Below are 128962 nucleotides of genomic sequence, written 5' to 3' on the forward strand. Positions count from 1 at the left end.
GCGGGGGTCCCATCCAGCCTCCCCCGCCCCCGTGGGGAACCGGCCCCACCGCGGGGGTCCCGTCCAGCCTCCCTCGCCCCCGTGGGGAACCGGCCCCACCGCGGGGGTCCCGTCCAGCCTCCCCCGGCCCCACCGCGGGGTTCCATCCTGCCCCCCCAGCGGAGGCGGCCCCCACCGCGGGGGTCCCGCCCCGAGGGCCGTGGGCGAGGGGAGGGGAGAAGGCGCCTGTCCCGCCTCAGCCTCCCCCGGGGCCGAGGCTCCTCTCCCCGCACCGCCAGTAGGTGGCCGGGGCAGGTCACATGACCCCCCCAGTTGCTACCACAGAAGCAGAAGCGGGGAGTCTCGGCAAGTCCCAGCCACCGACCGGCCTGGCAGCGCCAGCGGAGGAGGCACCGGCACCGGCACCCTTGGCTCCGCCGCCGCCGCCTCCAGCGTAGGGCACCGGCCGGGAGGCTCGCGGGGCTGCAGCTCCCCGCGCCCAGGTGAGGCAGGAGGCGGGCGAGTGAGCCCCGGCCCGTCGCCGCCGGGGCTGGGGGCGAGGGGCCGGAGGAGGGCGCGCTCCCCGCGGCCGTTGGCCCAGCGCCCCCCGCGGGTTGGCCCAGCGCCCGGGCGGCTCCTGTCCCCCGGCCGGGGGCTCTCGCCGGCGCGGGGCTCTGCAGCGGCCGGGGCTGGGGCCGGGGCCGGTCTGCAAAAAGAAGGAAGGAAACGCTGCAGCGCTGGGAGCCTTTGACAGCTGCAGGCGCGGCCCGAGCGTGGCGGGGCGGGTGCAGCCGGAGCTCCCTGCGCTCGGGGTCAGGGAGGGCAGCGGACAAGCCGGGGAGCGGGAGCAAAGGTCTGGGTGTGCGGGCTTGGCCTTGCAGGGTGGTTAGCGGGGCTGCAGCGGGGCACTTGTATAGAAAGGCCCTTTGGGGCTGCTTCTCCCTTCCCCTCTGGCGGGCCTGAAGCTGTCAGCCGTGCCGAGTTGTGCTAGGCGCTGTACAAACCCAGCTAGAGGCGGTCCCTGCCCAAGGAGCGCTTGCGATCTAAATAGCTAAAAGACAAAGAATGGATGTATTATTAATTCCTTTTACCAAGGGGGAATGGAGGTATTACTAACTGCTTTTACAAAGGGGGATTTAGGGCAACCACATAGTGAGTGACCTGCCTGAGGTCAAAGATCTCCAGATGCTGCTGCCACACTGTCCTTCCTGTCTCACCTAGGATGCCTGGAGAGCACCTGGCATATCATGGGTGCAACTACAAGAAATAATTATCATAATAAATGCTGCAGCATTGCAGTAACCTGCACCTGTTATAATTTGCATTTAGTGCATTTAGTGCAGTTCTCAGCAAAGATCTGTTAGCAGGTAGGTGTGGAGAGCTCTTGGGATACAACGAAGTTGTCTTAACAAATTATTATGCACTATAACAAAGTATAATTCAATACCGTTGTCTGAATAAATAAAGGTAGTATATCATATGTTTGCATTCTAGTTGTTCTTAGTTATTTGCAATGTTTTTCTAGCCTTTAGTGCAAATTAGTGAGGTTATACAGTACATTCAGCGTTCCCAGTCCTGCAATGTGATGTGTGCAAGACCCCCCCATCAACTCAGTTGTCTGCCCACATCACACTGTGGGAGTAGGAAGGGATAATCTAGTGGATTGGGGACTAGACTTGTGTTTAGAACTGTTACTGTGTTCAGTTCCCAGGTCAGTCACAGACTTCTTTTGCACTGATCATTTATTTTCCCGTCTGCTCCAGTTCACTATCTGTAAAAGATGGATAACATTTCTGTTCCTCACAGAGATATTGTGAGGCTAAAGTCCACTGACTGTGGCATGCTCAGATACTGTGATAATAAATAAATACTTTGATGAATAGATAAAAAAATTTCTGATAGGTCAAATAGTATATGTATACTGGTCAGTGCATGTTTGTTACAAACATCACACACCTTGTGCTTTGCCCAGTCTAATCTCATGTGCTTTCATCACTTCCTTTAGGGGTCTAATAAATTTAATAGTTGAGAAACTCGTGATGTTACTTTAAATGAACTTTACTTCATTTAAAGTACTTTAAAGTAAATGTGTAGGTCACTCTGAAGGATGAATGATATGGAGTAAAAGTAGTGGAAAGTTTTATTCTGTAGGGAGCAATCCTTCATTGGTCAAGTTAAGGTTTTTAGTCCATCCAACAGATCTTTTTCCATGTCTGGTCCATGAAGTAGATATAATTAAATTTAGGATGATTTCAGAGTACAGTACAAACCTGACCACTGATATGTATCTTGAGATGTAGAATAAATGATAAAATAACCAATGAAGATGCTTACATCTTTAGGAGGGAAAAGATAATCTTTTATAATTCTCAGAAAATGTAGGAGCAGCAATTTATTAAAACCAATGTACCATATACATTGAAAAGTGTACAAAAGACTATTCTTACTAGGCAACTTCCTGTGTTGAGACTGCCCCAAAGCATTCCTCAAATGAAATAAATGTAATTCTTTAATTTGTCAAATTTTGCTTTACAGCTACTGTTTGTCCCTATAAAAGGGGACAAACATCTGTTTTGTTAGATTATCAAGAAAATGAGATTAATTTAGTAGTCAGGCACTTGACTGTGTATAATTCAGTGGAGCATTACAAAAATTAACTTCTAAAAATTATTTTTTAAAGACTCAGTGCTACAGATCTGAATTATGGCCTGATTGATGGTAATGCAATTCTTAATTTTGGGTGGTGTGATGGGGGAGGAAGGAAGGAGAGAGCAAGAACAGTATTGCATGTTTAAAAGTCAGATCAAGGATTTCCTTTGATTTCCCCCCCCCATCATGCATTGCCATTATCTCTTGTTATTGGAAGGCATTGTAACAGAAGGGATTATGGGTAGATCACTAGGTATAAATCCATTATAATTTCATGAATGAATTATGTGATTAGTCCTATAGAGACAAAAGGGTCAATTGCACTTTCAGCTAAATCCTACCCACACAATGTTCTGATAGGTAATCTGTAATCGTTCCCTGGGGATTGGTATATATAACTCCCATTACAGTTAATAGAAGAATTTAATATGAATAAATGGATACAGAACACCACAAACCTCTGTAGTGCTTTGCAAAACATGGTCTAAGGCATGGTACCTGCTCCAGAGAATCTAATATAAAATGGGATAACAGGGCAGGTAAGAGATCATTTTCTTCATCAGAGTACAGTAGGAAAGATTCAGTGAAGTATTATTATTTAAGAAGGGATTTGAAAGAGAAGGGTGACTGTAGCAGAGAACTTTGAGAAGGTTGGGAGAGTGGACATTGGATGATGAGATGGTGAAAAGAAAGTAAGTGTTGGTGAGGGAGAGGAGGAGGGAGATCTGAAGAGAACAGTGTTTAATAAGGATCAGGTTAGGAGACAGTGATGCAGGGGGGAAAGTTAGGTTAAAGAAGGAGGTTACAGAAGGGAAGCGAGAAGCAGCAGAGTCAGAGTGGTTATCCAAATGGAAACTGAAACTGCTCACGGTGAAGGGTAGTGGATTGAGGAGAGAGGAAGAGAACCAGAGGAGATTCTGGAGCTGGTGGTTGAAGCTGCTCTGAGGGGCTTTAAGCCCTTCCTACTCCTGGCCCTGGTTGAGAAGGATGTCGAGAAAGCTGTGGTGACAGCCACTGCTTCTTGTGAGAAAATAAAACCACTTCCTCCTTTGCTTGTGGATGAAAGAGTAGGCTCCACAGTGTCCATTGTGTGCAGGATTCTGCACCAGGGTGAGGTGTACCCGCGACTGTAATTAGTTAATGGCTGCAATGATGTGCAGGAGACTGAGACATGGAAGCCTCTTGATATTTATGAGAGTTGCAGCATGTGCATTGAGCCTCTTGTGTCTCTCAGCAGTACTTAATTTGTGCCAGGGCTGAGCCCCAGCACTTCTAGGCTTGGCAGTTCAGAGCCCCAGCACTTCTCGGCTTGCTGCATCAGTTATGAATGTAAAAAAATTGCTTGAGCCCTGGCACCTAATTGTTCGAGCCCCTGCACCTCTTTCATTACAAATTAAGCACTGTGTCTTAGCAGTCTCCTCGCTTGATGGCTGTCATGTACAGAAACATGCCATTTGTCACATAAATAAGAGATGACGTGACCATGTGGAGATGTAAGTACTGTATGGTCGTAAAGCTTTAAAGGTGCAAAGACTGACATTAAATACAATATTGCAATTTGTTTGTATTTTACCCTGAGGTCTTTCTTGTCCTCTTCTGAGTCATGGGTTCAGATCCTCAGCTGGTTTAAATTGTCATCACTCTACTAACTTCAATGGAGCCTTGACAGTTTACACCAACTGAGGATCTGACCCCAGATGTAGCCTTTTCTTGCATTATCCCAAGTTTCAATCACCATCCTTCCTGCAGCCCTCTCAGCTCCTCTTAGTGTAGTGGCAGAGAGACAGAAACACTAATTAGGGTTCTTCCCTGCCAACTTTCTACCCAGACGTCAAAGGCCTCCTTGAGTGTCAATTTAATACTTCCTTTATAGGACAGAGCAAGAGTAAGAATTAGTTCTTTTTCCCTTTTCACCCCAATTAGAAATAATCCAGGCTTTCCCCCAAGCAGTTTATAAGCTGCATTTACACCTTGGGAGAAGGCCGGACTCAGAGTTAGTGATAAATTATTTAAAGAATGGTAAGATTTTAGACATACTTTAAAAGTGTTGAAGAGCCTTATTCTCCCTTATTGTTACCTAAGCCACTGTGCTCTTAATATCCAGGATGTAATGGGTTTCTAGAGATTTCTGATAGGAAGATGTGTTTATATATACACACAGAGAACATGAAACAATGGGTGTTACCATACACACTCTAACGAGAGTGATCAGTTAAGGTGACCTCAAGAATTACAACATTCAAAAACCAGTCGGAGAACACTTCAGTCTCCCTGGTCACTCGATTACAGACCTAAAAGTTGTAATATTACAACAAAAAAACTTCAAAAACAGACTCCAACGAGAGACCGCTGAATTGGAATTTAATTTGCAAAATGGACACCATTAAATTAGGCTTGAATAAAGACTGGGAGTGGATGGGTCATTACACAAAGTAAAACTATTTCCCCATGTTTATTCCCTCCTCACTGTTCCTCACACCTTCTTGTCAACTGCTGCAAATGGACCATTTTGATTACCACTACAAAAAAGTTTTTTTTTTTTCTCCCATGCTGGTAATAGCTCACCTTAACTGATCACTCTCGTTAGAGTGTGTATGGCAACACCCATTGTTTCATGTTCTCTGTGTGTGTGTGTGTATGTGTGTGTGTATATCTCTCTCTCTCTCTCTCTCTCTCTCTCTCTTCCTACTGTATTTTCCACTGCATGCATCCGATGAAGTGGGTTGTAGCCAGTGATGAGCTGCCAAAATCTTAACAACGGGTTCCCTATAAAAAGTTCTGATTTAACAACGGGTTCCCTATAAAAAGTTCTGATTTAAGGGATGTGCGACAGCATGTCTTTTTTGTACCAATAGGGTTACCATACGTCCATATTTTCCCAGGAGGTGATTAAGAACCGAAAAGCCTGACATGTCCAGGAAAATACAGATGTATTTTAACTCTACCAAAAGTTCTTTTTTAAAAAGATGGGGCTGAACTAGAAATGAGCTCCGTTTCACATGTGTGGGTGGTGATCAGGGACAGTCTCAATTTTTGGGTCTTTTTCTTATATAGGCTCCTATTACCCCTCACCCCCGTCCCGATTTTTCACACTTGCTGTCTGGTCACTCTAGGGTGTGTACATGTGTGGGTCCCAGCTGCTCCCTGCCCCCCCCCCCCATTAAAGCAGGTGTGCAGGGTTACTGCCCTGGGAACTGCAGGGCACCAGTGGATGTGGGGCTGGCTGCAGATAGGGGCGTGGGGCAGGGCTAGCTGGAGGCAGGGAGTGACACGGGCTGGCTGTGGGCAGGTGATGCAGACGGGCGGGCTGCGGGTGGCTGTGGGCAGGGGGTGGCTGCGGGCGGCTGCAGGCAGGGGGTGGCTGCAGGCAGGGGGTGGCTGGCAGAGGCTGGCTGCGGGCAGAGGCTGGCTGCGGGCAGAGGCTGGCTGCGGGTGGCTGTGGGCAGGGGGTGGCTGTGGGAAGGGGCTGGCTGCGGGTGGCTGTGGGCAGGGGCTGGCTGCGGGCAGGGGCTGGCTGCGGGCAGGGGGCGGCTGTGGGCAGGGGGTGGCTGTGGCTGGCTGCGGGCAGGGGCTGGCTGCGGGCAGGGGCTGGCAGGGGCTGGCTGCGGGCAGGGGCTGGCAGGGGGTGGCTGGGGCTGGCTGTGGGCAGGGGGTGGCTGTGGGCAGGGGCTGGCTGGGGCTGGCTGTGGGCAGGGGGTGGCTGTGGGCAGGGGGTGGCAGGGGCTGGCAGGGGCTGGCTGGGGGCAGGGGCTGGCAGGGGGTGGCTGGGGCTGGCTGTGGGCAGGGGGTGGCAGGGGGTGGCTGGGGGCAGGGGGTGGCAGGGGCTGGCAGGGGGCAGGGGCTGGCTGGGGCTGGCTGGGGGCAGGGGCTGGCTGGGGCTGGCTGGGGCTGGCTGGGGGCAGGGGCTGGCTGGGGCTGGCTGGGGGCAGGGGCTGGCTGGGGGCAGGGGGGTGGCAGGGGGTGGCTGGGGGCAGGGGGTGGGGGGCAGGGGCTCGCTGGGGGTAGGGGCTGGCTGGGGAGGGGCAGGGGCTGGCTGGGGGCAGGGAAGGCGGAGGAGGGGCAGGGGCTGGCTGCGGGCAGGGAAGGCGGGGGAGGGGCAGGGGGTGGCTGGGGGCAGGGAAGGCGGGGGAGGGGCGCAGATACTCACACGGGGGGGAGGGGCTGGGAGCAGCAGGACGCAGCCGGGGACTCACCGGCAGCAGCAGGAGCCCCAGGGCCAGAGGTCCAAAGAGCAGGAGCAGCAACAGGGCCAGGAGGCAGCTCACATGGCTCTCGCAGCACAGCGCAGCGCCCCCCGGCGGCCTGGAGGAGGAATTACAGGCTTCCCAGGCAGAGGCCATCAAAGCTTCCCTCGCAGGGAAGCTAGTTAACAAGCGGTTCTAAAACCGCTTCTAAATTTAACAACGGGTTCGCGCGAACCGGTGCGAACCGGCTCTAGCTCACCCCTGGTTGTAGCCCACGAAAGCTTATGCTCAAATAAATTTGATAGTCTTTGAGGTGCCACAAGTACTCCTGTTCTTTTTGCAGATACAGACTAACACGGCTGCTACTCTGAAACCTGATAGGAAGGGAAATCGTAATATCCTGGCTTTCAGGCTGAAAGGGTATGTCTACACTGCAATTAAAAACCTGTGGCTGGCCTGTACCAGCTCACTTGGGCTCATGGGGCTCAGTCTGTGGGACTGTTTAATTGCAGATTAATTGTAGATATCTGCAGGTGGGAGGGTACCAGCCCTCAGGCTGCAGCCCAACATGGAATATCTAAACCACAGTTAAACAGCACATCAGCCCAAGCCCTGTGAATCTAAGTCAGCTGGCAGGTCCAGCCGCGGGTGTCTAATTGCAGTGTCGACATTCCCTAAAAGTGTTTAGTTTGCACATAGAACACTTGAAAAAAGCTGATATAGAAGATAAATATGGTGGTATTCTAAAATGGGAAGAATTCTTATAGGGAGAGAAAGCGAGTAGTGGTTTCAGATTTGGAATAGAGATGCTACCTTCTCTATATGTGTCTCTATTAAAGAGAATTGCTAAGAGTGAAGAGTCAGTGGTCCCTCACTCCTTGTAAAACAATAATTAAAAAAAATGGAAAAAAAAAACCGTTCTGATGGTTGTTGGCAAGCTGGGCCATGGGGTGGAAGGTACGTCATTTAACATCTGCTGAGACTACCCAAAGGAGGCCAAATTCTGTACATCTGCCTGTGATTTAATCTTTGAATTTACCAGATCCAGACTTCGTTGGCCCCTCTAGTGATACTTCTGGATTGCCTCGCAAAAGAGAATTATTTGCTGAAGGATTCAAAGCTTATTTTTCACCTTTTGGTGTCAGTGAGGTGCACCTTAGTAAAAGAAAGACCCTGTAGACACTATTATGTGGTGTAAAAGGACCGAGGGCACACTTTTTATGGAAAAGTTTACTGACAACACAGAAACGGGTTCCAGTGGTTACAATACAACATGGATTGGCAACCTTTGACATGCGGCTCCCTGGTGGGCCGGGCCAGTTTGTTTACTTGCCGCGTCCGCAGGTTTGGCCGATCGCGGCTCCCACTGGCTGCAGTTCACCGTCCCAGGCCAATGGGGGTGGTGGGAAGCGGTGACCAGAACATTCCTTGGCCCACGCTGCTTTCTGCTGCCCACATTGGCCTGGAGCAGCGACCCGCGGCCAGTGGGAGCTGCGATTGGCCGAACCTGCGGATGTGGCAGGTAAACAAACCGGCCCGGCCCGCCAGAGTGCACCCTGGCGAGCCGTGTGCCAAAGGTTGCCGACCTCTGCAATACAATTTGGATCAATATTTTAGGCCAAGTCTACACTAGAAAAATGTTGCCAGTCTAGATATACTGGTATAGCTATACTGGCAAATGCTCCTGTTGTTGACACAGTTTATACTGTTAAAAAAGTTCTTTTGCTGGTATAGTTTATACTGGTTTGGTAAGCAAAATAAGATATACTGACAAGTATTTCTGAGCCAGTGTAAACTGCATTATACTAGGGCTTTTGCTGGAAATGTTGCAAACAAATCACACTTCTAACTGACATTCCTATACCAGCAAAAGTTTCTAATGTAGACCTAGACTTAGAATTTGAACAAAATAATCCCTCACACCTATTTGGTTTCTTGATTCTTTTTAGCTGCTTTCTTTGATATAAGATAGGCACAGTCTTCTCTCATGTACACATGTATCTCCCTTTAGTTTCAGATGCTTTCTCCTCTTTGTCACAGCTATGCTTATAGCGAGTGTATCTCTTATGTCTCCTCTTATACTGTTTTCTCTCCCATGTCTTCTCTGTTGTTTCTGGGGAGAATCAAATCACCCACTGTATAAAATATAATTTTAAGCCTCCTGCATAATGCTGCAGATAATATTTGAAAGAGACAGACCACATTTATAACTGTGTGTGCATGCAAATCAAGGGTCAGGTGCATTTGCGCTACCTTTGCATGCTTGCAATCCCAGCTTTCCTGCATACACCAAAGGGATGGGGAGAGCATTTGTTCACATACTGCTATAAATTTGAGCCGGAATGACCTTAGCTTGCCTTATGCTACCGTGGAACGTTAGATAGTCATTATTGTTGGATTGTTGATGAAACAGTGGAGTTCTTGTTTTGTTGTTTAGAATGTGAGATCATATTTCATTGAATGCTAAGCAGCTAAGGCTGCTCCACCCAGCTGATTGTTCTGAGTCCTGCTGCACTGGGTCACTGATCTCTCCCCCAACGGAACACATTTCTCTTTGAAAACCTCACAGACTAGTAGGATTGTTGTTGTCAAGGTTAACCAGATAGCTGTGAGACTGTATGCTTGCACCTGAAGTGCAGTGATTCATGCTGAGCTTTTTTCAACACTAATCCCCCCCGCTTTTTTTTTGGTAAATCGGAGGAAATAAAACAAAGTAAAGTTATTTAAATATTAAATTTTGCTCCCTTCTCTCCTCCCCTTTTTCAGCACAACAGGAGCGTATCGGTTTGATGAAATTTGATTTAAAAAAATGTCCAGAAAGAGCATAGACCATGGAGTGCTGCCGGAGTATGAGAAGAGCCAGATTAAAAGGACTCTGGAGCTGGGAACAGTTATGACAGTGTTCAGTCTCAAGAAGTTTACTCCAGAAAGGAGGACCATCCAAGTCATAATGGAAACCAGGCAGGTGGCCTGGAGCAAGACAGCTGACAAGATTGAAGGTTTCTGTGAGTATTGGCAAGGCATGCCAGAACTTAGAATTTATTACTGATAAATGTAATTGACAAAGGGTCATTTAGATCAGCATTTGACAGTTTGCGTCTTTTCACCCAAGAGTATAATTAAACTTTAAACATTGCATTCTGCGAGCCCTGTTGGTTTCCTGTAATGTAGACCAAATGTCTCCTACTAGTTAGCCTTCAGCAGGGCTAGCTGCCTAATTTGTTGCTACTCTCAGGCTTTTCTTCCTAGAAGCCTTTTGTCAAAGGCTAAAGATTCAGATCCTGATCTTGCCACCTTACTTATACATGAGTAAGGGCTAACTTGCATAATTAAAAGTAGTAGGATCAGGCTGTAAGTACTTACTAAAAAAAACACACACAACCAAATTTAAAACATACTGGGAAGAAACTTAACACAAGGTTTTGGGCTTAGAGCTGTTTTTTCCCCCAGTGTGTTCAGTTTGGATGAACTGGGGAGGTTGGGTTGGGAAAGCCGATTTGCAAACTTTGTTGTTGTTTTTCTTTACCTATAACTCATTAATGTTTTTAAAAATAAATGTTTGCAGATTAATAATTAATACTAAGAGTCGGCATCTTAGGATATTTTCAATTCTGAGCCTTTTCATTACAAGAGGGGAAAAATATTCTGAGTATCAATGGCAAACTGGGATCTCCATTAATTACAATCTCATTGTAAGGGCACAGAGATCTGAAATGCAACCCTACCTTAAATTTTACTAGATGTGCAGAGATGTGTTTACTTGGTACAAAAGCTTTGTTGCCATAGGCTCTGTGTTTAAAAAAATAAAAATATTTCTGTATACATGGATCTCTTAGTCTTCAGAGTCAACTCAACTCACAATGAATTAAAAAAATAAAACCAGACAACAAAAATAATACCAAAAATGAAGCTATCCAACAAAAACTACATTGGGATCTGAAAGAAAAGGACAAAAGAATCATAGAAATATAGAACTGGAAGGGGCCTTGAGAAGTCATTAAGTCCAGCCCCTGTGCTGAGGCAAGACAAAGTATACCTAGACTATCCTTGACAGATGTTTGTGTAACCTATTCTTATCAACCTCCTTTGGAAACCTATTCCAGAACTTAACTACCCTTATAATTAGAAAGTTTTCTCCTAATATCTAATCTACATCTCTCATGCTGCAGATTAAGCCCATTACTTCTTGTCCTACCTTCAGTGGACATGGAGAATAATTGATCCAATTTATAACAGCCTTTAACATATTTGAAGGCTGTTATTAGGTCCCCTCTCAAGTCTTCTTTTCTCAAGATTAAACATGCCCAGTTTTTAAAATCTTTCTAAACCTTCTCTCATTTTTGTTGCTTGTCTCTGGACTCTCAAATTTGTTTAAAATTTTCCTAATGTGTGGTGCTCAGAATTGGACACTATTCCAGTGGAGGCCTCATCAGTACTAAGTACTGCAGGACAGTTCCTTCCTAGTCTTACATAGGACACTCCTGCTAATACACCTCTCTCTCTCTCTCTCTCTCTCTCTCCCTCTCAAGTGGTGTTGGTGCCACTAGATGGGACAGAACACCACACCCAAGAGGTGTGTGGGTTACATACTTTCCCCTAGCTGAGGAAGTGTGTCCTGAGCTTCAGAGACTTCCCAATTGAAATCCCCGATGAGCCCCCATTTGTAACGCCAACAGACCCTGGTCATCGGCAGGTGGGATCGAACCGGGGACATCTGGACCTTAGTGCATGAGCCTCTACCACGTGAACTAAAAGCCAACTGCCTGTTAGCTACAGTTGTAGAGTAGAGTCATTTAACACTCTCTCTTTAAGTGGTCTTGGTGCCACTATATGGGACAGAACACCACACCCAGAAGGTGTGGGTTACACAACCACATCGCATAGTTGACTTTTATTCAATTTGTGATCCTCTATAATCTCTAGATCCTTTTCAACAGTACTACCACCTAGCCAGTTATTCCCATTTTGTAGCTGTGCATTTGAAAGTGAAATACTTTGTACTTGTCTTTATTGAATTTCGTCTTACTGATTTCAGACTAATTCTCTTAATTTGTCAAGGTTGTTTTGAATTCTAATTCTGTTCTCCAAAGTAATAGCAACCCCTCCCAGCTCGGTGTCATCCATGGATTTTATAAGCATGTTCTCTACTCTATTATCCAAGTCATTAATGAAAACCAAATCCAAGACTCTGACCCCTGTGGGACTCACTAAATACATCCTCCCAGTTTGATAGCAAACTATTGATAACTACTCTGAGTACGGTCTTTCAACCAGTTATGCACCCATTTAATAGTAATTTCATCTAAAACATATTTCCCTAGTTTGTTTATGAGAATGTCATGTGGTATTGTGTCAAAAGCCTTATTAAAATCAAGCTATATCATGTCTACTGCTTCCTCTCATCCACTAGGCCAGTAACCCTATCAAAGATGGAAATTTAGTTGGTTTGGTACAATTTATTCTCGACAATACCATGCTGGCTACTCCTTGTAACCCTATTGTCCTTTAGGTGGTTACAAATTGTTTGTTTAATAATTTGTTCCAGTATCTTTCCAGGTATCTAAGTTATGCTGCCTGGTTTATAATGTCACGGGTCCTCCTTCTTTCTCTTTTGAAAGATAGGTACTGTGTTTGCCCTTCTCCAGTCCTCTTGGACTTCACCCGTCTTCCATGAGTTCTGGGAGATAATTGCTAATGGTTCTAAGATTGCATCAGTGCTTTAAGTATCTGAGGATGAATTTCATAAGCCCCTGCCAACATGAATACATTTAACTTATCTAAGTAGACTTTAACCTGTTCTTTCCCTATTTTAGTTTGCATTCCTTACTCTTTGTAAATGTTAATTATATTAAGTCTCTGGTCACCATTAACCATTTTAGTGCAGACTGAAACAAAATAGGCATTGAACTCCAGCCTTCTTGATGTCCTATTTTAGCTCTCTTTTGCCACTAAGTAGCGGACCAATACTTTCCTTCATATTGCTGTTGCTCCTAATGTAGAAGTAAATTCGAAGTACTGTAGTAGCTAGGCGTTATGGACAACTGCTAATTACTTTCTCGTTAAGCCCAGGAAGTCCCTTATGCCCGGATTTTGCAACGGAATCTATCTGGTTAGTCCAGTTGACTTCAGTGGGGCTCTAAACTGGTGGATCTAAATTTGCAGAATTAGGGACATAATCTGTAATTTACGGGTTTGGGTAATTTTTCCCTGGTCCTTTCCCATAGCCCTATGGTGTGTGTGTGTGTGTGTGTGTGTGTGTGTATATATATATATATATATATATATAGTGTGTGTGTATTATCCTAGGAGATCTCTGATTGCAGAATATCAGGTGCAAATACTTTGTCAATGTGGTGCAAGTTTCTGTAAAAGTGAAAACCACAATTTGTGGCATAAAAGGTATTGAGTTATCTGCTGTTTCTATATAGCATAATTTCTAGTTTAATATCTGAGGCTGATCCCATACTTCAAGGAACATTTTTTTTTATCACTATACTGTTTTTGTCAGTGTATTTTCATTATTATAATGTACTATGTAGAAAACAAATTTAAATAGTTAAAAGGACTGTAGTGGTGTGAGAGAGAGCCACGAATTAGACAATAATTGTACCAGTATAGATTTACTGACAAAATTTTACATTATTTTTGTTAAGTTGCATTTAAAATGAAAATATATAAATGTGTCAGTCCTGTTCAAGACATTAAAATGATGAAATTCTGATCCACATTTCCAGAAATAAGTATGGTATGTTGATACTTTAAAATGTATATTTATTTAGTTTGTTTTCATTTTCTTCCTGTCCCTGTATATGGAAGAATTTCTCCTTTCCTATCTGTGGTAGTGGCAAGCTTGCTTTTACATGACTCGTCCTTATTCTTTCAATAAAGAAATTGAAGATGAAAGGGATGCTGTTAAGTATTTTAGGTCCAGAATGTGAGGTTTAATGATATATAATTGAAAAATAAAATTGAAAACATATTTTCCTTGCAAAGTTAGATGTTTTAACACTAACAGTATTCTGATAACGGTAAAGAGTCAGAAAGTGAGAGTGACTGTAAACAATAAAAACGACAAGTTCAGTTTCATTGTCCAATTTAAGTGTCAGGAATATAGTTGTAAAAAAAATTTAATTTACATTTTACAATTTATAACTTCCACAGGTTTTTTTTTAAAGCTATTATGAATAAAACAGATAAGGAAACACTTTTTTAACATCTAAGATTTTGGAGCCTCATTCACCATTCTTTTACTTTAGTTGTACTAGTATGACAGTAATGTTATGGTGGTAAAAAATGGTGTATTGTAGTGATAGTCAGAGATGCTTTCTGAAGCTTAATCAATAAATATTTGCAAACTGCTCTGAGATTCTTGGATGAAAGAAACTGTATTGTGGGCGGGGCTGGTAGTGCTACTTATTAAGGTTACTTGATACTCCCCATTACAAGACCCTGTTTTTAGTTGCTTATAACTTTGTCAAACTTTAACCATTTGGGCTGAAATGTTCCATGGTGGATGTCTGCCTCAGGTTGAATTATGATTATTTTTAAATTTCAGACATAAGAGTGAAGCTAGATATGTTGTTTTACCCTCGTTAAATCCTGGTGATCTTTTCTTTGAAAAGCTCTAACGCCCCCATGCTTTGGAGCAGGGACTTGACATTTAACAGAGGTGGCCCCTGTGTCCGGGATGTGCCTTTTGCCATCCCTGTGCAAATCCACTTAAGTTAGGCCAAGGCCTTTGGAAAATGGCAGTTTGCACATGCTCAGCAGACATGACTTAGACTTTAGCAGCTAAATTCCCCCAAAGGTTCTGTCCTCAGTGAGCATGCTCCAGCACAGGGCTGAGCAGGACTTTACTTCCAATTGCAGTTCTGGGCTGCAGTAGGCCATCCTGGGTCTGGGCACCTGAACTGAGATCAGGGAGCCTATATGTCCTGTACTCTCAATGCCTTCCCTACTGGGCCCAGGTAGTGTGGAGGGGAAAACTGCTTGATTCAGATGCAGAGGGGACAAGTGCTAGACCTGTGTGAGGGGAAGGTGGCAGGGGAAATGTATTGAGACAAGGAGCCTGGGGGTGGGGCAGAAATTCGTACTGGAGGCTGATAGTGGGTAGGGAAGAGGGAAACTAGGATTGGGAGGGTAGGGTAGATTGGGATTGACTGGGTAAAGAGACTGGAACTGGGAGCCAGGAAGCAAAACAGGTGAGTGTGCTGGGAGCCAGAGAGTGGGTGGATGAAAGACTGAGACAAATAGTATGTGATCATGCAATTAAAGACTGTATCATGATGCATACACAGAAGGGGGCATTTCCTAACTTTTGAGTGATTGACTTTGCAACCTTCTTTTAATGTAGTTTTGGTGGTTTGTGTAATAATAATCTTTGTTATTTATATAGCTCTTTTCCTTCATAAAAATGTGTCAACGCAATTTGCAAAGGTAGATGAGCAACATTATCTCCATTTTACACTTAAGTTGGGAAAACCAAGGCGCACAGAAGCCTGGTGACTTGTTTATGGATACACAGTGAGTCAGTAGCAGAGCTGGGAATATAATCCACGTGTCTTGATTCTTAGTCCTGTGATATATCCTTGGGGCCATATTGCTTCTCTCCCTGTAAGTATTTATGCAATTCTACTTCATAGTTATGTAATTACCCTTTTCAACAATGGAATTTTGAGACTATGAAGTGTCCCTAGTCATGAATATGCAAAAGATTTCATTGTAAAATACTGTTTTGCAGGATCTTTTCTTTAGGTCCTGCTGTAACTCATGTTAATGACAAATCACAGCTGATCTGCTTAAAACTAAAGTTACTGTAACTTTGACTGGTTGACAGTGTTTCTGCTTAAGATGAAGAAAACCTGTTTTTTAAATTAAAGCTTGTTTTTGCCTTTTTTTCACAAATATGAATCCAGACTTCCATTTTGCTGAGGCAGTAGAGGTAGTTTATGAATCTAAAGTTTATGTAGCAAAGTGGTTAAATGTCAATGGAACTCGAAAAGCCCATCCAAGAGAATTATAACTTTTATTTCTTCAGAGCTATAACATACAGATATCAAGCTTGTCATGGTTTAAAAAAAAAAAAGAAAATCCCTGTGACAATGTGTAAATATAAAACAGAGAAAATATTCAGCTACAAATTTATGTTAACATTGTAAAAACCACATCTGGAACATTGTAATGGTCAAGAAAATGAGTCCTTACTCAGTTTTCTATTACACAGTTTTAAAAAAAAAAGTCATGTAGAAGTTGCAACAAAACTGAAGTTGCATTAAAAAAAGGGGTTTTTGAATATAGTTTAATAATTTTCAATACATCAGGCAACATGGCACAGTATGGTGAAACCTGGAGCTTCTGAAAGATAACCCTAGTAATAAAGTATATACTGAAGACAACAAATATGTAAGTAATCTTATTATTTAAATAGCACATACAGAAAAATATTTCTTACTGTTAAAAATGAAGAAAATTTGCAAACAAAAAACTTCATTTAACATTAGTTAAGTTTGCTCTCATCCATAAATGAAACCATAATATATTAGAAAATACAAAGCTAAGGATTAAAAGGTTGCAAAGTCAAGCGTTTTCAAATTGATATTAGAATTAATGTTCCCATACAGCCTTAATTCGGTCCCCTGATTCTTTCAGGTTACAAGATGGATCTGCTCTGGGGATGAATCAGGGTTGTGTAGTGAAGGAATCTGTTGTCAGTAGAACCCCTGCTTCTTCATGTCTGCATGTTGTTAAAGGCTGTATGATGATTTGGTCCCCTCGTGAGTATGCAGTTAGGTTGCATGGGCAGCGTTCATTTTGGCTTTTCCTGTCTTGAGAGTTCTTGACTTTGTAACCTTTTACAGTAGAACCTCAGAGTTACAAACACCTTGGGAATGGAGGCTGCTCATAACTATGAAATGTTTCTAACTCTGAACAAAATGTTATGGCTGTTCTTTCAAAAGTTTACAACTGAACATAGACTTAATATAGCTTTTTGAAACTTTACCATGCAGAAGAAAAATGCTGATTTCCCTGGTTTTTTTAGTAGTTTATGTTTAACACAGTACTGTACTGTATTTGCTTTTTCGTTGTTGTGTTGTTGTCTCTGCTGCTGCCTGATAGTATACTCTGGTTCCAAATGAGGTGTGTGGATAGCTCTGATGTTCATAACTCTGAGGTTCTACTGTAATCCTTTTTAATCCTTAACTTTGTATTTCCTAACTTTTCATAGCTTTGCTCATTGATGAGAGGAAATTAAATTAATGTTAAATGAAGTTTTTTGTTTGTGAATACCAGTATAATTCCATGTATAGACATTCATGGGGGGAGGGATAGCTCAGTGGTTTGAGCATTGACTTGCTAAACCCAGGGTTGCAAGTTCAGTCCTTAAAGGGCCATTTAGGAAAGTGGGGTAAAAATCTGTGTGAGGATTGGTCCTGCTTTGAGCAGGGGATCGGGCTAGATGACCTCCTGAGGTCCCTTCTAACCCTGATATTCTATGATAACACATAAGAGGGCCTTTTTCTGATTTAGTTTGTCATTTTGGAAGTGGTTTAAATTGAGATTAATAAAAAAGCCACTTTTGTTCTGAAATAAGTGCATCCACGCAGGGGGATATATGGATATAATTAAATCTGTTTATTTCTACTGGTATAACTTGAAGAATCTCCCGTGTAGATAATTCCTGAGTATCGGGGCAAGATAGTGCTTGTATGGTTGAAATCCTGTTTCCTCTTGGAGAGAGTTGCAATTGTGGTCATTTCTGTATAAGAGCCAGTCTGTCTTGAACAGGATGGTGGAGTTTCTAAAACTGCACTTCATTTCCAGCCCAATGCAAGTGGTTGTTGCTGGACAAAGCATTTTGGATGGAGATGCTTCCCTGGTTCCAGAAGAGGTGATCTGTTAAAGCCTAGAGACCTGGGCCTTACAGATGATAGCAAATGAGGATACCCAGAGGCTAGCCAATCTCCATTTTCAGTCCTCAACTCCACTATGGTATTTAACATTCTGTTTTAAACTTAAAACTCAACTCTGCCAACTTGACTGGATGAGCATTTCATTATAGAGAGTATCAATGACTTAAATGTCACTCTGTACAAAGGAGATTTTTTTTGACAAAAATAGTCTTGTGTGAAACCTTTTTCTGTGTTTCTTTCACTCAAAGTTACAGATTAGTCATGTTCTCTTGGAAGGAAGTGCTGTGTCAATGAAAGATCACTGGGCTAGATTTACAGCTGAAATAAATCAAGTAAATCCCTTGACTTCTATAGAGCTACACTGATTTAGAGCTGCTAAGAATCTGACCCTATGTGTTTGGCCTATGCATATTCCCCCAATGGAAATGAGGCTGCTTCTAATATCTTTGGGACTAAGAATACTTATTTATGGGGGGCGGGAGTGTGACTTTACAATCCAGCCTGAATAAGGGATAGCAGGTTGCAATCTTGTTCCTGCTTCCCCTTGCTCTGTGGGGGAGGAAGAGGAAGTAATGTGCCCCAGCACTTCTGGCACAACTTACTTCCCACTCTGCCCGTCAGCACTAATATTGCTAAGTGCTTTGTTGACAGAAGAAGCAGACATCACCCCCTGATGTGTTCGTTATCAATCTCCTGGAGAATGTCTAGCTTTAGTGCTGTGGCATCTGAGGTGAATCTAGATTGGGCAAGAGGATTAAAATAGATTTTACCCTAGGTGCACTAGACATTCCAAAGCCTTAGCAAATGCACTGTGGCTGGCACGCGCAGGATCCTAGCTCTGCTGAAATTGACATACCACATCAGTTGCTTGCTTTCCTTTGTGGCTTCATTCTCTGTTGCAGAGGAGCAAGACTTGCCTTCTTGTTGCAAAGTGAGAGGTTGCCAATGAGGAATCAAGCATCTCCATGTCCCAGGCTGCTTGGCTAGATTTAATGTGTCCCTTAAAGGTTCTTGGTGCCACTGTTCTTTTTCTTTCCACTCCCAATATTTTACTACTCAGAATAGCCTATGAAGCTCTCTTGCTAGCTATGCTGTGTAAAAATCAAACGTAGCCTGCTGTGCAGTTTAAAAGCCAGACAGACTGAAGAAAATAACATACCTTTGTGAGAGAGTTTTTCACAGCAGGTGCTGGGCACAGAGGATTTCATTAACTTATTAAAATTAAAAGCAACAACATGTGTATCCTTATGTGGCAACGCAAAGTATTATGCAAATAGCTGTCTGTGAGAACCAGATCTGAGCATGCACTGGCCATGTTCACCCATGCTTGAGGTGTTTTTAGCCATCTTGATTTGTTTTGCACAAAGAAACATTTTTTATGTTTGTGCAGCACCGAGTTCCCCAAGATACAAAACAATGAGATGAACTTATCTGCAGAAATTGGCTGCAAAATAATGGTCCTTCTTCCCAAACCCCCATTTATTACATACTGTTTCTTATAGCACCTCACATAGTCCTCCTGACACCTTAGAAACTGTTCTGCGTATAAGATATTTTAGAGGGACGAAGGTATTGGTAATCAGCTCTAAGTCACTAGTTCAAAACCATCCTATATCAGCAGTAACCAAAAATTATTTAACTTCAGATAGCTGAAACTTTGCCCTTAAACTGGTTCCCATTCTGCTTAAATACCACACCCTCCCATTAGTACTACGTGGGATCACCCAGTAATCAGAAGCCTTCATTTAATTTTTATTTCAAATTTTTGGTAATGCTGTGCATATTGGGCTCCATCTTGTGTTCACCAAAGTCAGTGGGAATCTTGTCATTGATTTCAATAGGAGTATTTGTCCCATATTACTTCAGTGGATTTGCACTGATGAGCTTTGCAGAAAAAGTGTGCTTTAAGGATAGATTTGGATGATTACGGTGTGGTCATTTTGGTGGACTGTTCATCAGGAGGCTTGGGTTATATTTCTGGCTCTGCCTCTGTGACTCTAGGCATGTTACTTAACCTCTGTGTCTCAGTTTCTCCATCTGTAAAATAGAGATAATAATACTGCTGTTGTAAAGCATTTTGAGAGTTTTAAAAACAAGTGTTATTTTAGGATAGGGCAAGAAATTCTGGGTGGAAGTGATAGCATGTGAGAAAGTGCAAAGAAAGATTTTTGTGACAAAGCTGCACCTTCCCACTGGAATTTTTACTGGAGATGCTCACAGACCCTGAACTTTGACACAAACTCTGCTGCTAGTACCTAACACGTCTTCAAGATAAGGAAGTTGATCTCATAAAGGGCAGTTCTACACTGCTGTTTAAGTTGATCTAACTTATGTTGCTTAGGGGGTGGGAAAAAGACACTTCCTGACTCTGAGCCAGGGTGCCGAAACAGGGTGGGCCAGGAGGCCATGCCCTTCCCACTTTTTCCCAGCCATAAGGGCGAGCAACAGAGAGGGGGCAGAGAGGAGCAAACGGGGCGGGGCCCGGGGGAAGAGGCAACGTGGGGGAGGTGCCTTGGGGAAAGAGGCGGTGTGAGGGCAGGGGCTCAGGGAGAAGGGGAGGTGTGAGGGCAAATCTTGGGGGCGGGGGGGGGCAGGGGCAGGGCCATGGTTCAGGTGCCTGTGGCCTTCCCACTTTCAAGACGCTTCCACTGCTCCAGCCTCGAATGATGCAAGTTACAGCAACCTAAGCGCTATCCACGCTGGTGCTGTGTCGGCAGGAGATGCTCTTCCACTGACATAGTTTCCACCTCTCACGGAGGTGGAGTATTTATGCTGACAGGAGAGCACTCTCCTGTCGGCATAGAGCAGGGGTCAGCAACCTCTGGCACGTGGCTTGCCAGGGTAAGCACCCTGGCGGGCTGGGCCAGTTTGTATACCTGCCGCCTCGGCAGGTTCAGCCAATTGCGGCTCCCACTGGCTGTGGTTCGCCGTCCCAGGCCAATGGGGGTGGCGGGAAGCTGCGGCCAGCACATCCCTCGCCTGTGCTGCTTCCCGCAGCTCCCATTGGCCTGGGACAGCTAACCACGGCCAGTGGGAGCTGCGATCGGCCAAACCTGCGGACGCGACAGGTAAACAAACTGGCTTGGCCCGCCAGGGTGCTTACCCTGGTGAGCTGCGTGCCAGAGGTTGCCGACCCCAGCATAGAGTGTCTTCACCAGATGCGTTATAGCAGCGCAGGTGCGATGACGTAGCACTTAGACCTGCCCAAAGTCTAGATCCTTTAATCACTGTAGCAAAGCTGAAATAATGGTGGTTGTATGGTCTAATCCAGGGAGGAAGGCTTGGAGTGTCTGACATTGGGTGCATTAATTTGTTTCTTTAATTTGCAGCAACAGTTTCTGTTTTGTCCATACCAACTTAGAGATGTTGGGGATGCAGTTGCAAGGTTCTAACTCATGCAGAACTTGGTTAGCCTTGTTTGTTACGGGGTTTCCTTACAGTTCTGCTGTATATTTGCAGTGCCTAGCTGGCCTTTAATTTAAGAGAAGTATGTGTCTGGCTACTTTTGGACTGTATGAAAGATTGGAGATCTTTTCCCCCATGAGTTTGTTAGTGAAAGTATATTTTCTGCTCCAACCTCTTCTATTAGTGTAAAATGAGAACAGCCAGCAAGAGTAACAGGCAGTTGTTGGTCTTTTCTAGCCAAAGCCAGGATTTCCTATAATAATAATAATAATTAGAATATTTTCATCTAAGCCTATCTAATTTAGCCTCACAAATCTCCTGGTATTATTATATCCTTTTTACAGATGAGCAAACTGAGACCCAGAGAAGTCATGACTTGCTCAGGATCATGCAGCAAGCAATTGACAAGATCAGGGCACCAAGAGACCAATCCATAACAACCATTTCATCCTTTATCTACATTGAACTGCTTCCTGGAAAGCCTTTGAGGGAAAGTTTGTGGTGACTAGGTTATGCTGGAGTCAGTGGAAGATTTGCAGTTTTCTGCCAACTTTTCCCTGGATTCCCACTGCTTAACTTCCAGCTGGATGATTCACAGCTATGAGAACTTACACTCAGATGAGTTAATAGAGCCTCAGTTGAATGTGAAAAAGTAATGTGTGTGTGCTCATGCATGCAAAGATTTTGAAAACAAGCTTCTTGCTGAAGGTAACAGGGTGGACTATCTTGACATTTCTTTATCTACTTGGCCATTTTGAGAGCACCTCCTATCCTCTGTAAAATGACTTCTTCAATCTTTTTTTAAGAAAAAGGAAGCTGACCTAGATTGTCAATATTTTTTATTTCTTCCATATTGTGGTAAAATCAAGTGAACTTTTAGATATGTGGGAATGTTTATAAAACTGGGACAGGTCACACCTACTAGTCAGGAAGTGGGGGAAAATTTGGGAACCTCCTTTCGCTAGCTCTTGGCAATAAATGCCAGTAGTTTGATCCTACATATTATGAACTAGCTCCTTCCCAGGTGTATATTTCCCTCTCCCACATGTCAAATTTAAAAAAGACTTTGATTTTAAAGATATCCAAACAAGAGCGGTCAATTTAAAAAAAACAAACCAATTAATTGGTTTAAAAAAAATTAATTAACTGCAGGGTTATTTCTAAAACTAAATTTGAAATTGACAATGTATGTTAAGGCCTACATTTATTATAATCTATTAACGTAATTTAAATTAAATACAAAAATATTAAGCAGTACCTGTTTGCTTCCAAGTTAAAAAAAACCAAACAAACTACTGAACTGGCGGAAGGCATTAGCTAAGCTCCTTGAAGGGGCTAACTCAGTTTTTGACAACAATAGCCTCTTCTGCGGGTGCAGAGAGAACATTTTCTTCAGTTTATTCAGCCAGTTCAGTTCAATGATTAGTTCATTCAAAGTTAGGAAACCAGCTGGGAGTTGAAAAATAAGGAAAGCTTGTCTTCCTTTTCCAATCTATGAATGAAAATTAGGTGTGAGAGGATGAGACTTACTAGTTTTTAAAATCTTAAAGGACATGGTGACCAGAAACAATCAGTTTAATTAATTAACTACAGATAATATTTCTTGTTTAGTACATGAAAAATATGTTTGATAGGTTTTTTTCTTATGTATCCAGCACATTTAAGGGAATTTTATTTAATAATAAAATTAAAATGCTGTTTTTATGCATTTTAAATTAAATTTGAATTTCCATCCAAACAGAGCTTGACTCAAATTGCAAATAAAAAAGAATTAAGAAATGGATTAGTTACCATATTCTGACACAATAAAAAATATAAAAATTAAGAGTATAAAGTTAAGCTATGTAATTGCTTAAATAAATGTGTATAGGTGTAGTATATTCTATTGGTTAGCAAAAAGAAGCACCAACTTTACTGTAAAGGCCTTCTGACTGGGAAAGCATTATCTAAAGTTGTATCTATTCTATTGGTTAGCAAAAAGAAGCACCAACTTTACTGTAAAGGCTATATTTAATTGCAAATCAACATGTTTTACCAACTAATGACAATCAATCTTTCTTAAGGAAAATAACTAAAAAGTAAAAATGTAAAACACATTTAAAACTGATAAATTAAATCATGGTTCCCTTCTTGCTGAATTAAAATCAATGATTTAAATTGCTTTGATTTAAATCAATCCACCTTGATCCAAATCAGTCCACCCATATCCAAAACCATTGAGCTTTTGTTTAGAAGCTGGTATGTCAGTAGTTCTAGATACTAACTAGGTAATTATAGCATTCCACCAGACTACTGATAGAGTGGTCTATAGGTTGCATAGTTCTCATCCTCTGAGAACTCCAAACACCTGTTGGATTGGTTTAGGTGTGGACAGCAGGGAGTGAGGTAACAGGAAGGCTAGTTACAATAGTCCAGGCAAGAGGTGACCAAGGCACAGACAAGGATTTTAGCCGGTAAAATGGAAAGGAAAGGATGAAGTTTAAAGGAAGAAGTGACAGGATTTGGTGATGGTCTGGCTGTGGGAGAAGTGGGCAGAGATGCAGCTGACATGCAGATTGTGAGTGTCACTGGGCGGTAGGAAGGGTAACGGAATTATTGACATTGGTGGAAGGGGGAAGTTTTGGAAGGAAGCTGAGAAGTTCAGATTTCAATTGGAAGTCGGCTATGAAAGAAATGGTCAGTTATGTGTGGCTGCACAGAAGGTAAAGGTAGATTTTGAGAGTCATCAGGGTAAAGGTGGGAATTGTAGCCATAAGAATGGACTGTGCCACCCAGGGATAAGTTGGAGAGGCAGAAGAGAAGGGAGGTCAAGGACAGAGGGAGGCTGGCAGTTTGGGAGGAGAGGAGTGCATGTAGATGTGGTCTCCTCTTCTCATTACTTACAATTGTTAAATTATCTGTTCTCTGTCTCCCTCTGCAAACTTCTGGCACAGTATGGCTGCTAGTCCCACATCCAGCCCCTGTCAGCTGTCTGTGAGTTTGCAACAAACATGGGGTTTGGCCGTTGTGCAAATCCAAGCTCTTCATGAGCTGTCTGTGATCTGCATGAGAACTAGACTGACGGTAAAGCTCACAAAATGTCATTTGGAATGGAGACTCCAACTCTTCTTCCTCTTTCTCATCATCATTCTCTTGATTAGTATTGTAGCTTCTAGGAGCCTGAATCAGGCCCATTGGGCTAGGCACTTTACAAACACATTCTAGAAAGATGGTTCTTGTCCCAAGAGCTTACAATTGAAGTATAAGATTGGAGACAACAGGTAGATACAACAAACAGATGTGGGGAGTCAAGACAGCAATGGGATGGTTATGAAGACTCATCAACTAGCATATCAGCTGTCAGACCACTATCTGGTGTGTGTTTTGGTAGGCCTCACATCAGAGGGGAGTTTCAAGAACAATGAGGAGGTTTTGCTAACGGTCTTTATTTTTTCTGCAATTGTTGTTTTTCTTAGATAGTTAAACAGATGTGTTTGTGAGTGGCAGACATGGACACCCAGATAATGGGCTAACAGTTGCTAAACACTGGAATATAAACTATCCAAATTAAGGCTTTTAATGCTGCTGATACGCCTCAGAGTAGAGCATATTAACCATTTCTTCTTTCTTCAGCCCAGTGCTACCTGGATGCAGTGTAAGAATATTGTGCTTGCTGCTGTCTGCTACTTCCTCCATCTGTAGTGGAAAGATGTGAAAAGCGCCATAGTGCAGCGTATTTTATTTTAGTATAAAGTAAAATAAAATACTTAACCTCTCTCTGCCTCAGTTTCCTCATTTGTAAAAAGAACATAATTTTAGTATTCTAGCTAAAAATTAAATATGGCTATGGAGAACTCTTTCCTCTTAGTTCTCCCCTTTCCAGTACTGGCAAGTGAATATGTCTTTATAACATATGGCCTGTGTTTTCTGATTGCAGTTACCCTTCTTGCACATGCAAACATCAAATATTTGGGGAAGCGTTGTGGCCTAGCAGATAGAGAACTGCACTAGGGTCAGAAGACTTGGGGTCTATTCCTGGCTTTGCCACCGGCCTGCTGGGTGACTTCAGCAGGTGACTTCCCTTTTCTATGCCTCAGTTTCCCTGTCTGTAAGATGGGGATAATAATACTGACCTCTTCGTAAAGCGCTTTGATATCTACTGATGGAAAGCTTTATAAAAGGGCTTGGTGTTATTATTTGTGCTTGTAAATTGGGTGGTTAAGCTCACAGCTATCGACTGTACAATCATGAACCATATGGGTTTTTGTGAGAGCACAAACACAGATTTAGAGACTGCAGTGTGGAAAAAGTGGGTTTAAGAGCTTTGTGAAGTATGTAAATAGGCACTATTCTACCCATGCAGTTGAGGAGCCTTGAGATTCCTCCTGCCTGACAAAGGGAATTCCACTGAATTCCTGTTTAAAACAAAACAAAAAACCAACCCCCCACCCCCCAATTCCTTTCTGGAGGATAGGTGGGATTTTCATGCTACATTACTGTATTTACAGTGGATGAATTTAAGCCAGAGAGTCAGTGGCAGACAGAAATAGAATCTAGGAGTCCTATATTGAAGTTTCTGGCTCTGTTCATGAGATTGCACTGCCTTTGTTCTCATTCTCAGATTGGATTACTCTGTATGGTAGGGAACTCTGGCTGTGAAATGTGTCTCTTGCAGTATTTCACCCTTTTAAGGGGATATCTGATTATCAATATTTGCCAGAGTTGTACTACACAGAAGCATAGTGTAATTATCTGGATACCAGCTGGCAGACCGGGCAGCCATCAGGATTGGACAGGAGTTAGATATGACTGTATCAACATCTATGTCAGTCATGCCAAAGATAGTGCCACTCTGATTACTAAGGGTGGTATTTCTTTTAAATTAAATTGTGATCTGTATAACTCATGAACTTTATACTGTTGTGCAAAGTGTGTCTCTGAAAACGTAACTGTTAATTTTAATTTGAGAATCTTAGTTAATGGCCTTCCAATGAGAGTACAATTCAATTGTGCACAATTCCCCAGCCTTCAGAGACAGGGGTAAACATCTTTTAAAACATCTGTGAGTGCTATTTTCAAAGTGATGTAGGTGCCTAAATCTCATTGAAAGTCACTGGGATTTTGGTAACTCAGCATGTGAGTTGCATTTGAAAATGTAATTTAGGCACCTAAGTCACTTAGTTGCTTTTGAAAGTTTTACTCAAGATCATCTTGCTGAAGGGAACTTGCTGTGTTGTGGGAAACCCTCATCTCTTTCCCCTTCATATGAATTGATCTAAAGACCAAAAATAAACATTCATGCCACCTACACCTTATGGAAACAGTGGTGAATATTTTGCATATTTTCCTATTGAGAAGTGAAGGTTTTTACTGTTTGTAAAACAATAGGAGTGCTTCTGTTGGCTGAATTTTAGGGTTGATTATGTCAGTTTCTAGGAGTAACTTTTATTTTCTTGGTCGTCAGAGCCTTGCCACTCTTTCTTTTATCTGTCTGAATTTCCTTAATTAGCAATGTATACATACATGTAAAGTTTTACCACACCAATCTCTTCAAAATTGCATTCCATCACTTCCTTTCTCTTGTATATCCTGAATGACAACAAAGTGTTTTATTAGCTCATCTTAAAAAGTTAATTTACTTTTTGATTTGTATGAAGTTACTTTTCAAAGAGATGTTAAAATTCACCATTTTTTTTCTTTTGAAGCTGATCTATTTCAGTTCTTACCCAAGGGACTTTCAAGTGCTTTGGTGTGAGTGTACATGTGTTTTTTTTTTTGTTTTTTTTTTTTCAGCTAGGTATTTAGAGCTTGGTTTCTGTGGTAAAATGAAAAGATGAACAACTCCTCTGTGATCACTTCTTCCCTCAGCAGCTCATGCACTTTGTGTTTAAATGCTAATTTATAAAGGCCAGACTTCCTGTTACAGCCAGTCAGTGAAACAGGGACAGCGTTAAATCAACTTTATAGCACTTCTGCACCATAAATGTGCATAAATGCGGCAAGCATCCACAACTCCCATTGACTTCAGTCAGTATTTTAGTCTTCAAAGCTCAGGATTTCATTTCCATTAATTGTACATTTTTTTAAAATATTTATTTCACTTCTTGGGATTTAATTCTCCTTTCCCCCCCACCTTTTTGTGTGCATGTAAATCAGGGGTGGGCAAACTTTTTGGCCCAAGGGCCACATCTGGGTATGAAAATTGTATGGCGGGCCATGAATGCTCATGAAATGGGGGGTTGGGGCTTGGGAGGGGTGAGGGCTCCAACTGGGGGTGCGGGCTCTGGGGTGGGGCTGGGGATGAGGGGTTCGGAGGGCAGGAGGGTTTCAGGGCTGGGGTAGAGGGTTGGGGTGTAGGAGGGGGTCAGGGGTGCAGGCTCTGGATGTCGCTTACCTCAAGCAGCTCCCAGAAGCAGTGGCATGTCCCCTCTCCAGCTCCTACACGGAGGCGCAGCCAGGCAGCTCTGTGCGCTGCCCTGTCCTCAGGCACCGCCCCTGGAGCTCCCATTAACCATGGTTCCCGGCCAATGGGAACTGTGGGGGCAGCGCTTGGGGTGGGGGCAGTGGTTGTTGCTCCCTGGCTGCCCCTACGCATAGGAGACGGAGTGGGGACATGTCACTGTTTCCAGGAGCTGAGTGGGGCAAGCCCCCGACCCCGCTCCCTGGCTGGAGCGCCGAAGCGGGGCAAGCCCTGGGCCCTGGATCCTGCTCCCCGGCAGGAGCTTGAGGGCCAGATTAAAATGTCTGGAGGGCTGGATGTGGCCCCCGGGCCGTAGTTTGCCCACCCCTGATGTAAATGTTACAAAGTGGGATAGAAACCGTTATGATTAGCGTGACTTGGCCTTACAATTTCAAGTCCTAGCCTTTTCACATTGACTGCTGCCTAATCTAAAAGATCCCAAATTAGAGAGGACTGTAAAAAGTTCAGTAAAGTTTTGTGAGCTGCCTAGTGAGAAGTCTTCTATTTAAAATGTAGTTATAGTCAGGAAAGTGGTACTTGTCCTTACCGTACTCTTGTGTGACCTGAATTTGTTAAACTGTGGGTGTTAGCTGTGCATCTCCCACTAGTTTCAGTCTGTCACATGGCTAAATTCCCTGTCATTTGGAGCTTTAGCCCTGTGTGTCTTCTGCGTTGTATCAAATCCTTAGGCTTTGTAACTGTGTTTCAAATAGTTTTGTGGTTTATAATTATTGCTCAGTCCACTACAGCATAGTACCGCTCATTAAATTTTACTGTCCTTGATCAGGGCTTAATTTCTCATAGAGTATTTCCTGGAGTGCTGGGACTTGGGGCTTATGTCTCATGAATAGCATTGGGGCTCGGGACTTTTGTCTCGTGGGGGGCCTTGGGGCTTGGTGCTTCTGCCACATGGGTTTGAAATATTTACCAGAGCTCTGCTCCAGACAGCTTTGGTTGAATTGAAGCGCTGCCTTGAGTCAAGTTATTTTTCATACTGCATGTACACCAAGGTGTGTGAGATTTCTGGGGTGTGTACTGTCTGTAGGTGGCCAGGCTGCCTTACTCTCCAATGAAAAACATTGCACTCACAGCACCACATCATGTTCATGTTTTGACTAAAACAACAGGTGTACAGTGGCACACGTTGTCAGTGGCAATTTGATAGTTAATTTTGGGTTATGTGGAAGTGAGAATGGAGCCATTGTCTCTGCTAACCACAGCAAGGTGCATTTGCAAAAGGAAACTAAAAAAGCTTTTTTACATTCGCTGGGTGCTCATTTGCACACTTTCCTACACTGCAGAGTTCTGTGTGTCTGTCGGATCAAGTCAGGTTTCTGCCCCTCGCAAGAAGAAACTTTCTCATTTTATAGTGCAAATGGCTGATTATATTTTCTGAAATCAATTTCTCAAATGCATGAGCAAAATTTTGGCTACAGGCAAAATCAGCCTCTGTTCATGTGTTTAAGTATGTATATGTACTCCTATCCATACTTACATATCTAGTTCTCTCTGACTGTACCACTAAAGTTTTCAAAACTTCTTATCTTTTCACATCTTATAATCTGTCACCGTCTTCTCTCTTGTCTTCCTGAGACCCTACTTATTCCATCAGGTCAGTTCAAGGCACTGCTCCTAAATTAATCTTCCTGACATCATGTTCTGACCATGTCACCCCCCTCTTTGAGTCCCTTCATGGGCTCCCCCTTCTCCAGCACATCAAAAACTGGCTTCTGGGTCCGATCCTAAACCTGTTAATGTCCTTAGAAGGACTCTGATGGACTTCACTGGGGTTTGGATAAGGTTCTTGGTCCTTACCTGTAAGGCAGTTTATAGCTCAGTTGCTCCCTCCCTACTTACTTGTTCTTATATATTATCACTTCAGCCCTGCCCTACTAATGAAGTCAGCCTCCATTGTCTGTTTGTCCACATCTTACACAGGCATCTTTATACATCCTTTTATGCCTACCTTTCATGCACAGAACACCCTCTGTGGAGTTGTCCATCAAGCCACTACTCTTCCTTCCTTCAAATCCTTTCACAAGATCTTCAAGATCCTTACAGACCAGTCAGCTTAACTTCTGCACCCGGGAAAGAAAATGGAGCAAATAAATAAGCAATCCATTTGCAAACACTTAGAAGCTAATAAGGTGATAAGTAACAGTCAGCATGGATTTGTCAAGAACAAATCATGTCAAACCAACTTGATAGCTTTCTTTGAGAGGGTAACAAGCCTTGTGGATGGGGGGGAAGCCGCAGACATGGTATATCTTGACTTTAGTAAAGCTTTTGATACTGTCTCACATGACCTTCTCATTAACAAACTAGGGAAATACTACCTAGATGGAGCTACTATAAGGTGGGTGCAAAACTGGTTGGAAAACCATTTCCAGAGAGTAGTTATCAGTGGTTCACAGTCATGCCGGAAGGTGCATAACGAGTGGGGTCCCGCAGGGATCAGTTCTGGGTCCGCTTCTATTCAATATCTTCATCAATTATTTAAATAATGGGATAGAGAGTACACTTATAAAGTTTATGGATGATACCAAGCTGGGAGGGGTTGCAAGAGATTTGGAGGATAGGATTAAAATTCAAAATGATCTGGACAAGCTGGAGAAATGGTCTGAAGTACATAGGATGAAATTCAATAAGGACAAAAGCAAAGTACTCCACTTAGGAAGGAACAATCAGTTGTACACCTACAAAATGGGAAATGGCTGCCTAGGAAGGAGAACTGTGGAAAGGGATCTTGGGGTCATAGTCGACCATAAGCTAAATATGAGTCAACAGTGTAACACTGTTGCAAAAAAAGCCAACATCATTCTGGGATATATTAACAGGAGTGTTGTAAGCAAGACACGAGACGTTGCAGTTGGTAACAGCTGGGTAGATGGCTTGTAGGGATTTCTGAAGTTTATCTTATTTATTGGTTACAATGTATAAATATATATCAGACTTGGAATCATCTAGCTGAGGCGAACCTGGGAATGAGAAAAGGTATAGCCAGAAAAACGTATACCCTGGAGAAAGATTTTATTAAAAATGTCTCAAATTCAGTCCGATAAGTTTGCTGTACTGACAAAAGCTTATAACCAAACATCTATAATGCACTGGCAGTTGAACAAAATGCTCTTTTATTGGGAAATACAAATGGAAAATAACTCCTGCCCCCGCAATACTTGTAGAATACAGCAGAAATTCTAACATTTGCCACCCTCTTGCTATCTTGAAGCATTAGACCCGTTCATCTTCCCAGTCGTGCTCAAAATATAAAGCCAAGTTCCGCCCCCAGATATGCACACAGGACTCTCGTTACACCAGTATGTATGTCCAAGGGTAAATTTTGACACCAATGGCCTGATCGTGCTCCCACCATAGTTAATAGAAATAACACAGGGCCTGAACGGTAGTACTTAGAGTTTCAGGCTCCCTTTGGTCCATAAAAGAGTACTCAGAACAAGACAACTAGCACACATCCCAAGGAAATATATAACCATAAAACAAATCAAATAAAGAAACAGACTCAAACCCAGCAATGTGAGAAAGAGGAAAACCTCACATTTATTCCAATAAATCTCATGCCAGTTTGGACAGCCAGTACTCACTAAACCGGTTTCAAAATGTCAGGCTTCTAGTTTCCATTTCATCCATTCCATCAGGTGGCTATTTCTGTGTGGTTTAAAAGGATTTCCTTGGGAGGCTAGTCAGTCATCTTCTCAATTTTGACAACTTATTCAAGTTGCTACTTGTCTGGACTGGATCCCGAAGCACCTTCAGTTACCATAGTATTTCAGGCCCTGAGATGGACTTGTGGTGTAGTGGCCTGCGCATGAGGCTAAGATCCAGGAACTCTCAAATTCCAGTTCCAGCTCTGCCAGCGGGATGCATGGCCTTAGGCAAGTCTTAATTTCTATGCATTGGGAAGTAGATAAATAGTATTATAACAGAGATGTTGCATGGATTATATGCACAATGCCTCCAGGAGCTCCCATTGCACCAGGGCTCAAGTTTTTTGCCTGACAACTTTTGACCCAAGAAATCTATAGTCTTCTCCATTCATATAAGTTACCAAGAGAAATACTTACTTAAATAGTCACATTGTTCAAAATATGCATTACTATTATTTTTAATACTGTAGTGCCTAGAGGCAAGGACTAATCAGGACTGGGACTCTTATGCAGGATGCTGTACGAACTCGGAATAAAGGACAAAATTTACCCTCTGGATGTAACCAAGAGTTATAAAAAAACTCCATAGGCAGTCAGGGGCAGCCAGTCTGGATAGTGGAGTTGTAGAGTTTGATCCTACAGTGAGCTCTATGCCTGTGAAGTCAGAGGAGCTCTGCACAACAGCAGGGTCACGTCTGTTGTGGCTCTTCCTGTCTCTCTCTGAGGGTCTAGCCCATGATTTTCACCATGACAGTGCCCTAGGGAGAGCACTTTGTGTTGTCCCCCCTCATGATTCACAATATAGGCCATATGGGAAAGCCCTATAGTACTGAATACAAAAGGATAGCCCTTCTATAGGGTGGCCTAGTTTTAATCATCATCATAAAATTCAACACAGAAGTATGTATCTTTATATAAAATTCAACAAGTTGGTTAAAAAACAGCCTTACAGAATGGTTATCCTTTTCTGTTCTAGAGTTAATTTAGGATAGTTTCTACAGCAACCTATTGATTTCATCCCTATAAAGTTCTTTAGAACTTTTTTTCTAAGGGAAATAAAGTATACTTATTCCAGGAACATAAAAGATACTGAATTTGAACCCTTGATAGGGAAGTTGACCTATTTCACTCTCATTCTTTCTGTTCTCCCTCCCTCATAACCGCCTTCCCTCATGGTTGAGCTTAGTCACTTAGGCCCAGATTTTTAATGTCTTTTTGTGCTCACTGAGTGCCTAAATCCCTTTTGAAAATGATATAGACTCCTAAATCTGTTAGGCATTGCAACGCTGAGCAGAACAATGCCTGAATACTTTTTAAAAATCTGGCCCTAACCTGTTCTAACGGGGTAGTAAGTTTACTGTGTGATTTGTCCTCCAATTAAATGAATTCTAAAGCACATCTGAGCAGAGCCTGGGATGCAGTGTGGCTCTTCTTGTCCACACACAAATTTACTCCACTTTAACTATGCCGATATAGTTAAAAGTGTATAACCCCTGATAGTATAAAAGTGCTTATAACTAGTATAACTTATTCCTGTAAGGAAAGGGGAATGAGCTGTACCTTATATCAGTATAACTGCATCCATGCTAGGGGTTGTATCAGTATAACTATATTGGTTAAAAAAAACAAAACAAAACACACCTCTAACCAAAATAACACATACGCACCAGAGAGAGTGAGAACATGAGAGTGAGGTATCACGGTTATAACGCAGGGAAAAGAAGGTGTGTATGTGTGCAACCGGGAAGAAATTAAGCAAGCTTGTCTCTTTCTGTGTCAGAGGTCAGTATGGGGTAATAGTAACTCAAAATGGAAACAACAATTAGAGTTGGGAAATCTTTGTTTTTATCTCTGTGTTTTGTGTATGGTGTTCAGTAGAGTTACAGTCAAGTCAAAGTTTCCCCCAGCCAATGGCTTATTGGGCTGACATGGGTAAAGCATGTCAGTTTCATAGCCCACAGTACACAAGGGAGTGATGTGGCCAGTATCATGTCAGACTGCCTTTGACTGCCCTAACTCCATGGATCAGGTATCCATTTTGCAGTTGGGTGAACTGAAGGTGGCCTTTCTTTGTGAGATCCATCAAGACTAAACCCATAACCTTCAAGATTGAAGGTCTGCAGTGGTGACTGAGTGGTTAAGGCACTCAAGTAGAGTTACAGGGAATCTGATAAATGTTCCCTGTTGGTTTACTGTGAATTGAAATCTTGTCTCTGCACCCTGATGTGTCTTTGTCAAACTCCCTTTGACATGCTTGGGAAGTAACACCAACATTTTAAAATGTGGACACTGTGACACTATGGTAACCCATCACAGAGACCTTAAGATCGGCTCAGATCCATTTGAGGTATCTAAGTAAGAATTTCAGAGGGGCTGAACACTCAGTGGGAACTCTTCATTGCTCAACATCTCTAAAATTCAGGCTGCATATTTCAATGCCTAAATGTAGATTTAGGGGCCTACTCTATGCAGTCACATTTGAAAAATTTGGATGGAGATTTTCCCCATCTATTTTTTCCCACTATTCTTACTGGGAGTTGGTGGGTGGAGTCTGGGAGAAGGAGTGGTCACTTTATCTTGCAGATAAATATCTGGGGGGAAATAAAGCTCCTTGGGGCAGGGACTGTCTGTTTGTTCCATGTTGTTCCAATGGAGACTTGGTCAAAGGCTGCAGCTTATAAGGGCTACTTCAATTCAAAATAATAACAATTTTCTTCCCCTTTCCTAGCAGCAATGTCATCTCTGGGATAAACAACTCCAAATGGAGCAGTAAGTTTGGCCTGAGATAGTCTCACTCACAATAAGAACTTCCTAGGTGTATGAATATTCCACCATCCAAGCTTTGCTGATCAACCCTCTCCACCACCTCACACCAAACCACATTACATAAAAATTAATCATCCCACAGAGCTTTAGAAACAGGTGGTCAGCCCTTTCCCTCTTTATTTCACTACATTTCATATGTTGTGATCTAGTAGCGACGGGGTGCTCTTTTATAATACATTGTCTGTATCCCTGAATTGTAAAACACACAAACAGAAACCTCCAGTCAATTTCCTCTGATGCTGTATGGTTTGATAAACACATTTCAAGAGCAGCTGTGCAACTTATTTTTTTTTTGTTCACTCCTCATCCTGTAACCAGAAACTCTTGACCTGTCAAAAGTAGGAAGAGCCATGCATGCTTCTGTCCAATCTACGGGCAGAACTAAACCACTTCCTCAGTTTTCTAATAAATATCTTATCGTAAGAGTGCACATATTCTATTTCAGTGCTGCCTCACAAATATTATGCTGATCCAGGCCTCAGACTATGATAAGTAGAGGACTGACTTTAGGCCACATATCAGCGCAGTGTTCTCCTTTCATGATTTTTTGAAGTGTAGCTATGCTCTATGGGAAGGCATAGGTCACTCAGCAGTGCTAAAAGTTGTATTAAAAGGCAGAGACCTGTTTGGATCTGAGCAGAGGAAGGTTCATAGATATCGTAATGGTTACATTGAGGCTTAGCCAAAAAAAGAGTTCTGAAACTTAAATGTAAAGTGTAGATTCCCCACAAAAACTGCTCAAGTTCTGCAGACGAGAAAAAGTTTGAGTGGGTTTCATGGTGCAAATAAAGTAACATCAACTGGTGGTGGTGTGTGGTCCATTTAGAGTCCCCCCCCAAACAGTTTGCCACTCAAAAAGGGAACTCCAGTGCCAAAGAAAATGACACCTGCAAAAGTGTGTGGACAGCTCTTCCTGTCGAGCCTATTGATTTTATACATAACTTGGTCAGTGGAGAGAGTGTCATGGTCCCAGGAATAAAAAGAATGAGGAGTACTTGTGGCACCTTAGAGACTAACAAATTTCTGCAAAAAAACTACCCTTTTCTTCCTCTCCCACACTCCCCTAGCCCAGCCTTGAGGGCAGAAACACATTTAGGCAGTCACCACAGTAGCAAGTCCCAGACGTCAGAATCATATAAATTAATACAATAATAATAATAAATGTTTTGACATGTTTGTCTTCTTGCATTGCTCTCTGCTGGAATTATGTAAGCACAGTTTGTACTGACACATGTTATTTTCTTTCAGTGGATTTGATGGAAATAAAGGAAATTCGCCCTGGGAAAAATGCAAAGGATTTTGAGCGTGGGAAGGCAACGCAGTATAAAGAGCATTGCTTCACTATTTTTTATGGTACCCAGTTTGTTCTCAACACCTTAAGCTTAGCAGGTACTTTTTTTTGTGTGTGTCTTTCTTCTTTAAACCTTAAACAGTAAACCCTCCAGACGAGGGATTTATAGCATTGACAGAGCAGTAATGCAAAGCTTACACTGTTTTTCTTTCTGGCCTTCCTAACACGTACCAAACATTTAAAATTGAAGAGGGTGAGAGAGAGTACCCTTTTCCCCTTACTGCTTTTAATGCCCTTGAATTGTGGCATTTGTAATTTTTGTGTAAAATAATAAATTAGGTGAGATTTTTTCCTTGTGTTGTTTAAAATGATCATTTTCATGGCTTATGAGTGGGTCATTTTAGGTGTCTGAATTGTTGCAAGCAGTCTTGTGCTCTCCTTGACACCAGCACTGTATGTTTTAGGAAGATGAAATGCCTGTCACTCACTGCAAGGCACAAGTGTGAGGTATAAGCAGGAGATATATAGTAAATCCCTATGTGTATGTTTCTGTTAATCCATTTCTTTATACCCTGCAGCTTCCTGATGTCTCTTTAGAAGGAACATTATAGAGAGTCTTTTTTTATGAAGTACATATCTTTTTATTCATTCACTCATGTTTAGCAGTGTAGATACTTTCCGGTTAAATATCTCAGGTGAGATTTTTTTTTAGCACTGAAGACCTGGATGAAATCCTGGCCCTATTGAAGTCAATGGAGATTTTGCCGTTGGCTTCACTGTGGCCAGGATCTCACCCCAGGGTCTGAAACCTGCCTGGGATCACAAGTAAAAGTGAATTTAGGATCCATAGCCTAGTTTTTTGTGACCACATCAGAAAAAACAACCACACAACTGGCAGGGTCTGTTTACTTAGGCCATGTCTGTACTGGAAAATTAAGTCAACCTAACTTACGTTGGCATATGGTCGTGGCAGTAATTACATTGCTTGTGCGTGTCTACACTTTTTGCTCCTTGTGTCAACAGTGCACTTCTTTACCAGAAGCGCTTGTATCAATTGTACCATCAGTGTGGGGCATTGTGGGATGGCTTCTGAAAGCCAGTAACAGTTGATGTAAGCAACGCAGTGTCTACGCTGACATTGCGTTGACCTAACTATGCAACTGTGACTCTACACTCCACATGGAGGTGGAGTTATTAAGTTGGCACAGCAGGGCAGTTACATCATCGGGAGCAAAATTTAAGTGTAGACACTTCCATAGTTAGGTCAACATAAGCTGGCTTGCATTGACCTAACTCTGTAGTGTTGATCAGACCCTATGAGAGGCCAAGCACTGGAATAGGAGGTGAATTGCATGCTCAAGTGCACTGTATGGGCTCTGCATGTCTATATGAGGAAAAGGGATGTTAATCAAATTGAAAGGCAGGGAATTGAAAACTAATACAAGGAAATATTTTTTATGTGCAACACAATATTATTCTATGAATCTCTTTGCCACAAGATTTCACTGAAGACAAAAGCTTAGAAAGTTTCAAAAATGGATTGGATATTTTTATGGAAAATGAAATCATCAAATTACATTAAAAAGGATGTTTTTTTTAAAGCCAAAACTAGAGTTTTGGATGTGATATAAACTCTTATACTTCAGGGCATAAAATAATATCTAATCAATGGAGATTAGGAAGAAGAGGATAACTATCTACTGAAGGGGTCTTGAATCTTCCTTGGTACAGGAATACATGGACTGCTGGTTTCATTGCATATGGGAATTCCCTTGGTCCTATGCTTGATCAACATTGTCAGTTTCATGAACATTAAATTCACTTGCAAAGTTGTAATAAAAACTGAAGTAATTTTTAAGATGTTCCTAGTAGAGTAGAGAAGTGATCAGTGTGTTGTAAGCATTATAATCCTAACAGCCATAGAGATTTTTTTTTTAAATGTGGAAGCGATGCACTCCCTAGTTGAGGTACTTTCCCATGTGTGTAAGCAAACCCCATATTTATGCTTGTGAAATAATGTATTGCACAGAGGATTGGTGTACTCAAAAGTGGGTTTACGTGTGAAGGAGCATGCACAATTTTGTGTGTTGACAATTAATGGCTGCTTGTGAAAATTTGGCTCCACATACCAGATTTGAATTTAGATTAAGCCCATAATATCCCTGAAATTTCAGAATGTGCAGCGTCACTTTAAATATAATTGTGCACTCAGCACTGTTGGGCTGTATTTTCTCCTTGTTTTTTTTCTCAGAATCTAGTCTCTGCAAGTACTTTGAGAACAATTAGTACGAGAAGGTATGTTGCCATAACACTGGTTCTCAGGACAACATGACTGATATTTTCAATATCAGGAAAATCCTTTTCTTTGTTAAAGCACTTTGTCTTGGTTTCTGAGAACAATACAAAGTAACTGTTACTTAAGGGGGAATGGCAGCTTTCTTTATGGGCAGAATTGCTTTGGGACAGTTAGACTGGTGTCTGTCCTTCCCAAAAACGTAACTAATTGAAAAAGATTTCCACAGAGATCTGAAGCTGGGCTCTGGCTTCAGTTTTGGAGAATACAGCATTGTTTGAAAGTATACTTTTTAAAAATAATGTGTATCTTTTGAGAGACTGTTTTTGTTTTAAAGGATATTGCAGAAATTGCTTAAGTTGGAGATATTGGCTGGAAATAATTCTTCGGGAGGACTGTTTTGGTGGAGGGATGCTTTGATGAATTTCTGAACTGGAATGCGGTAACGCGGGGCTGTCCAAATTCTGCCCAACTGAGGGCTGCAAAGGCTGCGCCTAATCGGCAACATGAAAAGAAAATTGCAGCCCACCTGCACCTTTAATAATACAAAATTGTGTCCCACAGGGACTGTAGTTCCCAGATTGCCGTGCATGAACTTGATCTGACTAGTAGTTATTCAGATCAGGTTGGCTCATCACCAGCAGGCCCTTCTGGTTTGTGAGTACTAGAAGTGTAGATGCAAACTCATTTTAGAACAAAATAAAATTTCTAGCCATTTTCCTTCTGAAAATAGACTTGAAAATGTAAAGTTAAGGATGAAAGGAACAAGCATCTGAGCTCTAATTCTGCAGCAGGAGTCTGAGGGAATTTAAAGACTCTTCTCCCAAATACACCTCTTATGCAACCAGAGTCTGGCATAGACTGTGCATAGTGGTGTGATTATGGCAGCCAGGATGAAGGATTGTTTTGCAGGCCACTCAGAAATGTTAAGGGTTAGGGTTAGAGCGTTGCATGCTGGAATCTGTAGTATCCACAGGTCACATTTTCATTTTAAAGGAGAGGGTGGCTGTGGGCTACATTCAGCCCATGGCATGCACTTTGGTCACCTTGAGAACTGAAGATGGAAAAAGCAAAAATTCTGCTGTATCACAGTGAGAGCCTAGTTGTAGGTTGGCAGTAATTCTGCTGCAGCTTTGAAACTTCTTATATTCTGATGAACAAAGTTTTAAAAGGAGATGTTTTTGATAGGTCTAGCGTTTGTTTTTTTTTTTAAATCCTTAAGAACTAACATAGATTCTTTCATTGGAATGTGTTGGATTGGCAGCGAAAAGCTCTGTAGTGAGATTATCATAGAGAATGGGTAGCCAACCCACCTCATACACCAGGGCTTATCTAAACATCACAGATTATGTCTTTGTTATGTATTAATATTTCTCACAGTGTATTAATCTTTGCAGCTGATTCCAAAGATGATGCTGATAAATGGCTGTGTGGCTTGAATATCTTGCATCAAGAAGTTATGAATGCTTCCACACCTGCAATCACAGAGAGGTACGTGGAATTTCCCGCGTTTGTTTATGAGAGACTCTTCAACAGCTTGACACTTCTTTGCAATTTGACAGTTAAAAACGGAAAAGACATTTTCAAGGATGAAACCAGTGTGGTCTGTCAGTTACATTAAGAGCAATATTCTACAGACACATGCTATACTTAGAAAGTGTGGTCCAAATTCAGATCTTGTAGAAGCATATGCCACTTGATAGTCTTCTATGAAGTTATGGCTACTTACACTGTGATGGATTTGGCTCTATGGTTGGTTGGTTGATTTGTTATATAAACTCACCTGGTTCCAGGTTTGGATGCCAAAGAAAGTCTTTAAGAAGTTCATGGGAATGTCTGGTCTATGTGTGTGTTGGCATCTGTTTCAAGTGAACCAGAGTTTCTCAGGATCTCACAACTAGAACCTCTCCCCCCTACTTCCCACCACCCAGCCCTGGACAGTGAATCCCCCTTTTCTCAGGCCCTGAGGTCCCTCCCAGACTTGATCTTTTCTCACCCCATTCACCTTTTGTTAACAGTGGGGGAAAGTCATGGCCTGCTACCCTGTCTTCATCGATGGTTTGTCCAAATTGCAGCTCAGGTGTTGATGCCCTGCCCATCTAAATCCAATTTCAACTGAGAAAAAGTATTCCTCACTTCCTGTCTTTAACTTTTGTATGGTGTTGCTCTGTGCTGTTATACAGTTGCTGTGCATCACTCTAGAGGTGTCTGCATTTCAGCAACAACAAAGTGATTCCTGTATAGGCAGATTATATGAGGTTTTTAGTGAAATGCTATGATTATCCTTTGGGGTGAAACATGTCTATATAAACAGATCTTCCCTGTCAGTATTGCCAATATCATTAAAGGGATGCTGGCCCTAAAATTGACACTTCTGTCTGATTTATGTTTTTTAACCTAAGATAGGTAAAAGATTACTACAGCTAAAAGAGATTAAGCGGATTTTCTTTTTCATTTTTACTTCATGCATTTGACGATATTTGAGACCACATCCTCAACTAGTGTCAATCAGTGTAGCTCCATTGACTTAATGGAGCTATGGCCAGTTTATACCAGCTGAAGATCTGGCCCTTTTGTGCCCAGTTATTTTCACTGTTTCCCATATGTATGGTTAGTCATTTCCCTTGTTTATGTGGGCTTGTCACACAGCAACAAGGGGAAGACAAAAACATTTTGTTTAGAAATGGGAAAATATTATTGTAAAGCCACAAACATTAACCAGGGCAGATACAGCAGATGCAGCACCTGAAAATGCTTGTGACTCATTGTTCAGAATGTGCTAGATTTCCAGTTTAAATATCTCTGCTTACTTTCATCACTGAAATTGTGATATTGAACAGGCTCTGTTAGTTCTTAATTCTTAAAATAACTTTTCTGTTTTTTTTTTTTGTTTTTTTTTAAGCTGGCTGAGAAAGCAGATCTACTCTGTTGACCAGACTAGAAGGAACAGGTATGAATCTCACCCTTTTAATGTTTTGCTTAGTTTTCATGGTCAGTTTTTCTACATGAAGTATAGGAGTGGAATTTTAAAGTAACAAACATCACTTTGCATAAGAACGATGTGACTTAGGTAACATGTGAGAATCCAGGACGCTGCACCTGCTCTTTCGTTAGTAATTTGTGTTATGGAGACATCCAGCATATGAAATTCACTGATGCATGTACATAGTGTAACAGAGAAGGAAATGACCACCACTGTATCATTTTGCTTTTGGCCCTTTCTTCATGGCTGGAACTAGGATGAGTGTAGCGGTTGCTTTCCCCCTCCCGCTTTCAGCTCCCCACTCCCAGCAGCATCTAGCTGCTTCCTCTCTAGAGGCTAATCAAGTGGGAACCCAGAGGCTGGGACTCTGCTTTCCTGCCTTGGTTATGCCCCCAGCACTGCCTGAGAGGGTGAAGAGAGTGAGGAGGGGGACAGATGGAGTTGGCCTAACAGCAGCAGCCACAACAGTCCTTCCTCCCCACACTGAGTCAGAGCCTTGAGGAGGGGGAGCATGATTAGGTGAAGGGACAGGGGAATCCTTGGAAGGTGAGGTAAGGACACGGAGATCCATGGGGGAACAGTCTGAGGGACATGGAGGGGGGTCATTCTGGAGATCCTGGGAATGGGGTAGGTTACGCAAGGGAGCACAAGACAGTCCTTAAACATAGAGGTGGGAGGAAGCCAGCAGTGGTCTTTCAGAATTAGATTGAGGACTTTGGCAGTGTTCCAGAGAGTTTGCAGAGTTCTCACTTATAAGAACTTGCTTTGGTAAATATAACTTGGTGAAACCGGCCGGGTGGTTTGCGATAGTTACTCTGTTATGTGTCAGGAGAGGAGACCTAGGGCTTAGGAGTTACCTCAGGATTCATGCTTCTCGGCCGAGGAGGCTGCAGCATATTGTAATTATGGAGGTGGCATATTTGGGTTCCTGTGGGAAATGGAAGCTGCTCACTGCAGGCCCATGCAAAAAATGGCATAGATTTTAGACTTCAAAATTTCCCTTTATGGTGAGTGATAGCGAGAGAGAATCCTTGCTCTGCTAGCCGAGGTGCTGGATAGCCTGTTGCAGTGCAGAGGATGCTGTCTTGCAAATTCAGCTGCAAATTTCTCTTTAGAATTGATGTAAGTTGTACGATGCCTTGAGAAGGAAATTAACCCCTTGGTGGGTGGCACTTTAATGAAGCTTAGCTACCCCGTTTTCCCAGCAGCATTAATGATTGTACTTCTTGTTCAGTGCAAAAAATAACATTCGTTTCCTCTCATTTAGCCTTTTCCTAAGAGTAAAATAAAACATGTTCTCATTGTCTGGATGAAAACATGTTATTGCAGGAAATAGCACCATTCTGCAAGCAATCTGTAGTACTGGGCAGATTATTGCAATACAAACAGAGATGGAAGGGTACGAACGGAATTGGGTTCTCAAGCATAGGGGCTCAGAGAGATTTTAGATATCAGAGACTGACTCGCTTAGTCTGGAGTGGGAGGACAAAGTGTGCCAGCTGCACCATTCTTTACTGAATGCCAGATCACATCACTGCACTTGGCACCTGCACTGCTGCTGATGCATTTTGATAAGAAAGCACCACAACAGGGGAGAACCATGAAACAAAGGAAAGCCATAGGGCAAAGAAGCTTCAGCAGATACTACATCTAGTTAAGGTTATGTTAGTTTCCATAGTTTTATCACTGGAAGGTAACGTAACTGATCCGCCTTGGATATGTGCTGAATTGTGAGGTGGTGGTGGTTTCACTTTACGCAGAGAGGATTCCCACCTTTGGAAAACTCCAGGAAACAGATGAATGCTGCAATTAACTTTTTTTTTTTTTAAATTTTAGTCAGTTAATTATAAAGTTGACACTTCCCGGCTAGCCCCAGCAGTGAAGCTTTGCTGCCATATGCAGTAATGAAGTCAGCCCTGGGTTTAGGCCTTTGCTGTCCAGAAAGAGCTATTGAGAGGCATCTAAAGGGTCACAACAAAGGCCTAGAACTTGAGGCCTTGGTTCCCATCCCTGCTCTGCCAGAGACACCCTATGTGACTACTTAGTTGCTGTGTGCCTCAGTTTCCCCATCTATAAAATGCGTATGATAGCACTGTTCTGGGAATATGTAAATTAAAGATCGTGAGGCACTCTGATACTGTGGTAATCGTGGCCATAAAAGTATCTAAGATACACTGAAACCAAAGCTGAAGTTGATGAGGGAGGTGGGAGGTCTGAAGCCAGAGGGGAAGGGGTCACTGTACAGACGGAGCTGCTCTACAGTTCACTCAGCCCCCATGCATTGGGACCCCCCCACCCAGAACCTCACTACTGAGCCCTCTGCACCTGAATCCCCTGCATCAGGACCCCCACCCTGAGGAGCCCCACCTCCCACACCTGGACCACCCCAACAAGCCCCCTGCAGCTGGACTCCCACCCCACTTCCAGCACCCGGAGCCCCTGACACCCAGAGCCCCCCTGAGTCCCAACCACCATCACGTGGACCCCCCTGCAGAGTCCCATGCAGGGCCGCCCAGAGGGGGGGGCAAGTGGGGCAATTTGCCCCAGGCCCCGGGCACCGCAGGGGTCCCGCGAGCCCTGGCCTGGCAGCAGTCCGGGTCTTCAGCCGGCATTTTGGCAGTGGGGGGCCCTTCACTGCTGCTGAAGACGCGGGGCGACTGAAGGCCCCCCCCGCCGCCGAAATGCCCCGCGAGCCCTGGCCTGGCGGCGGTCTGGGTCTTCGGCAGCATTTCAGCAGCGGGGGGCCCTTCAGTCGCTCCAGGTCTTCAGCGGCATTTCGGCGGCGGGGGGCCCTTCGGTGCTGCTGAAGATGCGGAATGACTGAAGGGCCCCCCGCCGCCGAAATGCCGCTGAAGACCCGTACCGCCGCTGCTTCCCCGCTTTGCCCCAGGCCCCCTGAATGCTCTGGGCGGCCCTGGTCCCATGACCCCCCTGCACTCCCCCACTGAGCCCCTGTGCATCCAGAGGGCCCCCCACACCCAGGCCCCCCACTGAGCCACCTGCACCCAGATTGCCCCACACAGAACCCTCTCACCCCACAGCTGGATCCCCACACTAAGCCTCTCCACACTTCGATCCTGCCAGGCTGAGCCCATCTGCCCCACACATGGATTGTTCCTCTTGCTATCTTGGTGCACCTGGCACGGAGGGGGCAGGGTCCTGGGGTGTTTCTGGGGCAGACCTGACCTTTGTGCTGTGTCAGCGTCGGGTGCAGCCTCACTGCCAAGTCCATGTCCCGGGGTGGGGCTGCAGGGTGATCTCCCACCCTGGGACATGGTGGCCCCCACTGCCATGCTGGAGCCTCCATATTTATTTATTGACAAATAAAATATGCAGAATTTTTTTTTTTGGTGCAGAGTTTTAATTTTTTTGGCACATGCCCCTGCTTCCAGGAGCCATGTGGAGTGGCCCCCAACCCTGGCTGGAGTGGGGCAACCCCTAGTCTAGACCCCACTCCCCAGTAGGAGTTTGAGGGCTGGATTAAAATGGCTGGGGGGCCAGATTCGGCCTGCGGGCTGTAGTTTGCCTACCCCTGGTTTAGTCCAACTTTCAAAGAAGTCAGTAGACTTCTGTTGCACTTGGATTGATCTATGGACAGAGAACGTTTTAAAAATGTATCAATAATTTAATTTTTGTGTTTGATGAAAATATATGCCACTGGATAGTTGTAGGTTACCTAGATACTAACAGAATGCTGTTTTTGCCCTCTTGTTTTTCAGTATCAGCCTTAGAGAACTGAAGACCATACTTCCCTTAGTAAACTTCAAAGTAGGCAGCGTGAAATTCTTGAAGGATAAATTTGCGGTAATTATCCAAAGCACCTGATGTCCAATATTTGGTGAAAATATTTATTGACTCTTTTATACAGCATCTTGCCTGTGGCTTTTGCTTCTTATCATGTGACTTAATCTGCTTTATATTGGTTAATTTCAGGGTTTAGGTTTGAATGTAATGCAGAAGAGTTTTTTAATTAATTGGTATTAATATTGCAGTATTGTCCAAAGTCAAAATCAGGCTCATGGCCCTCTTGTCGGCACTGTGCAAATGTGTAGGAAGATATGGTCAGTGCCTGTTTTAAGGCTAGAATTTGCATTATGGGTGAAGCAATACTTTTGGTTTCTATTCAATGTGAACTACTGTTAATAACTTTTGAGGCCCCTTTACATCCCTGCAGGAACATTAAAGATCCCCTTATTTTTCCTGCTTTATACCTCTCTATTCTCCAAGCCCCGAATTATAGTTATTGGTACTCTGGTTAATGAGCACTGAATGAGTCATTCTTCAGAATCTGCCAGCTGTCTTCTTAAGTGAGCAACTGGCTAACTGCCTGCTGGTACTCTGAGCCGGGGTAGTGGACAGAGATGAGGGGCAGGAACAGTATATTACAAATCAAGATTCTGTTTGTTCAATTAGCATATTAATGTTATTGTTTAAGAAATCAATTAGCCATCATGTCAAAACAATTAAAGTAAAAGTATGGCAGCCATATATGCCTTGGAAGACTATGGAACCTGGAAAGGGTATGTCACATTTCTTGCTGTACAGGTGTAACCTAGGCTATTCGAAATACACTGTTTAATACTTCCTCCTCACAGGAAATAGGAGCTCCCAAAGAAGAACTTAGCTTTGAACAATTTCACGTGTTCTACAAGAAAGTTATGTTTGAACAGCAGAAATCGGTAAGCTCATTTATAGATTGATAGTCAATCTACATACTATTATCCTGCTTGAATGAATAAAAGGTGAATACTGATTTCTCCTCACATCCCCCACCATAGAAAAGCTCTCACTTACAGAATTGTATTTGATGTGTCTTTGACAACCAATGCCAATAACTGGATTCATAAAATAAATAGATAAGAAGTTTGTGTTGCTTCTTGGGTGTTTAAAAGGTGAAAGTGTGCACACATGTAGTGGGATTTTGTTTGTCATGTGAGTCTTTCTGCCCAGTTTGTAGGATGGCCTTAGTCAGGTGCAATTAATAACTGTTAAGTGAAATAAGAGTTTTTCGTTTTTGCATGACTTCCCAATTTAATTTATCCCATATGCCAAAGGATACTCTTTAAATTATGCTGGTGACATGTCATGATCACCAAATAATGACCACTGCCATTCTCACTTATGTCTGGAGATGATATGTGAATATGTTTGGTGTACTGCATGGCATGCTTGTGACAGTCACTGGGATGTGTAAATGCCATGGAATTATGCTAGTGATTTATTTGGTTAACTATTTGATCACTACTTCCAAATGTTCATTCCATCCAGATTCATGAAGTCAATGGGAGTTGTAAGTGTTTAGCATCTCTGAAAATCAGGGCTCTTATTTAGGTGCCTCACTTTAAGCACCCAAGTTTGAAAATGTTGGCATAAATATCTGAATGCTAGTTTCTGCACCCTGTTAATTGTACCTGCGAATATGTAGGACATTGTTAAAACTGAAGCCTTCTATCCTCAGTTGTACATTGGCATGGTTTATTAGTAATTCTCTTTTTCAGCTTTGCAGATTAAGCATAATCATTGTAATGTAGATCTGTAAAATGCTATTAAAAAGAACCATATGCTTGAAGTAAGACTTCTTTGTTTAGCTAACCTTGTTGATGTGTCTCTTTTCATGACACTTCACTTAAACACCTTAAACAGAAAAAAGTTACTTAGGGTATGGCTACACTTGAGAGTTGCAGCGCTGGGAGGGACAGCGCTGTGTGTGGCCACACTCACAGCTACCAGCGCTGGTGTGTGGCCACATTTGCAGCATTTGCAGCGCTGTTGGGAGTGATGCATTATGGGCAGCTATCCCAGCGTTCAAGCGGCAGCAACGTGCTTTTCAAAAGAGGGGGGTAGGGTGGGGTGGAGTGTAGTGTGACAGGGAGCAGAGGAGAGAGAGAGAGAGTGGATTTTTGGAGCCGACACTGTGAATCGGCTCCCTGCTTTTGCAAAATCAGAAACTTTTTCCGACCCCTTAGTGTTAACTGCAAACAGCCTGCAGACCAGATAAGCAGCTGCCGACTCCCTTTCTCGCTGCTGTTTCTCTCCTCAAGCAAAAAGCAAACACTCAACCCCTGTGAATCAGGCAGGCAGGGGGGATATCTCATTTGATTGTTCACAGATTGATCACAGCAAACAGGAGCTGTGTTTGTTTTTTTAGATAAGCAGCTCCCGGAGCGGAGCCCCGCGTTCACAACAAAACAAAGAGAGGCTGCATAACAAAACAAAGGGGTTAAAAGCATTCTGGGATATCTCCTAATACCCTGGAGGCCAATAGCAGCGCTGGTGTGTGGCCACACTTTATGACCAGCGCTGGATCACCAGCGCTGCAATGCTTATTCCCCAGGCAGACCCAGGTGTACGGCCAGCGCTGCAGCCAGGGAGTTGCAGCGCTGGATGTGCCCTGCAGGTGTGGACACTTACTAATTGCAGCGCTGGAAAGCCTCCACCAGCGCTGCAAATCTCAAGTGTAGGCATACCCTTAAAGAGGAGAGCGTAGCACAGTATAGTGAGGTTATCTGATTTACTAGTTATCTGATTGTCCACGCCCTTGGTGTATCATTTCAAGGAAACTCCTCAGATTGCGTAATTACTGTTTACAACTAAGTTTCCCAAGCTCTGTACTCTGCTGCTCCAACCTGGAGGCCATTTAGTTTAGATTTTGTAGCCAGGTGACTAAATATGATACAAGATACATGTTTCCAGTTTTTCTGGACTATCTAGCAGGAAACTTGACTGCTTGTGTTTATTATGGGCATTAGCAAAACGAAGTTTGGCTGTGAATTGTATGCTTTTACATGGAGAAGGCCTGAAGCGTAATCACGACAGATCACAGTCTGTTGTTTCTTACCTTTCATTTGAACTCAAAATTTATCGTGCTAACATAGCTTGTATAAAATGCAAGTAGACATTTCTGTCCCTGATAATAGTTACAGATATTTCTGATTATTGTGTGTCTCTCTTTTTCTCCCCTCCTCTTAAGATTCTTGATGAATTCAAAAAGGATTCTTCTGTGTTCATTCTTGGGTGAGATTTCCTGTTACTATAATTTTGTGCATGTGTGTGTTGGTTATAACACTTCAGGACTTTGCATACCCAAAGATTTCATGGAATCTCAAAGTCCATTCATGTTTTTAAGTGATGTCACTGTTCTCTATAATGGTATTTTCATTAGTGACCAGAGGTGGCATATCTTGTTGCTATAGAACTCATTAAGATGAATGAAAATTTTTCATTCACCATTTTATATTAATTTTAACATCTCACATTTTAAGACATGCGTCCTAAAATTCTGACTTCAGTGGAAGATTTCCTGAGTAAGGACAGAGGATGAGTGGCATTAGGAAGCTGTTGATAAGTGCCAATACCTTGCCCACAGATGGATTTCAGTCAGAGCTTCTCATGCTTAGCCTAGGACAGAAGTTATCTCTGTGTCTTCTGATGGAGAAGTTTAATTTTTAACTGAAGAAGCATGTGGTGCATGGACTTGACAGAAGCAGGGCAGAATTCTAATCCTAAATCATGGAATGTCATTGAATCTCAGTTTCCCTCTCTGTAAAATGGGTATATTATTTATTTAGGGGAGTTGAAAATTAACTCTTTGTACAGCATGTTGAAGAAATGAGATGCTGCAGCATAAAAATGACAAGCATTGCTGCTATTATCCTTTTCTGAAACTAGTTTATCATTGCTTTGAACATTACATCTACAATTTTGTTTAAAGCATTTGAGAAGTTCCTTTAGAAATGGTTGCCTTTTAATATAGGGCCCAATTCTTTAGTCTACTGAGTAGAATTTATTGAACTCATTGGGACTGCTGGCATCAGGTTTTGGTTCTCCATGTCAGCTCATCCAATAAATATCCAGAAGAAATGGCTTGTGGGATTATGGCTATGCAAATAATTTACAACAATAATATTGTTATAGTGCCATAATTAAGATGCACAACATCCTAGTGAGGTGAGTGTTGTTTCCACTTTACAAAAAGGTAAACAGAGAGAAGTTAAGTAACTTGCCCAGGGTGACAGAGTGAATCATTATGAAAGCTGGGAAGGAAACCCAGAAGCTCTGATTCAAAGTCTTGTGATCCAGATGCTAGACAGCTGCTTTTGGGGCCTGATCCAAAGCCCATTAAAAATAATGGAAAGACCCCCTTCGGATGAAGTTGTAAATTCATGATATAATTTATTCGGTTCTCTACCATGGTCTTGCTATGGCCTTGACTTATATGATATTTGATCTATCCCCCCCCCCTTTTTTTTAAATGAAACATTTCTTCTAAAAATTTTCCCTTTCCTTTGGTTTAGAAATACTGACCGTCCAGATGCTTCAGCAGTTCATTTGCATGACTTCCAGAGATTTTTGCTACATGAGCAGCAGGTGAGAAGGTTATGAAACTCAGAATTCTTCCTCACCAAGGTTCGCAGCGTTATGTATTTTTCAAAGAGTCACAGTCTGACATACAGGATGACTGATGATAATTGGCATTGAACCTTGTGGGCTAAATCTGAGCATTGGTCTTAATTATTAAGGCGTGATCTTTCATTGAGCTGCTGTTTTTCAACTGCACAAAGAACAAAAAGGTGTGCAAATGGATTTTTCTGGCCTCTGCTAAGCTTCTAAATAAACGGAGGTGGTTCTTGACTGACATGTAAATGTCAAGGATGATACCCTGGCCCCATTGTGGGTGGCACCAGGTAAACATGTGGACTGAAATCTTGGCTCTGGCCCCATTGTGGCTGGCACAATGTAAACATTTGGGGTTGTGTGCCAGCCCCATTGGAATCAAAGTGAGTTTTGCCATTGACTTGAAAAGGGCCGGAATTTCACTCCTTATGGGTGCTCTCTTTGAAGAAGTTGCCCTGTACTTGCAGGCAGTTGGGTTCAGTGATCTGGGAAGGGGCTTGTCTTCATCTGTAACAGCTCTGATCCTGATTCACAGACAGCATGGTTTAGTTTGACTGATAAGTAATGAATGAATTAATTTAAAAAAATTGTCAGGCCAAAGATTCACTAAAGGAACAAAGCAGTTCATTTTTGAAGCTGCCTGTTGTATTACAGTGTGCATATTCTACATCTTTGGAAAGTCTGGAGGTCATCTGTATGTTTAAGCTTTATGACGTTCCACAGCCACTACTGAACTCCAGGCTTGCAAATTTGTTTGAACACTCAAATCAAACACTGAAGTTCATTGTTCCCATGCATTCCCTGTATGGGAATACCTAATATCTTTTCCCCTACAAAACAATGTTGAAAGAGCATACAGGTTGTAAAGTCAAGCACTCAAAAGTTAGGAGAGACCAGAATGAAGATTTTCTCTGTCTTCAGTAGGCCCAGGATTTCACCCATATATAGAGTCCCCACCTGTGACAGCCTAGCGTTTAGACAGAGGGCATCTTAAATCTCTAAAACATCACATAGGCTTTTGTTCAGCTAGGAAAGACATTATCTTTTATTTTTAAACTATCATTTATTATTTTATTTCTGTAATGCCTGTGAGCCCTAGTCACTGACCAGACTATTGTACTAGGCCCTGGACAAACATTTAACAAAAAGCCATTCCTGAATATTCTTTGGGGAAAAAAACATGAGCCTAAATTACAGTAGAAAAATTCAGTGAACTCAAACAGCTAGAGAGGTTTGTAAAACTTCCAGATATTCTGGTTTCACCCACTTACAAGTATCGGTATGTGATCTTAGACACTGATTTTAAATGCAGCAGTAGCCTGAACCGCTGAGAGTCTTTCTTACTGGATGGGTTCATCAAAAGATGCAGTTCTGTTAACTGTAGGCAGTGAAGAATGAAGTTTAGTAAATCACTGCTGTGAGTGTCTGTCTGTCTCTTTCATATTATATAATATATAATTTCATTCATTAAGTCTTATTACCTTTTTTGGTAATAAAATAAAACAACTTAAATGATAAACTTTTCTTAATTTAAAGGAGTCTTGGGCACAGGATCTCAGTAAAGTCCGAGAACGAATGACAAAGTTTATAGATGACACTATGAGAGAAACTACTGAGCCCTTCCTCTTTGTGGATGAGGTGAGAGAAAATATTTTCTTATAGTTCTATATACGTTTAACTTTCTCTTCTAGTTCCTTCTAGTTCCTTGAAATTTGCTGGGCAAATCCCCCTCTGTTAGGAAGAGGGCAGTTCCTCTAAGCTCTGTTGTTAGTGTTTATATTCTTTTTTCTTTTCTGATTGCATGCATTTAAATCCATTCTCTTTTTTTATGTTTTAGTTTCTCACTTACCTTTTCTCAAAAGAAAACAGTATTTGGGATGATAAATATGATGCAGTGGATGCTCAGGATATGAATAACCCTTTGTCCCACTACTGGATTTCTTCCTCTCACAACACGTAAGTTTCCAAAATCTTGATTGTCTCTGATCAGACAGACCTAGTGTATGTTAAGAGAAGCAAATATTAGTTTAAGTTTTACGTCGGGGTGCTCAGACTGGATCTGCGAAGCCTTCCTGAGAAATCTGATAAGACTCACTCACTTTTTCACTGAGTTATAGTGTCAGAAAGCACAACCGCTTCCCTTCATCTCCCCTCCCGCCCCCAACAGAAGAGCACAAGAAACTTTGTTAAAAGAATGTAGTCCAGAAGCTGAGCTCAGACTGCCACACTGAGCTTCCTGTAACTCCTTGATGCCAGAAGATGGGGATTGAATGACTGTGGGTGCAAAAATTCATGCTAATGAAGGAATCTCTGCTCCTCCTGACACCTACAGTCCTGTTCAGTTAGCATCATTGTGCCTGGGCATTACAGTGCCTAAAGGGTCAAATCCTGCTGGCCACATGTAGTGGGACTTTTGCCTGAGACTGGGCTGCAGAATTTGGGTCAAAGTCCTCTGTCAGAGTGTCTCCATGGGACACGTTATTTACCACTTCATTTCACTGTGGCGGGTTGTATTTACCGAGAGATACCGATACTCTGCGCATCACCTGTATTACAGCATTTTAATCTGTTGGGCATGCATCTCTGATTATAAACATCTAGAGAAGGATTATGATAGTATTTTGAGCTTATGTATTATCTACACTTACAAAAGAAGTGTGTGACAGCACCTGGTGTCCTTGCTCCCAGGCCGCTTCTAAAATCAAGATAATATGTAATATAACTTTAACATGGTTGGATCATCTTGGGGAAACTGTCATCCTCCTTTGTATGACCTGAAATGTAGCAGAACTGCGATGGTTGTTCTGAGCAAGATGGGGGAAGAGCAGGCTGCTGGTGGGAGTGGGGACTCTGGGGTAGACCAAAGCTCTGTGACAGTTCACACTGCAGAAGGGGGTGGTTCAGGAAAGAGGAAGCATGTGGCTAGTGGATCTTGAAACAACACATTTTTACTGGCTAGGAACTAGCCCTACATGGCCTTTGTGTGGGAGACAAGGATTGTAGCAGAGAGGGACCATAGGTGCTGCTATACAAAGGCATGTGAGAGGGGAATTAAAAGTAGCAACCTTTACTTTGATCTTCCTTATTGTTCTGGATTTATTGTACAACCAAAATGTGTTCTGTGTTTAATACATTGTTGGCAATTACCATTTTGGGGGCAGGTTTCCTGTTAAACATTTTACTATTATGAATCATGTTTGTTACAATGGTGCCCCATGATGTTAGATGCTGTAGAGAGTATTAGATGGTCTCTGTTCCAGTCAGTTTACAATTTGAATAGACAAGACACACACAGGCTAAGGGAAGGGGTATAACACAAGTAGAGTGAGCAGTCTGATGGCAGCAAATGTCATGTTAGTGCCACAATTAATTTTTTTGGGTGCGTTTACTTGGGGATCAGCTAGATGGAAAGAGAAGAAAACTGGGGTGAGGAGGTACAGGTCAGGGGAGAAGAGGGTAAGGGGAGCAGGTGTGGAATGAAACTGAGGCGAAGAAACTACTCCAACCCTCCCCCTCTCTTCCTATCACTCCTTCGCAAACATCCAGTCAGCACAATGCAGAGAAAGTTTGGTCAAAACCGTAGAAATTCTCTGAACTGTAGTAAGGCTCTCAGTACTTGTCCTCTGTGAACTGTGGCATGCAAACTGTTAGGCCAGATACAAATCTATGTCATGGTTAATTTTCATACTTAAACAGTACTGGATGCAACAGCAACATAACAAAATGGAACGTTAATTCACAGGGATGGGGAAGTTTATCATCTAACATTGCTTTAAAAAAAGAAAAAGTGGAGAAAATATCCCAAGGAATTTAAATAACATGTATAATAAGAGTATATGGGGACCTTTCCCTTTCACTAGACAGGTATGCTGTTTGACCTCGCCTCGACTTGGTGGAGTTTGGATATATTGTAGAGATGTTCTACTCTACAAAAAGTTGGCAAGGGGCAATGAATGAACTCTTGGAAATTCTTGCTAACTGATCCATGCCAAGGTGCTTTAGCATCTGATTCAGAGAAGTCCACTCACTTCATAGAGAGTCAAAAATTCAGTATTCAAAACCTCCACAATAGAAAAAGATTCAACATTCAGAAATTCTGCAACAGAATATATGGGACCCTTTTTAGAATTGTTGCCTTCCTTCTGATGGTCTCTCTTTACTTTTCAGATACCTCACAGGAGACCAGCTTCGAAGTGAATCTTCCACAGAAGCTTATATCAGGTGCCTTCGAATGGGATGTCGATGTATTGAGCGTGAGTAACAAGCTTGTGGAGTGGTTTGTGACAGGAATGCTTTTGTTCTCCACCTTTGCATAGCTTCCTGTGGTTGCTAAGCACAGCAAAACCAAAACTTGTAGTCTTTGTAACACAAAATTAATCCTCTTTTTGTTTAAAGGATGTGCTAACTATTAGAACCAACATCCTTCAGAATTCCATCATTTCCCTGCTCTTCTTTTATTCCTTTGAAACACTACAATTCAAGCAGCTCTTTTAAAACCTATTCCAGTGTGTACACCAGAGATGAAGCTACCAGAATGATCAAATTAATTGGTTAAGCCCCAGCGTGCCCTTCTCCAGTACATCTAGGATAGGTGCTGCTCTTGGAGCAGCATATTGCCACTTTAAACTCTGGTGGACACTAGTAAACCCAGAATTCAGCTGCCTAAACTCCTACTTTTCTGTTCCTAGCTGCATGTGCTTTTAGAACCTCCATATTCTATTTTTTTTATTAACATTATTTTATGCAAACTTAATCTCCTCTGTGAGGGATATAAATCTACTTAGCAAATCATTTTAATATAACATAAAAGTATGACTCGTAGGAAACACCGTGGAGTGCTGAATGTGTGTTGTGTTCTGTATATTGGAGTTATTTAGATGGCCTCTTATTTCTTCCATTGTCTGCACTAGTGGATTGCTGGGATGGTCCTGACGGGAAGCCGATCATTTATCATGGATGGACACGGACAACAAAAATCAAATTCGATGACGTGGTGCAGGCAATCAAGGATCATGCATTTGTCACATCAGAGTGGGTTTTTGTTAATGTATAAACTTGGTTTAGAGGATTTTAGAGCTTTCCTCAGGAGAAAAGGAACCTTTCATGTTTGGTTAATTGAAAAGGCCAAGATGCCTGTCTTTTCTCTATTGTGATTGGGTTTTTTTTTGTAAATCACCAAGAGTTTTAGATCTTAATAGATCCTCTTTTCAAGAAAAGGCCCACAAAATGTCAGGATGCTGCTCGGGCAGGTAGGAAATGCCCCAACAGGCTCCCCATCTCCCTGCTTGAGACCTTGTCTGTAAAGATGAGTTTGCGGCTGTAAAACTTTAATAAATGTGATTTAAAAAAATATTATAATTGGAGAGCAGAGCATCAGTGAGAGGGAAGCTCACAGCCCCAAACTTACCATCGTCGATAAGGTTGCAGCTGAGGAGATGGGGAATCCCTGCTCATGCTTCCTGCAGTGATAACATGGGCTGCAGCAGTGTCTCAGCTCTCCTCTTCAGGCCCTTCATTAAAACACCTTTAATAGGAAAAGTATTGCCTGTTGGCAGGAAGGAGGCAGGAAGGATTTGGGGCTGCAGGCTCCTTTACTCCTCACCATGCAAGATAACTGGCTGGCCATAGAGGAGAGAACATATTTCACCCTCTTGGGGGTGGGACAGGCTAGGAGCTCTAGGAGATGACATACCTCCCAAAGCTCCCACTAGGGTTGTTGCCATCTATGTGAGTCTGAGCCTGTACTCAGTTGCCACATCGTTATTTTGGTTGGAAACACTTCATTTTTGGGAGCTCGATAATGAAGAAAAGGCGTCTTAATATTCAGGGTATTCCAAGCCTCTTTGTTGCAGTTGGCTAACTGAGCTGCATGGGTATCCTCACCATGATCAGACATTCAGATAACCATGTACAGTGCACACGGGGGCCCCAGTGCTTCAGACATGTCAAAGCATCAGGATAGTGAATGTATTGAGGAATGCACTGACACGTCCTCACACTGCTCATGTTTGGTGGTGGTGTGATCCAGTGATTGCACATCTGTAGCCTTTCCCCAGAGCCACTCAGTCCTCAGTTTGCTTTGGATATCCCCCCCCCCCCCACTTCCCTGGCTTTTTCAGAAGCAGAAATTGAATGCTGCCTCTGCCTTTCTGTTCCCTTTTACCAAGGTTCCCAGTGATCCTGTCGATTGAAGAGCACTGCAGTGTGGAACAGCAGCGCCACATGGCCAAAGTATTCAAGGAGGTGTTTGGGAACCAACTCCTAATGAAGCCAATCGAAGTCAGTGCAGATCAGCTGCCGTCGCCAACCCAGCTGAAAGAAAAATTCATCATCAAGGCATGTTTTCTTTACTAAGAGTCCCCTGTGTGTTTTGGTAGTTAGAACTGGAGAGTGGGAGCCAGGATGCCTGGCTTAGCTGCTTAGACACTGTATGGCCTTGGACAAGTCTCTTAACAGATTCATGTCTCTGATTGCTTGTATAATATTGGTTTAATTGTAAAGCATTTGGGGCTCCATTGGGCTCGAAGAGGGAACATGCTGCAAGTGCACATGACTATCATTTGGCAACATTTTATTGAGTTTTGTTAAAATACATACTAAATTGCTTGCTATTGGCTTTCTTTGCAATTAATGTTGCTGTTTCAAGTGCCCGAAGAAATGTCTTTTCTAAAGGTCTCCCAGCAAATCTTTCAGCCTCTAAAATGTCACCATTAAATTTCAGTGAGGTTCACTGCTACAGAGGCTCATCATAGACCTTCTGCACAATAACATCGTGCTTAAAAATGTTAAGTGTTCTTTTGAATGGAAAATCACATTAATATTTCATTCTAATGGATCACAAAGCACTTTACAGACTGAATTTTCAAAAGATGCCACTTCCATAAATTGCAAAGGCAAATGAACACTCTGGCACACAAAAAGAGTAAATGATGTGATTTACATATGCAATTTAGGTTGTGACTTTGAAAAATGGAGGTTTCCCTTAATAATAGGGATCAGTTACTCTTAGAATCACTCAGTCCACCTAGTGGAACTCAGCAGAGATTTTGATCCAACAGTACCACACAGCAGTGTTTAGGCAGGTAAGTGGAAGAACAGCTTCTCCAGTTAAAACTGCAGTAGAGTTTTCAGAAAATTAGAAAGCTGGAATTTGGCAAGAACACTGGGGCAAACTCACCATGTTTTCACATAAAATCAAATAATAATGATGACTCTGGTTGATCAAGGCTTCTGCCTTACAGATCCTATTAGAAAACAATAACAGATTCTAAACTTGTAGACAAAAAACACATTCAGTGCAAGTACAGTATGCGGAAATGCATGTAAATGGGAGCAGGGCATTCCACTATGAGTCACAAAGGAGCACAAAGTAGAGCATTCTGATCTATAAGTTTAGTTCTTATCTGTGAATTAATACACTTTGTGACCATATAAAGCATGGAAGAGAAATTGCTTGCATATAGCCATCATAATCTATATCTATAGCACCATTGTCCCTACAGATTTCAAAGTGGTTTGCAAACTACAGTAAAACCTGCACAAGAGAAAAGTTTGATCAGACAACTTCCTATCCTGAGAGTGCCTCAAAGAATCCCCAAACACGGGCCACTAGTTTCCAATGAGCTTTGGCCCATGACTCAGATTTCCCTTTAGTGTGTTTTGTCCGTGAACATTCATGTAAACTCTCACTCTGAAGAAAAATGCCAGTGAGATCTTCAGTGTTCATTTTTAAGGGCTTATCTGAAGGACTGACCCAGGGAACCTCATGGAACTCAGTTTATCTCAGAAGGACTAACCAGATGTATGAGAATTTGAACCTGAGTTTATCTGTTATTTAGGTATTTGAAATGTAATGATTTGCCATTTCAGCTATTGCTATTGGATGTGTAGAAGAGAGGCGTGGCCCATGACTCAGGACTAGTCTGCACGGTGCATTAGTCTATACTAGAGGGGGGTGAATTCTAGTGTGCACTAGTGTGTCAGGCAGTAACTGGCCTGTGTGGACCCTGCTGGTGTGTGTTAAGTATTCCCTAGTGCACGTTAATATAGTTCCATTTCAAACAGTACTATGTTAATGTGCGTGCCAGCTGGATTCACATGCAACATGCTAGTGCACACTAGATTTTACACCTCTCCATTGCAGACTAATGCACTGTGTAGACAAGCTTGGAGACTTGTTGCTGCTGCTGTTTCAGACTGGATCTGGATACTAGAATATTTGAAAACAAGTGGTTTTAATGCAAACACCGTTAATCTATTTTAAAGAATAAATATGTGGCAAAATGTAATTACAGAAATGACCAGCATTGTCCTGAAATGAGAAACTGAGGGTAGAACTAGAGCTCAGTGAATAACAGATTTTTCAGATCACTGGCAGTTCTGGGGGGGGGGAAATATGGGTTGAATTGACAATAATTTTTTTGTGAAGGCAAATTTTTTTTTCCAGCAAATTGAAAAGTTGAAAAAAATATTTTTGTGTCAAATTAAACATTTCATTTCAACAAAATTGAAATGTTTCATTTTGATTTCAACCATTTTTAAATTATTTTGATTTTTTAAAAATAAAATTAAAGGAAATTCTGAAATTAAGTAAATTTGAACCAGAAAATTGATACATTTTGTTTCTAAACAAATGTCAAAATGAAACATTTTGATTTTTTCTCAGATTTTTTTTCCCCCAGCCGAAACAATTTGGCAAAGTCAACACAAATTCATTCTTTTGCTGAGAAAATGATGGTCAAATTTTTTTGCCAAGCTCTAGTAGGAACCCTTCCTGTCTACTTTGCTGTGCATCATATGCCCTGTTTGGTTCCTCTTTCAGAACCTCCTGTCATAAAATATCCCATCTGTTTAACCTTCTCTGGAGTATCAGTCACATTGGTTATATCTTCACTTTGTTTTCTCTTTGTTCGATCCTGTTTTGTCCTTTTACTGTATATCTCCGTGTCACACTGGGATGCTCTAAATCTTTGCTGCATCTTTTTTTATTATAGCTGAGGACTTTGTTCCATATATCATAGTTGGAATTACACACAAGCTGAAAACCCTCTTCTCCAGGGTACCGGAATATGCTTTGCATGTACTTTCCATCTGCCAAAACTTGGTCCACTGAAAAATAAAAAGCTTCATGTCTATATTTGTGAAACAAGAATCCTCTTCCTCCCCAATCTCTGAGCATCTGTGTGGCCCCTTTGCTTCCAGTAGGTGGGATTTTGTAATTACAGGTGCACTAGCTGTGCCTTTAAAGTGCCCTTATCATGCCTGAGTCCCCACCTTCATCCTCCTGGTTATCCTCCCCTCGCCCCCATCGCTGCAGAGAGATCTGCCATGGAGCACTTCTCTGTGGCATGCATGTGGCCTTTTACCCCTTGCACAATACAATTGTAGTGGTGCTAAAGAGGTTAGGGCTTTATATCCCTATGTGAAGCAAGCAGGATTTGGTCACACTGAGAAATAATCACCTGTTTCCTTCTTATAATCCTTTTCCTATTTCCTCCTTAATTTCTCTCCTTTTAATCATGTTCTTTTTCTCTTCACCTTGAGGCCTGACAACTACTCCTCTTTTATCTTCATTCCTTCCTTACCACATAAAGGTCATTTAACTTTCTGTCTCCTCTAATGAATTGTGGACTCTGATCAGAGTAATTGCTCCTCTGTCTCCCTCATCTGAAGCTTGCTGTCAGGAAGTTAGAGGTGCACTCGGCTTGTCTATATGGCGAGCTACTGCCAGGGTGTAAATCTACAGCACATCAGCATGCTGAACCCTAATGACTCTGTGTGGACATTGCTACAGTGCAGTGCAAGCCCTAATGTGTGGTTCTTATTGCATTGTAGCAATGTCCGGTGTGTGACAGGCTGGTGCACTGTCGATTCACACGCTGGCTTGGCGCACGCTAACTCACCATGCAGACAAACCCTCAGGTTAAATTTGCAGTCAGTGCAGAAGACTACCCCTAATGTTTAAGCCTGCATATAGCCTCCACTCTCAAAGTCCAAACAAAGGAGAAAAGCTCGAGAGGAGGGATGCATCAGATAATATTACCAAGATGTGCCAAGGTAATGTGACCAGGCTTACATATGATTTTTATTTATATTTTTTAGCATAAAAAATTGGGACCAAAGGGAGACATAGATACAAACCCAGAAGACAAGAAAGAGGAGAAAAAGCAACAAGGAGAACTCTCCATGTGGGATACGATAGAACAGGTATTATTTCCTAGATGTTTGCTGCAGTTTGTTGCAAGGTTTTTAAATTTCTTTGGTGTTTGCAATTTAAATGAGCATTCTCAACAGCAATAGGGAAAAATATTTGCTCCTAGGTGACCCGAAGTGAGTATGGAAAAGACACTGCGTAAGATGTTATGTTGTTAAATTACTATTTATTGTTACAGTTTCTTGGTGGCGGTTAGTAGTTCTATTTTTCTCTTTAATTTTATGGATGGAGTTGGATGGAGTTATCTTCTTCTGTTATTAACAGTTCTAACACTTGTCTTTGTGTTCTAGGCATGGACTCGGCACTATTGTGCTATAGCAGATGAAAAGCTCTCATTTGGTGATGCTATAGAACAGAATGCTGATGACGATTCATTAAAGGTGATAACCTACCAGACTGGGGGAGGGAGGAGGGAAGCTCCGGATCTTTGCCTTGCAGTGCAGAGGAGGGTGTAGGGGCTTCTGCCCCGTGCAGAGGGGAGCTGAAGCCCGGAGCCCTGGCAGGTGCGCCCCCGCACTTGAACTTTTGAAGATTGTCATATGGGGCTCTGAGGGTCAGTAAGTTTGGCCAGTCCTGGTATAGAAAGAAGAATTACACTGTCTAAAGGAGTGCCATTCTTCCTTATCTCTTGGCCAATGGGAATTACATGCTCACATCAAGAGAATAATAAGATTATTTTCTCCCTTTAATATAAAACCAAAGGGAGATGAGTTTTACATGAAGCTTTTTAACATTTAAGGTCAAATTCATCCTCTTAAACTGCCCTTGCCATGTTTACAGATGCATTTCTTTGCACTCACAAATCATTTGCCTGTACAATTGTTCAGTGGAGGGTCTGTGTCAAATAATTGGGTGCACCTGAAAATGTGGGTCTTTATTAAGCACTTTTATAACCCAATTTTCTGTAAAACAAAGTATCTTTAGTGCATGGTTAACGTTCAGTGTAGACGAGCATACAAGACAATGAAATGGCTTGTGGGCAGTTTAGTGCTGAAACAGGTGTGTTTAACAAAAATCAAATGCTTTATTTGCCAGGATATTATTCCTATTCTAGGACTAAACAAAAGATGATTCATTAAATAATGACACATAACACAGCAGACCTTTTTTTTTTCTTTTTACTGTTTATTTAGGAAGCAGTAATGGGTTTAGAAATTCTTACTATGTAAATATCAGAAACAAAACACTAATCATTACAACAGTGAGCTTTTGTTTAAAGAGGCATTACACAGGAATATAGTCATCAAATCTCTTTAGCAGGGTGTTACCATATTTCAGAATGAGCATCATTATCACTTATAACATGTAGTTTCTAGTGATTTTATTAAACTGTGTGAAATGTCTGATTATGCGTATTTAACAGACCAGACCAACTGTTAATATTCAAAACAATTAGACAGGTGTACTGGTTTGTTTGCAGGTGAATCTACTTTGCCTGAGTATTGAATAAAATATAACCAAATATCCTAAGTATTTTGTTTATTTTCCTGGGTTCACAATCGGTCTTTTAATTTTCCCATAGCAACAACCTCTCATTTGTTTTAACCATTCTTTTATGGTAAGATTGACTTTCTTTTCCAATGAGAGATTACTGATAGCCATACAGCTACTAACAAAAGAAAGGTTAATTCTTCATTTCCTTTTGTGTGACCATTTCCACTAGAAATCCCCAGGAGAATTTCCAAGGATAATTTGGGAATAAATATCCAATAGTTTGTGATATCTGGTTATGGATTGCATCCCCATACTCTCTAGTGACTGGCAATGTTCCCTCTAATTTTTCCATGCATGTGTGGAATGAATTTTGTTATGCGCACCAATATGGAGGTGATGTGTGGCAGGGGTGTTGGAGGGGGCTCAGGGCTTAGGCAGAGGGTTGGAGTGCAGGGGGGCAAGGGCTCTGGCTGGGGGTATGGGCTCTGGGGTGGGGCTGGGGATGAGGGGTTTGGCGTGCAGGCTCCCCTGGGCCTGCAGCGGGGAGAGAGGACTCCCCCTAGCCCTCTCTCCCCGCAGCAGCACCTGGGCTGGAGGCCAGGTGAGAGGTGCCTCTCCCTGCCATGGCAGCTCTGGGGCTGAGGGAGAGGTGACTCTCCCCGCTGCTGTAGCTCCGAGGCTGGGCCGGGGGAGAGCTGTCTCTCCCCGCCTCTCCCTGCCGTGGCAGGTCTGGGGCTGGGGGAGAGGGGTCTCTCCCCGCCGCAGCCCTGAGCACCTGCCCGTTCCTTGATAGGCTGCTGCGTGGCTGCGCTGCTTAGAGAGAACTTAGGTGACTGGAGATATCCACCATATATGCATAAAACCTCCTCCTTAAGCATAACTTCTCCAACATGTATTCTTGTTCAACAAATATTAACTTGATTGGTGTGAGGTACCATTGAAACAGTATCTTAAAGACATTTTCTTTTATTTGTTGCCACTCCTTTGAGGTTGCTGGCCCTCATTTCCTGATCAAACCCCATTCCTTTGGTATAATTTGTCTATCCTGGTCCTTTTCCCGGTGTATCACATATGGACTTTTTTGGTTAGGAAAATTGTCTGCAAAGATTTATATAAATTAATTATAATGTTTTTGTTTCCTAATTGACCAGATGCCATCGCTTCTACTAAAGTTATCTTTCTGTATAGACAATTTTGCTAGAAAGTTGAGAAACATAATGCCTATCTTGAAAGTAGTGGTACCATGGGAGAGAGGGCTATTTAAAATTATCTTTGATGTCTAAATAAGTTAGACAAGTTTCTTTACTAAGTAGCTGGCCTACAGTACTGTACGTATTCCACTGCGCTCCCAATCTTTAAAGCTTGACAGCACACCTCTGTAATAGCACTTGTCATCAAAAGGTCTTTCAGAGATGAGCAATTATTATCCCCATTTTACAGATGTTAAAGCTGAGGCACAGGACTCAGTAAGGGCTGGAATTTAAGCGATGCTTCAACCTGGCTTCCACTTGTCAACATGGAAGTTTGCATGTGGGCTCTTTCATCACTAACATCTGTACGCACAGTTCAGCCACATGCAAGCCAGATCACCTGTTCATGCAGGTTTTAATGATGAGAGGGTCTCATATGATTATTCAGCGCTGTGATTAGCTAAAATTCTCCTGTCAAAAAATCCTAAAATAGAAGATGCTCTGATCTATAAGAGTATGTTCTTTAAAATTCTGGCCTCAGATCATAACTACTTGCACAAGTCTAGGAAGGTGAAAATCTTTTGACTGTAACAAACCTGAAAAGTGATCTGACTTACCTGAATGCACATTACAACCATAATAAACTTCTCCATACTGAGGAAGGGGGAATATGAAAATCATGACACAGAACTTTTTGAGGAATATTAAGAAAAGGTGCACAGCAGCCATAACCTCCCACAGCACATGCCTAAGTTTGTTTTTCATTTGATAGCAAACCATACTTCAGATTTTAGACGAACATTCCTTTTTTTAAAAATTTTTTTTTGAGGCTATTGAAAGTTCAAGGAAGCCACAAAATTGACCTGCCATTGTAGGAGTCCTTTTAACTGAGACAGAACCATTTATTGTCATGGTAAAATACAAGTTTAAAATGGAAACTCTTCTCATGTGACCTAGGACGTGAAACGCACTGAGTTGCACTGCAATGAGAAATGGTTCCACGGGAAAATGAAAGAGGGGAGAACAACTGCTGAGAGGCTGCTCCAGGAATATTGTGCTGAAATGGGTGGCAAGGATGGAACGTTCCTAGTTAGGGAAAGTGAAACTTTCCCTAATGATTACACCCTGTCATTCTGGTATAGTTGTTTTTTTGTTACTGGGGGTGTTTATTCTACTATATTGCATAAGAATATATTTTTTAGAAAATATGATTTTACAGCTGCTATGGGAGGAAGTAGGAGTGGGGGATTTAGTGCAGTTGTGGAAAGATCACACTTTTTTGATTAAGGTGCAATTTAGTCTAACGTTGCTAGGCACGATTGGGCTCCATTTGGGGTTATGTTCATTGATTGGAATAGGTAATAGAGGACTAATTGGTCTAATCTTCCACTCCTCTAAAGCTACAGGAGCATGAAAGGTTTGTTACAATATTTCTTCAGTATGTGGGCCAAAATTGGATCTCATTTGCACTGGTGTAAATCATCAGTTTCCAAGCTGAGCAGGTAGTTTCCCAAGTTCATTTCTATTGACAGAGTTTGAGCTTGTTGATAAAAGAGGATGTCCCTGTAGGGGAAAAAATAAAAGATTTTGCCTAATTTTTCCCAGTCTGGAGTTGTAAGTAACAATATATCTGAGAGAGCCTTCTGCGCTAAGTAAAACTCTGTAGGTTGAAAAGAACAACGCCCAGCAATCTTATTATTTGTTAAAGAAACAACATGATTTGCTGCGACTTTATAAATTCACAAACTAGAAGTAACCAGGAGCAGGTTAGAAAACATCCTAAACGTCCATCTTTATTAACTGTTTTTTTTCCTCCCTCTTCATTTCTTAAGGAGGTCAGGTAGGGTCCAGCATTGCCGTATCCGTTCTAATAGTGAAGGAGATACCATGAAATATTACCTGACCGACAACCTCACCTTTGATAGTATCTATGATCTTGTTCAACACTACAAGGAAGCCCACTTGCGATGTGCTGAGTTTGAGCTGCGTCTGACTGATGCTGTGCCTAACCCCAAACCTCATGAAACTAAAGAGTATGTACAGATGAAGGGAAGTGCTCGGGTTGTTATGTTAAAGTGTGCAACTTTTTGTTGTCATATATGGCCATGGATTTCATGCATCCAGGGACACTAAGAACCTTGAAAGATTCAGGTTATATTCTGGTCTTCGTGGGGGGCTAATGGTAAAATAGATGCTCATTGGTAACTATATGCAATTCAGAGAAACAGTGGAAGCTGTAATTCACCCAGAGGATACCAAGTCCTTCCTCTCCTGGCTCCCTTTCTTTGCTTGCTAATTTAAAGAACTCAGCAAGTCGGGTTAGGTGTTGAGTTGTTGCCTGTGGTCTGGCAACTAATTTGGGGAATTCAGAAGTTACTGTTCATGCACCATGTGCACTTTTGGTCCATTGTTTGCTCTACAGATCAAAAAAGAAAGATTACTTTGTGTGCAAAACATATGTCCATGACTTTAGACAGTTTTCATGTTCTGGGGCCTGGTTCTGTACCGTCCTATACATCCTGAGATACTTTTTGAAGTTAGTGTGAGTTGAGGATGCCTTGTAGGATTCAGCTGTTTTTGTTTTTACATCACTGGGTGGAGAGCCACGACTAAGGTAAATTGTTCTAGCTCCACTGAAATCAGAGCCAGATTCTACCATTGTTACTCATCTTGAGTAGTACTTGTGAGAGACAGAATCTGGTCCTAAGGAAGTATCTAATGTCTGCTGTTTTCCCCTAGCCCATATCGGGACTCTTCCTTAAAATCTTCCATGTCAAAACTCTGACTCCAGTCTGGCATTTGGTTATGAACAGATAAAGCAGCATTCTCTGCCACAGTTCTATGGAGACAAGTTGATTTATGTTTTATTACTATAAGCAGACAAGGTGTTCTGATGTTTTCCTGATGATTTTACCCCAAATAAGCTGATGTGTTACAGTATTTTGCTTTAAGATGCTGTCATATGTGCCATGATGAGGAAAATCTAATGTATAATTTATCTTGTAATGTCTCAAGCTATAATTCTAGTAATAATGCCAGTTATTCTTACTGAGTGACACTTGGACAAGCTTTGTAATCGCTTGTCCATTTTCTTTCCCTCTACTGTAGTTGGTACTACCGTAACCTGAGTCGAGGAGAAGCAGAAGACATGTTGATGCGAATTCCTCGAGATGGAGCGTTTCTGATTAGAAAGAGAGATGAGCCCAATTCATTTGCCATGACATTCAGGTAAGAAAAGACACATGTGACTGTGCAACTTATAGGGCTATTCTCGCTCTCTGGTTTTGAACATGAAAATCTTCCTCTTGTAGCCTTTGCATGAATAAAACCTGAGTTTGCTCTTGCAGCTTAGGTAGTTAGCCACACAGTTTCTTGATGTGCACACATAAGTAGATGCATGGGCAAAATATATGTGCACGTATGGAGTGGATAATTTTGAGTGTGGCTAAAAACTTGGCCCAGGATATTTCATACTGTAGTGTGCGTGTGGACCTCTCTTGACTTGTGTGAAATTGCATGCCAGTGCAGTTTCTGTTCCAGATCAGCACTACAGACCCCAGGTCTCTGACCAGAGGAAACTTAGTTAAGTTGCATAATAGTTTGAGGTTCATTCATTCAGCATCTGTCACATTATGCAGCTCACTAAAAATGAAAGTTGCCATCTGTCTGCTGTTAAGTATCCTTGCCAATAGTAACGGCTTTATAACAACTGTTTTTCTCTTATTGAAACTGTATGTTTATAAGAACTGTAATATACTCTATTGCAATTTTGAATCATATTAAGTTTCTTTAATCATGTCTGTTAATGCAGTATAAAATATTGTCTTGGAGCGCAGATACATGCTGTCTTATTTATGTACTTTGCATTGAAGATTTCCAGACTTCTCAAGTCTGCAGTGAGCTCTAGTTTCATCTTTCTCCTATTGGGAAGATAGGGTATTAAAGTCCATTATGGATTCTATACAGTGGTGTCCTTATGAAAACACTTCATAGCCAGAAAAGTTTGTAGGTTTGAACATTTTGTAGGTATCCTCCATATATCAAAAAGTGGTTGGGTGGTGGTTTTTACAGTGATTACCAAAAATTCAAAATTTTTGCTTAAGTGGATAGGAATTTTTCCTTTAAAAGTAGATTGCAGTGGCTATCAGGAGCACTGTAGGGATAAAGTAGCCACTGTTTCTGGGGAGACTGCTTCTCGTCACTTAAAAGTGATTGACAGTGACAGGCTTCCAAAGAGAATCTTAGTCCAGATAAATCCTTTTTGGCTAGATGACTGGTGAAGCTGAGAGGAGTCTGAAGTGTGAGAGTTAATGGGGAAATGAAAACAGGAAAAAAATAAGAGTATTTCCAATGTCTCACATATTGGAGATGGGTGAGACAATTCCTGAATCTGTTCTATTTGTGAGTTGAATGCGGGAACCTGAAATTAATTTGGATAAATGAGGCTTTGGAAAAGTGCAGAACTTTGTTATACATTTAAAACGTGTCAGGGGATAATGATCCAGTTCATGGTAAGTGAGGTTTTACTGTATTAGGCCACAGTGACTATTAAAGTATCACAGCACTTGTACTAATTCCACAGAGCTGAGGGGAAAGTGAAGCACTTCAGAATTCGACAAGAAGGCCGCCACTTTGTTCTGGGCACCTCTGCCTATTTTGAAAGCTTAGTCGAACTGGTGACCTACTATGAAAAGCACACGCTGTATAGGAAAATGAAACTGCGTTACCCTGTGACTGAGGAACTGCTAGAGCGCTACAGCACGGCAAGTGATTACCTTTGTAATGAAGTGATTCAGTGAAAGATAAACACCATCCTCCTCCATGGTAGGAGGCGAAGGAGATAAAATTCCAAACCCGGGGAGGGGGGGAAGTAAGCACCTACGTCAAAGCAGCTTTTTGCTGCTTAGTTTTTTCTCTATTAAAGAAAACCATTTATGTAAGAGCTAGGAGACCTGCAGTGATTATGGAACCAAAGCCATAGCACCAACTGCTAGTTTTTTCAGTTCCACATAATAATCTCACTCAGCATCTCAAAGTTCTTCACAAGCATTTAATGAATTAGGTAATACTCCTGTGAGGTGGTATGGTCATAATACTGTTTGATCAAAGATAGGCACAGGCAGGTTAAATGACTTTCCCAAGGCTACATGGTGAGCTAGTGATAGAAATGGGCCTCTAACAGAAGTCAGGGCTCCCAGCTCTGGTCAGCCCCACAGTTTCTGAATTGCTGAAGTGATACTGTAGATACGTGTGTACAGCACATAAGGGTCCCTTACTCTGTAGAACAGTCCTGTTGTAGATTTAAAATCTATTTCCTTAACTCTTTTTTCCTCTCCATTTTTAGGAGAAAGATATTAATTCGCTCTATGATGTCAAGATGTATGTGGAGCCTAACGAAATAACTCCATCAGTGGTATGTGTATGTTCAAGTGATTTTTCAAACTAACCTTCCTGTAGGTGCCTGAAAAGATGTCAGAAAATTTGTGTTGATTTTTCTGGTACTTTCAATATTTGTATCTGGCTTGTGCGGGGAGGTAAAACTCAAAGGAGTATAATTTTTTCAGCCCATCCTCCAAAATTGCACCCACGCATTTTCTATATGCAAACCTAGTATTTACTTATCCAGATGAGAAATCGGGCACCTGGCTTCTCAGTGTGCCTAGGAGATCCTGATTTCACATGCATGCTTGTGTGGATGTGCCTGGAAATTTGAACCTACATTTATGCACCAAGTAAAAATGATTACTCATGCAGATCAGGGTTTTGCATGCAAATGAAGGTGGACAGTCTTGCACACTTTTTATAAAGTACTGAACTTTTAAAATTACTTTTATTATGCATTTGTTTAACATTTAAAAACAAATGGCATGGTAAATACATATTTAGTTGTAATTCTTGCAAAAGCCATCTTGGCTGTAAATGCACATTCAGCTGTAGTTCTTTCTCTTTGTGAGTAATGATTTGTGAATTACTGTGAAAGAATTCAGGTAGAAGTAAATTCAAGATAAGGAAATTGCTTGTCCTGATAGAAACTTGGGTGTCCTAGTGGAAATTTATTCTGTGGTATCGTTGATGCGGTTTTGAAGAGGATGTTAGGACTGATGCATACCCTGAAGAGAGAGAGAGTGCATCCCAAGCCTTGAGGCTCAGATTGTATCTGGGGGTATGTAAGCAGGGATGATAGCTCATGGTTCTCTGTGTTGTATAACCATGCGTCCACAAAAGAAGTACTCTTTTGGCTGGTGTTTGAAGAATACTGGTTAAACAGTGGCAAAGTGGGTATTCACCCACGAAAGCTTATGCGCCAATATGTCTGTTAGTCTATAAGGTGCCACAGGACTCTTTGTCGCTTTTTACAGCTCCAGACTAACACGGCTACCCCTCTGAGACTTGGTTAAACAATGACGCTCCCTTATGCCAGCAGATGTCACTCTGGAACCTTAGAGTTAAACTTACCAAGCCTAATAAAGAAAAAGATCTAATTTCTTTTTTCTTCTGAGATGGATTTATTGATCATTTTGTGACCTATCCCTCTCTCGCTGAACCCTTTATTTTGTTTCCTTTTAAAGCCTCAGAGAACAGTGAAAGCCATCTATGACTATAAAGCTAAAAGAAGTGATGAACTGAGCTTCTGCAGAGGGGCCCTAATTCATAACGTCACAAAGGAAACAGAAGGCTGGTAAGGAGAGTGATTCCTTGTAGAAGAGCCGGCACTGGGTGTATGTGATGGAGAAATGAATTCAGCTTTGTGCAGGGGTTCTTAAAAATCTCTGCTTCTGACCCAGCCCAGAAGTCGATGAAGAAAGAAAATCCCCTTTTACTTTTCTCAGCTTCCCACTTTGACACACATTGTTCCTGCGTGGCTTTTTGGCAAGAAGTACTGTAAGTGTTTGGTAACCATCAAAGAGCTTTTGAGAGGAGTGACCCTGTGGATAGCACTCTGTACTGCTGTGTGACATCCAGGTTTGAGTCCTAGGTCCAGTCCTTTGCTGTCTGGGATGGCAGAGGTCACTGTCTTTACCAGGAGGGAGTGACTTGCATCACTTGGTAACTGCATTGTGGACAAGCCAATAATGAGGTTGATGGGATCTGAAAGGAGTCCCATCTGTCTCTTCTAGGTAGTGGCATTGCTAGCCCTCAAAGGAAAGGGGTATCCTTGTGGAGAAATGGGCAGGGGAAAAATCTTCCACTGGGAATAGCAAAACTTGCTATGAAGGAAACGAGTGCTGCTCTCTGGAACAGCTGGCAGTAGTGGTTCCAAGTATGGCATGGCTTGATTTTTTTTTTCCTGCTACCCACATTCTTTTGATGGTCACCCTTTATTGCAGCCTCAGTGCTCCCTTCATTGCCTTCTCCCTCTCTCATATCTGTACCTTCCCCCATACCAACAACCTATGCTTGGTACAGCCTCCTTATCTCAGGGTGTCAGGCCTGCTCCCTTTCCCCATTCACATCCCTCCCAAAAACCCACTTCTTGCAGGAGACCCTCCAAAGGCTAACCCTGTGTCAGTGCAGCATCCCTCTCCGGGCTTTGCACAACACCCCTTGAAAACCAAAATGGGTTTAGGTTATCTCCGTCCTCTGAGTATCCTCCCACAAGTTTTCTTTCCGACCTGTCTTATACATTGATTGGAATGCTTAGGAATCTAATGTCCTCTAGTTGTTTCCACAAAGCAATCAACCACATAATCGTGTTTAGTGCTGAAGGGGAAGCTTCTTAAGTCATTAACTGCAGTTTGCAATAGCTGCAATTCCTTTGAAATCACCTACCACAATTAATGATCTCTTTGTTAGTGCTCTTAGCTACTTCGTCACTTTTATTTTGGCAATGGCCAACTAGCAAGCTGGTCTTGGGGATTAATGACCAATTTATTCAGGATTATTGCTTAATTAATGATCTGTGTTTGAAGGTCTTCAGTTGTCTCTTTTTTTAATTTCAGGTGGAAAGGAGACTATGGAGAAAAAGTCCAACACTATTTTCCATCTAATTACGTTGAAGACATGTCAACTGATAACTCTGCAGACCTTGAAAGCCAGGTGAGGAGTTCAGGGTTTGGTTCATATCTTCCATTAGCACGATGCTGCCCTCTGCATACTGAGCTGGTTTCTCTCATTCATGGGATTATAACTATATGTTGTGCATGATGCAGCCTTAGCACAGAGTAGAAAAGTACACATAGTGTTTGCTGTCCTTGGGGCTGTGCACACACAATTCTCTTCTGTCCTTGATGCCACTAGTTGTGCTTGGCAGGTTATTCGGTATGAAACCGCATTTGGGGAGAGTTGTTGATGGGGTGCGTTATAAGGAGGCCATAGCAATTCCCTGCAGGCTAAAGATTAGCATACAGTATCTCCTTGCTTAACGTTGTAGTTATGTTCTTGAAAAATGTGACTTTAAGCAAAATGATGTTAAACAAATCCAATTTCCCCATAAGAATTAATATACATGGGGTGGGTTAGATTCCAGGGAAACTTTTTCACCAGACAAAAGACATTATATACATATACAGTATAAGTTTTAAACAATTTTAAACAAACAATACTGTACTCAGCAATGATTGTGAAGCTTGGTTGCGGTGGTGGAGTCATAGTGTGAAAGAGGGTGGATCATCCAGCTGCTCCTCTTGCTATTCTTTCCAATGTGCTGGGGGGTGCTCAACCCCCGGCTTTGCCGCAGACCCACCCCCACTCCACCCCTTCCCCCAAGGCTCCACTCATGCCCCGCCTCTTCCCATCCCCTCTCCCGAGCGTGCCATGTCCTCGCTCCTTCCTCGTCCTCCAAGCTTTCTGAACACCGCAGAACAGCTGATTGCTGTAGGCGGGGAGGGAGGGGAGAGTTGCTGATCCTCGGGGCCACCGGTGGGTGGGAGGCGCTGAGGGTGTGTGTGGAGGGAAGTTGATAGGGGGGCTGCCAGCCAACCCTGGTTCCAAGCCCCCACGGCCAAACAACATTATAAGTAAACGTTGCGCAGCTTTAAATAAGTATCTTCTCTAATAGTTTGGCGACGAAACAATGTTAACTGAGACGTTAAGTAAGGAGTTACTGTACATGGTTAGATTTTCAGATAGATGTGGAACAATTATGTGCCCCACATAAGCACTTAATTTGCAAATGGGAAAACGGGGTGCACAAATGAATCTAATTAGCTGTTTTCATACCCTGTTACCTAGTACATAACTGAGCCAATTGTGCCTGCCAAAAGCATGTGAAAATGTGTTCCAGAGTCTTAGACAAAGAGCAATTTAATCTAACAAATGAAAGCAAAAGTCTGAGTAGGCAGTTATTAAATTGCATGAATCCTTTTGGTTTTTTAAAATAAAATGTTTGATGAACCCTCAGATCAGTGATCCCTTGGGTGTGTGTGGGGAAATTTATATGAACGCTTTGGTCTTTCTGGTATTGTAAAGGAAAGCTTAAAAAATTAGCAATTATGCCAGAACAGTAGCTTTGTAATGTAATAGTCAAAACACTGCATTTGATTTCTGAATTCAAATGGCAAATGTTTGCAAGTTGGAAAACAGAGAACAAGTCGAATTGAAGACTCACAGATTCACCAGGGTTATTCCCAGCCTCACTAGTCATCTTTCATCCATAATGAGAAATCCTCTCACTAAAAATGAACTTTTTAAACAGAGCCCTTGGCAGTTTCTCCATGACATTGTGGGTAGTAATAGGCGGTTAACTTTGTGTTTAATTTTTGTTATGCATCCTGTGACTACTAATTAAAAGGGAAAAGATTAAGAGGATCAAATTAAACCCATTGTTTCTTCACAGATTATTGAGGACAACCCCTTAGGAACTCTGTGTCGTGGCATATTGGTCCTCAGTACATACAATGTCGGTACGTAGCCTCTGGAGCTTGTAGCAGGATTCCTAGGTTTTCCTCCTTTATTTGGGCTGTTTCCCCTAGAGCAGGAAAGATGATGCTATCTATTCAGCCTGACGAGATTTTATCATAGTGGAAATCTGTATGGTTGGCTGCTGCATTGAACCAACCACTCATACAGCATGCAGTTAAGACTAAAAGAGTTGATAACTTTTTGTATGTCTCTGTTGTTACTGTGCTGTCCAATAGTGAAAATGCCACAAGGGAAGCATGAGAAGGCTTTTGTCTTCGTACTGGAACCCAAGAATCCAGAAGATCCTCCTGTTGAATTTGCAACCGATACAGTGGAAGAGCTGTTTGAATGGTACCAAGACATCAGGAAAATCACAATGAAATCTACAGAAGAGGTACCAGTAGAAACAAAATTTTTTTGTTTTATTTTGCAGTGGATAGTTATAAAATTAGGAAATAATGAGACTTCAGCCATTTGAGAACCACCTAAGCTCCCCAAGCTTCACTAAAGCCTGAACCCCTGAAGCCTCTTGCATATTTATTTTACAGGACTTGGCTTCAGTGGGACTATTTACATGCTTGAAGTAAAACACCTTGTTAATCTGGGTCTTGTTTTCTAAATTTTCAGGCACTTTAGGAGAGTTAGCAGAACATCAGCCATCAAAGAGAATTTTAACACTTTCAGCAGAGTTCTCCCTCAAGTTGATAACTTGAGTCTCCTGTGCTTTATGCCTTCTGTTGTTGCCTGCATCTATGCCAAGTAGATAGGAAATACTAAAAAATGATAATGGTAGTGTTTTACATCCACTTTGCACAGGTGTAAGTTATGGCATGCCTCGTGCAAGGCAGTGGAGAACCAAGCTTGAAAAGCGTTATAGTAAGTCCGCTAATGTACACCTCTACCTTGATATAATGCGACCCGATATAACATGAATTCCGATATAATGTGGTAAAGCAGTGCTCTGGGAGGAGGAGGGGGGGCTGCACACTCTGGTGGATCAAAGCAAGTTTGATATAATGCGGTTTCACCTATAACACGGTAAGATTTTTTGGCTCCCGAGGACAGCGTTATATCGGGGTAGAGGTGTATGTGCTATTTGAGCTCCTTTGCCTAAACATCTCTTCCTAATCTTGCTTCCTACCTCTGCTGTCCAGTGAATGCATTTGTAAAACACTTTCCTACTTGTGCCAATAACTTTATTATATATGACAAGTAATAATCTGCAGTTTGGAATTCCTCTCTTTATCTTCACCTGGCTGTTTTCCAGATCTCTGAAGATTTCCCCCCACTTCAGCTTCTCAACTCAGGGCTTTATCCACTTTCTCATCCCTGTTTTATATCGGCACTAACCGTGTCCTAGGAATGGTCTGTTTTTGTTGGTATTCGTTCCTGGTTAGCTATCCTTAAAAGCATACTTTTAAGAATGAGTTTACAGCACCTGGAAACACTCCGTTGCTCGTGAAAACATTGCTTTCAAGTGAAAGTTGTATGTTTATTAGGATGTTACACTGCAGTGAATAGCTTATATCTGTGCTTCTCCAAGGCTTTGTCAGTTCATAATACTAAATTCCTCTTTGCTTTTCTTAGACCACAGCACACAGTCTCTGGTCTGGTGACTGCTTCTGGAAAAACGTCTCTCTGCAGCTCCTGTTTTCCTCCCTCCTCCTGCTGTTGTGAGAATTTCTTTTGGAGATTTCCTATTTCCTACTGCTTTGTAGCCTTTTGTACTGAAGCTAGTAACTGTTCAGTATGTGATTCCATTTATACTTCCTATTCTGCAATCACTTCTTGTATCTTTTATGTAATTTTGACCACCTCCTGCTAAATTCTACCTTCACTTGATGCAGGGCTCTCATTGACTTCAGTGGCTTCTAATCTCCACCAGCAATGGCCATGAATAGCTGCTGCCTGCCAAAGTGAGGAGTAGCCTGGCTTCCCAACTCCCATTTGAATGGGTTGCAGGTATCCTCATTCAGCTCCCACAAGACCAAGATTTAAACCATCTAGTGTTCCAGTAGATTATGGACTTTTCAATAATGATGCCTGTTTGATCGCAAATTATTTTTTCATACCTGGAAACGCTGGCTTGCTTTGCAAAAAGTGAACTGCTGGAGCAGTGTGCTTTGCATTTGGAGGCAGCTGGAATTCAGTCTTGGAGTCATAAGAGATACTTAATCTTGATTGAGATCATAAATAAGTGAAGAGAAACTTCATTATGCTTTGCATTTTTTTTGTCTGTGCATTTATATGAGGTGTTGAGTCAAGAATTTAGCTAGATTTATGTGGATGTACATAAAAACAGTAATTTAACTGCCAGGCTTCTTTATACTATTCCGATTCAGGAAAGTGCTTAGGCCCAGATTTTTAAAGGTATTGAGCGGTTGCTGCACTCAACTTTGTCTCATTTTGAAAAGTAATTTAGATACTTAGGAACCAAATTTTTATTGAAATGGGTGTTTTTATTCAGTAAACATTGGATAAACACTGTAAATGGTTATTTTCCTCTAAGGGCCTGTCCATACAGAGCAGTAATGTGGACTACAGGGGTGTGATTCCTAAAGCACAATAGCATGTTGTGCATTAATTAGTCCATGTAGACCCTGTTGGTGTGCACTAAAGGCTCCCTGGTGTGCTTTTATATAGTGCTGTTTGAAACAGCACTACGTTAAAGTGCCTTAGGGAACATTACAAAGAGATTACTTGTTTACAATATATACTACTGTAATGAGTAATGGGTATAACATAATATCCATTACTCATTACAGTATAAAAGCGAGAGACCTGAAAAACCCCAGTTATTGGAAACCTACATAAAACTAAAAAATTGCTAAAAATGAACCCCCAAAATTATATTAATAAACCCTGAAAAAAAGAAGCCCTAAATATATGTCACATCCAAGTATGTTTGTGAAGTGTTAAATATGATATCAGGGAGCTGGGAATGTTTTAACATAATCATCCTTTCTTTAGAATATGTCCTAGTTTATTGTGCCATCATGTTCTACATAAGTGCAATCTAAAAATATGTTTTTAATCTTAAACAGGAGCATATGAGGAAGTACTGGGAAAAGAATCAACTAATTGCCATTGAATTATCCGATTTGGTAATCTATTGCAAACCTACAAGCAAATCCAAGGACAATTTAGGTGATTTATTTTTAATAATAAATTTCGCCTTGCCTGCTTGCATGCTGATCCTGTTCAAAGAAACATTATTTGAAATTTTAGAATTGAAAATAAAATACTTCCTTTCTGCACTGGGAGAGCTCAGAGACCTCATACAGGCAGGATTTTCATTGGCAAATTGGAATTGTACATTGGAGAGAGCATTACAGTATTCAAATGATAAAATGTCAGGTAAAATCTAGTGAGCTATCAGAATTGTTTTGAGCGTTCATCTCAACCTGTTGAGGCTCAAGTCTGGGACTAAATGAGGAACAAATTACTGAAACGAGAGAGAGAAGAGACCATAAAGAAAGAGGAAAAGCTCTGAGGAGACAAGGACAACTTGGAAATGATTCATTCAGGTTTTCCTTTTCCATAGTGCTGCATTTCTGAAGTTAATAAAATGATAGTGACAAAGGGTGGGAAGCTATGCTGTCTGTTGATGGGTTGAGGAAGTGACATTGTCCTTTATGATGGAAGACGTAGGAGAAGATATGCTTTGGAGCTGCGACAAATTTCCATCTGGTCTATCCAAGCCATTCTTCCAATATAACACTATGAAGCTCACCAGAAATCAATGTGCACTTGGCTCCTTTTGTTTTAAGAGATGAGATGAATTCTTTTGTGATTTGTGGAAAAAAACCAACCCTAAAATAGACTTGCTCTACATTATGTAATATTCTGCTCTAACAGTCTGATTGTCACTTACAATAAGACCCCTTGAAGCTACTGGAGTGACATGAAGATATCTTAATGTAAACGAGAATGTGGTGCAATATCAGTACAAATTCCTGGATTGACACTGAAATTGATTACTTGCTGGCTTTTTGCTATTGCAACCAGATCCATGGAGTACCCAACAAATATCTCCTTCCTGCTTAAGATTCTTTGTGAATGCTTGCAGTAAGCCATCAGTGTAGATAGACATTATAATTGCAGTCATTTGTTTGAAGCGTTGTTAACCATGGCTTGCCCTCCATTCCTCCACTTACACACAGGAAAGGATGTCTTCTTTAAATATGTGCTGCAGTGCTCAAAGGAGCATTATTAGCAGTGACGGGATGAGAACTGTAGCCTTCATCCAGTCCCACCACAATGAGCAATTAGAGGACTTGTCAGGCAGACAGGTTATTTTAATTTTCAAACTTGATGTTCAGCCAGTTTGTGGTGTGTGCATTAACAAGAAGTCAATTATTGTGTTAAAGGATGAGGTAAAGCAAGGCTCCAGTGGAAATGGAGAATAAATGGTGGTTTCTTTCTCCTTTTTTTTGGCCCTCTCCCCCTCCCCCCCGGTGTAGAAAATCCTGATTTCAGAGAAGTCCGTTCTTTTGTGGAAAACAAGGCTGAAAGTGTTGTCCGGCAGAAGCCTGGTGAGCTGTTGAAATACAACCAAAAGGGACTGACGCGGGTCTACCCTAAAGGACAGAGGGTTGACTCATCTAATTATGACCCATTTCGTCTCTGGTTTTGTGGTGCCCAGATGGTGTCTCTTAATTTCCAGACCCCAGGTAATATTCTCATCAAGAGGAGCTTTAATTGTTTTTCATTCTTTCAACTGACCATTAACAAGTTCCCCCTCTAGTCTCTCCACCACCCTGGTCATTGTGGTTGGTATCTTCCTAAAGAAGGAAAATAGATGGAAGAAGGAATGCGAGTGCTTGAGAGGATTGAAACTATATGAGTTGTTTGCTTGTGACTCTGTGGATTGGCTACTAGGGCAGATCCCAGAAAATTCATATCCATACACCCTGCAGAGTTCATTTGTGGGACATGATCCAACTCCTTTGAAATAGTTGAGTCTTTCTCTTAACTTTAGCGGGTGTTGGACCAGCATGTACGGCCACAACATCAGCTGGTGTAAATCAGCATCGCTCCACTGATTTTGATAGTGGCACTGATTAACAGCAGCTGAGGACCAGGCCGTCTTACCTCACAATGTACTGGGTTGTATTAACTGAGTAATTCCATTTAACAGGGCTGCCCAGAGGATTCAGGGGGCCTGGGGCAAAGCAATTTCCGGGGCCCCTTCCATAAAAAAAAAAGTTGCAATACTATAGAATACTATATTCTCGTGGGGGCCCCTGTGGGGCCTGGGGCAAATTGTCCCACTTCCCCCTCCCTCTGGGCAGCCCTGCCATTTAATGATCAAGAGATACTAGAAGAGCTGGTTGGAGAAACTTCGGTGTCAGAATACACGGTGCCATTAAAATTGACACACTCCATGAAATTGTGTCAGGTGCACAAAAATTTCATTTCCTGTTTCAACATTTTTGGATATGAATTGTATAGATTTTTCATTTTGAGATCACTTTCATTTTGTTTCTTAATTTTGTATGATCATAAAACTATTCTTTAAAAGGTCAGAATCTAAACAAAATATTTCAATTTTGTCAAAACGAAATGTTTTGATTGACCTGGAAAAAAAATCCAGAATTTTCTTTCATGGGGAATTTTGAAATGTTCCATTTTTGTTCCTTTCAAAACCTCAAGATGTTTTCTGAAAGTAGCTTCTTCCCTCTGCACAGCTCTAGATATCAGCTTGTATTTGTTACTGATTGATATTTTGACCAGTTCATTGGCAAGGCAAAATATGTTTTGAATTGGAAATTCACAACATTTCTGGCTTAACAGAATTTTCTCTTGGCTTTGATACGAAGTTCAGTGTGAATGCAAGCCTCTCTTTCAGATTTCTAATCAGTGGACCAAGGACAATAAGTTCTAATTACTGAAGTGAAACATTAGTCATCACCTAGTCTTTGTGAAAGTGGCAACCAGTGGGAATGGCACTAAGGAGCCATCAAACTGATACTCTGTCATCCTTTTGGATTTAATAAAATGGGGAACTCTGCTGTCATGGCTATTTCATTCTCTCCCTAGATAAATACATGCAAATAAACCATGCCTTGTTTTCACTTAACGGACGGACTGGATATATTCTGCAGCCAGAAGGCATGCGAAATGAGGACTATGACCCAATGCCAAGCGAATCAAAGAGGAAATTGCAGATGCTTTTGACAGTGAGGGTAAATCTTTTCTTTTGTAAATATATTCTTACAAGTAGTAAAGGTCTATATGACTGACTACAAATAAAGCTATTGTATTTTCAGAGCAAGAGCTGTGACAAATTGACAAAACATACTTTATTTAAATGTCAGTGTTTTAGGAATAAAACTAATTCTGCCACTTTCCCTGAAATGAAATAAGTTTCTCTCTGTCACGTCAATTAATATAGAACAGAAAAAAATGGAATGTATATGGTAACTATTAAAAATCAAATCAAATCAACTTACATTGAACTCCACCTTAGTTCTCATTAGAAAGATCTGATTAGAGACTGGTTAGCAACAGATTTATTAGTTCAGCCGGTTTTCAATTTGACAGAAATAGGTTTTTATAATGGAAAAAAAGAAACTAAGCCAGAAAAAAAGTTAGCTTTAACACAATAGGGGAAAATGCAGCTATTTTTGTACACTTCATCCTTTCAGAATCTCATTTTTCATTAAGAAAAAGAGTTTATTGTTTGAAGATTACACTATAGTGGGTTCTGGCACCATCTGTAAATTGAATTTGTTTGTGTTCTCAGCTGCTATTTAGTAAGAGAGATGTCTTCCAAAATAGCATATGTTTTATGAGAAATGATGGTAAGGAACAAACACACTGTAACCACTTCTCACTGCAGTTTGGATGATGACACGGGCTATAAAAGTAAAGCAAAAGAACAAATGCTTTTTAAAAAATGTAAGTGCTAAAAGAGTATAGAACCTCACTATTATCTCGTCATCTTGATAGTGGAAATGTGGCAGTTGAAGTGAGGCATCTTCTGTATGTTCTGTGAAAGTGTGGTGTACAGAGCTGGATTTTCAGAGCTAGTCCTCCATTTTTGCAGACACGTTTTTGCACCCTTAATTATTTATCCTCATGATTTAGGTCACTTAGATGTTTGTCATTGATTTACAAGTGCATTTACCAGCGTGTGTAAGTAACCAGAACTGTGGTGACAAATAATTGCTTGTGCCAGATTACACCTGCAATTATTTGTGCTTGCAAAAATGGAGTCCCACTTAAAATTGGGCTGAAAATTTAATTTGGACTCTTGAACGCATATAAGCAAGAGAGAAAGAAAGATAAGAAAGAAAGAGAGAGGGGTTGTGTGTGTATCTATATATTGCATCCAAAAAAAATCTACCTTGAAAGATGTTCAGATTGCAAAGACAAGCACACACAAATCAGGAAATGCCAGAATTATGTTTGCCTGTGCAACTCTGATTCAGGCCCCTTGTGTATACATTGTGGTACAGTCTTTAATTATATAGTCACATACTATTTTTTCTATAGACTCTCACCTCATTCGGTGAATGGGTAGTTATTCAGTATTCATTTTCCCCTCCTCATTCAGTATGTGGCCCCAGGTCTTATTACCACATACTGTACAAACCGTATTCTGAATACAGAATTAATGTCTTTATGGGTGTTTCTGAGATGCTCTCACCATAGTATCTGAGTGCTCCACAAACACAAATGAATGAATGAATCATCTCAACTCCCCAGTGAAATTAGGTAGGGGAACTGAGGCACAGAGAGATTAAGGCCAGAATTGTCAAAAGGGTCCACTGAATTGGGTGTCAATTTTGAGACAACTGGGGCCTGATTTTTCAGAATATTTAGAATTTTTATAGCACTTCACATTCCCAGAGCACAGCTCCAGTCAAATTCAGTTGCAGTCATGAGCACTCAGCACGTTTGCAAATCAAACCCCAAGAGTCTCATGTTTAGCATGCAGAAAATGAATACCCGATTAGTGACCAACGGTTGGCCACTTGCTTAGCATCACATAGGCACTCAGTGGCACGGACAAGTATAGAATCCAATTACCTAGGGTGGCACTCCATTTCCTTAACCATGAGATCATCCTTTCTCTTCCTGCAACCCCCCACCTCATTTCTTCCAATGACAGTAACAAATGAGGCCGAAGAGCTACTGACAGCCACCTCCTTTGCTACAGAACCCTGATTCATTCCCAGAACATCGTCCACCCTCTGCACTCCCTTTCCTCTTATCCATTTTTCACTCCTCTGCATCTGAGTCAGGCACCTTCCACCTTCTACACCATGATGCCTGCAGGGGAGTATTGAGAGCACAGGAGGTACAGCCTCCCTGCTCTCAGTTTCTGTGTCTGGTGTCACAGTGGCCCCTTAGCAGCTGGGAAGAGCAATTGTAAGCAAAGTCCTGCTCAGCCTTCCCGCAACCCTTTGCTTGCTCTGTAGGGAAGGCACATGCTGTCTAGTTGGCACATAAGAACTGTGAGGGGATGGAGCATGCCCAGTACAGACAGAATTACTGGACAATTTAGCTGCTTAATTCTAACGAGTCTGTTCTGAACGTGTTATTTTTTTCGGAGGCTTATAACTTGGCCATATTGGCACATATTTTCACAAGGATGTCAATGGGCACCACCCTGACAGCAGGAAAACCCCTTGTCAAATTTCAAGTCCCTGCTCCAGAGCGGAGTTGCTTGAGCTTCTTAATGAAATGGTTAGAAAAGGTTTGTTGCTTTTTTTCCACATAGACAAAACATCCTATTTTTCCTCTAGTCTTATTTCGGAAATGGCTGAATCATTTTAGCTGAAAATTAAAAATAAACAAACAAGCCATTCCTCTCTATCAGCTTGAGGCAGATACTCAGCATGGAAAATTTTAGCTTGAATGCTTTAAGCTTGGCGTTAGGCAAAGTTGTAAGCAACTGAAAACAGGATTTTACATTGGAAAGTGATACGTGTGCGTTTGTAAATATATACATTTCTACACACATATCTACCTACCTAGCTATACTGGAGAGAGAGTGCACATATGCATGCTCTCTTGAGGACTATTTGATAAGAAAAATAGTTGTCTTTTTTTCAGTGGCACTGTTTAATAGTTCTGTAGACCAGTAGCAGTACATAAATTGCAGTGCCAAGTTTTTTTTTTTTCAAATATTGGTATAACCTATTGTCCCTTTATAGGTTTTAGGTGCTCGCCATCTGCCTAAACCTGGCAGAAGCATTGCCTGTCCATTTGTAGAGGTGGAAATTTGTGGGGCCGAATGTGATAATAGCAAGGTCAAGACGACTGTTGTGAGTGAGTATCTGCACAACCTTCTGGGTGGGAGTGGAGTTATACTTGCAGTGCACTAAATAAAATTGGTAGAGGACATTCATCATGCATGCTATCTATAATTAAGGTTAAAATTTTGTCACGGTTATTTTTAGTAAAAGTCACGGACAGGCTGCAGGTTATAAACAAAAATTCACAGAAGCTTGTGACTTGTCCGACTTTTATTAAAAATAATGGGCGAGGGGAGGGGTTGACAAACCTGGGCTGAAGCGGAAAATGTCATGGAGGTCTCTGAAAGTCATGGAATCCGTGACTTCCATGAAATATTTTCATTATCTATAAATTACAAACATCATATACCAGAAGGATAAGGTGACTTTATTGCTCTTAACCACTGATTTATGTAATAATACCCTAGTGCTTGCCTCAGAACCAATTAATTTTAGAACCTTCACTATGTGTCAAAATCAGGCAGAAAAACATGCAAGTGTTAAACTGTGTTAGGTTCATAATAAGGTGCATTTCTGTTAAGTTTCTGGCTGAGTGTAATTTCCATATTTTTAAATTGCTTGGTAAGTTGAAAGTGTCTCTGAAGATGCTATATGCAGTGTTGAGAGCTCTGTGTAGCTTGAAAGCTTGTTTCTTTCACCAACAGAAGTTGGTCCAATAAAAGATATTACCTCACCCACCTTGTCTCTCTGAAGATGCTAGTCAATTTCTGAAGGTGCCCTCCAAGCAGAAAGATTCTAAGGTCCTGAGGCTATTATAGTTAGGTTTGAGTTCAAAGATTAGATAATTTCTTTGGAGAGATCTTGGACAAGAAGGGTGGTGATACAGCAATGGAGCATGCAAAGTACTGTCCACTTGATCCAGAGCCCAACAAAGTCAAGGAAATACCCCCACTGATCTCATGGAGCTGTGTTTGCAAATGAGGTTTATTTACTAAATGTATCTGTGTGGGACAAAGTTACACTAAAAGCCAAACAGGGGTAAGAATTTTAAATGTGAGGGTCCTACTCCACGGTTTTTCTTACTTTAAGCCATCTGATTGGCTGTCTATTTTATTGCCTGATTTTGGCATTTCTAGATGCACTGCTGTTTCTCTGTGACAGAGGAGGCTGTGCAAAATTTGGGAGTGGAATGAGTGCAGACTGTTCAGTAGAGAGCTGCACCAGTAGGGGAACCACAGTGTTCCCCAGAGAAGAGTATTTTGACCTTTATATTTTGTATTGGTGATCAACCTTGAGAACCAGATTTTCAGCCTCCAGCACACATGCAGATGACCCCACAAAACTCCACCAATGAGTATGCAAACTGGATAGTTGCACATCTGTCTACTTGGTATGTTTCATGCTAGTGTCTGTTTTTAAGCTCAGACCTGGGCCTTGTTTTTCATTAATGCGTGGCAAACAATTCACCTTTTAAAAATTGATGTCCAGGGAGGTTTGTTTATATAAATATATTAAATATGAAGAAATGTATTTAAATTTAGATTTTTTTTAATAGATTTTTTTCTTCCCCCAAGAACTTCTTGAGTGGGCATACAAAAACAGGTGGGATAAGGAATTTCAGACTTCATGTATAATCCCAGCATGTGCCCTTGGATATACACTTGTATGTGCATGAAGGGAAGTGATTGCATCGCAGCACAAAAGTTTTCTTTTCGTTCCAGATGACAATGGCCTTAACCCAGTTTGGGCACCCTGTCCGGAGCAAGTGAAGTTTGAAATTTATGATCCTAACCTAGCGTTTCTGCGCTTCGTTGTTTATGAGGAGGATATGTTCAGTGACCCCAACTTCTTAGCACATGCCACTTTCCCCATCAAAGGAATCAGATCAGGTAAAGATCAATAGGGTGTCAAAGTGTTAAGCAAGAAACATGGTCTTTAGAACTGCTAGTACTGCGCATTTGCTCTCAAAACTTAGGTAGTAAAGGGCCCATCCTGCTGCAACACACCTTGGGAGATAGCTACTTTGAACTGAAAATACCACACCCTCCCTCTGAACTAGGATGTCAGGCGTGTTGGAAATAATCTTTTAAATGAATCACCCACCACCAAATTTGTTTTTCATTCTTTCTGGAAGAAGAAAGAGTTACATAGAACCAGTTGTATCAGCAACGAGAAAGTGAGTATGGAACTACCTATTACTGCAGTATGATCAGTTTCACAGTGGGAAGTAAAGGCAGCCCCTGCATTCTTGGTCCCACTAGTTTGAGACTGATGGATTTAAATCTGACCTTCCGGATTAGGAGAGAGCAAATGCCAAAAAAAGGATCTATGTTCTCCACCCTGCCCAACACCCAGTTATAGGTTTATTTTGGAGAGGTAACAGTATCAGCGGTGCAGTGTTTGTGCCTACCTTCTAATGATTTGATTATGGAATGATTACTGTGATTTAATTAATTTTGCCACAGTCTCCATTTCATTAATGTGATCATGTGCCCAGAATGAGTTCTGGAGAGATCACTTAAGATTTTTCTGCTATCTTGAGTTCTACCTTTGCTTTTTTAGCTGATCCAAATGTGGGCATCCCTTGAATTAACTTCTGATTTCTCCAGACCTGGTTTGATTTGCAGGGCTGTGGGAAAACTTCATCACCCCATCTCTGCCTGCTGCTTCCTTGTAAACTTCAAAGATCTGCCTGCTCCGAGGAATGTAGCAGAGTGGAAGGATCTATCCAGTGCCATGCATGCTTGCCCCCAACTGCAAGCAACTCTTCCTCCTTTACTTTAATTACATCTGTGTTCCCTCTCCCCAGGTTTTAGGTCGGTACCTCTCAAAAATGGTTACAGTGAAGATATAGAGCTGGCTTCCCTTCTGGTTTTCTGTGAAATGCAGCAAGTTCTGGTAAGTGCAAAGCCACTTCCTGTGTGTTCCACTTTCCTCATCACTTCCGCTACGCCCAGAGCATGGGTCAGTGAATTCTTTGTGGTAACCAAGAGGTGACAATTCAGCTTGTATATTTCTGCCTGATACTGTGTGACCCTTAAGTCTTTCATACTGGTTCCTGAATGTTCATTAACCTGAATTCAGTTGCTCGCTGTCTGGGTGGAGAGATTTCTCACTCTTTTTAAAGCAACAAAGAGTCCTGTGGCACCTTATAGACTAACAGATGTATTGGAGCATAAGCTTTCGTGGGTGAATACCCACTTTGTCAGACACATGCGTGGGTATTCACCCATGAAAGCTTATGCTCCAATACATCTGTTAGTCTACAAGGTGCCACAGGACTCTTAGTCTGGATCTGTAAAAAGCAACAAACACGGCTACCCCTCTGATACTTGACACTCTTTTAAAGAATGTTCTGCTCACGCAGCAGCATTGCTGCTGGCCTCCTTGATTGGAATGAAACCAGCTAGAATTTAATTCTCTGGCAGTAGGAAAGAGCCCTTCTCAAGCTTATATGCCCCACTTGGAGGTAAGACTCACTAATATTGAAGCTTCACTTGGCAGTAGATACTCAGGACAGAATATAGTCCTTCTCCGGTCTTCAGAATCAATCTCTGGAAAAAACAGAAGGCTTTGCCAAAAGCAAAAGTAAAAACAATAATTGACAGTATTTTATAAAAACCAGAGACACAGCACTGGATCCCACTGCAGATAAACCTGCCTCGTTTAAGCCTTCACAGAACATCTGTTTGTTTGAAACACTAAAATTTTGTGTGCACATAATCCTTTTCTCAGAAAAAAAATTACAAATCCTTAGTCACGGAATCAGCCAGGCAGGTGGGTGAGCCACAAGCAATTAATTACTATTGGTACCCAAAGTTGTTGCATACAGTACTTTAAACTAGACCCATCCTGTCTAGTTAGCACTCTCTCCACCGTCCAAATTTTCAAGTCACAATTCTTCAGGCTTGACAGACACTGTATGAAACAAGTGAGATGCTAGGGACTCAAATTGATCTCCCACATACTGCATATTTCAGAGGAAAAAAATACTGTTTCTACTTTACATTGGTGTAAGCCCGTTGGAGTTGATAGAGTGACTCCAAACACATGCTGCTGTAACTGACACCAGGATCTAGCCATTGCATTTGTTACAGCAGCACACTATGTGCTTCTCGTCAGTATTGGGTCTCTGGAGGGATTTAGTCCTGCAGCTACGTGGACGCTGAACTGGAAGGTATTGCACTTACAGTCATGCTCAGTTTCACAGGAGAAGCATCAGATTGGGAAGAGTTGGGAAACACCCTTTTCCAAGTTGTGTAGAAAGTCTCACGAGACCCCCTGTGCAATGACTGTATGCAATCCTGTCACAGCTTCTTGGCAGCCATTGTAGCTTTCCATTACCCACTGGAGAAGGGATAGAAAAGAGGAGTTGCAATGAGAGGGTCTGAGGGGAAATAAGAGGAATGCAGGATCATGACGGGGAAGGAAGGATCCCGAGGGAGAAAAGGGGCCATAGGTGAGGGATCGCAAGGGGGGAGAGGGTCATAATATGAGACTTGTGTATATAAATAAATATAATGTATATCCTTTAAAAAAAAGTTTTTAAACATGTAAGGTTTCAAATCCCATTGGCATGAGCCTGGCATAGAAGGCTAGATAAAACTTTGTGTTGCCACCTCCTACAAACCCCCCACCGATAGTGACTCAGTGCCTTACAAGGTGCTATCCATACACAACATGTAAATATGCTGCGAATCTCTGGTGTCTGGGATTTTCTTCAAAAAATCCAACTCATTATTTGCCTGGGGCAGTAGTGTCTTGTTTAGAGCAGCTGTGCACCTCCCAACCTTCTCAGCAGCAAGTCCTTTGACTATAGCACATCTCACAGCCTCAGTCCCCTTTCTTCCAGCTTGGTAAACCAAAATTTATATGCAACGCAAATGTATATTTACAATGATGAAACTTCAGGAGGCTGATGCAGTGGCGGGAGAAATTTAAAAGATTTTTTTTTTTGACAGTCTATAGCGAACAAAGACTTACCATGGTCATTAAACTTTTAGAACCTTTGCCAAACCAATCTAGAAGCATCATAAAAATGATCAAGGTCTTTTCCATCTGTTATGCTGCTTTTTAAAAAAAATCCTCCATAAAATGTTATAGTTTAATAACTGTTTATACAGAAATCCCATCTGCATACACTTGGAGAGAAAATCTAAAATTATGAAAGGGCTTGCAGATGGTTTTGAAATTTGTTGAGACATAGAGATGCAAAAATGTTGTAACAGTGTGTAAATTATCATGTTAGCCCTTATCCAGGTCTTACTGAAATTAACTGGAGTCTTTTCATATAGTCTGGAAATGTAAGTGTATTAAGAAAGTTTTTAAATTTAGAAGCATGTCTTATTTGCTTGCAAATTCGATTTACTTGCTGTGGAAAGTATGACTGTTTTTGAAGCATTTTTGGGTTATAATCAGTTTAGCTGGCATTTGTGTTTTAACAGGAATTCCCAAAGTGTCCACTTTAATCTTACTTTTGAAATCAAGCGTTGGTGGATATAGTTATTTGTGAGAATAAATGAGGGCATGTAGATGTCTAAGTGATCAGCAATTGGCCATTTGCATGTCTTCATTTATGACTGAAGGAGGCAAGGTTGGTTCCCTTTAAAAACGAGACCCTTTATTCCATATTTATAAAATGCGTAGTTTGTAGGGTAGAGCAGAGAGGCTGTGCTTCAGCTCCTTGACATCCCCAGAGAGGGAGCAAGATTTCAGCTGTAGTGCAGGGGACTAGGGGACTGGGGGGGTGGGGTGGGGTGGGGGAGGGGCGCGTGATTTTACAGTTTGCTAACCCGGTAAGCATGTTGCGAAGCCCATCCATTGTTTTAGGCATCTGGGGAGCCAGTGGGCTGAGGGGTGAAAGGAGCTTGATTATTAGTATGTCTGCTGTAACAGTGCCTTGCTTACTGGTTGCATGTTTCTTTGTTGGTGTGGGATGTTTTGATATTAGTGTGGAACTTAAGACCCCAGTCCTGCCAAGATTTACCCAGATGGGTAAGTACACAGATGAGATTACGCATGTGCATAATGTTTTAAAATAGTCCATAAATAGTTCCTAGGGTCAAAGGGTGTTCTGTGGTTTCCTAACTGTTTGTTTTGTGAAGAGTTTTGAGAGCTCTTTTTATAGAAGACAACATCCAAGTACAAATGCAAATTAAAGGCCTAATCCTGCAAACACTAAGGGTAAGTTTACACTGCAGCTGGGACCCCTCAGCCTGGTAGACAGACCCGCTCTAGCACAGTTCAAACTAGCATGCTAAAAATAGCAATGTGGACGTAGTGGCTCTAGTGGCAGCTTGAAGTCTCCAGCCCACCTGACCCCTTGGGTCTGAACTTGGGTGGCTGGCCCGAGTCTCTGCCAAAGCTGCAACCTCTGACTTTATTTTTAGTGTACTAGCTTGAGTCCCACTAGCCAAGTGTATCTGCTGGGATTGGGAGGCTCATTCCTGGCTGCAATGTAGACATATCCTAAGGGGCAGATGCTTCGCTGGTGTAAACTGTCATAGCTGCAGTGAAGTCAATAGAGCTATGACAGTTTACAGCAGTGAAGGATCTGCCCCCCTAGCCATAGTACTAACGGCCATGAATGGTCCCATTTAATGTTTGGTGTTTGAAGAATCTGACCTTTCCTTTGCAGTTTAATAAGAAACTCCATTGGAAGCAGCCTTAGTAATAAGCCCCATCCTTGGTAGTGTTTGCATACTGGGCTCTGTCAGATGTAACCTTCAAAAATTAAAATTTCTTTCCAGTGTTTCAAGACTATTAGAAGATAACTGCAGTCATAACACACAGCTTCCTCCCCTTCTTTCCTCAGCATGCCTGTATACTTCATGGAATGCTTTCTCTGTAATCCATTTATTTCTCACTGATCACCATGATGTGTGAATGCCTTACTTTTTTAAAAAAAGATAATTTTTATGAGCAGCTTCTTTTTTTCAGTTTTCTCAGTTATTTATTTTGTTTCCAGATGTGTCTTTTATAAAAATGAATTTACAAACTACTTTTTAGAAAAATCAAGGAACAATAGCTTGTGTAAGACGTTGAATTGGTTTCTTATGTTCTTTTCCTCTTGAAGGAAAGCGAAGAGGAGCTTTATTCATCGTGTCGGCAGCTTCGGAAGCGCCAAACAGAACTGAACAACCAGCTGTTCCTGTATGACACTCACCAGAATTTAAGGAACCCTAACAGAGATGCCTTACTAAAAGAATTCAGTGTGAATGAGAACCAATTACAAATGTACCAAGAGACATGCAGCAGGAGGTAGGTTGATCCCCTTTATTCTGCCCAGGGCCCTCCCCAAAAGGCTCCTCATATCTAAGAGGTCCTGTATGGCTTCATTAAGATAATTTCTGACCCACTTGGCTTGGATCAGAAGCCACGCTTCACTCTGGTAAAGGGAGTTTGAGCTGCCACTGAACCAGACTCCGGCAGCCCATGACGATGAGTCTCTTGGTCCCAGTGACTCACTGAATGCCACAATCTTTGGAGCTTAGACCCTTCCCTACCATCCAGCTTAAACAGCCAAATAAATTACCCACCATAAAGACTACATTGTGACATAAACATACTGGAACATGTGGGTCCAGAACATAGTTCTGGTATGACCTAAATACCAATGAAAATGCAATGGTTTGTCTTAGCGACAACATGGAACTGTCACTTAAATACCCAGACTCTATCCTAAGGAAAAAAGACCCCTTGCCCTAAGCCTTGCCCCAGCTCATGGCTGGGTACAGGGAGAACAGGATGGATGGATCTTTGCTCCTCCCTCAGCCTAAAGTGGGGAGAGAGGTCAAATCCTTTCCTCCCAGCCAATCAGAGGCCAGTCTTTCATGTCTCTTTAGAACCAGAGAAGTGACCAATGCCACAGCTCAATGCACAGCCAGGTTATGATTGGTCAGTAGGAGCAAGGTGCCACTGGCATTCATCCAAAGAAAACGCAGCTGGCAACTATCCTACCACCCTGTGAGTCTGTGGTGGAGCTGAGGTTAGTTAATATTATGGGCTAGTGGTAGGAGCAAAGGATTGGGAGTTGGGATTCATGAGTTCTATTCAGAAGTCCACATAACTTCTGTGTACTGGTGAGTCTCTGTGTTCAGTGGGGACGATATTTACTCACTTCCTTGGGGTATGGTGTGTTTGAGATTCCTGGATGGAAGGTGCTGTAAGTATATGTTGTGATAATTATAAGCACACCCCAAGAGACACTTATCTTGTAGCAAACTGTGTGGAAATTGGAATATTTGGGGACCAAATATTTAAAGATGGGAAAATGGATGTTCCTACAAGGACCAGCATTTCAGCCTGCAAATAGAGAGAGATGAAAGTAATTCATGTGTGCATTTTTGTGGGAATGTCCATGATATTGTTCTTTGAATTTTTTGGCTCTTTCTTTAATACAGTATGGCACTTCAATCTTTGTATACATATATATATTGTTACTGTGTTCAGATTTTAATTTAAAGAAAAGAAACGGAAGTACACAGCGTTGCTGTTACACTAGTTGCTGTATGGTGCTAAGTGAGTAGATCTTTGTATTTTTTTCACAGAATACCTAGCAAAATTGTTGACTTTAATTTTCTTTTTCTTGAAGATTAAAGGAGAAGAAAGTCAGTAACAGCAAATTCTACTCCTAGAGAAGCTATTCCTTTTGGTGCACCTTTTAGAAAGCCACTCAGGAAGAGACATTAATTTACTCTGATCGTCATACTCAATGAAGGTCTCATCAGGCTGAATTTACTAAGAAGAAGAAAGATGGGTTTCCTAATATTTTCTTGTTATAGGAGAAACTGTTTTCATTGTTGTTTAATTTATCTTCTGTACAAAGCATACACACAGTGCAGGCTAGATTTTCTGCATATTCAAGTTATTATTTGCATCCAGTATCACAAATCTTAGAGTAAGAAGGAAACTAGGGGTCAGCTTTTCACAGCTACAGGGTGTGCAGACAACGTGCATGCATTTGTGCAGGCCTAACTTACCCTTAAAAATTCCCAAAGTGCAAGTACAAATCATCTACAGTATTTGTGTGCACAGGACACAAGTTAGGCATTCTCAACTATTTGCACACACACACAACATTAATAATCTGACTCCTTATGATTGACAGATAATAGGTTTAATTTATTAAATGCTGTAAAAGCACTTTTACAATATGATTGTGACATCAGATACAGCAGATTGTATCCCCCACACATAAAATATTCTGGGCAATGGATGGTTATGCTGTATTTTCTTCTGATAGATGTTTCTCGTTACATTTTTTAATTCCAGTGAATGAGTTAATTTTTTAAAACTAAATGTACTCCAAGATTGTAGATGGGTTATTTGTTGGATTCTGTGAAAAACTTTAAAAAAGAGAAATATGACATTATTTTGTGTCACGTAAATCAGCTCCGTCAAGGCAGTGCGATAAAATATTTTTAATACATAAGGTAGCAGCTATCCTTTCTTCCTAGGAAGGAAAGGTATGTTAAACTCCAGTTGGATAATTTACTTTGGTGTAACATGGTTTCTCATATCTTTCCAGCTGCTAATCTGGATACAAATGAATTGTTTGCAAACTATCCATCTGTAGTCTTGCAGACCTTCTTACAAGATAATGTCAAACAGTACTGTTTGTTTTTTTAATGTTGTCTGTTTTCCCAATATATATTTAATCCATAACACAACTGTGAAGAAATACAGACAGATACATTATCCTTATGGCTTCAGTCGCTAGTAGGAACATAGAAGTTATAGATGGGGAAAAAAACCTATTAGATCAGCAAGTTTGTTTCTCTGCAAGAACAGAACAGTCTTTGGATGATGTATCAGATACCAGACATCTTAATATTTGTATGCATTGATTCATGTTAGCAGCACATTACTCATTAATAAGAAACGACTAGTCACAGTATCCATATGTGGGTGGAGTTTTGCAATCTATACGTTTGAATGTGCATTTCAAATAAGTACAGAAGAGATTTCTTTTCTTCTAAGTAATTGCCCAAGGCTTAAAGTGATACATAAGTAGCGCTGGATCTCTCACCACTGAAAGCCTGTTTGGGTTTGGAATTCATTGCACAGTGAACTGCCTCAGCGGTTTTCAGTTTTCCTTGCTCCCCTTGCCACCACTTCTGCTGATCTGCTGTCTCAAGATTCATTTAATTGATTCTACTATGCATTCACAGATGATATTTCAAGGAGCACACTTGAGGTTTTAGTTATTCCAGAAAGACAGTCCTGTCTCATTTAACTTCCTATGAAAGTGCTATAGCAGAGAGTCAGGAAATACTAGGGTTGGGCTTTGAATTTCCCTCTGCATACAAACACCCTGAAGATGCGGGCTTCTCTTGTACATTTTTTGGAAATTAAATACCAGGTACCAAATCCAAAAGATGAGAGAGGAGAGTAGGTTAAAGGCAGCTCTCTACTTTTCTCCTTCTTGATAAGTCGAAAAACTATTCCGCCCACAAATGGAGTTGGGATGCACAACCTGGGACTAAAAAGAAAAGAACTTTTTGCATGTAGGTTCAGATTTCTTCCCCATCCTGCTTCCTGCCAAATCACCACCACAGACTGTATTGTCTAGGGGCTGTCATGGGGGAGTTTGTTCGATGCCAGGCAGCCAATTAACAGGCAGGACAGGAAAGAGAAAATTCCAGAAATCCTTGCATGCCAGACCACTGCATGCCTGCAAAGTTCTTTCTTACAGGAAATCCACTTCCCTTAAAAAAAATAATTTTTTTTTAAATTTTATTTATTAAAAAAAAAAAGACACTTTGAGCAGCTCCCGGAGCCATATGTATGATAACACCTTGGTAATGCCGTGTTCACATTTCTCAGGGAAGTATTTTGGGTATAGTGTTTTGACTGCTAGATCCTAGAGGTGAGAGATTCTCCTTGCAAAAGATCCCAATAATTTTCTACCAAACATTCAAAACTAAATAAAAACATCAGCTGTGGTTTCTGGACATAAATTGTCCATGTGGCATAACTGTCCAGGCTTCTCTCATTGTTATATGCATTGCTGCCACAGAGCACCATGTATATGATGAATCATATTGCTCTCTACTACTGCTGTGTAAATGTTTCTGAATTAGCACATTGCACCGCACTTCAAAGTGTCCTGTATAGATTCTCTGCACATGTGCTATGTTAAACTGGTTGTGAGAAGAGCCCTTAAATGTATGTTTACATTCAACTCATTTTACAGTGAGCTACTTTGCAAGAATCATTCTTCCCAAATATTGTACTATACCTGGAAGGAAAAGAGTTGCATTACCAATTTTGCAGGCATTCAAGGCCTGGTCAAAATTGAGCAATAATTCTTTCTATCTTAGTTTCTTTCTATCCTAATGTTAGAACACTTTTACCCAAAAACCTCTAGATACTTTGCCGGTGTAAACTCCATGTCTGTTCTTTCATGGCTTTGAGGCTGTTATGATACTGTTGATATTGATGTATGTCAGATGTTGTTCACCCTAGAGGTGAAGTCTGACCAAGACAAAACTGAAGGCTGTATCTACTTGGAGGAACCTTGATGTTCACCAAACATTAAATTAGGGAACGAATTTCTGCACATGCAGTTTCCTTAATTACACAGGAAAATGCCCTTTGCATTAGCACATGCAGTTACCTGCTCATGTGGTAAATTTTGTGTTACTTGGGGTCTTTCAATCAAGGCTGGAAGTCTTTCTAACAGATTGGTTCTAGTTCAGCTACTTGTTGCTGTGTGTGATGCAGGTGAAATCTGTAGCCTGGGTCATGCAAGATGTCAAACTAGATGATCTTAATGGCCTCTGCTGGCCTTTAAATCTATGAATATAGTTTACCTCCTCAGAAATAGTAGAAATTTACTGATTCTCATCACATGCCTATTTTAACCAATCAGGAGCCAAGATTGTCTTCTCCTATGTAACAACAGTGTTTATGGGCATGTCTACATAGCATCTGGCCTGAGCCTTCCAGCCCAGGTCCACAGACTCATGTCGATGGGGCTCGCATTAGCTCTTTACAAATAGCTGTGTAGATGCTGCAGCTTGGGCTGGAGCTCAGAGCAACTGTGGCTTGGGCTGGGAAGCTTGCTTTCAGATTCAGTGCACACTTGCCCTATGTGCAACCTAAGCTGTTAGTTTGGTTTTGAGGAGTTCCAACTAGTTTAGTGCTAATCTACATTCTTAGGTCCCAAGTGCACGCTTAACTGAAGCATTAGTTATTCCATTGACTTAATGGAAGTGCTTCTCTGGATTGGGATCTTAGTCCTTGGAATCAAACAAACCTCCCAGAGCTACTAAAGATAAGGATTTCTGCCATGTGTGTAAACCACCAATGCTTAGAACAACGTTCCTTGAGGATCATGTTATATATTGTTAGATTAAACAATCTGGTATATTGTTGAAAATGTGGGAACTTTTTCAGTAATTAGAAAATAATGAACATTTTTGAAGGAAAATGCATTTTTTTTTTTTTTTTTTTTTTAGCAGCAGAGGGTGTAAAAACCCAGTCAGTTCTCTGGGAACTGAGGTGGAGGTAATTGAAATTTAATTTATTTTTTTTAAATAAGTATATATGTGCATTAAAAGTGTGTGTGTATGTAAGTGTGTGTGCGTGCATTGGTATCTGTTACTTTTGTGACAGGTTAAACAGCTGCCATAAATTCTCAATGAATCTCTAGTGTGTTAGTTTCTTATTTATAAATATCAGCCTCACTGCTTCATCTCTCTAAAGATGTTTTGAGAAGGAAAGGAGGGACACACGTCAAGTGTTGACATTATTTGAGGACTAGAATTTTAATGGCATCTCTTCTAAAATTTCAATAGATACTTTTTCAATTTGTAGCTGTACTTCCGATAATTCACATTTGGGAACATAAATAATATACTACATTTTGGAAACATTGTGGCACAGCATGCGAGTTAAAATACCTTAATTATCTCTACCCAGGTGCGCAAGGAAAATAAAAAATGTGGCGCTGGCTTAGATGAAGGATCATCATAAAACATTTGAAATGGAACAGCTGCAGCTGATTTTTGGGGATGTTTAAAAGTATTTTTCTTAATAAGCTGCAGGATTCCTATTTTAATTTTGAAAAGTGAAAGAGGCAGGGGGTCCCTCACTCCTTTCTATTACCAGTCCTTTGCTCTATTTACTAGGAAGAGCTGGAAGACAGAAGAATTACTGACTATCCCAAATGCTGATCTAGTATGGGCTAGCATATACAGTGCTTTTCATCCATAGATCACAAAGGGAGGTCAGCATCATTAGCCCTATATTACTCACATACAGCTAACTGGTTGTGGGAGTGGGTGAGCAGGCTATTTTGGGGGGCTGGGAAGAGGGTGTGTTCTACCTGTGCATGATGTGTCAGGAAAAGGGTCTGGAGCTAAAGGACCTGCCATTCTGTGGATCCACATGTCCTTCCACCTGCAGGGAGCAGAAGGGAGTAGTGGCTATAGACCAGCTCCGTAGGCAAGCAGAGATGATTCCTCCTGCTTGCTTCTGTGCAGTTCTCCTGTATCCAGCTGAGCTCCATAGGCTGGTCAGGCACTGGGGTTAGGCTCCTGGAGCAAATCATAAGCTTTGGGGGGTTTTTGCTTTGGTTTGTGTGCATTTTGTCTCACTGCATAAAAAGACTACCTTCCTCATTGATCTGCTCATCCTGGATGAAGAGTCTGGACCTGATCCCAGAGCAGTTACTCTTGCAAATAATCTAGTTGAAGTGGCCTGCTCTTATATGTAATGGCTACAAGCAATCCAGTGCTATACATAATCTTTATCCAGACAGCCATCCAGGCCTTTTCACCCGTTAGAAATAATGTCACTGGTTAATCTTTCCACTCAAGATATTGGCACATCTCCCTGAGGTTCCCAGCAAAGTTGTCGTTGAGGCATTATAAACACAGAGATTTTCATTGTCTGCCTCCAAGGCTCTGAGCCAAGATCCTCAAACACAGGGCACGACTTATTTCGCTGCTCTGGCCTCAGTGCTGCCTTCTAACATGGGCCAAAGACTGGAATCTCTTTGATCTTCCACTAAGAATGAATCCCTTGCCTGGCACTGGTTAAATTGAAAGTGGCAATGAAGAGCAAACCAGTACAGCCTATTTAGGCACAATAACCTTTGTGACAATGCAGGAAGAACTCCCCTCAGTGCCTATTCTTCATTTGGCTTAGTAACCACTGGCACCAATTCCAGACCTATCCTCTGCTGCCAATGTCTGTCTTGGCACAGCACGTCCTAACAGGTGCCAGTGAAGGTAAAAGTAGGAAGAGAGAGAATCTCTCTGTAAGAGAGGCATAAGAAAAAGAGGAAGTGCCGTCCTTCTCCTTTGTACTCTGACCCATGAAGGATATAGAACCCTGCTGCATCTTAGCTAGGAAACCAGTACCCCCTGGTTTAAACACCCATTCCATGGGAGCTATCACAGCCTCAGTGGCCTGGCTTAGGCAGGTGCCCATTGGTGGAGATAAGCAAAGCAGCAACTTCAAGTTTGAGGCACACTTCCATCACATGCTGCTCCTTAGATGCCCAGTGTGGAAGAGCAGCGCTACAGCTCGTATTTAGCTAAGAACTCCTCAGCCACCATCCCCTAGGTGGAGCACTGGCTCTCGAAGAAGAAAGGTTATGGACTATCAGTGTTGCCCCTGTGGATTCGCGCTAGCCACTCACCTTCCCCTCAGAGCCAGAGTTCTATACAAGCTCTGCAGTCTAGGCTATCAGGCAACGACAGAACTTAAACTGCTGGGGAATTTCTTTTAAACGTCAGAACTAGGGTAACTCCAGCTTCAGAATGAGACCATTTAAAATTTAGATTAAAAAGCCAAGTGTGAATTTGACTTGTCAACATAAAGGGCAGGAACAAAATTGTTGTTTGCAAAATTATGGATGTGAAAACATGTATTTCCCCCGTGTAGTAAACTGAAAAATAGTCTACTCAAAAGTGCTGCTGTGAGTGGAATTCCAAGTTTATAATATAAAATGTTCATAGCTCCTCATATAAAAACATGAAGTCCCTTTGGGGGTGATACGTGCTAAGGAAACGATTGTAATACTTTTTTTAGAAGCTTGAATAACAATGGAATACAAAAATAAGTGTCAGCCAAAGGCAGCTGATTGAATGGTGTTTAACTGTTTGATGATACTGAGGCCCTCAGCTACTTCACACTTCAACCAACTGGTTCATTTTTAAATAAGCATTTTTTGTAGTTGGAAAAATCTACAACCGTGAGCTTCTTCAAGCATTTTCTAATAGTAATTGCTACAGATTAGCCCACTGTATAGAAGTGTGTTCCAGAATAAGACATTACACATCTAATACGTTTAACCCATAAAAGCACCCCCAAAACTTCTAGTTCCGTTCTTAATTTTCTTCCCCCCTGTGTAAGCATACTGCTTGGTTAATAGCAAATCCACCCACTGAATCAAATCCTTCTGTAATGTAACTCCACTTAATTCAATACCAGAGATGAATTTGACCTCTGAATGAAGAGATGGCTGCACCAATGTTAGTTTGCAAATCATCAAACCTTCTATTAGAGCTGAAGAACTTGAAGACTAGTTGTAAGGATTGGAACTAACGAATTTCCTGGATAAATTGGATTTACTACATGCTCCCTTTCTGTTTAACACGTGTGCCAGATCATTATGAGATGACCAAAAGTAATTCATGTGGTACAAACTCTTAAGCAAGATCTTGACACTAACTAATGGTTTATATTCCCAAGCCTGTTTTCAGACAATCCACCAATAATCAGAGTAGCTGATGATCCTGTCACGCTACCTAATTCACTGTTCCTATGACAGTAAGAGCTATTAGGGTAGATGACTGCCTTTGTCACACTGAAACAAGGTAAACAATAGATCTTATCTAGTATGACAAAATTGACTAATGTGCAGGGATTAACCACTTGGGCATATCTCAGCCTTTCTGATGTTAATCCTAATGGAAAAAATTCCCTGTGTGAATTGGAATTAGAGTGAATTTACCACCCCCCTGTACATGAGGAAGCTTTAGGTATATCTATCTTAGATCCCGGCTCATTTTTGGTCAGGTCTGTGTGTACCAAAGGCTAGGAGTGGGCAATGTGTGAACTTTTCAGAATACAATTCCTTTGGACAGGGGTACAGGAATCTGCTCAGTAGCAAGGATCATGGGCATAATCCTCTCAATGTAAAAAAGGCCAAATTAAGACCATTGGTTATACACCTTGCAGCATGCTGCTATAACTGAAAACAAAGTGCCATTTGCAGTCATATTGAACTTCACACCCTGTGTGTAACTGCTAAATGAAAGTGCGGTTTTACTTTGAGAAGAGACTGTGCACAAAAAATGTCACACTTGTAATCAGCAGTTCCATTCTACTAGTATATTCACCAGTCACACCTGTTTACCCTAGTGACACAAATGGATTGTTCCAGTCCTTTGCTCCAACTCCTCAAAACATGTGGGCTGGATTCTCTTCTTCTTCTTATGCATCACCCATCAACTCAGCATCACCCTGTTCCAACCAGTTATACCTGTGCAAGCTGCTGAAAGCACTAATGGCATAACTGTAATACAATGGGATTGCAGATGTCTCTGGGGAATTTGGCCTGCAGAACCTTTATTTCTTGTGATGATAGGCAAGAAGGAAAGAAGCTTAACATTCAGTGTAACGGTTAAGAATGTAAGGGGCTCAGTTAGAAAGAAAACCTCATTCGATATGGAAGCACTGAGAGTCATATAGAAACCTGCAATGCCATTATTTCAATGTACAGCCTCTCTTTAATGTACAGTGGATTATATTATAAATATATAGACAATTTTGTCATAAAACACATCAATACTGTTAATCCATTTAAACTGAATAGTCCCTTCAGTAGACATAAAACAAACGTATTTCCTACTAATGCTAAAATATTCTGGTATGTATTATTACATTGTTCTGGAACATTTGAAACTGGCAAAGTTATTTTCATCACTGATAATGTATGCACTTTTAAAAGAGAACACAGTGGGATCTAATTTTATTTTAATTTTCAAGTACTTTGCATATTTTATCACCCTATAAAAAGAGCCCAAGTTCAATGTTCAACATCTTTCAAACAGAGAGTGTTACTGCTGCTGGAAGCCATGAGAGCACCACTGCGGCCAACAGCAAGATCAACCCTCCATCCCTAATCAGATGTTTTACAGTATAGATTCTGAGCTTTCTTCCATGTCCCTGGGATTTAAACCACTCAACTACTTCTGTCAGACTAAACTGCTCAGGTTTGTACCCTAGCTCTTTCCTGGCCTTTTCCATGCTGAAATAATGTGTGACACCCGTTTTGTAAACCTCGGTGCGCGTGAGAAGAGGCTGAAAATTATAAAGACGGCCTACAAGAAAATGGACCATTTCAGTTAGGAATGCAGAAAAATATACAAAGGAGAGAGGAAGACGAATGGTTGGGAATTGGTAACCCAAGCCTTCAACTAAAGGTCGGAAAAATTCAAAGTTGTTTATTGGCCTGCCATCTGAAATGAAGTAAGCTTGGCCAGCAGCTATGTGCCGGGTGGTGGCATTGAGTGCCTCTGAAGCAAGGATATGAGCCTGAACTAGGTTATCTACATGGACAAATTCCACTAAACTCAGAGGGTCTCCATATACAAATTTAAACAATCCCCTTTCAACGTAGCTAACTATTCTTGGAAGATGCCTTTGCTCTCCGGGCCCATAGATGCCCGCTGGTCGGAGAGCACAGGTCCTTAACACACCTTTCCCTTCTCCAAGCTCTGTGTCATTTGCCTGCAGCACTTTCATCTCAGCTAAAGACTTGGTCCGGGAGTAGTGATCAGGATGAAGGTGAAGTGGTAGATAAGGCAGAGATTCATCCCCATTTTCTATAACTTGGCCCCCAAAGACTACATTGTATGTACTTGTATAAACCAGACTTGGCACTCCTGCTTTCCTGCAAGCCTGGATGATATTTTCTGTTCCTCTCACATTAACATCTTCTATAAGTTTTCGGTTCAGCTGCTCCCTGCCAGACATTCCATAGGAAGCAATATGGAATACACAGATTACATCTCTGAGAGCTTTTTCCACTTCAGAGAGACAGCAGACATCCCCCTGTATGAACTTCACTCCCTCTGGCACAGCTTGGACCGGCTTCAGGACATCAAAGAGAATCACGTCAACTCCTTTTTTGTATAGGGCACAACCTAAACTAAAACATGACCGAGACCATATGTTACTACTATACATAGTGTAATGATACATGAAACATTTCACCCGTGAGTAGAAGAAACTTGTAAACTATTTCAGTGCTGAATTCTTGCTGGTCAGAGTTGTCTGAGGGTTGGTCTACATTGAGTATTTACATTGGCAGAGACGTAGTTATGCTGACCTCACCTCTGCCCAAACACGATAAATCAGGTACTCATTTTACAGCTGGTGAACTAGAGGTAGCCTTTCAATATGAGAGCAAGTGAGGCTCAAACCCATGATCTTTAGCATTGTATTTGATGCACTGGAATCACTAAGAGACAAGAAACACAGAGCCCTGTGATACCATATTTACAGACTCACTTCACTAAAAAGATCTGCACGGTAAAGTGTTTGCTACTATATTCAATGTAAAATAAAGTTAATATTTTATACACTAACCGGAAACCAAAGTAACCACCTCCTCCTGTAATAAGGACTGTTTCCTTGGTCACATTTTCTATGTTCATCCTTTTTCCTTTGGCACTACTTTATTTGAGCAAATTGACCTCTAGATTTAAAAAAAAAAAAGCATGACAAAACTGCATAATTAAAAGTAATGTTCACATATTTAGCAATTTAAGTTATATGTTTGTGCTTTAATTTTAGGAGACTGACTGCATCATCTGCTAAGCAATGCAGGACTAGATCCCACCCCTTTATTCTTCTAAAGTCAAATACAAATAAATAACAAAAAGACCTCCTTGTGAATATGACAATTACTAATATACTCACTACTAATAGCCAAATAAGCAAGAGGGTTATCAGTTTCCATTAATTAGGCCATATTCTGATGTTACACAGGTGTGTATGGAATAATTCAATCAAACTCACTACAAAACTACACAGTACTATAGAAATGCCACTAATTCATACACTGAATAAATTTGCATAACAATTCTGAATCAAATATCCATGTACCTGAAGCTTTATCAGTGTACTGTGATAATACACCAAGTACTCATATATACATATTTCTTTGTGTATATCTTATGTAGAAATGGCACCAAGTGTGGTCTACCCTTTATATAGTCATTCCCTACCTAAACTATTATACCTGTCAAAGTATTATGTGTATATTTCACCTGTATACTTACATGTAAATATCCCTAAAATACTCAAAGAGTGGGAAAACAAAGGGCCTGCATTAGACAGCATGCTTCCTTGGCCCCAATTCTGCAATGATTTCAGCACAGCATAGGTTTATGCACATTCCCACTAAAGTCCACAGGCCTACTCATGCACATAAACCTATACAAATGCCTAAGTCTACATAAGATTTGCAGGCTTTTTTATTGGCTGGGACACAACCTTAACAACATGTGTATCCAGATACATATGCTACCTATGAAGCTGGCCAATGCAATGCATTCAGTGGAATAGGGGAGGAGAGCTGTGGATGACACTGAGGGCTTGTCTACACTTAACGGCGGCGATCGATGCATCAGCGGTCGATTTAGTGGGTCTAATGAAGACCCGCTAAATTGACTGCTGATTGCTCTTCCATCTACTTCTAGTATCAGAGGGGTAGCCGTGTTAGTCTGGATCTGTAAAAGCAGATGCATCTGATGAAGTGGGTATTCACCCATGAAAGCTCATGCTCCAATACGTCTGTTAGTCTATAAGGTGCCACAGGACTACTCTTTGCTGCATCTACTTCTATACTCCACTTGATCGAGAAGAGTAAGGGGAGGCCACAGGAGAGTGTCTTCCATTGAGGTTGTGTAGCATGCACCCTGCGGTAAGTAGCTCTAAGCTACGTCAATTTGAGTTATGCTATTCATGTAACTCATATTGCGTAGCTTAGATCGACTTTTCCCTTTAGTGTAGACAAGGCCTTAAGCTTTGTCAGCATTGGCACTTTTTGTCGGTCAAACTTATCAGTCAGGGGTGTGCAAAAACCGACATAAGTTTCACCAACAAGTCCTGGTGTGGCCAGCGCTATGTCGGCAGGAGACGCTCTCCTGCGGACAGAGCTAAGGCGGCTCGTTGGGGGTGGTTTAATTATGCCGGCAGGAGAGCAAAGAGTGGCTAGCGACAGGGGAGACCTTACAGTGGCCGGGCTGTTGCGATCCAGCTGCGCTGCTGTAAGGGCCGCAGGCTTTGTTTACCTGCGGGGGATTTGAGAGACAAGGTGGATGCGGGAATCTCTTTTATTGGACTCACTTCTGCCGGGGCGGGCGTGAGACAAGCGTTCATAACCTGCCAGGCCAGCTCTGCCCGTGACATGCCCTGATCCCTGCCCCCAGCAGGCCCGGGCAGATCAGCTCTGACAGCCACGCAGCCCCCTGCCTAGGGAGCGGCCCCTCACACCAGTACCCCCGCCCTGCCCTGCCCTGCCCTGCCCTGGCCGGGGGGGGGGGCGCGGTTTGCAAAGCGCCCCGAGGCGCCCCCCCCCCGCCCATGGGCGCAGCGGGAGCAGGGTGCACACGGCACAGCGATGCACAGGGCGGGGGCTGGGGGCACAGACACAGCTCCGACCCTGCCTGCGGCTCCCCACACGCGGGGCTGCGGACCCCTTGGCACCAGCTTGCACCGCCCGGGGGCGCTAAGGATGCAGCCCCCCCCCCTTACCTCACCTCACCTCCCAGCAGCTCCAGCCGGTTCTGTCCCGCCCCGCCCCGCCGGGTGAGCTGCTCCCATCACCGCCCTATCCCCATCCACTCGCGCGCAGCCCTTGCCGCGGAGCAATCGCGCGTGCCCGGATCACCGTAGCCGTCAGAGCAGAGCACAGGCTGTAATGAACTCAATGGGCTTCCGTAGGTCGGGTCCGAAAGCCTTCTGGGAGTCCGTACAACACGATGGCGGCGTTCGCGTAGTTACAAGCAGGTTTTGCGCAGCCAGAGGGCGGCCCCTTGAAGTGCCGCTGTAGGTTCCGTACAACAAGATGGCGGCTCCCAGCATGCCTCGAGCGGGAATTGCGGGGCCATGGCGGGGAATCTGAAGGCGAGCGAGCTGCGCTCTGTGCTGCGGAGGCTGGACTCGGCCAACCGGGCTCTGGGTAAGGGAGGCCGCCCTAGTTAGTCGGGGGTTGGCAATGGGTAGTCGCGGGGCTGTCCCCGCCCCGCCCCATGGCTGAGCCCCGGACTCCGACTGCCCGGTGCCCACGCTGAGACCCGGCCGTGGGGATCTGGCCGTGGGGCCTCAGGTTTCCAAGCCCCGGCTCGAGCGCCCACACTCACGGCACTGTAACCCTGCCTGCCTGCCTCTGGACCCGGGTCTCTCAGCCGTGCTAACGTGTCCACACTGCCCCACGGGGCCCTTCTGACTGGGGTGTGTGGCATGACAGGAGCTGCGCCCACGCTGCAAAATAACAGGGCTTGGACCGGCGTCACAATGGGCCTCGGCCCACCCCGCTAGTGCAGTCCTAGGAACCAGGGCCCGCGTGCTCACTGACCCGAGTCAGGCTGCTTTGTGTGTGGATGGAAGAGGGCCCAACCCTGAGCAGTGCCCAGGTTTAAGGCACTGTGTAGACATACGCTGTGGGACTCTGGTCTCTGAGATTCTTACATTAGAAAACCTGGGTTTGCAGTGCTGGCTGGTGGTTGTCAGAGCCTGCCACTTTTCTCCCTATAGTGACCCCCTCTGGGGCTCCTTCTGAACTATATAAAAGTCCCCATTTTGAATAAGGGCAAATCACATTTTCATGATGCTCAAACTCTGCTGTTATGCTCCACCTGACTCCTCTGTACCCCAGCCTGGTATTGTTGTAACTTGGATGTTGTCTCAAAACTAACCAAGCTTAGTCTTGTGGGAGCAGTCCAAATCCAGCTGCAACGTATAGTTCATGCAATTGAATAGGTGTAGAAAATGACCATGCTGACTAATTAAGTCTGCATGGGAAACCTGGAATCACCAGTGCTGCGAAGCCAAATCCTGCATCAGAGCTGATATGAACAATGGTTTTAAGCAACTGTGTTAGAAACTAGCAGAGGTGGTATAGCCTTGTGGTTAAAGCCAGGGGCGGCTCTACAAATTTGGTCGCCCCAAGCAGTCATGCCTGGGAGGCGCCCCCGAGCCGCAGGAGCAGCGGACCTCCCGCGGGCATGACTGCGGAGGGTCCGCTGGTCGCGCGGCTCGGCTGGACTTCCCGCAGCTGTGGGCGGTTCGCTGGTCCGGTGGCTCCGGTTGAGCTGCCGCAGGCATGCCTGCGGGAGGTCCAGCCGAGCCGCGGGACCAGCGAACCGTCCACAGTCATGCCTGCGGGAGGTCCACTGGAGCCGCCGGCTGAGCGTCCCCTCCGCAGTCATGCCTGCAGCAGGTCCGCTGCTCCCGGGGCTCCGGTGGACCTCCCGCAGGCATGACTGCGGCAGGTCCGCCGGCCCAGCCTGCCGCCCCCCCCGGGAAAGGGCCGCCCCAGGCGGGTGCTTGCCCCGCTGGGCTCTGGAGCCGGCCCTGGTTAAAGCACTACATTTGGACTCAGGAGATCTAGGTTTATGCCAGTAGTTTGAAGTGACTAGTGATTTTTGGGTGCCCCATCTGAGGCCATAGGCACAGACTCCGTAGGTGCTCTGGGGCTAGCGCACCCACGGGGAAAAATTGGTGGGCACTCTGCACCCACCGGCAGTCCCCCCCCTCACCCTAGCTTACCTCCACTCTGCCTCCGCCCCTTAGCAGGCCGTGTCCCTGCTTCTTCGTGGCGGCAAGCGCTAGGCAGGAGGAGGGGGAACACGGTACTGTCTGGGAAGAGGCGGGGCCGGGGCGGGGATTTGGAGAAGGAGTCCAAGGGGGGCGGATTTGGGGCAGGGACTCTGGGGAAGGCGATGGGAGGGGGTGGGGCCGGAGGCAAGCACCCACCTGCGCCAGGAAAAGTGGGCACCTATGTCTGAGGCCCCTTTAAAGAAGTCTGATTTTCAGGAGGTGGGTGCTCAGCGGATCAGGCACTTCAAGATGTTTCAAGTTGAGCACCCAAAGTCTGAAGAATTTTGGCTTACCCCAACTCTGCCACAGCCTGCCTGTGTGACCTTGAGCTTTCTGTACTTTGGTTCCCAATCTATAAAATAAGTAATAATACTTCCTCCCACCTTTTGTCTGTATTGTCTATTTAGATTGTAAGCTCCTTGAGCTGGGGATTGTGTCTTGCTATATGTATGTATAGTGCCACACAGAAAGGAGCCCTGCAAATGCTTGGGGTCTTTAGGTACTACTGTAAAACAAAAAATTTAATAAAATAGTAGCATGACCATGAAGCCTGTCCTAAATGCCAATTTCACGATGGGAAATTTAAATCAGGTGGTGCCTTAGAATTCAAAACCTATCATCTTTACAGTTGTCTGGCCAGAATCTGTGTCTCTGTTCTTCTATTTTAGTCATTCAGTGCCCTTGTATCACTTTCTGTATCTAGAGCAAGTTGCCAGATTCTGATCTTTCATTACATTGTTGTAAATCTGGAAGAACTTTGCCATCTTCAGAGTTGTTTGCGCTGGGAAGTTACATTGCAGTAGGAATGCAACCATGAGGAGTTGGGGTAACTAACACATGGCTTAGCCTCTCTGTGTAGACCAGGGCTCACATGACAATGTTAAATGCAACAATCTTATCCTTTACCTGATTACATACAGTTGCGTTCCACCATGATGTAACTTTCCAGTGTAAACAAGCCTTTTATGTCTTGTACAGTGCTAATACGGGTTTGTTACTAAGCAAATGATGCATAATGGTAACAGAGTTCAGTAGAATCACTACAGCTTTACATCAGTGTACTTCATGTCAGAATTTTATCCAAGGAGTCTAAAACTTAACCGTACCAAAAAAACAATGTAAAATCGCATTACCAATGCTTTTCTTTCTTTCAGAGACATGTATTCAGTCACTTGGGGAATGTCAGAAAACACTCCAAAAGTCAGTTCAGTGTCAGAACTACTTAAATCACGTAAGCATGATTATAGTTTCTAGTTTTCAAAAATATTAAGGGGAAAGTAGGAAAAATGTGCTACTTTTTTGTTTTGTTTGTTTTTAAATTCATGACTGGTAAGAGTAAAACCAAGAATTCATTAAAAATTCATTAACTCACCTTATTTGTTAACCTTTTTAATAATGTTCACTTTTTATCAATAGTGTGTTCCAAGGTAAAATTTATACATAACATCTGAAACTAATAAGGCATTATGTATTTATTTTAGCCCCCTGATTTAAAATTTATTTTGGCTTTTAACTGTATACGTATATCATGGGCGTACTCTTGTGAACATTTATTCATTCATATGCTTAACTATTTGCGGGATTGGTCCCTAATATGTAAACATTTTAAAAGTAAGATACTGAGCCCTGAATTTGAATTGAGATCTTCTAGCATTGCCCCATAATGGATTCTGATGCGATATTGGTACTTTGTACTGTTAAAACAGATTGCACCTACGTTGAGACACACTTATAGCACAGTGTGGAGCAATATTATCCTAACTACTGCTCTGATCCTGCACAATGCTCTGTATGAGGAGGGCCATGCTCTTGCATGGAGTCCTATTGATCTCAGTGGTATTCTATGTAGGCTCACGGAGCTATCCATGCAGAGCAATTTGTAGGATCAGGATTTATCTCTTTTGTAAGTAATGGTTTTATGTACACCTCTACCTCGATATCACGTGACCCGATATAACGCGGTAAAGCAGTGCTCCGGGGGGGCGGGGCTGCGCACTCTGGTGGATCAAAGCAAGTTTGAGACAATGCAGTTTCACCTATAACGCGGTAAGATGTTTTGGCTTCCAAGGACAGCGTTATATCGAGGTAGAGGTGTACTTTCATTCCTTTCTTGCCTTCAGCATGTTAACTGTTATATGGAGTGTTAAGAAATTTAGTTCAGATTTTTTGATACCTACTGGCAAATATTGATAAATATAGGACACTGTAATGAAGACAAATACTAGGCTTTTGCTCTTAAAATCGCCAGTGGTGTATTTTTTATAATAGTAACCCCACAAATAATCAAAGCACTTGTATGCGTGTGGGTGGGGTGAGTTGGGGAGTAATTAACTCATTAAACCTCACAGCATCTATGCGAGAAAGGTGGACAAATATTCTCATTTTATGGTGGTATAGCTGGGTTTAGAACTCGGGCGTGTACGGGGAGGAAAGGATTTTTGGGCCCTTCCCCATGGATAGTCAGCTAGTCCATACTGCCTTGCATTTTAATAAAATAAGACCTCTGGCTTTCTTAAGACTATAAGGGTGCTTACTAATGTATATCATATAATCTTACAAATAGACTTCTCATTCTAGTTTCCTTGTTCTTACACAGTGAAGCACATGTCTTTGAAATCTTGCACAAGTTTTAATCCCAGTTGGCTGAGGTGGGCTGAGGTTTACTGCTTCAAACATAGGCCTTGTCCACACTTCAAATTTTACTATTTTTTTTAAGTACTCAACATATCAGAGACCTGTGTGCCCTCTAAACTGCGCGGCTGCCCAGGAGTGATTCAAGTGCTGCGCACTTGATTAGCTGAGCTGCGCACATCCGGCAGCATTCGTTCAGGTGCCCCTCTCTGCCCCACTGCTTTGCAGCCACATTGCTCCTGCAGCTGCTCCCGGGACCCTCCTGCTCGCTGTGCAGAGCGGGAGGGGAGGGGAGGGGGCTGATGTCAGGGTGTCCCCCTCCCCTGTACCTCATCTCCACAGAGCAGGGGAGAGGGGACAGGGCTCAGGATCTGGAGCAGGAGACCGCTGCTGAGGACTGAATGAGCCTCTGGGCGGTGAGACTTCCCCAGCAACGACCTTGCACAGTCTATGTCTGTCTGTCTCTCTCCCTTTCCCCTCCCCCACCCTGCCCATGTACCCCATCTCTGCAGAGGGAGGAGGAGGGGACAGGGCTCAGTCAGGAGCTGGAGAGGCTTCAGTGAGTGCCTTAAAGAGCGCATGGCATCTCTCAGAAACTTCCCCAGCAGCCGGTGCGCGCACAGTCTGTATCTCTCTCACCTCCCAACATATACTTGTGGTGGTGGTGGTGTTACTTTTTGGTACTTCTTGCAATGCACATATATTCTCTGTAATTTTATTCTTTAAAGTGTATTAATTTAGTTTTTGACTGGTCTATGCATTTCATAATTTTTATTTCTCTTACACATAAATGTAATTATTTGAGGAGTGAGTTCTAAAAGACTTAATCTCTCCTGGCTGGAGTAATTATCCCTATGGTAACTTTTAAAAAATATATTTAATATCTAGGTTTTTTGTTTCTACTGGTGGCGCACAGCCACACATTACGTCGGTGCACATAACAAAATTTATTCCACACATGGATGGAAAAAATTAGAAGGAACATTGTCAGAGACCCAAACATATTATAACATGGTTCCTCTTGCCTATGTGAAGAGGATCAAGCTGTTATAACCCTTTTAAGGAATTGCTCTCTAACCTGGAATCCTTAAATGGTAAAATGTCTTGTGTAAATGGTGTCTTATTTGTCATGGCTTTAAATGAACCTGAATTTCTGTGCAGTGAGGCATAGAGATTTTTGAATCAGCAGCTAAATGGAGCAAAGTAAGCAGCTGTAGTGAACTGCATAAACTATAAAGAATGAGCAGCAAGCTCATTAATACCCCAATTTTTAGCATGCTGATTCTCTGCTTTTTAAAATGCTTAATTAGTAAAATGATTTTGTCATCAAATCACGAGGCATGAATCATAGAATATTAGGGTTGGAAGGGACCTCAGGAGCTCATCTAGTCTAACTCCCTGCTCAAAGCAGGACCAATCCCCAGATTTTTACCCCAGTTCCCCAAATGGCCCCCTCAAGGATTGAACTCACAACCTTGGGTTTAGTAGGCCAATGCGCAAACCACTGAGCTATCCCTCCCCCAGCCATACTATATTGGAGGACAAGACAATAAATTCCTATGAGAATCCACTGTACTGGTTTTACTTTTATTGGGAGAATAAACTTTAATTGTGCTATTTGATATGATATAAACTGATTAATTTTGGTTTTGTTTTCCTTGGCTCTTCAATTGGAGGGAAGAGGGAAACAAGACTTATAATTGCAAATGTGTTAAACCCATGAGAGCCCAAAACATCCTAATGGACTTGCAAAATGTGCAAAACAGTTTGGTTTAAATTATACAAAAACAGGTGGAAATAATTGAGTATATTGTGGTAGGAGAGAGAGAGATTTTTAATGTCTGAAATGGAAATAAATCTTGATGCTTCTTAAAAAGGAAGATTTTTAGGATGGTCCTATGGATAAAACAGTTGGGCAACATGGGTTCTGCTGCTGACTCAGCTGTAGACTCTGTGACCTTGAGCAAACCACTTTCCTCATCTATAAAGTGACTGTGATATTGCACTTATCTGCTGCTATGAAGCTAAATTCATTAATGTCAACAAAGCACTTTGATTTCCTCAGATGGATGATGCTTTATAAATTACTCCAGAGGGAATTCTTTGCCAAATAATTAAATTCTGCACACAATATTTTAAAATTCTGCATATTTTATTTGTCAAAATAACACAATATAATCACAACAGTTTCAATTATTTTGGTAATTTATTTCAAAATACCTGTCAGCAAGTATGTCTGTAACAATACAGACAACAAAAAAGATTCAGGAAATGTTTTTTGACAAATAGATTCCTTACTAGGTATATTAATACAAAACTCTGAGTAATAATTCATTTAAACTACAGTACAGAACTGTATTTCTCGCACCCCTCAGAAGCAGTGCAAAGGCTTGCGGGAGTCAGGGGTAACGGAGGAGCTGAGGGAGAGGGAAGTAAATTCCTGGGAAGGAGCCTGGAATTTGGAGTGTGGTTGGGTACAGGTGGGAAAAGTATGGAACAGGTTTTTTGTGGGGTGGGAAGGGATTGTTAGCATCCCCCCATGCAGATTCTGGATGACCTCTAGCCTCTCCCATCCAGTCAGGCACCTCTGCTCCTGTCCCCATGTGTCCCTGCACCTCCATGTGTCCCTCCACCCCCACTGATGCCCCATCCCCATGTGGCCCTGCAGCCCCCTCAGCCAACCCCTACCCTCATCTCCATGTGTCCCTGCATGGCCTGTCCCATGTGTCTCTGTGCCCCCACTCAGCCTTCCTCCCTGTAGCTCTGCACCCCTTTCCCCTCTGCCCATGTGTCCCTGCAACCCCTCAGCCAGCCCCCTCCCATGTGCACCTCCCTCCCCGCTGTGGCCCTGCGCCTCCATTCCCATTCAGCCCCTGCCTCAGTCTGTCCTCCCCCACTAACTGTTATGAGCCCCTGTCTGACAACCCTAGCAGCCCAATACTATCTGTCTCCCCATATCCCCTGTCGCCTGACCTGGTCCAACAGGCGCTATGAAGAAGGCAGGCACTTTTTCTTCCCTGTCCTAGCTGGGGCTGGCCAGGAGTGGTTGCTGTGTTCTAGGAATCACAGCATCCTCTGGTGGGCAAAAGGCGGAACTACAGCAACTTTTCAGTAGAAGCTATTTTCTGCAACAAAAAAAAAAGAAAAATGAAAACTATGGGCGGGGCACCAAATATGCATGCGCATGGCAGTGCAGAATTCCCCCAGGAATACTTGACCATGGTTAGGTTACTGATGCCACTACTGATCATGCTGACTAGTATTGTCTCATTGTTTCCTTGCACTTCTCTGTCTCTGTATCCTGTTGTCTGTTTATATTATACTTAGATTCTAAACTCTCTGGGGCAGAGATTCTTTTTGTTGTTTGTGCAGCACCTAGCACAATAGGATCCTGTTGCATGACAGAGGCTCCTGAGTATTATGGAGTAATACTTAGTAATAAACAAGAATCAGTTATGTGGCTTAAAGATTTTTGGCATGTAAGCAAGTCTAACCCTGAAAATTGAGACCATGCCTTTACCTAAGGGTCTTTATGGTTAACATGGTATTGCTCTTAGAAAGTCTATGTTTAGACATGCAGACCCCCTCCCCCCCATAATGCACTTATCTCAGCATAGAACCAATCCAGCAGGAATAAGTCCTTTCATTATTGAAACTATTTGTTCCACAGCAGGAGAAGAAAAAAAGATTTTAAAGTTAATGGCATTTGCTGTTTTCTCAACACTAATTCAAATAGCTTGATATTTGCTCATCTTAACAATTCTCTCATCACTCTTTCTCTGACCTATCTTTCTGTAGAATATGTGGTTGACTGGAAGAAAGTGGGAGCTGATGATTAGAGCAGAGGATTCCCAGTCAAAATGGAAAATACCATCATCAACTTTGAAATCCCTTTCTCTTTTTACTGTGAAAGAACTTATCTCTGAGACCAGTCATCCAAACTTTATTTGCCTCAGTTTACCCATGGGTAAAATGGATGCAGGAGTAATCTCTTTTTTACAGGACTCTTGTGAGGCTGTAAGCTGTTTGTGAAGCATTTTGAGATCCTTGGATGAAAGGTGGTGTGTAATAGTTTGCCTTATGGTGGTTAGAATTACACAGTACAAAAGAGGTGTATATGATTCCTTATATATTTCTTCCAGTGCATATCAAACATGACATAGCACAGCAGTGCCAATCCAGTCCTCAGCTTCTAATGTTCTCATCAAGTTTTTGGATGGATGTCCTTTTGTGTGTGGCCAAAAGTCAAGTCAGAAAGAGACTCCATACTATGACCTAGTCAACCACACACCTGGGTTTTACTTTTCAGCAGCAAAGTGGTAGGTTTAATATTTAGGCAGTTGCCTCTGCGACTACTGTATTATTCACTCTGACCTGGCAGATGGTGCTGTTGTACCACACACCTGATTTAACACCTTTCAGAGATGTTTTGCATAACTATCATAATTATATCATCGGTACCATAGCATCAGTACTTACATTTTAACTACTGACTAGGGGCAGCACATTCATAGCATACCAGCAAGCTACAGGAAAAGAGAGGCTAGCTATTTTGTTCTGGATATGCAAGTCCAGCATCAGTACAATTTATGTTGAATAGTTGCTCTTGCCTGTGTCGGGATGTAGAACAGGCTTTCAGTGTGGTGTTATATGATGTATACTGCTAGAAAATCAGTGTTTTGGGGTCGTCTGTAACAGTTCTAAAAAATTTCACAAATATTTTTAGCACAGGAACTTGATTCTAAGGATTCAGGCTTGATAAGAAATATTGTATATGTTTTATTCTGATGAATCAAAAATTTACCTTTTTTCCTCTATCAAAGTCCTCCTTTTAAAAGTATAGATTTACATAAATTCAAGGCAGGCATTTTTGTTATCTGTTGGGATTTTTTATAAAAATTAAAAGAAATCTTACATATTTTGCGGCAAGTTAGTGTCTAGAAGACGCAGCCAAAGGTCAGAACTCCCAATTTCTCTTTTATAGCTTTAGCATCTGTTTACTGATTGACTTTGAACAAGTCAATTTAACCAAACTTTTCAAAAGTGGCTGCTCATGTTGTGTCGCCATGATTGGGTGCCCTATTAGAGGCATTTAGGGCCTAATTTTCAGAGATGCTGAGCACTAACTCCAGCAGAAGTGAATGGACGCTTAGGAAATCTTAAACCGTTTCTATATATCTCAGGCTGGGCACCTGAAATTAGTGAACAACTTTAAAATGTTGATATTAACTTTTCTTGGCGCTAGTTTCTCCATTTTTAACAGGGGTGCTATACTTCCTGGCTCCCGGGTGTTGTGAGGTTCAAATATCTACTGTTTGTAAATACATTGATTGGGACGTGTAAAGTTATTACTGCTGTGTTTTGGGGGTGGAGGAGGCTTAATTTCATAGTCTATAATTTTAAGTACAAAGGACCCAATCCTTGGTGAATAGTTCCAGTAATTCAGCACAGCTACTTATGAAAGCAAGAGTTGCAGGATTTAGCAGTTTTGCTTCCAAGAGGCTAAAACCATTTAAGAGTAAATGTATTCAAAACTTCTATAAAAGACTTAAAATATTGTTGGAGAGAGAAACTTAAATGCAAGATTTTCATAGCTGTGTCTGTTCTCATAAATAAGGACAGAATCTGAGTTTCAATTTTGAATCTCTTGGCTTTAGTCACTTGAAACTAGACTTCCAATTATTTAAATAAGACTTTATAATTCTGAGATAATATATATTAAGTTTAATGATAAATTGAGTTCCCATTGTGGTTGATGTTCATCCAAATGCACTGATCTACAAAATGGATAACAAAGAAGGTTTATCACACGCTAGTAATTCATACAGCTATCTGTGAATCCATACGTTTTCATTGATGTGTGACAACCTCACTTTCTCATCTTGAGAGCTGTGTCAAATCAGCCTGCCATGAATCCTCAGCTCTAATTATTGAAGGTGGGAGATGCGCTTCCTTTGATCACTTGGAGGAAATTAAAATCTCTCAGCTGCATAAACTTCAGGTCACATGTAAGGTACAACATATGCAACTATCTTAAGGCAAACTTTCTCTTTGATCTGTACATCATACTGCATTAACTGTGCACCAACAATGAATCTGTAGGTACAAGCAGCAGTGATGTGGGAGGTATTTCAGCAATAACAAGTGTGACATAACTAAAAAGCATGAGTATTCCTGGTTACATTTTAGAAGCTCTCTCCTCCACAACTTCTGGATTCTCTTTCCTTCCCACCTCCCAATAAATATGCATGGAAGCTTTGTGCATTGTATTGAAAAAGAGAATACCCAAATGGCACATCCTTACGACTTCTGATTTTTCAGAGAAATCCATCCATATTTTGCTATTAAACTGGAAGAAGGTACCTAGCATGGTCACCTGGGTCTAGGATGGGGCTGTTACTATTCAATATTTTCACTAATGATTTGGATAATGGAGTGAAGAGTCCACTTATAAAACTTGTGTCTGACACCAAAGTGGGAGGGGTTGCAAGTGCTTTGGAAGACAAGATTAGAATTCAAAAGGACCATGACCTTGGATAATTGGTCTGACATTGACCAGATGAAATTTAAATAAGGACAAATCAAAGTACTACACTTTAAGAAGGAAAAATTTAAATGTACAATTACAAAATGAGGAATAACACTAATACTGCTGAACAAGATCTGGGGTTTATAGTGGGTCGCAAATTGAATATGTGCCAACAGTGTGATGAAGTTGCAAAACAGGCTTCTATTTTGGGGTGTATTAACAGCAATGTCCTATCTAAGGCATAGGAGGTAATTGTTCCTCTTTACTTGGCACTGGTGAGCTCTTTGCTGGAGTTACTGTGTCCAATTTTGGGCAACAAACTCTAAGAAGAATGTGGACAAACAAGAAAGTCTAGAGAAGAACAACAAAAATGACAAAAGGCTTAGAAAACCTGATCTATGAGAGAAAAACACAAACAAACAAAAAAGACTCCAGCAAAACAAACTGGGCATGTTTAGTCTTAAGAATCAAAGATAGAGTGGGGATCAGTTAAGTCTTCCGCTATGTTAAGGGCTGTTATACAAAGGATGGTGATCAGTTCTGCATATCCACTGAAGACAGGGCAAGAGCAATCCGTTTACTCTCCAGCAAGGGAGATTTAGGTTAAATATTAGGAAAAAACTTTAAGGATAGTTAAATACTGGAGTAGGCTTCCAAAGGAGGTTATTGAATCGCCCTCACTGAAGGTTTTCAAGAACAGGGCTAGACAAACAGCTGTCAGGTATGGTCTAGTTTACTTGGTCCTACCTCAGCACAGGGGTCTGAACTAGATCACCTTTGGAGGTGCCTTCCAGCCTTTCATTTCTAAGATTGTATATCCAAAATGACTGTATTTTATAAGAACTTTAGGATTGTGAGACAGACCAACCGAAGCATGGTATATAGAATTGTAATGTGTCCAGTGGGATAGCTGGTGTATATGAATAGAGTATGCTGAAAGGACATCCAAGGTATTTCTCAAACTTTAAAAGTTTCTAATCAAGATCAAGTGGAGCAAATCTGAGCCCTCACCTTTGGAAAAGCAATCCCACTGGTACTTCTGCAAGAGCCAAGTTTCAGTATTTATCTCTCTCTTCTTCCTTACTAACTGCTTGAAAGTCCCATGCTGTTGTCCAGCAGACAATATTACCTATCTTTTCCAAGTTTCACGAAGCAGTGTTTCTACAATTGTCAGTGTCCTGATCTGACAAGAATCCCTAGCATCCCTGTGCCGGTGACATAAGTAGACCTTACGATTAGTACTGGAAGAGGAAGCTAGTCTGGTGGAGGAAGTGAGAAAGGTATTCTGGGTTCTTTTTATAAAAGCCCGTATTTTTCTTAAGTTTTATATCCTTTAGGATGTAACAGGAGCATACTTTCACTTTCTGAATCAATAAACAAATGAATTAGTATTTATAATACCCAAACTTCATAAAGCTTTACAGTGATCCAATAATGCCCCATCCTGAAGAGTTGATAGTTTTAGGGGACGTTGATGCCGCAGAACAGTGGTGGTGGGCTTATTGTCCTAGCCATTGGTAAATGTGGAAGAATGGTAACACAGAATTGGGAAAGAGCTAACAAATTGTTTTCAATGCAAAAAACAATGTAAGTAGTCTTGGGGATAAAGCAAATCTGGAAAAGAGAAGCATTCAAACTGTCCCACTTGCCATGCCCCTCATGTTTGTGATACAGTGGCTGAGGTTTAGACAACGGGCTCCTAACTTTCAAGTATTAACAATGTAAAACAAGCAAACATGCAAAGTTCTTAGCCTGCATATGAATTCCACCCTCCACCCACTGCTAAAAAAACCCCCCCCGCACACCTCAGTTTATATTATTCAAGACATAGTTTGGTAACAGAGAGGGGGAAGGAGGAAAGATTGAAAGTGAAAGCAAAAAAGAAAACCCTTTAAAATGGATGCAAATTGCAGGGGAATGGTCTACTTTTAAAAGATGGCATTTAAAATGTAAAATCAGAGGGCCATTCTTACTGAAAACTACTGAATGGTTGGACTCATTATTGTATTTCAAGGAGATGACCCTGCTACTGAAACTTTTAACCCTGGTAGGTTTTGGTATTTTATTTTAAAACTTCATTCATGCGGAAACAGTGGCAAGAGTCCTTGCTTTAAATGCATTTAATCTAAAATGATTTGCATATGAAATGCTTAACTACTGTCTGATATTTACAATAGCACCACTATCTTCCACCCTGATATTCTACCTCTGTGCCCAATGAAGTTTGACTATGGACCTGTGAGAATGTCTCATAAGGAAATTTGTCCAAAAGTTAGACTCATAGACTTTAAGGTCAGAAGGGACCATTATGATAATCTAGTCTGACTTCCTGTACAACGCAGGCCACAGAATCTCACCCACCCGCTCCTGTAACAAACTCCTAACCTATGTCTGAGTTATTGAAGTCCTCAAATCGTGGTTTAAAAACCTCAAGGTGCAGAGAATCCTCCAGCAAGTGACCCGTGCCCCACGCTGTAGAGGAAGGCGAAAAACCTACAGGGCCTCTGCCAATCTGCCGACCCCAAATATGGCCATCAGTTAAACCCTGAGCATGTGGGCAAGACTCAGCCAGCCAGCACCCAGGAAAGAATTCTCTGTAGTAACTTAGATTCCACCCCATCTAACATCCCATCACAGACCATTGGGCATATTTACCTGCTAATAATCAAAGATTAATTAATATCCAAAATTAAGCTATCCCATCATACCATCCCCTCCATAAACTTATCAAGCTTAGTCTTGAAGCCAGATATGTCTTTTGCCCCCACTGCTGCCCTTGGATGGCTGTTCCAGAACTTCACTCCTCTAATGGTTAGAAACCTTCATCTAATTTCAAGTCTAAACTTCCTGATGTCCAGTTTATATCCATTTGTTCTTGTGTCCACGTTGGTACTAAGCTTAAATAATTCCTCTCCCTGATATTTATCCCTCTGATATAGTTATAAAGAGCAATCATATCATAAACCTTTGAGCAGCACTGATTTATCGGGTTCATTCCAAACCATGCAAAATCAAGTGGCTTTGCTTTGTTTGGAGTTTGTTCAAAACCAAAAACTCCAAAAGAATTTGAGTTTGAGAATTCAAGGGAATCTAAATGAAACCGGGGGAAAAACACTCATGAATTTCTTTGAGGCAGCCGCTTTCTCACTCATCTATAGTTAGTTGCAGGGGCTGTAGAGTCAGATTGAGACAAGTTTGAATTATACCATATAAAGCACTGAATAATGGCAAGGTTACGTGGTTACAAACATTTCTTCCTTTTGTCAAGCTATTTATTTTCCATTTGCAACTCTTATCTGTACAGTTTGCTTTGCTTTGTCTGGAATGGTAACACTGAAGAATATGGTAACATGAGAGTTATTCAAATGTGGTGTATAGTGGGATTTTATCCACTCTAAATAACTAAGCATCTGTTATGTTCCAGTTACCGTTTGTTAATTGATTGACTGTTTTGCATCTGCTATAATTATGTAATGCAATAGCATTGCTGTCTTGCCTGTGCAGTTCTATTTCATTATGCATGTGGTCAACTTAATTATATGATAGCAAGAACTGGGAATAGCATATAAGTACTTGCTAAGGGCTTGCTCCTGTGAGGTTTCTATACCTTCTCAATTTTCATTCACCTCAACAAAAGTTGAGCGCTCTATGCATCTCCCAAGCAAGCTTAGGTTCTGGTTGTAAATGATTTACTCCAAATAATTAATATTTTTGCTGCTCTGGGGGAACGAGGAGAACTGAATAGTTGTGGAATTTGACTGTATGACCTGTAGCAATGAGTTTTTGTCTAGTTCTCACAGTAAAACCAGGATGATTGAATCTTGCATTTAAACACCTTTCTTTCCCCCTACCCTTCGTCTTTTACAGAGTATCCAGCCTATCAAAGCGGCATTTGTGCCAAATGAAAATACTAGAACTGTTCCAGGGCATGCAGCAATTTAACTCTTCATCTGTCACAGCAATGTGTAGGAGTCAAATTATAAGTATATTCATATTTGTGTGTAATTAACATCAAACATGCAATGGACGAATTGAAACTGAACTTTTTCCCAATTTCTGGATGACTTTGTGTAGAGGGGAATGTTATTTTAATTGTAGAAGAGTTGCAGCTTGTAATGATTGAATTTCCTGATGCTGTGCACTAGTAGTGTTCTCAATTCTAGGCTCTAACTTCCATAGTTAATTTATTTTGTAACATGTACAGATCTGTTATATTCCAAACAATTCTTGGTAAATTGATTGAATAAAGTTACGTAGGGAAAAGTTACCGCCTTAGTTACTTTGCCCATTGTGTTTTTAACAAAGCATGGGGGCGGGGTTTTTTCTGTAATTGGTGCTGTAGCAGTATGATCTAATGTGGCCCAGGCTTTGTTCTGTTCCTAGTTCTGCCACTGATACATTATATTATACAATCGTGGAGAAGTCATTTTAACCTTTTTGCGCCTCTTCCGGCCCAGTTTTAAAATAATGCCCTCCGTTTGGTAAAGCATTTTGAACTCTGCAGGTATACAGTGATTGTCACCTATAAAGTATTATATTAATATTATAGCCAAACTAAGTGATAAACTCCCATCTGCCGATAATCTCTTGCCTGGTTTTGAAATATTGTTCTCAGGAAATATGTGTTATCTGTTAGGAGCAGGTATCTATTAAGTCACTTAATGTTAGCTTGATTCATTCATAATGTGGCTGCAACCTGCGAGATAGGACCATTTTTATCTATTTTAGTTTTTTTTTAATAACTTGTAAGCTGTAGGCCCCTTACTATCAAATAAAAATGCAATTCAGAACCATCACACCCCCTTCCACTCCCCCAGCCAGAGCCCACACCCCTACCCCAGCCCGCTCCCACACTCCAAACCCCTCGGCCGCAGCCCAGAGTCCCCTCCTCCACCCCAAACCCGTCATACCCAACCCCACCCCAGAGCTCGCACCCCCAGCCAGAACTCACACCCTAACCCCCTGCCCCAGCCTGGTGAAAGTAAGTGAGGATGGAGGAGAGCAAGCGTTGGAGGAAGGGGGGATGGAGTGAGTGGGTGCGGGGCCTCTGAGAAGGGGTGGGGTTAAGAGTAGGGGCGGGGCCTTGGCGTAGGGGCGAGGATGGGGCAAGGGTGTTCAGTTTTGCACAATTATAAAGTTGGCAAGCCTAGCTCTAGCTGTCTCATAGACTCATAGACTTTAAGGTCAGAAGGGACCATTATGATCTTCTAGTCTGACCTCCAGCACAACGCAGGCCACAGAATCTCACCCACCCACTCCTTTAACAAACCTCTGACCTATGTTTGAGCTATTGAAGTCCTCAACTTGTGGTTTAAAGACTTCAAGGTGCAGAGAATCCTCCAGCAAGTGACCCATGGCCCATGCTGCAGAGGAAGGCAAAAAAAACCCCAGGCCTCTGCCAATCTGCTCTGGAGGAAAATTCCTTCCCGACCCCAAATATGGCGATCAGCTAAACCCTGAGCATGTGGGCAAGACTCACCAGCCAGCACCCAGGAAAGAATTCTCTGTAGTAACTCAGATCCCACCCTATCTAGTGTCCCATCACAGCCATTGGGCATATTTACCGCTAATAGTCAACGATCAATTAATTGCCAAAATTAGGCTATCCCATCATACCATCCCTTCCATAAACTTATCAAGCTTAGTCTTGAAGCCAGATATGTCTTTTGCCTCCATTGCTCCTCTTGGAAGGCTATTCCAGAACTTCACTCCTCGGATGGTTAGAAACCTTCATCTAATTTCAAGTCTAAACTTCCTGATGGCCAGTTTGTATCCATTTGTTCTTGTCCAGATTGGTACTGAGCTTAAATAATTCTGCTCCCTCCCTGATATTTATCCCTCTGATATATTTGTAGAGAGCAATCATATTTCCCCTCAGCCTTCTTTTGGTTAGGCTAAACAAGCCAAGTTCTTTCAGTCTCCTTTCATAAGACAGGTTTTCCATTCCTCGGATCATCCTAGTAGCCCTTCTCTGTACCTATTCCAGTTTGAATTCATCCTTCTTAAACATGGGAGATCAGAACTGCACACAGTATTCCAGATGAGGTCTCACCAGTGCCTTGTATAATGGTACTAACACCTTATCGCTACTGGAAATGCCTCGCCTGATGCATCCCAAGATCGCATTAGCTTTTTTCACGGCCATAGCACATTGGCAGCTCATAGTCATCCTGTGATCAACCAATATTCCGAGGTCCTTCTCCTCTGTTACTTCCAAGTGATGCGTCCCCAGTTTATAACAAAAATTCCTGTTATTAATCCCTCGACCTTCTGCACCTATCTGCCCCAAAATATGGGCTTTGCTGCATGCCCTGAAGGCAATAAATGAGAGTCAATTCCAAAGTTGGGGGGGAAGCCCTCATTTAAAAAAAAAAAAGTACCCCTTGTTCCTTCAACCGGCAAAGAGAACTTCAGTGCAAGAGTTCCCCTAATTACATTTGTGTCAGGATTGCGTAAAGGAGAGAGGCAGTCTCTCCCTCTAGATTATTAAATGTTTAAAGGAAGTTTCTCAGGTTATGAACATGAATGTTTATTAAGCTATCAACACACTCCAACTATCCTCTGTCAGGATCATTCTCCACACAAGAGCAAAGAACCCCTGAGGTAGCTTAAGCTGAGACACCAAATAGTGAGGCTCACAAAATTAATGGACTTGAAAACATTTTGGTCCCTAGATCACTAGTTACAAGTCTGGTAAGTGTGTTTGGAATAAAGAAGCTGTGAAAAAGAAACTTGTACTTGCTCCTTTTTTAATAGAATGAGGGAGAAAAATTTAGTACAGAAAAGGAAGCATAGCACTGTGACCATTACAAACTACAACACATGTGAAGGGCACGTGGCCTCTTTCCTGCACCAAGCCAGAGTAAAAGGGCTTGACAAAGGTGCTTTTCTTTATCTTCCCAGAGCTGTGCTATGTGGCACTTCTGCAACCCTAGTCTTGCAGTAGTCATGGTGCCAGCTGTACTATTCCCGGCCCCCAGCACACTCTTCAGATCACGGAATGGGTTGGGTAGTGGAGCTGGGTAATTTAGGTTTTGCTAGTTATTAGATTGTGTATGCCTGCTGGTAGGGGAGACATTAACCCTTAAGTATTCAGACAAGTCTTCATTATCTATATCGTGCCATAAAATAGCTATATGGGGTATTTTTTCTATTATTTAATTATGGAAAGGCTGCATCTGTGTTCAAAGCAATTGAGAAAAAGAAGAAAGTAAAAAGTCTGTTTGATTAACTGCTTTCAGCCTGATGGATAAAGACAGATGGTTAATTCAGCCAGAGGAAAACCCCACTTTTAATTAATTCCCCACCCACACACCTTTTAAAAAAAAAAGTCTCTATTTCCCAGTAAGATGATGCATTTCCCACTGATTCTATGACAGCTCAATTTAATAGAAGTTTTGGGTGTTCCCTGGGACTTTAGTAAAATTGAGCTTTACCTGCACTTTTACAAAAGACTCATTTATAGTAAGACAGCACAAAACTATATAAAAGATAGTGTTCAGACTTAAAAATCAGTGGATTAAAATTAATTGTTGCTTACTGATGACTTTATTTCCAGTCTCATAATATTTGATACTTTTCTTAAAATCTCAGTTCTTGTGGTCATGAGAACGTGATCTTTCATTTAAAAAAGAAAAGTTTCTACCCTTCCTGGTTAGGACCCTGTGTAAATCACAATTTGTTTTTAGAAAATGCATGGCAGTGTAAATAGCAAAGTATTGAATTTCACAGAGTTGGCACTGAATTAATTTTACAAGTAATGTTGGTCAATTTCAAGGATGGAATGACTTTTACAAGTAATCATTTGTCCTAAACTGACTTAATTGAGGTGTAAAATTCATTTTTGTCCTTGAAATTGACTAGCTAAGTTAATTTTTTTTGTATTAAAGACTTTGTGGTAGACATTTAAATATTTTCTCTTGAAAAGGAAAAAGATCATGGTGTGGGGACATCTTCATGATTTCCTTGCCCTTTGTGGAATTGTGATTTACATCAGGCCCTACTTGGGGTTCAGAAGAAGAGCTTGAAAATGTAAACCCTAAAGGCTTAAAAACAAGACAGCAACTAAAGAGACCCTCACGTTTATTAACTTTAAAGATCTCTCATGATCTTTAAACCAATCTTACGCTTTTTAGCCAGATTCATGGTTTTTGAATAGATGGGGTTGGCAATATCACCTTGAGTTTGTGATAGCAAATAAGTAATGCAAGTGAAGCAAATATGAATGAAGGTTTAAGAGAGAGTACACAGGAGAAACGGAATATAAGGCTATGGCTACACTTGCACTTCAAAGCGCTGCCGCGGCAGCGCTTTGAAGCGCTAAGTGTAGTCAAAGCGCCAGCACTGGGAGAGAGCTCTCCCAGCGCTGTCCGTACTCCACCTCCCTGTGGGGAATAACGTACAGCGCTGGGAGCCGCGCTCCCAGCGCTGGGGCTTTGACCACACTGGCGCTTTACAGCGCTGCAATTTGCAGCGCTGGAGAGGGTGTGTTTTCACACCTTGCTGCAGCGCTGCAAATTTGCAAGTGTAGCCATGGCCTAAAAAAGTTACATATTCTTCCTTCGAATGAAAGCTGCCGCTACAGTACATTTCTGAGAAGCCAAACATACTAGGGGTGTCGTAAGTAGTACCTGCCTAAGGCAGAATCACCATATACTTTTTTGCACACAAAGAAGCGGAAAGGAATGGAGGTCTGTGTTCTCTGTAAGCTATGTGTTTGGGCAGCCACACAGTTGATTAGCAGAGCCATGCACATCCAGCAGGCAGCGTGTGTTCAGGTGCCCCCCACTCCCTCCCGCTTTGCAGCCACATTGCTACTAGGACCCTCATGCTGGCTGTGCAGAGTGTGTGTGTGGGGGGGAGTTTTGAGGAGTTCCAAAAACATGTCAGCCCATAAGAGCCTGCATACAACTGCAGAACAGAGCTGTACTCTGGCACCACTTTCATGGGTTAATTCAGTCACTTCTAAGAGAGCTTCTCCGTGTTTTTTAAAAAGCCCAGAGACAAGACACAGAACTTGTATATCAGCTGACATGCCTGACAAGCTCGCCAGAATTAATCTGTCTGGGAGCTGCAGTGCTGAGTTTAATTATGGAAAGGCTGCATCTGTGTTCAAAGCAATTGAGAAAAAGAAGAAAGTAAAAAGTCTGTTTGATTAACTACTTTCAGCCTGATGGATAAAGACAGATGGTTACTAGATATATTTTGTTTAATGGATCATGAAGCTGTATTCTGAGAGTAAATTAAAGCTATAGGGTCAGAATCCACTTTTAAAGATGCATGTTACAACCCTCATTGACTCCAGTAAGAGTTATATGCAGGCATCCTGGGGCAGAGTCAGGCCCCGTGGTTTGCAGGGCACTGTTAAAATGCAATTTTGAAATGAAACTTAAAAGGCAAGTGATACTTTACAGTATTGGTAAAACTGTTCATGGTGGATTATTCACAGTTCAGGAAGCCTCTTCCATGAAAGATTTGTTAGAAGTATAGAAGTGTAGTCAGAAAAGTTTCTTCTCTTTACCCACACAGATATGACTGCCCTTCCTCCCCCCACAAAGCTTTGCAATATTTCAGTCCTTACCATATAAACATGTAAAAGCCTCATAAAAGCTAGCTTCAGGGTTTTTTTGCACTGCAGATTTTTTCACATAGACATCTAAGTACCTAATATGGTTGCAATTGGGTTCTGAGGCATGATTTTTTTTATATGGGTTTAATAAGGTGAATATGTCATGGTAGAGATAAACACAATATGGGAAGAAATCAAATTCAGGCAGTTTTCTTCTCTCAGGTCCCAAGCCTGCACATGCTTCACCAAGCTTTTGAGCCATTCCACTGAAGTCAATGGGACTATTTAATACATATAGTTAAGTACATATGTGTCTGCAGGATCAAGGCCTTAGTGTCTATTTAGTTTGTGTTGCTTGGTCCCCTAGGGTACTTCTACTGCAATAGGAAAAAAAAAGAAAATCGGCAGTAGCAAGGCTCAAAGTCCAGGTCAGCTGACTCAGGTGCCAGCTTTTAGGGCTAAAATTAGCAGTGTTAGACATTCCTGCTTGAGCTCTGAAATCAGAGAGGGAGAAGTGGGTGCAAGCTGACCCAGGCTTTCTGCCCTGTGTGTGTGTCGGGGTGGGAGGGGTTGTTTTGTTTTTGCAGTGTAGACATACCCTTAGGCCCCAAATCAACAATGTACTTAAAGTTACACACAGGCTTGTGAATAGTTCCGTTGATTTCAAAGGTACTACTCATCTGCTTATAGCTAGACACCTTCTGAATCAGGGCCTTAGGGCTTGGCTACACTTGCAAGTTAGAGCTCATTAAAGCAGCCCCAGGCACCCTAACTCCTGACCCGTCCACACTGGCAAGGCACATAAACTCCTAGTGTAGACCAGGCCTTAGAGTGCCTGGACTCTGCAGTTGGAGTGCTCCTGGTAATCCACCTCCACGAGAAGCATAATGCTTGCTGCCCCTCGGCTGAAACACCTGGGCGTCAGTGTGAACGAGGTGTTGCGTTACTGCCCTGTCATTGGCCTCCGAAACATCCCATAATCCTCTTAAGTCAAGGGGCCATTCTTGTCACTGTTTTGAACTCGGCTGTAGGAATGTGGATATGCCCTTTCAAAGCTCCATTTCTGACATCCGGCATGCTTATCTGCTCTGGGACAAAGCAACCATTACTGTGGAATGCTGCTTGCTGTGAGTGTGTGAGAGAGAGGCGGTGGAGAGAGGGGTATGCTGCTGTGTGAACTTACAAGACAGCATGTTGACACACTCTCAGCACCCCAAAAACCAACTCTCTCTCCCCCACATACACACAACACACTCCCTGTCACACTCCACCCCCTTTCCATTTGAAAAGCACGTTGCAGCCACTTGAATGCTGGGATAGCTACCACAATGCACTGCTCTCTGTGGCATTGCAAGAGCTGCTAATATGGCCACGCCAGTGTGCTTGAATCTGACAGTGTGAACACACTGCAGCGCTTTCCCTACTGCGCTTTCCGAGGGCTGGTTTAACTCTCAGCGCTCTATATCTGCAAGTGTAACCATGCCCTTAAATGAGCCCATAATATACAAGATCTAAGATGAACAGTATGATAAAGGAACACAGAAGTATTAAAAAACAACAACCCAGATGTCTAACAATGATACTTTTTAATGTTCAGCTTATATGTAAGCCCACAAAATGAATGTGCACAAGTCACTACACTTGCAAAAAACTGGGTTTATTTCAGCAGATTGCAACTAGGAACATTAATATTTGCTACAGCCAGAGCATTTTCCTATTGAAAAATGGTATTTAGCTAAAACTCTTCTTACTCTCATTGACAGCGTTAGAATGAGATTGAAACAGTTACGCAGCAGCACAAACTAGTGTTAAAAATAACAAAATCAAATCAATAGCTTTAAAGGATAGCGGGTGATGCTTTGTATGTAGCATTTTGTATTTAATACAAATAATAAGGTAAGTCAATGAATATGGACAGGGTGAGGTCATGATTATTTAACAGGGTATGTACCTTGGCTTAATTCCCAATTCATAACCAAATGACTTGTTTTTCAAGTGAGAGGAAACAGATTGTGTGTCAGATAACTTCCATTTTGCCACAGTTGATCACTTAATCCTATATCCCAATAGGGACACTTCAGTTGAAAGAGGAATAATGTTTCACTGTATAGAAGGCTGCCAGGGGTTTTGTGAAACCTGGTTCTGATTCCCTACGCCACCACAGATGATGTGCAGATGTATCTTTTGCCAGGGCTTGGATTGGATTGGCCCGTGTGGCATAATGACACCTCTCTCAAGATGCTATCTTGTTCTCAATTCCCAGCTTTCATTAAAAAAACCCCATCAAAGTCCTTGTCTATACTAAAAACTTAAACTGGCATAGCTATGTTGGTCAGAGGTGTGAAAAAACCACACCACTAACCAACATAACTACATGGCCAAAACCTCCAGTGTAGATGCAGCTATGCCAACATACGAGTGCGTCTGTTGGCACAGCTAATGTTTAGGGAGGTGGGGTTCCCACGCTGTCAGAAAAACTCTTCCTGTCAGTGTACACTGCATCTACACTACGGGGCTATTGCAACATAGGCTCTGTAGTGTAGACATAGCCTAAGTGTCTAGCTATTCTGGCTGTGAGGAAAATCTAAAAAAATGGAGTTGTGTTTATTGGATGCAGAGATGTTTGAGAGTCTGCAGAGGGCCTCGAACAATAGGTCTGAGAGGCATGTACTACCCCATTCCTCTGAAAGGTGTGAACCGAGATGCCCAGTGATTACTATTTCAATGTCAATGTTAACTCTGCCATTCTCCATTTTAACATAGAGGGAGGGTCACAGATCTGCACAATTTACTGTGAGTGGCAGCTCTTGATAACCCAAAAGGATGTTGGGTGATGCGATTACTGTCCTCCTTCCTTCCTCCCAGTCTAATGTTCCAGCCACCTTGGGTTCTACAGGAACAAAGGACTGGAAAAATCTGGCTAGAAATCTGTCATGCCATGAGAAGGCAGCAAATCACCAGAGAGCATTCCATAGGTGGGAAGAGCTTGAGATGAGACTAAGATTAAAGGCCACCATAGATGATCAGTATCAAGAGAAGATTGCTTCAGAGTCTCTTTATGGCAAAACGTTCTGAAAAAAGGCTCAGTGTCATTGTGAGAATGCTTGCTACCCAAAACCTAGCACTGTGTGGCACTTCAGCTCAGCTGTATGTGCCAAACATTGGAAACTTCCTTAAAATTGTTGAGCTGATGGCTGAGTTTGATGCTATACTCCAGGAGCATCTAAGAAGAGTCACTACCCAAGAAATGTACACACACCACTACCTTGGAAAAACAATTCAAAATGAGATCATATAGTTACTGGCAACAAAAGTCAAACAGAAGATTGTGGCAGATCTGAAGTCAGCAAGATATTACTCTGTTATTCTGGACTGCACACCTGACATCAGCCATATGGAACAAATGACTTTAATGGTGCATTTTGTAATAACAGAACCTAGAGTAAATGTCCCTGCAATGGTGACTGTCAGAGAGCATTTTTTAGAATTTATTGACATTGATGATACTACAGAGGCTGGTATGACAAATGTGCTTCCTAAAAAGCTGGAAGATATGGGAATGATAGCTGACATGAGAGGTCAGGGCTATGATAATGGTGCTAACATGAGAGGAAAGAACAGAGGAGTGCAGACACGGATCCGAGAGTTAAACCCTCGAGCTTTTTTTGTCCCATGCACTTCTCATTCATTGAACTTGGTGGTCAGTGATGCAGCATCAGCTTCTAGTGAGGCTGCTGAATTTTTAAATGTAATTCAAAGCATCTATGTATTTTTCTCTGCATCAACTCATCGATGGCAAATCTGGGAACATCCTCTCTGACACTGAAACCACTGAGTGCCACACGATGGGAAAGTCGAGTGGAGGCGATAAAGCCTATCAAACACCAAATTGGGAAGATAGATGATGGCATAGTTGCCATTATGGAGGATGATAGGAACTGTTCATGGGAGAACAGTGGCAGAGGGAAATGGAATCACCAGAAACATACATAACTTCAAATTTCTGTGTGGCTTAGTGTTGTGGCATGACATACTGTTTGGAATAAATGTTGTAAGCAAGAGACTCCAAGGTGTTGACCTTGATATATCTGGAGCAATGGAACAATTGGACAAAGCAAAGTCATACCTACAGTCTTACCAGTCAGATGAGGGATTTCAAAACGTTCTGAAGAGTGCTCAGAAGTTGGCAGAGGAACTTCACACTGAAGCTATTTTCCCACCCATTCAAGAATACAAGAGTCACCGAGGAAGACGACATTTTGATGATGAGGCACATGATAATCCCACAAGAGACCCCAAACAGCAATTCAAAGTTGAATTCTTTAACCAGGTGCTAGGTTGTGCAATACAGTCAGTTGAAGAACGTTTCATGCAGCTCAAGGAACACAGCAGTATATTTGGGATGTTGTATGATATTCCAAAACTCCTCACTATACTTGAAGAAGACCTACACCAGCAGTGCAGGACACTAGAGACAGTGTTGACACATGATGACATGCGCGATATTGATGCGAGTGATTTAGGTGATGAACTGAAAGCCCTTTCAAGATACATTTCAGCAGGATCAACTCCAAAGGCTGTTCTGGAATATGTGCACAGATAAGATGACCATCCTCTTTCCAAATGCTTTTGTTGCTCTGCGCATACTTCTAACATTTCCTGTAACAGTTGCCAGTGGAGAATGCAGCTTCTCCAAGCTGAAGTTAATAAAAACACATCTACGCTCCACAATGACACAGGGGTGGCTGGTTGGCCTTACAACCATCTCAGACTGTGGACCTTCAGGAAGCAGTTCAAATCTTTGCAACCAAGGCGGCACGGAAAGTACCACTTTGATTATTCGAACAGATAAAAATGCCAGACAAGAAAAGTTACTTTTGCTGTTCAGGCGTTTGAAAGTTAAGTGTTACTTAAAATTTTTGAACAAGGCATTTTAAGTAGCTAGTTCTCCTTTATTGGGGTAGGTAGCAGAGCAGTACCATGAGAGGAGTAGAACAGGAAGAAGGCAGAATTGAGATCTTCCAAAGTTTTGGCCCAAACGAGGGAGTGGAGGGGTGTCAGTTGAGCTCCCGCCTCAGGTGCCAAAATGTTGTGGGCCAGCCCTGGTGGGATCCCAATTATTTGGGACATTTAAAATGCTACCATTGACTTCAAGGGGGCTAAGATTTCACCCCATGTGTCAAAGAGCTAGAATTTTGTATTTTGTGGGAGCAATTGGCCATTGTCAGAGGAAGTGGACTAAAATAAGCTAATATGTCCTGTTCTTTCTCTAACTATGAGAATTCTGTGTAAACCATTTCACATTGCCAGGAAAGAGGCAGGAGAATGTAATTTCTTATGAGGATGAGACAGAGCTGATTCTTGGCCAGCCTCTTTAAGGGTGCCTGATTGCCATTGACTTCCTTAATTCTAACCCCTTGTTGCTGGAGGATAGCGACAGTTGGGCTGATAAAATTAAGCTTTCAGAAAAGCGTGCAACTGGGAGACAGTTATCTGCAGATTTAGAGATGAAAATGTCCGTTGGAAACAGGAAGGAGTTTTCATATCACCAGAGGTTTCACTGATTCAGGATGTCTTGGTCTGTTGCACAAAATTTGCAAAGTGTTCATCTAATAGTTAGACTGGCACAAAGCTCAGTTTCGATGGGCCTGAAATGGGAGGGAGGTTTTCCCTTTTGAAGTATTAGATCTTATAATATCAAAAGTGGGCAACTGCAGTTGCTTATTCACTGTAAATTAAACCCAATTGAGTAATATAGCATCTTAGCGTTACGTAATAATGAATATCAGATAATCATGTTTTAAAATCAACAAAGTTCAATAAAATGGATACATATTTTAAATATACAAAAATTTAAAAAACCCACAAAATTAACCCATCATCCCCACCAACACAGTCTACGAAAATAAAATAACAAGAGTTAAAAATACATAATTTCATCTAGAGCAGAAGGATCCTCTCTTTCACTTGTACTTGTTTTTGCGGCCAACCAGGCAAATAGCGTGTCAGCCCATATAATTAAGATATTTTCACTACAGAACAAGTTTTTTTGTTTTTTAGCTGGTGTGGTAAAAGGCATTTGAGCCAGGAATGGGGTAAGCATTTATTTCTTAGGTGACAGTACAGGTCACAGGAAAGTTGACAGTATGCTACATCTTTGATCTGGCCACACCTGCACAGGAAAAGATGATTGTCTCTCAATACCAGCATACTGTACCTCCCTTTCAGATAGGCTGAGCACATCAGAACATAAAAACGGCCACAGTGGGTCAGACCAAAGGTCCATCTAGCCCAGTATCCTGTCTTCCGATGGAATGAACAGAACAGGTAATCATCAAGTGATCCATCCTCAGTCACCCATTCCCAGCTTCTGGCAAACAGAGGCTACGGACACCATCCCTGCCTATCCTGGCTAATAGTCACTGATGGACCTATCCTTCATTAATTTATCTATCATAGCTTGAAAATAGAGAACTGCA

At 42.0% G+C, this 128962-nt stretch overlaps 2 protein-coding genes across 10 annotated transcripts; one reads left to right on the forward strand and one right to left on the reverse strand.

Moving 5' to 3' along the window:
- Nucleotides 1-257: 257 nt before the first annotated feature.
- PLCG2 (phospholipase C gamma 2) lies at nt 258-93557 on the forward strand. 2 transcript variants are annotated; one of them, XM_044987234.1, is made up of 33 exons: nt 258-482; nt 9579-9817; nt 35306-35446; nt 39039-39132; nt 40544-40591; nt 44344-44428; nt 45220-45303; nt 47595-47638; nt 48919-48991; nt 50555-50656; nt 50856-50974; nt 53186-53271; nt 53929-54049; nt 55186-55354; nt 59120-59224; nt 59522-59611; nt 62813-62991; nt 63688-63888; nt 64964-65083; nt 66438-66618; nt 67200-67268; nt 68425-68534; nt 69796-69892; nt 71631-71697; nt 71932-72089; nt 74740-74842; nt 76159-76368; nt 77738-77883; nt 80863-80977; nt 82626-82793; nt 83714-83802; nt 87980-88164; nt 89498-93557. In XM_044987234.1, exons 2-33 carry the CDS (start codon nt 9622-9624, stop codon nt 89538-89540), a joined length of 3798 nt encoding a protein of 1265 aa, XP_044843169.1. In that variant the 5' UTR covers nt 258-482; nt 9579-9621; the 3' UTR covers nt 89541-93557. The 2 variants fall into 2 exon arrangements, with proteins under 2 accessions (XP_044843169.1, XP_044843170.1); XM_044987235.1 differs by lacking the exon at nt 258-482 and adding an exon at nt 1260-1346.
- A 4312-nt stretch (nt 93558-97869) lies between these two features.
- Nucleotides 97870-101961, reverse strand: SDR42E1 (short chain dehydrogenase/reductase family 42E, member 1). Of its 8 annotated transcripts, none has more exons than XM_044987802.1 (3): nt 101825-101961; nt 99517-99625; nt 97870-99076 (listed from the first exon to the last, which is right to left on the reverse strand). In XM_044987802.1, exons 2-3 carry the CDS (start codon nt 99582-99584, stop codon nt 97969-97971), a joined length of 1176 nt encoding a protein of 391 aa, XP_044843737.1. In that variant the 5' UTR covers nt 99585-99625; nt 101825-101961; the 3' UTR covers nt 97870-97968. The 8 variants fall into 8 exon arrangements, with proteins under 8 accessions (XP_044843737.1, XP_044843742.1, XP_044843738.1 ...); XM_044987807.1 differs by having other exon boundaries at nt 101861-101879; XM_044987803.1 differs by lacking the exon at nt 101825-101961 and adding an exon at nt 101699-101803.
- Between the last annotated feature and the right edge of the window lie 27001 nt (nt 101962-128962).

The sequence above is a fragment of the Mauremys mutica genome, chromosome 14 (genome assembly GCF_020497125.1).
Source record: "Mauremys mutica isolate MM-2020 ecotype Southern chromosome 14, ASM2049712v1, whole genome shotgun sequence".
Classification (NCBI taxonomy): domain Eukaryota; kingdom Metazoa; phylum Chordata; order Testudines; family Geoemydidae; genus Mauremys; species Mauremys mutica.

What these genes read in the sequence shown, in the direction of transcription:
- PLCG2 (XM_044987234.1), top strand. Translation starts at nt 9,622, where the DNA reads ATGTCCAGAAAGAGCATAGACCATGGAGTGCTGCCGGAGTATGAGAAG. An exon ending in TGTGGGATACGATAGAACAG is followed by an intron (nt 59,225 to 59,521) that starts GTATTATTTCCT and finishes TTTGTGTTCTAG; the next exon opens with GCATGGACTCGGCACTATTG. An exon ending in AGATGCTTTTGACAGTGAGG is followed by an intron (nt 77,884 to 80,862) that starts GTAAATCTTTTC and finishes GTCCCTTTATAG; the next exon opens with GTTTTAGGTGCTCGCCATCT.
- SDR42E1 (XM_044987802.1), bottom strand. Translation starts at nt 99,584, where the DNA reads ATGAACATAGAAAATGTGACCAAGGAAACAGTCCTTATTACAGGAGGA. An exon ending in GGTGGTTACTTTGGTTTCCG is followed by an intron (nt 99,077 to 99,516) that starts GTTAGTGTATAA and finishes GTCATGTTTTAG; the next exon opens with TTTAGGTTGTGCCCTATACA.